Source organism: Lepisosteus oculatus, chromosome 5 (assembly GCF_040954835.1).
Source record: "Lepisosteus oculatus isolate fLepOcu1 chromosome 5, fLepOcu1.hap2, whole genome shotgun sequence".
In the NCBI taxonomy this organism is placed as follows: domain Eukaryota; kingdom Metazoa; phylum Chordata; class Actinopteri; order Semionotiformes; family Lepisosteidae; genus Lepisosteus; species Lepisosteus oculatus.
The window spans coordinates 17,054,303-17,175,878 of record NC_090700.1 but is presented as its reverse complement, the minus strand read 5'-3'; the positions used below and the strand labels follow the sequence as shown (position 1 = coordinate 17,175,878).

Genomic DNA, 121,576 nt, shown 5'->3' with positions numbered 1-121,576 from the left:
TCTGGCAGCAGGTTTTGTCCTCAAAGTGTTCTTGTCAGCAATAGTTCTGTTAACGGGCCTTTTGTGTTTGTTTCCTACAAACAAAGTGGTAATGTCATGGTAAAGTTTAAATCCGAGGAGATTTTGTGTAACTGTATACTGTATATGCTTTGTTTACGAATATTTTACTGTATATTCGCAAGATCAGATTGCTTCTGGAGATTTAGCCAATTTTCTTGCAGTATTCCATATCCATTGGAAATATCAGCCCTCCATCTGTGATTGTCTGCAATGGGTCTTGCATGGCAAATGAGGCTTAAGTACTTAAGTATTGTATTATCTCCTTCTCAAAGCTTCTCAATTTATAATCATGATTCTTAATATACAGTATGGAGGATCCCCATGGCATAGGAATGTGATAATTCACACCCTGGATCTACTTACTAGTATAGAAAAATCACAAGACATTTTGAAATCCTTCTTCCTATGTTTTCATGAACTTAGGAACTTCACTTTGCTTCCAGCTGTGAGGGGAGGTTGAATCAAATTAAAGATCGAAGGCATGGACACAAGGCAAACACAAGGCAAATACGTGTTATTTTGAAGGTAGGGTGTTAACTTCTTGTGTACAGGATACTTATAATGATCAAAATTGGTTCTCTGAATGGAATTTGGGAATCCAGAGATGTTCTCTCTAGCTTTTCTGGGGACTCCTAAGAAAAGCATGGAAAATATATCAGTCCTTGATAAGCATTGCATGAAATTAATACTCTCACTCCACAAAGATGATCCAAGTGGTCAGAGAATTTGGGGGGGGGGGGGGTTGGGCTTCATGAGATAACAGCCAGAAGATGCAGGGCCAACATTTTTACCAGAAAGTCTCAAGTTTGGCTCTTTTTCATTTTCTGGAGGTGACAGGGGTGTCCACTTTCTTTAAGCTGTGATTTCTGGCAGGGACTAGGGCATATTGTTTAAGGATGCAGGAGGAGTGGCAATTGTTTGAGGGGAGGTGCTCTCTCCAACTTCAGTGACACCAATTTGTAGTGTTTTGGTCCCATTCATTATCTAGGTTTATCGAGGTTTACTGCTCTTATTGGCATTAGAAATGTCACTATACCTAACTATTTCATATTTATTCCTAAATACTGTACCTTTTATTTTTAATTGAGTATTGTCAGCAACAGGGGTAAATGCTAGTTATGTCAGAAGGCTGAATGACCTCTGGTTTAAACATTCAATAACAAATGCAAAGCCCACTAAAATTATGTCCATTGCAAAGCTTTTAGCGAATGGTTGAATTTGGTCTTTTTTTTCAGATTAAAATAATGCTTTTTTCAAGAGTTTTATTGCATTTTGAGGGCTGGGGTGGTGAGGTGGCATAATGTCTTGCCTCAGCTCCCTTTTCAAGACTCGACAACCTCACAGAGATAACCATTTAATCATTCTCACAGCTGCCCTGGATAATATTCACTCCTCATTTATTTCACCTGAAACTTCATTTACCTGCTATGTAGCCTGGCTGCCTCTCAACAAAATCAGCTCAACCACCGTTCTCAGTGCAAATGCCAAACCAAATTTCTATTCAAAATAGCCCTGGGACAGGACAATGCAATTATAGACGGCTGCCACAGGCTGGCGGAAATCAAATCAGGGCCTGCTCACATCAATATAACTCTCTTTACAGTTCTTCACTCCTGCTCCTTTTGCACAATGAACAAGGGGGGAAGCTAAGCTGCACAGAGCTGCCTTAGAAGGCAAATAACAACAGCATTGACAAATAAATGCCATATCTAGATGATTGGCGTTTGCTGTATATGTCAAGCTCAGCCTAGGAAAAACATTAGATGCATTTTCAATCTAGAGTACTTTTGGACTATTTATTGCTGAGAAGAAAGGTAAATTTCTTACTCATTTCTGTGCATCTGTCATTTTCATTTGGTGGTTGGGTGATCTGAGCTCATTACACCCCTCAAACTTTTTTGGAAAGTATCGTTTAAGAAGAATCCATTGGAGTGTAACGAACAGTTCTTTCCGGACCCTATGCGGACGACACAATCCGAAGAAGTGGAAAACACTAGGAAAAGGTCATGCAGGGATACGGGGCTGAAAACAGGGGGGCGTGTCCAAAGTGCGCTGGTGCACGGGGAAGGTGTGGCCGAGGCAAACAATCCAGAAGTAATCCATAGAGGGAATCCAAAAACACAAAAATAAGTCCATAGCCAGGTGATCCATCCAAACAAGGATTAAAACCATGAACCGGGTCGGAACCGGCGGACAGGGAACGGGAACAGAGATTAAAACCTTAACGGGACCAGGTGCTTCCAGGTCCCGGACTCGCACGGTGCGGAAACCAGATACAGAGCCAGGATGAACGCCAGCGCCTGGCTTTTAAGGTGGGCTGGGAAAAGGGGTCAGGTGCACAGAATTAAGTCTAAAGTGAAAGGGCTGGAGCACCCTTAAGGAGGGGGGACTATAATCGTGACAGGAGTTACAAGTTACTTGTGTAATGGACTACTTTTTTAATTAATAAGAAATTGGGAGAAATAGTTATGCACAGTTACTATATGTACATAGCTGTATAGATCAATGATGACTTTTAAAATTACTTTTAACAAACCTCTTGTTTGTTTCCAAAAGTAATCCATGACATAAGTAACTCTCTCCAGCAGTTTAAGACAGGTTTCAATGTCTGGCAGACCTTTAAACCCCAGCAAAAGCTTAAGACTATGCAAATATACTGTCAGAGCCTGGGCAGTCTCCATGAGGTAAACATAAACCCTACTGTGCATTCATGTCCTGGACCAAGTTCCTGAGGCCCTCTATGTGGGTTGGGGAGGTGGGTTGTCATTCCTGTTGCAAACATTCTTGATGTTATTTCCTCACATTGGAAAAAAAACTATACATCAGCCCCTTCTCTACTTTGCATTAATTTCCAGCATCTCTACTCCACCCCGTCTCCACTTGTGCAGCTGCCTCTTGGACACCACAGTCTGCATGGGGGTACCAGCCTTCTTGTTCTATGGCCAGGAGGTTAGCTCTCAGCCACATGGGTTGAGCCAAATTTACTATGTCTAAAATACTCAATAAAACATTTTAATACACTGAATTATTGGGTTTTGTTATTCTAATGAAATGAGAGAGTGTGTCGGGGGTATATTGCTTTGGGTTTAGGCTCTAATTAAAAATATTTGACCAAAAGAAGATCCTCTTAATTCAGAATTTCTTTATAGAAGAAGTGCAGAAGTGAACATGGTCCTTGGTCCTCTACTTGGGTATTCCAAACTATGAAGCATTTTGTTTTTCTACTTTAAGTAGGATTCCCTGGTAGTTCTTTGTACAAGAAAAACATAAAATGAGAGTTAAGTTCTACTAAGACACTCATTCATAAACCATTAAAATGATGTACAGTATGATATTGGAGTTTAACAATCACTTATAATTGCATGACTTTTCTAAGTCTAAGATGTTAATCCTATGAAATTTATAATGGCGCTATGTGGTTTACCAGCTCTGAGCAATTGCTTGGCTCGATAAAAATAAGAAGATGGAGTTTAAAAGACTGATAGACAGTCAAGAGGAAAGCAAAAGCAAATTTTTCCATGGTTTTGTGTTTAAACTTGTTCTGCAATTTCCAGGAGTATGTGCATATTTAGTCAACTTTTCTTGTTTCGTGCCATTTTGTGATGATCTTTGGTTTTTGTGCTATTCAGCAGCTGCCTGTTAATCCTGTTTCTTTTGAAAAGGAGGCCAAGGTAAGGTGTGCTTTGAGAAGCCTGTCCTTTTCAGCTGGATTCACTTTGAAGCTGTACACCAGCAGGGATCAAGGGCTGTTCTCAAGAACCGCAGAAGTTGCTGTTTTTCAACTCAGCTTTGTTGTTGATGCAATTAGTTGCTTGAAGGATTAAAATGAACCATTTTACAACCCCTTAAACCCAGATTATAAAAATCCCCAGACTACAGTACCTGTAGCAATCTGCAACTCACAGAAGTGACGGTGTCTGGTCACTTCTTGTAGAGTTTGGCTGGGCATTGCTTAATAGAGTTTCAAGATGATTCATATTTGACTGTCAGACATAATTTCTTACTCATGCCAGCCTCCACTCGCCCCAGTACAAATGCACAAGTGTTGCTTCTTGAAGTCATATGACCACTAGCTGGAAGCCAGTAGAAACTGAAACACTTTTTTGGCTAACATGCTAAAAGATCTTTATATCTTATTTTCATTTCACCTTAAGTAAATTTCAATTTGGCAAGCTTCCAGCTGCACCCCTCATTGATTTACTAAACAGACAGCATTTAAACTGAAAACCGGTAAATTAATAAGGCAAGTTGTTAAATAAATCCAGCATGACGATCAATCAGTAAAACCACTTACTCAGAGCACAGGTTGAGCTCTGCGATCCAGATGCCGCAGGTTCTGTCACTATTGGACTGTTTCCCCACATGGCAGTGCTGGGTTGGGATGTGTCAGAGATTGTTGAAATTTGTTTTACCACGATTTTCTCAGCTTCCACACTCACAGCTATATAGCAAGGTTTTATCATTGCTAGAGGTCTGAATCTTACAGACCTCTAGCAATACAGAAACAGCTGACAATTACACTTTGGATGGCTATATAATACAAAATTTCTAGCTATTCAAAATAAAATAACTGCAGATGGTGGTGTCCTGTGTAGAACCGGGAAAAAAATCAGAAATCAGTTCTTTCCACTGAGTAAATGATGGTGTTGATGAATATAATATTATGTTTTCTGAACCAGCTCCGTAGTTTTGCTTTTTAACCTCGAACTATATACACCCTTAATTTCTTTTAACACTCTACGTGTTGCTTCCCAGGGTTTGAAAAAGTCAGGTTTCTCTAAACTTACTAACTTATCCTAAATATGTAATAAAGTCTTGAAATCAGTTTTTTTTCCTTTGAAACTTTTGAACTATAATAAAAGAACTTTGTTTCCACCGAGCCCAGTGACAACAGCGGTGACCTCAGTGGAGTGTTCCTCGGATAACATATCACTGAGGAGGCAGCAATCAATTTATTGGAAAACGCACTCAACAAAAATTACTTTTTGCAGTTCATGGCGTTGTGTTATCTTAGTAGCTTTGGAGTATAGAAAATGATTCCTTATTGGCTGGTTTCTGAAACTGCTGAATTTTCTCTATACATTTATTAATTCGCAGTGAACTGTAGTACATTTGTTTTGCTTCTTTTTTTATTAAATGTGCTGGTTTCAATTTTGCCTGACATAGTAATGTACAACATAAAACGCTCTTGTCACTTGGGTTTTGTGACTTGAGTACAGACAGCAGAGCATTTTCTCCCAGTCAGCCACTCTTCGCTTTCCCGTCAGTCTGAATATGAAGTTGTTTTGTACCACGGTCTATGAGATCAATGCCAAATTACTTCTTTCCTGCTAGCCAGTAATCTTATTTTTACTTATATTCTATTATTGGTAATATTTCTATGCCTTGCACTCATTAATTAGTTCACTGTCCATTAACTTGAATTCAATTCAGAAAAAATAAAAGCAGAGTACAAAAATCAGAAATAAAGGAGCAAAAGTTAAAATGTTGTTTAAAAGGGGTGAAAAGGTAAGGTTTTGTGCCTTTTTTCTCTCAAAGAAACCAATAAACACAGTTTATTCAAACAATTCCTCAAGGAATTAAAATGATTCATGAAAATACTAATAATTTGCTGGAGATTTCAGAGATTTTATCTGTTTTTTTTTGTTTTGTTTTTTTAATACAGGGCTGTGTCCGTTTCACCAGTCTTGTGAAGTTTTGGCACATTGGCTGTCTTCCCTCAACCCTGTGGATTCAGCCCTGCAGTTCTTTATATTATCCTAAAAATGCTACACACCCCCTGTCTGGAGTAGTCAATGACCCTGTGCTCCACACTGAGTTACAAGAAAGTACAGTACAACTAGTTCACTGGGATATGCAGCTTGACTTTTCAATGCATTCCCTGGCTGGTAACAAAGGGAATCAGAATAGATGGGAGAAAATCAATGGTCTTTGTACTAGATGCCTTTGATCATTACAGTTTGAATGGAAGAAGAAATAAAAGCAGCTTGCTAAAATCTGAGCAGAATTTTAGAAGCCACAAGACTATATATTATCAAAAGACAGTTCTGTGCCTTTTTCCTTAAAGAAAGAAATCATTTGTTATCCCTCCCTGCATGTCTACATGTACAGTGAAATTGTCAATTGTTTTTGACTGTACTGTAAAGTTAATGCCCTTACTTTTAAAACTAGCGGGAGGTTTTCTTAGCAAAAATGGGTTAAATGGAGGAAGTAGCATGAAGCACCTGGGAAACAGTGAAGAAATAATAATGTGCGTTGAGATACTGAACAGTAAATGTGACATAATGCCAAGCACAAAAGAGCAAAAAGCTGATGTAAAATGAAAAAAAGCTGACATTTTAATACTTCTAACACACAGAAAAGCGGTGGTAAATCCGCAGAGCTTTTAGAGGTTGCTCATTTTAATAAAGTAGAGTTGTGCAAATGGGATGTTTGGAGTAAACCATGCTTATATCCCAGTAGCCTAAACACCTGGTTCTAGTTAGAGCATAAACCCTGTTTAAGCCACTTGTGCATGTGGCTAAAACTGCCATCTGTGTATTTTAATATATAGATACCCACAAGAAAGAAGATGGGTGAGCTTATTTGTGGTCTTGCCTTCATGTTAGATTAGATCAACTGCATTTCTTCTTGCTCTTTTGCACCTGAAATGATCCTGAAATATCTTGAAAGAAATATTTTGGCATCAAAGGCGCTTCTGAAAGTTAGTGCCAAGCAGGGATGTTTGCAGAAATGAGGACTGAAAAGTGCATGCAAGAAATGTTGCATAACTTGAAAGCTTGGCTTAGCTTTTCTTAAGGAAATTATATAAGAGCCGCATATTTTGGAAGAGGGAAGATGCCGCACTTGACAAGTGCGGACAAAATGAAAGAGATCAAAGTGTGCCATGCATTATTGATGAGGAAGTTTGGTTAAAGATGAGGATTTAATATAAACATGAAAGAAGAGTTTTGCAACTCCAAGCTCACTTTGTAAAGAACACTGCAACCTTGAAATTAATTCAGCATGTCAGGATAATCTGTAACGTTTAAAGACTTGTCACACTTCCCCAATGGCGATGTAGCCTAAGCAATGGTCTTTTTCTTTTCCTCTTTTGGTAATTTTTTTTATTTCAATACTGGGAAATTTAATTCATGTTTTAGAAATAGAAATTAATCACAGCATGCTTTACAACACGTATTCTTTCTGTATTTGACGAGTCTGTAAGAAGTACTCCTTCTGTCCACTAGAGGACAATGAATCCTTTTTTTTTCTTTTACGTGTCCTCAAGGGAGGAGTGTGGCTTCCTCTTGTTTCATTTTGGATTTCCCTACTTGTGAAAACCTTTACAAACTTGCACTTCACCAAAATTCAGTACAATCTGCAGAGGGCTATATTGTTCTGTAATATAAAGTTGAAAACAAGTTGAAAACAAGTGCCCGGCCATCCATGTGTAAGCGTCAAGAACTTATCACTTATCGAAGTTTCATACTTATCAAGGTTCAAATAATAAAGACAAATATGAATCACAAAGTGGTACCCAGCAGCAGTAAAACATTCTGTTTCAGTGAGAATCAGGATCTCAGGTGATTTTACATGGAGTGTAGTGAGCTTATTGAGCTCAATTGTTTGCAGATTGGATGCAATTATTGCCTCAAACGGGGGTATCCAAGCAAATACTGTCTTTATCTATCTGAAATTCAAAACTGAATGTGGGAAATCTCACAAGTGAAATTAAAAAATTAATGTCCTTTTAAATACGGTCACTTAAAAATCACTGGGTTGTTCTTGTATCATCAAATATATGCTTTGAATGACCAAAAATAAACATTTAATTATCCTTATCATTTGTATTAATCTAATAATTACAGATAAATTTGACTGCAAGACAAATATATGAGTTTTGACATTGCTGTCCCAATACCTTTGGAGGGCAAAGTATGTAACAGCCCTGTAGAACTACCCTTAAATTTAGGCTTTGTACTTTTAAAGATTGAACCATTCTAGAATAAGGTATTAGTGAAGGTGGGTAGCTGCGTCAGCATGCGTAGGCTGCAAAGGAACAAGAAATAGGTTTATTCCATGCTGGAAAGAGAAGAAAGAAAACACAGCGTTTCGTCCGTGGAGCCTTCTTCAGGTGTGACAGAATCAAATCAGAATCTGACTGTCTTCCAGAACTTCCGTTTCCTCAATTTTTTGAAAAAACCTAGATTCATTGAGTGTTTCCAATCCACAAACTCTTGCAACATTGGAATATTTCAGAACTGAACTTCCAGCTTTTAGGTGAAAGGTAGAAATAGTATTCCTTCCAAAACTGTTGTTAGGAGAGATTTCCCAATGCACACTAAAGCATTCTCAAAGATTTTTAAGTTTTGTATATTTAATTCATGTCCAATTTGCTGAATCATTACTAATTAGTACCCAATCAAAGATGCTCGCTCTTATGTGGATCACTGTGCTGGCTAAACATGCATTAATATATACAGTACCAGGAATAAATTAAACATAAATCGAATTACAGGCTCTTAATTGCGGCTTATGACATTCCTGGCTTTTGATTAGAGTGTGTTGCCTGCTGTTTTCAAAGGCTGACATGCATCTGCCCCAATAAATAATTAGACTACATGATGTACATCACACAAGTTGTACCTGATGGGGGCGGAGGGGGTCAGGGTTTAACTAGAAACCCCCCCAGATAGCCACGTAAAACAATCAAAGAACATTATTAAAACGGGCAGTTTAGATGTTTTACTGCATTGTTTTTCATATCCTACTGTGTGTTCACATAGTTAATCATCTGTTGATGCTGTTCATTGCCAATGACATTGACAAGCAGAATGGCTTTTTCATACTGACAATCCAAGCCATATTCACAGAAGACATGACAGAACCCCCAAAAAATTGCAATCAGCAAGTGGTCACAGAAGTATATATGTAAATAAAATAACAAGCATATAGACAACACATGCTTGATAGTTACCTGGTAAGTTGAATCAAGTGAGATACCTTCTGATCCAATAAATTATATTGTCATTTACACGTCATCAGTACCACCAACTACTGTGTGCTGGCTAGTGCTGCCTAACCCCACAGCTCCTGGGTCATGAGTTAGATTCAGAATCTTTCTGTGCCTTCTGTGTGGAGTGTACAAGTTCTCCCAGTATTTACATGATATTTTCAGGGATCATTCAGTCTCCACTCAACTCCAGTTTGGCGCTGCTCAATTGCACATTCCATGAGGAAGGAAAGAATGGTCTTTCCCTCATTAATCCTCCCCATACAACACTGGTGCAGATGTACAGTAGTTAGGATTAGTTCCAGGTGAAGAAACAGTCTAGCCAACTATTATTTATCTATGCAGTACAATTGCAAAAAATTCATTAGACAAGTGTAACGAACAACAATGGAATACATAGCAAAAACTGGTATACTGTATGTACTTGCCTTATCCAGAAAGTCTATCTTTGTTTTCAAACACCATTTCAAGGTCCAGGAGAGTTGCTATATATAAGACAAGGCATATAAAGGACCTCCTATCCTAAATGCAACACATGTTATAACAATTTAACTTTGCAGATAAAGTGCCTGAGTACATTCTCTTACAAAACCCCACTGAAGAGTGAATCTTTCTTCTGTCTCCCATTAGTGGATTGGACAGCAATGTGACTATGGGTGCAGAACAATTGGAATTAAACAACTGAAGTGAGACCAGTGCCACAAGTACACACATCGAATAACACTGATATCCTGTCATTTTAGGGGCGTATAAGTGTCAGGACTGTCTTACTGTGTCCTAGTGAGCTGTTTCACTTCATTGTCACACTTAGTCATCTCCTCCCCAGACTGGCTGCAGTACAGCAGCACAGCTTGTTAAGAATGATTTCATATAATTTTCTTCATTTTCCCAGCAGTAGGTGGAAAAGCAGGCATTTTGTTGAGGTTTTGTCATGCAGCCAGTTCTAGACACATTTCCAGTGATCATTTTTGGGAAACAATTTTTAAACAATAAAAGAAAAGCACGACTTTTTCAAGATTGTTAATTTACATTCTTTCACACATTCAGTATTGGAGAAGATATATATCTAACTTTCAGTTGACAGCATTTTTCCTGTAGAACTTTGAAGATATTCTGAAATGCACGTAACTTAAAAATGACTGCCTGCTTTATGGTGGCACTTCAGGAAAACGAGATTTGTTTTACATGCTCTTAACAGATTTTAAGGCTCTGTAGTTTAACGAGTGCTATTCAGAGCTTTACAGAAGTTTTGCTTTTATCAAGCATTGTTTTTGTTTCATTTGATTGTGCCATGAGGTTCAGATTTCCCCTGAAATCTCTTTCATTCAGCACACAATGGAAAACTAAAAAATGTGACACATCTGTCTGATAACACATTGACAACTGCAAGAATTCCAAATGACTGCAGTCGAGTGATTCAAAACTAACCTAATCTCCTGCTTTTAGGACATCTGTGGTAAATAATGACATACTGAACAAATGAAAGGTTTTTTGTTGACGTACTTGTAGTTCTAAATTATTAGTCATCCAGTCCAGGCTGCCCTAGGTACATACTGTGCACTGACACTGTGCCAGAAGTTTGCTGATGATAAACATATTTTGACTTTCTTTTAACCAGGGTGGTGCACTATTCTGGACTAAGTGCTGTTGCTGAGTGTTAATTATAGTGGCTTGAACTGGGGCCAACTCTAAGTTAAATGGCAGCTCTGAAAAGGGCAGGACATTTTAGCAACAAAGAGACTTCTCAATGCAGTCTGTGTATTGCTCAGAATACAAAAAAACTGTATTAATTCCATAACTTTTTAACACCCCCACTATGTTTCTGAACATTTGTCAATTGTGCTAACCAATTTTAATTTGCATGTCCCTGTAGTAACGTGTTCTGCTCAGTTTTTCTCTGTAGAGTAAATATGTTGCCAAATATGTGAATTCCATTGAAGAATATAGTTGAAATAAATTTTTATTTCAAATCTTAGTCTATTCAGTTTCCTTTGTTGATTTTTAAAATCAAAATAACCAACAGCAATGTGTTCAGCTCCTTATACATTTCATTAAAACTAAACTTTTTTATGCCTTCAAACAAAAGTTGTGTTTCGGTCAATAAAGCACAAATAAAGCACAACAAAGCACACATGTTTTTGAGTCATAGGAGTTCAAACTCTCAGATCTACTTTGCCTCTGAGCTATTTCCTAGAGCCCTGAATGAACTTTGGCCTTTCTGCTGAAGTGTGGCTGTTTTTCCTGACAGGTTGACCTTCTCAATATTGACTCAGGCCTACCTCCGATGTGCTTCAGTTTTAGTATTAGTCTGGGAAGTCAGACTCTCAGCTGATGTATAAACGCCTTTCTGACAGGCTTTCCTGTCAAGCCTAGGGATCATGTTCCTCCAGGTGTGTTTGTTTATGGATTTCTTTTTATTATTATATGTATACACACTGCTTAGGCACATTATTAAGACTTGTCTCTCCAACACAAACCTTCCTGAGATTTTGTTGAAAATTTGTCTTGTGCGTTTTAAATTGTGCTGCAGGAAGATGAAGATGAGAGAATGTTTTGGTAATGGCCTCAGGTTTTGACGGGCACACTCTGAGGCTGATTCTATTGTCTCTTGTCTTCACAAAGTAATGACAGCTGCATATCCGCTGCTACTAACTACAAGAAAAGGAGAAAGACTAAAATCTTTCAGCCTTCTCCAAGGGCAGTTCTAGCAATGTTACCCAGGAGTTACTTCTTCACTTGAATAAATATTACAGTATTGAACAAACTTTCTAGCCATGCTGTCGAAGCCACTACCCTGGCCTCTCTCAAGAAATGGCAAGACGAGATCCACGTATCGATTAGTTACTAATAAACCCTTCATGGGGAATGACAGCAGCCGAAGTTTGTGCGAAGGTAGAAGCGTTTATTGAATATAGTGAAAACCTTGGCTTTACCTGCTTGGCTAAGAGCCAGCCTCCTAGCCCTAGGACTGGGAGGCCCATAGAATGAAGACCCCCCTTGCCTGGTGAAAAGGTGAACAAGGGGTTGCTGCAAAGGTGGATGTGGGGTGGAGGAAGGATGAGAAAACAAGTGAGGAAGAGGAGAGGGTGCTGTGTGGTATAAATGTGAACAGAGGAGATGATGCCAGGATTAGGTACGTTACACCAGGTGATCTTAATTAGGTCATCTGCCTTCATCCCTTCCACATTTTAGTCAGAAATCCATATGGATTAAAGGGGCCACATAGCCTCCTCTTGTTTACAACTTGTATGTCTACCACACAGGACTATTTATACAAGTAAGAGAGTCTGGGCTATCCAAAAAGCTGGTCTTCTAAATCAAAGTTAAATACTACTGATGATAAAGCAACAAATCAATTCACTATCAATAATGTAATGTATATATATCCTTGATTTTGCCACCATTTTGTGTCAATATTTATGTCAGAATTTGAATAATTGTATTAAAAGATGTTTCTGCAACGTATTTACATTTCACTAAATGTACATTCACAAATGGTGTTTATTTTTTCTAAGTGCAATACTGAATTCCAACTTTCTCTCTAGAAGAAAGCCATCTGTTTCTGGGGTGGGTGAAAGTGCGTGAGAGAGAACAGTGCTCAACACATGTACTTGACACAAAGCTTCTTAGTTTCGAGAAACCAGACAATAATTGCGTACATATGGCAGTGGAAAAACACATAAGCACTCCACGAGCAACCTCTGCCCTAGTCTCAAGGCTGTTGCAAAATTGACGAGAAAGTTCCCTAATTTTTTGGAGAATCATAAGGTTTCCATTTCTCTAATGTGGCTCCACACAATAACAAACAAAAAACAGAAACATCTGAGATACCTCTGATGCGGGTTAAGAATAAGTACTAAAATGACATTTGGCAATAGTAGCTAGAAAACATATACTGTAGCAAGGCAACTCCTTAGCTTCTTCTTAATCCATGTTGCAGAAGAACTTTGTGTGAACCAGCAACCAGTCTTTGGAACTTAATCAAGGAAACAAAACTTGCAGGGAGTGACAGGAGTAAATGACTTCAAACAGCTGAATTGATTGATGGAGCTGCATGTCCAGTAGCTCTGATCGGAAGAACCCACAGCTGCATGCTACCCCGTTCTTTGCTCTATAACAAACAGAAGAAACTCTTTAGTAAAATATTCAAAGCTTTTCAAATATTTTTGTCAAATTATCAGTATGAAAGTTGCAGTGCCCAATCAAAATTTTAGAGAATGCTGCGTTCATTAGGAAAGAGTTGCCCTGTCCCAAAGGCAAATCCAAACCTGGCTAATGTGTCAATTCAGACAACTTTAAGGCTTTAGAGGCTGGTGATTCCAAAGGGAAGTGATATTCAAGCTGTATTAAAGTGCTCAACCTCTGTGCTCATCACATGCAGAACTGCATCAACAGCTCTTGGTTGAGTGGTCTCATAGTTAAATGGCCATTTGTGTTTATTTAGTGAAATCGTCGTAAAGAAATGGGTTTGCAGTTGTAATCATCCCCGGAGGCTATCGGTCCTGCTCTTACATATATTCTGATTTTCTGGTACGACAGCACAAAACAAAAGGTGAGATTCATATTTTTTCTATCCTTTCCCACAAACTACATACTTACCCAGGAAATACGCTTGAACTTTGAAAATAATAGCATTCCCATTGCATGGTTCAGGATACAAATTCTAACTTATAAAATGAGAAAATATTATTCTAAATTCTGATTATTTTTTTTACATTCTGAGATATTACGGCAAAGATGCACATGGTTAAGTCAGATCCTTGAGAAAGTCCATCATAAAAAATGGCTGTGCTGCTGGTGTACTGTGAGTACTCCAAGTGCTTTGTGCATTATATAGGCTGCAGAGCTGTCAGAACAACAAATGGAGAGCTGGCCGGAGTGTAGCAATATGCTCCAGGCAGGTCTGGATCTGAAAGGTAAATGAGCATCAAGGGATTCTCTTATTTTGACCTACTTCCGATAATTCTCTTTAGGATTTCTCATTTTATGCCATATAGTTATAATCATGATAGATTTTCTTTTTTGATAATAGATGATTCTTTTTTGTTAGAACAATGCTTTTTTTATTAACACTTTCATGCTTTGTGACTTTCCAAACTACTGTACATAGACAGTAGATCCAACTGTTTTCTTTGCTGTCTTTTTAAGTCATCATCAGTTTATGACCTGCGGTAAAGACCGAATTGGTCCAAATTCAAGTTTTAATTTGGAATCGGTCCAATTTTAAGTTGGAGTTGGAGAACCTTCCAAATCGCAATCTTTTTTTGGAGTATGATAGGGAATGCCTGATGATGAAAATATTTTTTATTGGTCTGTTTGAAGACGTATGTGGGCCCTCATGTTTTGAAATTAGGAATTTCTTTATTTGTTTTTGGGAGACATATTGTGTAAAGGGGACTGTAATGGAAGTGCTGTTGCTCTAAGCAATCTTTGTCATTTTAGGCTGTTGGAGAGCAGCTTTAACATTCAGGTTAGAAGGATATAAAGAGAAATAGATATGGGCATTTTTTCTCAGATTGACTCTAGGCATTTATATGGGGTGGCATCAAACAACAAGAAGGCTGGTTGTCTTGTCCTGGAGGTAGTGTGACTCACCACCTTTGGCACCAAATACTGTAGTTTAGGTAGTATAATCTCCAATCGCCACAAACCCATGGAGCCCCAGGACCGTGAAGACAAATCCAGCCTCAGGTCAACTAAAAAGCTGGGAAACTGTGTAGCTGGGAAGCTGATTGTGTAGCTGGGAAACTGTGAGTTGTCGATAAGGAGTGAAGTATGGAAGGATAGCAGTCACACCTGAAGAGTGGATTTTTTTTCCTAGCAGTTGAACTGACAATTTATTGAACAGACTAAATAGAGGTAAATTGGTATGTAGATTAACATTTGTCATCAACAGTGCTGAACAACAGAGATTTTACTATAAAATTTGCTGGCTAGTAGTATGTGTGGCCATTGAGGCTGCATATTGGAGATGTAGGCTTTGCATTGGGTTGTTCTGTGGGATTTTCTCTCATTCCTCTCACATAGCCCGGACAAGCATATGCCTGTTCACTGAGCTTTGGGTCTTACAGTAGATTCCATATGTCCACCCAGCTCATCACACAGACATATAGTGGGGTACAAGCCTGGTGATTAGGATATTGATGGCATAACTCTCATCCTTATCTTGCAAGAAAGCCATTGTTACACAAAGAGCATGGTACATGTATTATCATGCTGGGATGTTTTCATTTAAGCATGTGTCTATAGGGTAGGATGCAAGTGAGTTCCAAGCTCATTGAAACACCATACAGGTGACTTTTCCACCAATCAGTATACAGTATCTGTAGTGACCAGTCACTCCTTTTTCAGACTATAATAGTTTGACCTCCCCTACAATTAGTCTGTTGTACACAAGCATTAGTGTACTGTTCTGTACATCTGTTCCAAACTCACTAATGTCATTCAGGGTGGTCTACACAAAACTTTGAATCATCACTAAAGAAGTGATGATCAACCAGCAGTATCACAAAACACAATTTTTAGCTTTGATGAACATTGGTGAGAACTAGGCCCCTTTGTAGATATTTGGTTTGAAATTGATGATTGCTGCCTCATCACAGTTGGTTTATTGATGTAGTAGGCTGTTGCTAGCTGGAGTTTTAGATGCAGTGGAACTCATGTTGTGAAAACAATCATAAAAAAATAAACCATAAAAACCTTCAAGACTTAAAAATGTCAATAGAATGAAGATATAATTATCTTATAATGATCTATTATTAATAAGTGGAGCATACTGGTTTGTTTCCATGTTTTTCTTTCTTGATTTCTCCCAGACTTATATTAAACAAGTTAAATCATTACCTGTACCCAATCAACTCTGAGTCTCTACAGCTCCGATTTCATGCTAAAGCAACAGCCAAAGTTACTCAAGTGTTTCACAGTTGGCCATGAATTATTTAATTAAAATGCATAAAAAACATTTATTAATATTTAAAATCCACTTTCCTAATACTTCTAAAACATGCATAGAGTGCTGAGTTACTTTTGATGCACTGTCGACATACAGTATATTGTGTTTGCATGAAAACCTGACATGAAGATTTTACCCCTTTTTGAGAAATAAATCAAAGTAAAATGCAAATTAATCAGTTCGTTTTTCAGTTTGACACCCTGCAATTGAATTGTGCTGTGATTTTATTGTCATGTGTTCTTGATTTGTTTAACTTTTTTGCCCCTTGAATTTTTAATTGGCCTTCTTGTGCCTTCTTGTCTAATCCCGTGTCTCTGTGCTTAGTTGTTCATTAACCAGCCAATAGTAGTACACCAGCCAGCTTAAAGAAGGCAGCTTTCTGTTCTTTCACTGTGTACAGTACATGTTATTTCTAAGAACATTTCTCATTCTTACAAACCTGGACCATAGTGCTTCGATCAATGACATGTCACAGTAATGCAGTGGTTTGTTCTACATTCAACTTTTAGTGAACTGGAGAATGTGAGAGAACTTGAGGTAACAACCAGTCAAATTAGACACAGAGCTGAATGGACAAAAATTCAAATGGAATTTAGATGTTAATATGGGCCCTCTTGTACGTTAGTTGTTTTTTTTAATAGTTTGCAGCTAAGGACTGTGAAAATAACATAATAATAACCATAGATCATTTCTCTTGACAGAGATGAGAACTTTCACTATTTCTTTTTAGATTAATTGATTATTTATGATTTTATGTATTTATGGATCACAAAATGAATTCCTTTAATTTTCAACATAGAATATGCCTGCCATTTATTAAAAAAACTTTCCTTACGGGACTTGTTCATGCTGTGGCAAGCATTTAATGCCTTGCAAGTTATCGTAGAAGTCCCTAAGCAGGCTTTGTGTTGTAATCTTTATTTTACCACAAGGCACTCTGTTATTAAAAAGAAAACACAAAACAATGCATGAAAACTAATAACAAATAGCACTTAGATTCTGGATACTGTATCACCTAGACCTTCACAAAAAAAATGCCAGATGGACTGATACAAGAAAGAAAGTGCAAATTATTTTTGTTATTTTAATGCCAAAACATTTGAGATATTTTTCATTTACAGTGTTATCTTCCTGTAAATATAAATATTTCTTTACTTTCAAGATACCTCCTTCTTAATTTTATATGTCAATCAATTGATAAGGAAGACACCATGGATGTCTAACATAAGTTAAAATGAAAGTTTAAAATATAGATTAGCTTGTCTTAGAAAAAACAACTGTTTTCTCCAATAATTTATAATCCTTTTATACAGCGGAAACTATGGTTCGTGTGTCGGCTGTGTACTTTAATGAAAGGTTTGCTTCCATGCTGACTCCTGCTATCATCTTTGAGGATCCCTTAATTCTGTTTTTAAATTCAGGTGGTCAAAGTAATACATTTGAAAGATTTGTCCTTTATCAGAGTAACTATTGGCAGTCACTCCAAATTAGCATGTTAAACCTTGACAACCTTTCATTTTCTCTAAATATTTTGGTTTATATACAGTATTGTGAAAAAAGGTATTGCTTACTCAGTATGTGTACTTGACATCTTTGTCAAATATGCACTGTTACACCACTTCCTTTTCCCTCTTTTCTGAGCAGAAGAATACTAGTTTGTTTGACCTGAATGTGTCAAACCAACAGCCAAATCATGCTGTTTGACATGGGTAGCATGCATAACATCAAGAGGCAGAGAGATTAGAGAGATAAATAACTGCTGAGATCCACTGACTTATTAAATGGCAAATTTATACAGGAATCTTCTGAAGCAGAGGTGGTGGTGGTGGTGGGGGGATGTGAAATCACAGGGGGAAAGCAAGCACTCATTAACAAGCTGAACTTCTGTAGCTCCGCTTAAAAATTGGCACCTGCTGGAGAAGATAAATTAAGAAGGGGGGCGTGTTACACGAATTTTACACTGAAGAATGTTTACTCCTTCATCTACAAGCATCGCTTTCTTCCTGAAAAGTAAGCCTCTCTTTCTGTGCTCTTCATCATAGCATTTATTACTGGCGAATGTCCTTTCTGCTTCCTCTTAGGGGCTGCTGAGTGTTTGGCATCACATGCCCACTCCTTAAAAAAATCAGTTGCAGTTGTGGGGTCAAGTCAGCTGGAATTATGTGAATGCTGACAGATCGTGCTGGGGGAAAAGACAAAGGAAAAAGACTTTTGCAGGAATCTGCAGTAAAGTCTATGAGCTAAGATGTACTGAGGCAAAACATTATAAATGGCCCTGAGGTAGAGATAACACATATGGAAAAGCACAAAGCAGAAAATGGAGTAGACAAAGCCTTATCTGGCAGCTTGTCTTCGTGTGTAAATACCACAACGTTAAAACAAACTAGGAAACTGTGATCACAGCTATCACTCTGAAAAATATATTTTAAGGAAGCATCACTGAACTTGACTATTACACAGACACATTGTTGAAGCCTCGAATACCATGCCTTTCTATCAAGAAGAAACTAGAGAGATGCTTGAATCAATTAGGTACTGAGTACCAAATACACAAGGCTCTTGTGTGTGTCTGTGTGTCATGGGATAGGATCAAAAGGTGAGTTTAGCTGGCTTGTGCCCATTGCTTTCTGGGAAAGGCTCTGGCTCTCCCATGACCTTGTTTTGGATAAACCAGTTAGAAAATGGACAGATGGACATTCTCATTTAAACATAAATTATTTTGTATATTCAGGACAGAATATATACACATATGCTCCATTGTAAAATGGGCAGCTTTCCACTTTGTAAAAATCAGACCTTGTCAAGACCTGCATCAATGAAAGTGTGTAAAATAAATTAATGTAGCTGGAACATCACTTTATACTGTATATAAAATTATTTAAATGAAAATTAATTAATATTTTGTTTTAATTAATCATTAATAATTTATATATTAGAAATTGATTTTAGTGAACAATGCTTCTCAAAGGGAGCTGGTTATTCTGTGATGTTTACTTGCTTATATTGTATTATACGAAGATAAAAGAAAAGTTATCTTTGTCTTATATTATGTGATATTGTGCAATAAATGTGCTTTTCTGCAAATTGTAACTTCATTGCCCTCAAAATTAACACATTTTCTGTTAGCATTAACAGCTCTGCCTTGTGCAAAACATGTTCCCATGGTAACATGCCACACTCTATATTGAGATTTTTAATTTCCAAATGATCTTGTCGAACAGTTAGCAGATTATATTAGGGATGTGTGATACATCAGAAAACAGTTACTCTGTATGATTTGATTAATCACAAATTCTCAAAATAAACTTGGAAACAACATGGGATTTTGTGATTTTGTTTTTATGTCTTAGTGGTATAGTGTGTAACCATGTCTGTTTTTTGGGATTTAACTAGGTTTTTTACAATTATTTTGAGAAGGCATTTTGAGACGGAGCTATAAAAGAATACAAAGAAAGAAATGTAGTTGCTGTGGTGGATATCGACTACCTTACTTTGTCTCATCCTTAATTTACAGAAAGTTTATTAAGACTTAAATTTATGAAGAATGTTTGTTAGGTTTTTAGGTCTAGATGTTGACTTGGCCAGTTCATGTGACATTTCTGAGTTTCAGCCATTATATTGTAGATTTGCTTGTACAGTATGTTTAGAACCATTGTTTTGCGACATGGCCCACTTTAAGCTCAGCTTTAGCAAAAAAACAACTGACCAGATATTCTCCTGTATCAGAATTTGCTAATGCAGTGCCAAATGCATGGTTCAGTCAATGATGACATGCCCCCCAAGTCCAGAGGCAGCAAAGCAGCCCGAAAACCAGCATACTCCCACCACTATGCTTGACAGATTGGTTGAAGTTCTGTTGAAAGTTAGTGTTTGGTTTTCACCTCAGAATACCTGCTTCATTGTGGATGTAAAGTTCACCTTTTGAGTTGTTTGTCCAGAGAATATTCTTCCAGTAGTCTTGTTGATCTTCCGAGTGCTCTTTGAGTTGACAAGTATTGTTTGGCAACTGAGATGGGTGACAACAAGAGACTTGGTTTCTTCTCTCATTGAGAAGGCTATTCTTCCATGAAAACCATTCCAATTCACTCTTTACCTTATGTTTCAGGCATGAACACTGGCATTAGCTGTAGCCAGAGAGGCCTTTGGATCCTTAAATATACCTCTGGAGTACTTTATGATTTCCTGGAGGATTTATTGGGTTGCTCTTGGGGAGATCTTGGCAGGATGACCACTCCAGAGTGGTCCTGAACATTTTCCAATGTGGACAAGCTGTTAGAAAGTGGATGGAGCACCAGATGTTTAGAAATGGGATTTGCATATTATTTCACAAACACTGATGCTTAATTCTTTATGATTTCTCTATGTTATACACCACTGCTCAAATGCTTTAAACTGGTAAAAATATTCTGATAACAAGATGCTAAAAAAATGTAATTCTCATAATTACAGCATATTGGTGGTTCACAAACTTTTTCTTGGCACTGTACATTCAAGGCCACTAATAACACCAAGACATTATATTTGGTTTTGAAATTCCTTCCTTATTGTCATAGCTTATTAACTTGCTTTTAAGAAGGTGTGGTGTGATGTTATCTGGTCAGTAACTGTTTTTTCACTGGCACTGGCTATGAACCAATAGCGGTCAATTATTATTTCTACACAAACACTTTCTATGAAGGAAAAGGGTTCAGTCCCACAGTGGCTGTGATGCTTACCTTGAGCTTGTTGTACTGGTGAGCTTGCAGTCTACAGAGGCCGAAAGGCAGAAGATGATATAAAAGATCACTTGATCTTTCCTGGACAGCTGGTTGTAAATGCCTTCTGCTTCTTAGCCTGGATGTTCTTCCCACCAGTCCAGGTATTCATAGTACCCCTGACACATGTACAACAATGTTACAGATACACCCTACTGGCACATTTTCTGTGACACAGTGATGCTGCTTCTGGGGTACTGGGTGATCTTCAAATTTTCATTTCAGGCTAGCTGTACAAAACGTAACTTAAACATTTTGTGCATTAAATAATTTAAAGATTTAAACTTTACATAGGTGGTAATTAAAAGAGATCAATGAAACATGCAAGACTATGGCCCATTCTGTCATCAAAACACTAAACACCCTATGGAATATTTGATAAAATGTTAAGAGATTGAGAGAATTTAATCACATGAATTTGATTAATAGGATCAAATTACAGCTACAGCTGACATCTGCAGAAGTCTTCAAAATACATTGTATATCATCACAGGGCCCAGATGCAGATGGGATAGAACTCATAATCTTATCACAGGCACTTGAACTGATGAAGAGTCTGATACTTAGAGCTCTCATAGTGAGGTACTTTGTCATTGTTCTGTATTTAAACATTAATTTAGACAATTTACATACCACACTACCATGTGTAATGAAAAAAATGTTACAGTTGACGTTGATTCAGGTACGGTTAAATTAGAGGACTGTTGTAACTCAGACACAAGTGTTTTATCTATCAATTGGGATTAGTGTTTTTACAGCACTGCAGCAAAATATTAAAGGGTTGATTTTTTGTTTATTCTTGCTCTTTTATGAAATTTCGGCCTTGTTTCATATCTTTAATTTCTTTCTGTTATTGATTTGTATTTCCTTCTTCTCATTTGTCTTTCAAACCACATACTCTAGTAAAAAATACTTGAAAGGGGAGATCTCAAGTATGAAAGAACAACAAAATCAGAAAGTTCACATGGGTCTTAAACTTTAAATTAAAGCACAGATTTCTTTCTTTCACACACTTCCTCACAAAACTGTAAGGACTTCAGACACACACCCAGAAGTCCAGAAAAACTACAGCATACGTCATAAAATACAACAGTTGGGGTCATAGGGTGTGCAAGAGATTCATCTGTACATCAGCTCGGGTTCGATGGGGATCCAGTTATGCAGAGATCACCAGTCCTACATCTCCTCAGAAAGCAGCAACTCCATAAGGGACCCCAAAAGAGATAGATAATGCTGTACTGTATTTAAAGCTCTTCACCTTCTGTTTTTCTGCCTCATCACTCACACATTCTCAGCTGGTGTAATCAACACTGAAATCACTGTGTTGTCCCTAAGTAATGCAGTCACATCTGTTAAAATATAGTGGCAAGAGGGGGTTCAAACTTTGATACAGTTTAAAAAGAAGTTCCACTCTTAACACTTGTTTAAAAAAAAAACTAAAAAAGACACTGGAGGTTCCCCAGAGTTAAACAGATTTAAAATGAAGAAACTGAAGATTATCACATATTTTCTGTACACCTTTGTTATTATAACAAGGATCCCCTATGGTAGAAATAGGTAGCCTTGATAATGGCTTGGAATGCCATTTCAATATTTTAGGACACTACTTAAATGAGACCTGATATTCATTAAATGTATAACACTGTTGACTACACTTCCAAAGACCACTTACCTTAAAACTGCCTACAATGGAAGTCTAAAAGTTACTCCCACTCCCACAAGTTGAGTCACTACATAAAATGGCCAAGGGTTAAACTGGGAAAGACTGGCTGAAAATAAAAAAATGAAAAAGAACCATCCAGCCATAGACCCTGGACAGGACACCAGCCCATTGCAGGGCACACACAGACACACACTCACACCAGGCCCTGTTTTCCCAGAAGCCAATTAGAGGAAACCAATGCAAACACAGGGAAAACATCCAAACTTCCTCCTGATAACACCCCAGGAATTGAACCCAAGGGCCCAGCACTGCAAGACAGCAGAGCTAACTACTCCACCACTGTGCTAGCTGAAAACAAGCATTTGGCTTGGTTTTAACTCAAATCCTTTTTTATGTTTTATCCCCTAGAAGTCAAGAAAGCCCAGACACAGGTGACATACTTTTTAAAACTGGATTTATTTACAAATGTCAAATAAAAACATTCATTTTTTATACAAAAAATGTGAATGCTAATAATATACAATATACATTATCATACAACAAACAGGTACCTAAACATAAAGTACTGTCAGACTTTAAAATGAAAAAAAGAATATCAGGACTCTTCTTAGATCTCAAATGTCAGTTTACTACACAATGGAAAAGGTTTAATTATTAATACTGTAAGTCATTTTATAAATTTGTTACCATTTCCTGTGTCACAGAGGAAAAACTGTGTTTTAGTTTACAATTTTGAAGGATTTCCCCAAGCAATATACAGGTGTCTGTCTCAAGTTACTGAGTACTGTCACTGAGATGTACTGTACAAGATGTACAAGAGTACCCAACATCAATAATAATTTCTCTTAGTATTCCTTCAAAGCAGCAAAGTAGAACACAAAATTTAGCAAAAAACATAATTTGAAAAGTGTTTCCGTATATAGCATAAATGTAATCTCTCTCAGTATAACCACAAACATCTTTGCTGAGAGATGAGGCAAGCATACCTAGTACACGGATCTCCTAGACCATTATTTAAGTTCAACAGTCCTTAAGGTTTTGTAGATTAGTAATAGCACAAAACCTTAAGAAGAGCATTAGATTAGATAAATTAAGTTTTGATTCAACCAATGGAGACTACAATGTAGGTAACAATAAACCTTTTGGTTGTACTTTGGCATTCAAAGAGCTAACGTACGGATATACGTATACCAGAAAATATATTTCGATATGTTTGCAGTTTTATGAAGTTATTATGGCAAGTACAAGCCTAACAGAAGGAAAAAAATATTACACAACAACAATGACACACTGACACAGATATTACTCCTTTACTGTATGCTGTTTTTCAAGGCAAGCTAATACTTGACAACCACAGAGACTGAAGTAACGAATTAAAATGTGAGTACTATACAGCAATATGACAGAGAGATTGGTCCTTTAAGAAGTTTAAGAAGATGCTATAACACTGCGCAAGCGGTATTAATACAACAGCCCCCATGATGCTTGCAGCCTTGTGGCAAGGCTTGAGTCTGGGTTCAAAGTTCATTTAGACCCTTTACTGTGTCAAGCCAGCGTATGTCGGTAAATATGAGCAGAGCTCCGTTTGGGGGTTGTAAGAAAACCCCCTTCCCTTTGCCAGACTGACCAGTGCTGTGGATCCTCTTCATGGGTGGTCTTATTTCAATCTCTAGTAGGGATACTGCTTCTGTTTCTTCCCTGCGAAACATGCCAGCCAAGTACAGATCAACATGGCCGCTGCAGCTCCCCCTCCAGTGCAGTAATAGGCCCAGCCAATCTCACAGGAACCTGAAGGGAAATAAATATAAATGGGGATTATCACACCTACCAGAAAGAGATAGATTATCTATTTGTTATTCTACTTGATTTTGTGACTTTAATTGACACCTTAGCTCTGAACTAAAAAAATAAGCAGTTTTGATGACTTCCAGGCAATTACCTTTGTCATGAAATTATAAAATAAGATGCTCACCACACACCAGCTATCAGTGGAGAGGAGTACAGAGTGATGGAGCCAGTTCATAGATGAGGATTATTAGGAGGCCATGATTGATAAAGTCCAGGGCCAAATTTGGCCAGGATGCCAGTGTAACACCCCTACACTTTTCAAGAAACGCCCTGGGATTTTTAATGACCACAGAGAGTCCAGACCTAGGTGCCCATCTTGATTAAAGCAGCAAACAATATTTTACAATATTTTAGTTGTGTTTAACCCAGTATGATAAATGAATTGTTTGGGTTTTATTGGCTAAACAAGGTTTTAACATTAGCAGTAACATTGAGGCTGCTTTGTTTTTGAAATATCCATTTGAAATTTGGAAAGACAAAAAATCCTCACAATCACTATAAACATCCATTCTTGGAAGAGCTCATTTTAAAATAACTGAAACATATTAGTTTCTAATGGAGATAATCTAGGTTTCCTGTTTGACTGCATCAGTATCAGATCATCATGCAACACTCGGAGAACATGGATTTAATGCCAAAACCCAAGATTAAAATAATACATTTTAGAACAAATATTATCTTGACATATACTCTGTACAGTGTATAACCCAGTTATGTATTTGCTTTTTTGATTACTTTTTCTTTTGCACCTAATACATCATGGACTATAATAATAGTAATTGTCCATCTGTGAAGGACGTGGCATAAACAGAAAAAGGAAGAAAACGGTCTATATTATAATTTGTCTGTTTAAGTAAACTGAACATAGAGTACACATATTAGCTCAGAACCGTTCACATTACCTGAGTAAATATGTAACAAATATTTCAGGTGGCTGATTTCCTACTTGAGTGGACCACTGAAGAGTATTAGCAAATGTCCAGGCGAACGTTTACAGGACTACTGCTCTTCATGTTTTTCCTCAAATTGAATAGCTGGATTAGTCATTGAGTCAAATAGTCCTTATTTGAACATAAATTAAACCTGCAAGTTTTTATCTGCTATTCAATAGTTACTGCATCCCATTTCAGCCTGGTGCAAGGAATCATTGGAAACATTGAATGAAAAGAATAAGAAGTTAGGTTATCATATGTCATACTTTAACTGCTCTGTAGTAACTTTTATTTTTCTTTCTTTCATGTGTCGACCGTGCATCGATTAAAGAAACAGGGATCTTAAATCTTATGGACAGAACAGTAATTCTTACGTGAAAAGGGCTTTTTGATGTTTTGTTTGATAAAGTGGAGAACTACTTGCTTATTTTGGGACTATTTCAATGTTTTTCTTTATTTTTGTCATAAATAGTTATGAGTTATAGTATCACAGAAATTTATGCACTGTACAAACATCAGAATAAACAAATTAAGTTTAAAGCAGGTGTCCTCAAGGACTGTAGATTTTCTTTCGACTCCATCTTAATTACCTTAATAATCTATTTTCTTAATTTAACCAATTTAACATTGCCTGTTGGTCAGGGTATCTGCGTCAGTGGCTAAAAATGAAATTGAACCAATAATGTGACTGATTCGATTTCTTACTATTATTTCCTGTTGCTCGATGTAAAAAAAGTTACAAAAATTACAAAAGTTAGCATGTTAGGTTTAAGATTTGAAAGCAATCGCATGGTCCTATTTAATCAAATTATTAGCACACTAAAATGTTCACTAAGCAATAAGAAGCTCAGCTTCAAACCAAAACCAAATCCTACGGACTATGTAGTTTCCAAGGAGTGGGAAGCCCTGTTGTGGGCTTGAGAGCTACATGGTGTCGGTATTTTCATTTTACATTATTTCCATACAAATCATCATCTTCGTGGTCTAAATGAAATCATTCTGTTGGCTGGCTTGTGTCTCTCCAGGAAATGGCCATCCCTGTATAATTAGCAATGGTGGCTAAGTGCAGTGCTGGAAATCCATAGTACTGTAGGTTGTCTGGTTTATCTCTGACTCCCTAGTTGTCAAAAACAAAATCATGTAGCAAACTGACCAAGTAATTTGTGCAATTCATATACTGCAAGCTCAGATAACATGGAGATCACAGACCCCCTGTGACTTCTGAGAATCAACCAGTCAGGAATCATTCACAGAGCCCTCATGCTAATTGGTAAGGCCTTTGGTGGTCAGCTCCACAGTATATTTGATCAATTAGCCATTTTTCTTTCCATGTCATTATTAATTGAGTTGTAAAAGAAAACTGACTGGATAGCACTCTTGGGGCCCCCTTGTGTGAAAGTTAATACATCTTCAGATTTGGAAAAAAATCTTTGACATTTTAGTAAACTTTTGTAACTTTCAAGGCTGGTATGACAACAAATAAATTCTGAAAAAAAGTTTTAAAAAGTAGTTCTGTTTCAGATACTGTATACAGTCCAATTATCCAATTGGCCATTGTCCAAATATTATGTTGTCCATTTACAGTACATCACTCTGCCACCATCTGATTATTGATGTTTTCACTCCGCATTAACAACTGACTGTGAGTCACAATGTTGTTGGAGAGCACAGGCTCTTATCTAGCAAGAAGAAAGTGCAGCTTTTGTGAGAAGAACACTTTCCAGTTTTGGCATAGGCTTGTTTTTAAGTCAGTGCAGTTTTAACTAATGAAAATGTCAGGGCAGCTCTGCTCTGTTGTTTGCTCCTTTTAGGGATGCTAAATGTCAAGTTATACTGTCTGAAACAAAACCATAGAAAAGGCTTTTCAATGTCTGTAGCTGATGAGATACATACAGTATGTCACAGAAAGTATGGAATGCAGAGGTATTTTTGGTGCAGATCTGTATGTAGATCACTACTGCACTACTTTAAGGTCTTACTTTTTGCATTATTACCCTATACTGAACGTCTCCTTCCTGCCTACAGTATGTGTGATACTGTAAGGTTGACTGACATTTTTGTCTTCGATGTTTCCTTTTTAGGTATATAAATGAAGCAATGGAATTTGCATCCTAAAGAAAATGTCTGTTCCTTAATATAAGACATATGAACATGGAATTTTGACCAGTTTTTTATGGTATCAACTTCTTTTGAGTATTGTGAACAGCAATGTTTCGGATTGTCTGAGTTTAAAATGCACGTAGAGATCAACGTAGTATAGCAGTTTTTCTTGGAACGTTGAGAATTTTTATTTTACTGCTTTGTATGTTTTTTTTTACAGAAGCTTATTACTGCCAAAAAACATTTATTGCATTTATATGAGATAGTATTGCATTGAAGTGCAAACCTTATTGTGTTTGTATGAGTTAGTATTGCATTTAAACGCAATAGTTAATTTGTGAATAATATTTCCTGCTATAGTAATATCTTACATAAGCAATAATACTGTTCAATGCAAAGTTGCATTGACGTTAACAACAGAAGAATATCATCCACTCCTCTTTTTGGAAAAAAAATAATCTAAAGGAGCACGTGTACCAAATATTTAGACAGGTCAAACATAAAAGAACTGAGGCTCATTGTTTTAACTCAGATCCTTGCTTGCTGCACCTCTTGGCATTAATCTGCATCAAAGGGTGTAAAATACAGTGATGTTTGCTTCTGAACCTGGGTGGCAGCTGTCCAGCAGGTCTTATAGGTTACTTATAATCATCAATGAGTAAAGGCCTAGAAACAGTGGCAATGTAGCTCAAGGAAGGACTGTTCAGGATGGAATAATAACCAGAAGACACGATGGCACTCCATAACCAGGAGAAAATAAAATATGAATTAAATATGCTAATGACTTACAAATCAATGCCTGAGAAAACTTCATAATTCATGTTTTCATTGACATCCTGTAGCATCAGTGAAGAAATATGGCAAATGTTTTACCATAAATAAATTCCAGGATTATAGTTTAATTTTATTTCTTCCCTGTCACAGACCTTTTTACTTGGGTAGCTTGGGTAGCTGTGCTTAAAACAACTGTGAAAAACAGTATTATTTTGTGCAGGAAACATTGTATTCACAACAAATTTCCACAGATTTTTGACAGCATTCAAGTCAGAACTTCACAATTTTCTTTTATATTCATTTTAATTTAGTTGTCTTTTTGTGTTTTGTTCACACATAAATTGCCACTTTGAAGTTCTAACTGCGAGCTTAAAAGCAACAAAATGGGAAGCTTGTGAAAGGGTCTGAATACTCTCACAAGGCACTGTAAATTAGTTGTCACGCAGATTGAAATGTCAGGCTCAGAGGGCAAAGAAGCTGCTACTGTCTGGGATTCACCTTCTATGCGCTCATCTCTGTTGGATTTATTCTCATGACAGAATGAGCAATGATGCTGTGCTGAGAAATCCAATTGTTTGACTTTTGAGGAAGTTCTCGACTTTGTTGACATTCCACTTACTTGCCTAACATGGCGTGTCAATGCATTCACATTGCTGAAATTACTTGAGTGACTATGCTCTTTTCACTATTGTTGATTTTCTTCTGGGAACATATCCCTGAAGAATCCACATACTGGTGGAACGGTTGTTGAGTTTGGGTGTTAATGGGAGGCTTATAAAATGGATTAAGGATTTTCAGATCGCCCACAGTGGGTTCACATAAACAACATATTTTCCAATGATTATTTTCTAAATACCGGTGTTCCCCTTTTACTATTTTCCATTTATACAAAATGTTATTTCCATTTATGCAGTTGGTATGACCCTAGTAGGATTGTTTACTGGTAATGATAGAGAAAAGGTGGATAATTAATTACAGGAGATAATTAAACAGGAAAGGTGGTGTCAGTTAAGCTTGCTTCATATTAATGTTGATAAAAGCCAAAAACTGGCTACTTGTGACAGCAATAAGTTAGATTTTCAACTCTGTGATGGTTGTTCAGTGTTTCAAATACCTTCAGTAGGAACAGTAACAGATGAATATTTTAACTTTGAAATATTCAAAGAATACCAATTGCATTTTTTAAAAATTCTTTAAAAAGCGTATATTTTTTATCAGGAAGTTGAAAGGGTTTGAAGTGAGTTAAAATGTTTCAGAGAGGGTTTATAGAATGTTAGTAAAAAGCATCCTTACTTTTGGTATCACGGTGTAGTATGGTAGCCTGAGTATTAAGAGTAAGGGAAAATTGGCTAGAATTGATATTATTGCTAGTAAAAAAACTGGTCAACCACAGAAATAGCTCCCACCCTCTTCAGTTTCCAACTGCTACCTTCAGGGAGGTGTTTTAGAGTGCCTGTGGCCAAGAAAAATGTATAGGAGAAATCTTTTGTTCCATGTGCAATCAGTATATTAAATGCAGCTAAGTGACCATTTCCTGTATTAAAATTACAGGACATCAGTTTAATGTAATGATAGTGTAACACTGTATATGTAAGAGTGAGATATGTGTACATGTATTGTTGCATGGCTAGAATATCATTTGTTTTTAATGTGTATGTATTTTATGTTAAGTGTTATTTGTTTTTTGTAGTTTTGTATGATGATGCCAAAGACACATTTCTTTTTTTGGATATACAATACACTTATACAGTATCTGTCTATCACTGCCATCAGCAATGTTTGATTTGTGTCAGAGAGATTAAGTGGAATTCCAGATTGAAGAGCATTTTGAAGGCATTGTCCCCTTTTATGACTCTGTCCTCTTCGTAAAATTAAACCATGAGCCAGCCTACTTCACAAATATGCTAGTGTGTAATAATCATACGCAACTTTTGTGCATAAAGGAATCATGCAAAGTGTCAATTAGGTTACTATTGTATGTTTTAAATGTTAGGAAGGTTTATGATCGCAGTTCAGGTTGCAAGTCATTAGTCATCTCTCAAATATAAGTGGTTGAATCTACTTTCAAAATGTTGTTGAATGCTTAAAAAATTGTAAGAAACCAAAGCTATCAACCGAAGAAAATGGTAAACAAAAAACACTTTCTTGGGTTCATTAATTTTGGAGTTGAGAGATAGGAAGTGGCTTTTCTCCAAACACCTGCTCCAGAAGACAAATTATAAAGGCTGCTCCCTTTCTTGAACTGAATCAGAAAGTCAGGGCAGCATTGAGTAATTTTAAATTGATCACTGCTATAAAAGCTATAGAATATTGGTCATTAGCTAAACTCAGAATTGAAGCTCTTAAGTAAAATAAAAAATAATAATTTAATGTCTATTGGTTTCTGCACATACTGTATGCTTTTATGATATTTGGCTTTCTTGTAAAGCTCTCAGGAAAATGTATTTTTACATGCTAAGCATATCTACACATATAATTGCCAAACTCCAATTCCTGGCTGGCAGTTTAACTTCAGTTGTGACTGTGGTGCACTGCCTGTGTTGTGTGTAGAAGTTTACTAGGTGATTTTCAAAGTTTTTTGGCTAGATATGTTTTTTCTGTTTCCTGAACAAAAATATAATAATCTTTTTAAAATCAATAAATGATTAAACAAACTACCGAGGTAATAATATAACTTGTCCTTTGGAAAATATAATTTCTGGTTTATAGCTAAGGAATTAGAAAAAAATTAAACAAGTAATGATTATATTATTGCTTTTTAAAACTTTCAGAGCAAGTTAATCTGAAGACTATATTGCATATGAAATAGTATGCATATTGGATGAAGTGGGACATAAAAACAATATTGGTCATTTGAATAATAACAAGGTCAGTAGAAATATTAGTTTGTGTTTAATAAGAAAAGATTTAAAACAAAAACACTCTTTTTTCACCATTGTAACTTTCCAATTACTGTTTGCAATGCACAAGATATACAGTATCTACATACTGTACGCTTGAGGCAGACCAGCTATCTCAGCTTCAGATGAGGAAAATGTGTAAATTTCTTACCGAGCTCAAACTGGTCTGAGCTGTTACTGCAGGTCTGTCGCACCTCTTCACTGTCCCAACCCAGGGGATAGAGAGCACAGCCAGAGCCAATCAGCAGGCCTGCGAAACACAATAGAAAGTCATCAGCATTTCGGATTCCTGGATTACTGGTTACTGTAGCTGGACATGATCAATGTGAGTGGAAGGTACAATTAAAAAAATGCAGTAAATATACAGTATGTATATTTCTTACCATATATATATATTTCTTACAGTATGTATATTTACTGTATATACACTATAATATGTATCGTGTTAAACCTTTTGCAGTACTGATGTCATAAACCAAGATTATCTATTAAATATGAGGACATTTTTTATTAAACCAATTTTTCTTTAGAATAAAACCTTGTTTCATGATCATGCTGTTCATTTAGACCCTGTATACTATTTATAGAGTGGCTTATGGATAAAAGGCTAAAAAGAATAGTGAGATGTCTAATGGCATGGAGATGATCAGAACTGTAGAAAAGGTGCTTTTCAAGAGCTTGTTCATGCTGCACAGCCATGATGCACAGCTTTGTTTTTCTGTTTGAGCAGGTTATGAGCTTTGTGGCTCCATTCCAGAGGAACACTTTCTGGCATGAGATGTTTTATAATCAAACGCCTTAGTCAACAAGATTACAAAAGTGTTTTGGAAGAGCATAATCCACAGAATTTGCGATCCTGAAATTAAAAAAATGAGTTAAATATATATACTTATCAGTTGGATCACAGGCACATTTTCAATTAGTCACTTAAAACCTTTTCAAAGGAATGTATCTACACCTTTGCTCTATTCCCCCAAAACACATACACTACTTACTTAACCCGACCCTAAGTATAAACCTAAAAAACATGTTTGAGACATGTAAGCGATGTATGAGACTCCAGGTGACTAGGATGTTCTGATAGCTTTAGAGAGCTGTTAAATGGAAAGATGGTGAGTCTTTCATCCAAAAAATGACAAATTTGACAATATCTGGGCTATGTCCTTTAATTGTTTTGCTGTGTATGCATTAAATTTAAGGATTATGACGGGTGATGCAGTCTCTCTTTACAAGCTGTGTATTGTTTAGTGGTTAAATTTGTAGACATAATTTCATTAACTGGCTCCTTTAGAGTATGTCTAGACTGTTTCCATAAAGCATATTCTTCATAAGATTGGACATATTATTTCTGTTCAAAATGAGCGTTGTTTAAAAGGGATCTTGGCACGAGACCTGTATGGGATTTAATTGATTCAAGAGTATAACACAGTTTTGCTTGTTAATGCTTCCTGACCAAATTCCAGGCTTTATTGAAGACTTTTTTGATCCTTGGAGTCTGCTTATAATGATATTAATTGGGTTGTTCCATGTGCACCTAAATGAAAACTCCTCTATCCTGACTATATGAAGCTTGGTCTGTTTTTACAATGCAAAAGCTCCCATCACTGAATAGCATAAAACAGATATCTCTGCCAGCATTATGCTGTTTTAAAAAACAAAAGAATCCCATTTTTCAAAGCCAACCACGAGAGACAGCAGGCTGACAATGGTCTCTCCACCTATCATTACCAAAAGGTCCACAGAGAACTGATTCATGTAGCTATGTGACATTACAAATATTAGCCCTGGCATTTGCTTTAGGAAGAAGCCACTCAAGAAAAAAGTCTAAATGAAAACCTAAAATTGGAACATTACAGGGATCCCCCATCCAGTATGTAATAAAGACGTTTATAAACCTACCATTTTGGCCATAATTTTTCTCTTTTGCTCAGTGCTGAACTCCTGATACAGTTATTGTCTTTGAGGTAAAACTCACTTCTGTCAGAATGGGAGAAGTGATTTCAAGATCACTAGAAAAAACTTTGTTTTTTTGTAACAGACAAATTCTTTAGTATTTCAAGGTAAGGATTAGAATAGTGGCTATGTGTCACTGATCATACCAACATGCTTATTTGTCTTTGACAGGATAAACACAACAAAAGAAGCATTAACCCTTACAGATTTCCCTGGATTATTTATTAGAGTTTTTTAAATTATCATCTTATTTTTGTTTGTTTTCACAATCCCACTTAAAATGTCTGAGCCAGATGTGAAAATTATTTTCAATAATGTACTCATGACACACACACAAAAAAATCTTAAGGATGCCTTTTTAAAGCTTAAAGATCTTCCCTGCTTGTGACCACTTACTGTATACCAGACAGTTCCCCCATCTGCCTTGCATTCCTGTAGGCTCACTGTTTGTTAACACTAATGAAATGCTTACATCTGTGTGACTGCAAATTTAAATAAGCACCACTCAAATAATATGCCAGTACATCACTGAATATTAAAGAAGCCTGATTTAAATTTGAGATTAGTTCGTTAGTAGCACCTAACAGCTGCCAATAATCTCTGCCTGTATCCATTAGCTTATCATAAAGTCCTGATAGGGTTTACCTCAAAGCTGTCTGTGGGTCTGTGCACAGTTAAACCATTATTGAGCTTAATCTGTGTTATGAGGGTTCAATGATAGCGATACTGTTGTGCTACTGCCAGCTGTGGCACTACAGACTAATAACTCAAGCTCTCATTTCTGGAAAGTGCCCAAAAGGTCTGTTGGTAAGTGGCTTTACGGACACATTAGCCTAATCCTTTTCAATTTACCTCTCCCTTAGCTATCGTCCATGAGCAAGGAAGGAAGTTCAGATAACAGGGCTGTAGGAATAGATAATTCATGTCACATGCTCTCCTTTTAAAGGAAACTCAGATAAGGCAAGGAATTAATTCAGGGGCAAATACGAGAACTGGTACAGAGAATCCAGAGTTGAGCATCTGTGCAGTTTGCAAAATGGACTCCATGATAAGTCAGCAATTAGGGTTCCAACTTGGGGTCCAACTAATGGCATTATATATTTTCAAAAAATATAGAAAAATAAACATATTCTGCTGCCAAAGAGGTGTTCTGAGGGCTAAATTCAGAAAATGTGCATCAACAGAGGCTTGGGTAGTGTGTTACATACAAGTCAATGTGAAAGACTAGTTCATACCACCAAACATCACAGAACTTTGCAAGAATGTGTTAATAATTAGCTTCTTTACTGCTTTACTACTGAAGCATACAACCTGTTAACAGTAATAAAGGCTGGTGACACTAAAATACAAATGCCAAGAGACATAGACAGTGAGCACAGAAATGAATTCTCAACACAGATTATAGCCCCATCAAACTAACAGCTTTTTAAAACTTAATGAAAATGAAATAGAATTGAAGTGAAAAATAGGTGAAAAGACAAACCAAATCAAAACACAAGAGTTTTTAAAAACTTTCTTGAGCTTCAAATACATTTTCCAAGGGACAGTGCAATCACATTGGCTCTAACTAAGGAACAAAGTGTGTCACACTATCTATAAATGAAGTAAGATATTTTTTCAATGTACAGCCTTTGTAATGAACAAGAAACCAGACGAACAACTTGAACAACGTGAACAACTATCCAGATAATTCTTCTAATTCTTGAAACACGCCTTTCTGGAAAGTGCCCAAAATGGTTTATGATGTTTTTTTTTAATCTACTGTCACTGTACTTTGCAAAAATATACATTTCAATATTATGTACATTTCTGAGTATGTTTATCTCCACAAATGTTGATAAGGATGAGAAGGATAAGAGCTATGATTTTACAGCCTATACTATACATACATAGAGTCAGTTCTATGCATTCTTCTAAGTTTTAACTCTTTATTACTGTTAACTGTATCCATGGAATTTCTACATATTTCTTGTTATCGTAGTAATGTGCATACCCCCTAATATTTTTGTACAATTATAGTATTCAAAGGTGTACACAAAGCTGTGCTTCAAAATCTATATACAGTGCCTTGCGAAAGTATTCGGCCCCCTTGAACTTTTCAACCTTTTGCCACATTTCAGGCTTCAAACATAAAGATATAAATTTTTTATTTTATGTGAAGAATCACCAACAAGTGGGACACAATTGTGAAGTGGAACGAAATCTATTGGATTTTTGAAACTTTTTTAACTAATAAAAAAATGAAAAGTGGGGCGTGCAAAATTATTCGGCCCCTTTACTTTCAGTGCAGCAAACTCACTCCAGAAGTTCAGCGAGGATCTCTGAATGATCCAATGTTGTCCTAAATGACTGATGGTGATAAATAGAATCCACCTGTGTGTAATCAAGTCTCTGTATAAATGCACCTGCTCTGTGATAGTCTCAAGGTTCTGTTGAAAGCGCAGAGAGCATCATGAAGACCAAGGAACACACCAGGCAGGTCCGTAATACTGTTGTGGAGAAGTTTAAAGCCGGATTTGGATACAAAAAGATTTCCCAAGCTTCAAACATCCCAAGGAGCACTGTGCAAGCGATCATCTTGAAATGGAAGGAGTATCAGACCACTGCAAATCTACCAAGACCTGGCCGTCCCTCTAAACTTTCAGCTCAGACAAGGAGAAGACTGATCAGAGATGCAGCCAAGAGGCCCATGATCACTCTGGATGAACTGCAGAGAACTACAGCTGAGGTGGGAGAGTCTGTCCATAGGACAACAATCAGTCTTACACTGCACAAATCTGGCCTTTATGGAAGAGTGGCAAGAAGAAAGCCATTTCTCAAAGATATCCATAAAAAGTCTCGTCTAAAGTTTGCCACAAGCCACCTGGGAGACACCCCAAACATGTGGAAGAAGGTGCTCTGGTCAGATGAAACCAAAATCGAACTTTTTGGCCACAATGCAAAACGATATGTTTGGCGTAAAAGCAACACAGCTCATCACCCTCAACACACCATCCCCACTGTCAAACATGGTGGTGGCAGCATCATGGTTTGGGCCTGCTTTTCTTCAGCAGGGACAGGGAAGATGGTTAAAATTGAGGGGAAGATGGATGCAGCCAAATACAGGACCATTCTGGATGAAAACCTGTTGGAGTCTGCAAAAGACCTGAAACTGGGACGGAGATTTATCTTCCAACAAGACAATGATCCCAAACATACAGCAAAATCTACAAAGGAATGGTTCACAAATAAACGTATCCAGGTGTTTGAATGGCCAAGTCAAAGTCCAGACCTGAATCCAATCGAGAATCTGTGGAAAGAGCTGAAAACTGCTGTTCACAAACGCTCTCCATCCAACCTCACTGAGCTCGAGCTGTTTTGCAAGGAAGAATGGGCAAGAATTTCAGTCTCTCGATGTGCAAAACTGATAGAGACATACCCCAAGAGACTTGCAGCTGTAATCGCAGCAAAAGGTGGCTTTACAAAGTATTAACGCAAGGGGGCCGAATAATTTTGCACGCCCCACTTTTCATTTTTTTATTAGTTAAAAAAGTTTCAAAAATCCAATAGATTTCGTTCCACTTCACAATTGTGTCCCACTTGTTGGTGATTCTTCACATAAAATAAAAAATTTATATCTTTATGTTTGAAGCCTGAAATGTGGCAAAAGGTTGAAAAGTTCAAGGGGGCCGAATACTTTCGCCAGGCACTGTATATAGTCTATTTCTATTAATTTAATTTGACCATAAATACTTTTACCATTTTGCAACAGTGTGGAGGCAGTCTGCACAGCAGTATTTCATTTTCCTGCATTATACAGAAATGTGTTCAACAATCTAACAGGCATATCAATCATGCGATAAATAGCACAGGATAAAATTAAACTAGAAATGCATCCCAAATGCTGTAGTGATGCTGCAGTGGTATCTTGTTTTGATAGGAGGACATTCTCCTATTCTGCAGAGCAATATAAAAGATCTCATAAAAGATCAAATAGTCATTACTGGGGAAAAAAAAAGATTTTTAGTGGTGCAAGCACACAAATGTAAAATTGCGTGTTGCTGTGCAACTTATGACTCCAGCAGAAGAGATAAAACAGGCTGACTTATATAAGATAGCACGCATACCCTAACAAATTTGTAGCTGTTAAGACTGGGAGTATTGCAGCTAGAATAATATATTCACGATGAATATTAAACGAAATAAGAAATTCTCTTTCAAGTCCCGAGTTCGGGTGGGAGATAAAGAAGCATGTAATTGGCTTTAATTTCCTCCAGTACAGAAAGTAAAACAAAGGTTGGGATGCATCTCTTTGATATCCTGCTACAGCCCCGCGGGTCAGACTTGAAAAGAAGAGAGCCAAGAATAGCTTTAAGAGTCACTGGTTTTGCTTTAGAAACTGCACATACATGGTTCTGCAAAAGAAATGAAAAATAGACATGTAGTTATTCCGTTGGTGCTAGTATTAGTACAAAATCAGGCTTTGACTGCCTCTACAGAACATGATATAGCTCTCTGTGCATTATTAAATGATTAGCTTTTCTCTTACTCGTTAGTTATATTTGCTGGCCAGCTGGTGAGCACTAGACAATAGCTAAATTAGACATTAGATTGCTTGCAGACAAACATATATACAAAAGATGATGCGACTAGGCATTAAGTAAAACAGCTGTGTCCAGATTTAATTTGTAAATCAAGGAAAATGCTTAATGATAAATGCTAAAAACATGCAATATAGTACAAAAAATCACTCTTCTAACTAAACCAAGAAAATATTTTGATAGTCCCTGAACAGCACAGGTCATGCTGCATTTTGTAAAATGATTTTATTAGAGATTAGGGCCCTTCATCAAATGTGCCCATTGCATTTCAAAACAGGACCGCCACAGTTTGCTTCTGATCAGTGCGTGTTTTCGTATTTTCCTTCTTATTTTTGTGAAATTAAATTGGTCACATGCCCGTTAGCAAATTGTCTTGATGTGGAAAACGGGGGAAGAGATTTCTGAAACACAATAAGCCACCATATTAGACATATGTGAGGCGATAGCAAGAGGAGGGGGTTGCTTCCTGACAAGGAAGAGAATGTGGATTTTCCATGCTGAGTTACTTCACCCTTCCAGTGCTATTTATACACCAGTGATAAGAGGCTGGCGTCACCATGGTCCCATCAAAAGACTGACTACCTTCATGGGCTGCTTTAGTTCTTTTTTACAGGCTGCTATCTACATTCCATCTGGCTGATAGACCTCTGCTTTACAGACAACAACAGAGTCGAATACTCCTATGTTATTGGTCCCCGATCCAAATTCTTGTATGCTTTTGCAGGTGGCAAAACTTGCCCGATTTACTGAATCACTTTTCTTTATGAGCCACGGTTGTTTATGTTTAATTTAATAATCACTTTCAACTGGAACTAATCTATTAAGATAACATCTTGCCTCCTGAGCAGCCTCATTTCAGACACTACAGTTCAGCAGTGTTTCACAAATGATACATCAGGAAGATACGGGCAGTTACTGTAGCTCTGTGTGAGCACATCTCAGACTGGGAGTTGTATTTCCCATGCCTCCTCTGCCTCCAGTTGCATTTTGCTAACATTTTGCTAAAGCAAGATAACACAATTGAATAAATCTCAAAATGGAAATGCTTCCCACTTTCCCTAAGTATAGGGTTGGTATTATTGCAGGTTTAAACAGTTGAGTTGATAGTAGATGGTGTATTAATGCAGTTTGAATTGTTAACACACAATCTTTCCTTTCTTTTGGCAACTTTCCCAGCCTGTTTTTCTTTGTATCGAAAAACTATTCAGAAGTTATCAGATGGGCATGTTAAAATTCACAATATGGCTTTTTGCAGATGATTACAGAGATTACAGAGGCCTTTTTGCAGATGATTACAGAGATTACAGAGGCCTTTTTGCAGATGATTACAGAGATTACAGAGATCACAGATTACAGAAGGATAACTGAGCCTTTTCCTTCCATTTTGTCACTTGGTTACACAAGAAGACCAATCATTTAATGTTTTATTTAAGACCAAATACTATGGACTGGTGTGTTTATTTCTTCGGTGTCCCAAGGCCTGTTAATATCTTCATTTGGCTCAATTAAGCAAATAAGTGGTTCTATTAATTAAACTAGGACTCAAGGAGAAACCCTGTTGCTGTCAGGATAAGCTATCATACATATGTTTTCAATCACAATCACAAAAAAAGAAAAATGTCTTGTTAACATAATGACTACTTTAGATACATATCTAAAAACATGACTTTCAGTACTCCAACAGGACGGAAAAATTTACTGGAGTACCATAAAGTAAAAATTGGTAGAGACTTGATGGAAAGGACTAGCAGTTACTAAAGGCTCCACCAATTGTCAACTCAGAAATATGAATGCTTATTCAATCAATGTATTATAATTTTTTATTTTCTGCAGTTTTTGCTGATGTTTAACTTATTATGCATAAAAGTGTTCAATCTGAGTATTTACGTTTTGATTAAAAACGTTGACTTTAAAAATCCTGTATACATAGTAATGCAAGAAAATGGGACCACATTGGAAGGGAATGAATAATTGAATATTTTTTTCATATATTAAGTACATTACTATGCTTTTGAAGATTTTTTTCCTATTGAAGTTTTATTAGTTTTTGTTGCAATACCAATATATTTTCATCTCTCTTCTCCAAAGAACACTGTTACCATCCATCACCTCCCTTCTTGATCAATCACTCCATAACATCCCTGACATCCATTCAGATGTAGTTACTGTAGCTCTGTTGCCAGCTACAGAATAGTATTACATACATGAACCAACAACATAATGCTTGTTGTAAATTATGCGGATGCAAAACTGCCAATCAGCCACGTAAAATAGAGAGTACAGCAAACAGCTGCTCGACACTACCATGTTTCAACAGGCAAACCTGTGATATTTTAACAAAGGAGCAGAAGCTTTGGCAGTCAGATACTGCCTTCTAAATGGTGACCCCAGTGTTGCAAACAAGCTAAAACTAAATACCTTGTTTGTTTTCCAGGCTGCTTAACATATATCCTTCCCTAAACTAAGAGGGCATTTAGAACTGAAACAAACTGTTTTTGGAACAGATTGTTTTAGGTCCTTCAAAAAAAAACTAGATGAAGATCAATTAGCTACTAGTAGCCAAATGAGTATGATGAGGTAATTAATCTTTTTTTATTTGTAACCTTTCTTGATTTATATAGTATATCCATTGCTAGCTTAATTCGAGGAGACTACATAGATAACTTTACTAGGGAAATGTTGAATTTCAAGTCTAACCTCTGTTTCTGCAGTGTGGTATTATACAACATTCACTCAAAACTCAAAAGTTACAGTTATACAGACTAACTCCTACAATAAAATAGGGGTGGAAAGATCTCATTCTCAAGGGCCTAATACTTTTCTATCCAACTCCTATCTTAATTGTTTAGTTGAGCTAATTATTTCAGATTAAAATGTTGTTTTGGCAACCTGTTGTTAATTGAAAATTGAATGCAAAACATATGGACTGGATGTGTCTATCCCTATCCTAAGTGTTCTCTGAGTCTGCATTAACTGTCCCAAATAACTGTTTGTGGTCTAGATGTTGCATTCAACAAGAGAGCTATCCATCCATCTATCCATTTTCAAACTGCTTCATGCAATTCAGGGTTATGGGGAAGCCAAAGTCTATCTTGACACAAAGTATGGTACAGCCTGGAAGGGACACCAGTCTGTCACAGGGCACACACAGACAGAAACACACACACAACTCACACCATGGTCAATTTTCCCAGTATATCGTGGTAGGAATCGAGGGAGTACTGTGGGAGAAATCTCACACGAACAAAGGGAACGCATACAGTACAAACTCCTTGCAGATAGGACCCCTGTGCAGGAATTGAACCCAGGCAGCAATGCTAACCACTGTGCCACTGGGCTGCCCCAGAGCGCTAATCATTTTGTTTAATCAGTTTTTTAAGTTAGATTCAACTACTCAAATCATCTGGAACCCACGGGAATTATTCATTATGTACCATAGTAAGGGAGCTGGAAAAGCAGAAATCTGGACTATTTGTGGGTCCCTGGAATTTGGATTTTGCTCTTGAGTTGCAGAAGTAATTCTCTACCACTTGCCCTCATTAGCTGTCTCTGTCACACATGAAAAGCTCTGAAGACAAAGAGTGCTCTTTTTTAATGTGATGTATTTGCTGCAGATTTATTAAGCTGGGGGGCGGTGCCTAATTCATTCAACATCTAAGCTTCCCAAATCGAATGCACATTCTTCTATGTCTGAGGGACTGCCTCCTGGGGTAACAGAGCACTGAGGGAAAAAGAAATTAAATTCCCATGGAATTGTCATGGAAAAGAGCTGTAGGTGTAATTGTCATATCATGGTAACAAATAAAACAGCTCCTTTACTTATGTGTTATAAACAGCCCAGCTTTTCCTCAAAAAACACCTGTGTGAATGTACACAATGTGTATCAATCACTTATCTTTTAAACTTTCCCCCAGAATAGTAACACTACAATTTTCCACATTCTTTCTGCATCTTTATTATACAAACTAGGGTTCTTTCCTTTAAGGCTCTGTTTGATGCAGAAAGACGAAGCTCCTGTGTCTGAGTGTGTTTGTGCCTGCTCTGTTTCATGCATAGTATTTTGTTGCATTTAGTATAATTTTCTGTTTTCGATGGCATGGTTTTAAACTGGCAAGGCTACGCGTATAAAACTCTCTCAATCGCACTGCATTCTCCACAATACAGACACACACATCCCTGACAACTCTTCCCTGAAACTGACAAACATGCTTCTAACGAAGACATCTAGTCACACCCTTTTCTCTATCCCACCCACCCTGATTTAACAATGCATACCTTTGGAAGCCTTTCAAGCAGACTTTAAGACACTCATATCTCTGGCTATATCAGTATGGGATCCATGGTATGAAACTTTATCAGCACTTAGGCATTTGGCAACTTTGTGTTACAAAGTGTACTGTACTGCAGCTAACAAAGAGCTGTATCAAACCATCCTGCCTGATCCAGAAAATGTATCTTATTATTTTCACTTTATTTAAAGTTAGAAAAGTTAGTAACACAAAATGTTTTTTTTTTATTTTTTCTTCTCATCTTGCAGAAACCAGAACTTTCAATATATCAAGGTTAGAAAAGCACAGCTCAGTACACCTTTCTTAGGAAGAAGGTCTCATTTTGGATGCTAATGTTGATACCCCAGTGAAAAAAGTGAGTGGTAGTGTAGGAGTCTTTTGTTCCCAAAATAAGCATTTGAACATTTTTTTTTAATTAAATCAATTTGATGTTTTTCCATTTATTTTGCTTTCATCTACCTTCCTACATTGCTCTTCCTAAATAATTACAGTACCATCCAAAAGTATTGGTTCAACAAACACAAAACTGTTATTTTTAGTCTTTGCTAAAAGATTATCTTGGCGCCCTCTAAAATGCATTTCAAAACTCATCTACTGTAGGTACTTCTGAGCAAATTCAAATCTTTTTTATTCTGCTCTTGGTGTTCATGAGAACTTTACAACTTTAAGTGAAGCTTTTGTAATTCAAAAGGTGAATTTTGTTTCACCCTTACCCTCTGGAGGCTGATATCACTGACAGTTGTTTTAGGGTTTTTCTTTAACAGCTCGGATAATTTTTCAGTAATCAACTGCTGATGTTTTCTTGACTGGTTTTGAATAATTGGTAATTGTACCTCAGTACATTCCATATTGTTGATTTTGGTTTTCATTTTGACTTTTGCCTGCAGACATCAAACACTGAGGCAAGGCAAGGTTCCTGTTCTCCGTTTATGAGTTCTAATTACCTACAAACAAATAACTGACCAAGAGACACCTATCATTCAATTTTGTAAAAGCTTTTTTTCCGCCAAAATATAGAGGTTTAACAAAATGCATTGGTTTAAAAATATAACTTTGGATATATACTTATCGTTTATATTTATATCCTTTACAAATAATTATAGTTTTTAGTAAAAACCCTAGTTCAGATTTCACTATCCCAATGTTTTTGGAGGTACTGTAGATTCATTCAAGTTTTAAAATATGTTGTGTCTTGTATGATAGACCACAGCAAGCTTTGTAAACAGAATAGTGCACACATCTCAGCCATAACACTGGCATTGCTTATCACAGTTTGTGTCAACAACGTGGCAGCACTTTCATCAATGGATTGCTAGTTTTCAGAATGACTGAGAATAACAGCAATCATCAGCTTTTGAGAAAACTGGTCTTGATGTCAGTGTGCATGTCTGTATTTATGTATGTCTGCCCTGCAATGGACTAGTGTTCCATGTAGTGTATGTACTGCCTTGCGCCCATTGCTTGCTGAGATAGGCTCTGGCTTCCCTGTGACCCTGAATTGGAAGAAACACAAAATAGATGGGTAAAATGGCAATTAAAGCATACATTAAAAATGTATTTTTTGATGATATTCAGTTAGCTATGTCTTAACCTCAGTAATAAGAGATTTTATTTTAGAAAATGTATCCTATTTTATATATGGATCCTGATGATGAAAACAGTACAGGAATTCTACAATTCTAATTGCTAGTTTTCAATGTTGTCTCATGACTCAAAATATTAAGATTAAAATAAACTATGTGCTCAACTGGGCTCTATCACATGAAAGAAAACTCTAGAGTACTAGTGGCATTAAAGATTTTTGCTTTTTTCAAAAAGCTATTCCAGCACTTGTGAAACTGGGAGGCCCTTACCCAGAAGGAGCTGGTTGCCACAGCAACCACCAAAGAGATTGTTTACAAAAGTCACTTGGGCTGCATGTGGGCAGTTGATAGCATAGCAGTTAACCAAGTGTGAGGAAAAACTTCAAAATATGTAATTTACGAAGAAGGGTAATAATAAAATGGGATTTAGGTCCAATATAAAACCCAAAGTGTGGAAATGTAAAAAAAGACAAAGTAAAGAAGCCTTCTGGGAACATTAATTAATTTTAATTGACTTCTTTTAAAGGATTCTTCATATTTCTAGTGCTACCCATGAAATTAAATAAAAGTTCTTTTTTTTCTGTCAGGGATATATTTCATACTGCATAAAGACATCTTCTTCTAGCTACTGCAACATAAATTAGAAGTTTGTTCTGTAATCACTGTATTAATTCCACAGCATTCAAGTGTATTTATGTTCCTTTTCATCACCAGTACCAAACTCCAGTGCTCCCACCGACTTGACAAGCCATCAAACTCCATCCCAATTCAGATGTTGAATTTTCCAGGAACTCAACTTTTGAGTAGAAAGTGTCTTTATTACCTTGAAAGGATAATTTGTTTTAGAGCATATAAAGAAAAACAGACCATATAAAGAAAAACATACAAATAAGAGAAATCAAAGAGAATCATCTGTTGAGAAGGGTTATGGTCACAGATATAAATGAGAACTTAAACCTGTTTGGTTTAAGATTGGGAAACCTGTATCTGCATCCTGAGGTGAGTTACTGTAATTTGTATTATTATTATTATTCTTATTATTATTATTAATTATTATTATTATTATTATTATTATTATTAATGTGCAGCATCCACCTGGATGCATCCAAAATGAGACCAACCATAGTGCGCCAGAACACTCACCACACATCAGCTATCAGTGGGGAGGAGAGCAGAGTAATGAAGCCAATTCATAGAGGGGGATTATTAGGAGGCCATGATTGGTAAGGGCCAATGGGAAATTTGGCCATTAAACAAAGCGTGTGAAGGGTCCTCTGGGATGGAATATGCTTATTGCAAGACTTGAAACTGATAAAACATGGGATAGGGCTAAAAGATCAGCACCAATGACTTTAGAACATTTTTAAAACGTTTTTAATGAGTAAAGACACAATTTGTCCTTACTCCTCAGATTCAGATTCCCGAACCAGCATATCACTGCAAAGGTTAAGCCAGATTGTTGTTAAAAGACTGATAAAATATGATCAACAACGAATTATCTACCTTAAAATATTTAAGTTTAAACACCTTTTCCCCTTGAGGAAATAGAATAGACATTTGCCTCAAAATTTGACTTGCAGTCTCAAAGTTACAGTATATCCACTATCACTCCTACTTGGCTTCATGCTCTTATCATCCAGTTCTCCGTCTCCAAAAATGTCTCCTTATGTCTGGTACACACAGTCTTGCAAGTCTCCCAGTGACCTCAATCAGTCTGCTTACAACTCTCCCAGCAGCCAAATCTGTCTCCAGTCCCACCTTGGTTCTCCGAAAGCATTTTTTTTTCTAAGTTAGCCATTTCAGTCCAACCTTACCACACTCCATCGAAACTGACCTGCCTGCCTGAGACGCCATGACCTTCTTCCTTCTCCCTCAGCCTGTCCTGAACAGCTCCAGTGCAACCACATCCATAGAGCCATCTCCCATCCTGTCCTCTATGCCTGTCCTCTCTCGCCGTTGCCATGGCAACTGAGCTGGGTGCTCCTGATTCACTGCCTTCACTGCCCCGGCACACATACTGTTGTCCACTCTCACCTGACCTGGTCACAGCTCAGGCAGTAGCAGTGATGGATCCCACTCCCTTTTCCCTTTCTCTGCAGACATCCTGTTGCGGTGCCACCCCCAACTTTCCCCAGCACGTTTTTACCTGTGGCGCCGGCCCACCTGTCTATCCGGACAACTGCCGACAGAAAAAAGGATCTGCAGATCCTTGGGTTCATGAAATATCTCCAATTCCTCTTTCAAATTCCATATCAGTGTTTTGCAATCTGTATTGCTGCTTTTTAGGGGGACTATATGTGGCAGCATTAACATTGACTTCTCTCTGTTCAAAAGTTATGTTTCAACAACCCCTTTATCACCCTCACAAAAAACAATATTCTTCTAATCATTGCACTACAGACTCTCCAGTCGCATTGGTTGGCTTCAAAGTTATCAGTGGAACTTTCCTATCCCTCTTTGTTAATAATATCTACAAACTGTGCCTGTCAGTATTCTATTTTAAACTTTGTAACTTAAGCATTCTGCCAGTGCATTGTAGTATCCAACTCACTTTCCGGGGTCCTCACAGACAGACTGACATTCTCCCAGCCAGGTGAATTAAGCCAATATATCATATTAAATCGCATCATGTGTCTTGGCCCTTTTTTGGGGTTTAACCAAACTTCTGAATGCTTATTTAAGCATATACATAAACGTATATTGAAAAATTTGCTGATTGATGAGACAATGCCTTTATTGGTGGCACGCAGGTATCCTTGTAACTTACAGCTCTCCAGTGGCTGCAACGTAAATAAAGCCGAAATTTTTGGAGCCCATATAAGCTTCATCTCTCCTAAAAAGCAAAAAGGTATTTGTCCACCCCAGTGAAAAAGCTGTTAAGGGGAATCCAAAAGTGAAAAAGAGTTCTTTCAACTTTTTTGTTGCCTCCCTGGCCTGCACTGTGGCCCACCTTAGTGCCGCTCTGCCACTGTGGTATTGTGCTTGAAAATGGACACACTGTTGATTTATTTGCATTTTATCCCACTCTCAGCCCAAAATGGCACTCCAAAAGAGCTACATTATAATAGCTGTGGGCTTCACTTTTCCCTCACTGCAAAATCTGTTGTTGGATGGTGAAGTCTGTTGTGTTTTATACAGGTTAACTTGCTTCAATCACTTTGAATTCATATTGTTTTATGGAATCCTTCACATGTGAGTCCAGTGAGAGACTCCTTTTGATATTTTTTGTCATTCTGTAGGTATTTGTCAGTGGGGGCCCAGTAATTCAACTCAATGAAAATTCTGCCCTTTAAGGACATTCAATTTATTACTGAAAAGAGGGAGGCAAATGGAAAGCAGAGAAGAGAAGCAGAACCTTTGTGCCCAGAGGACCTGAATGAGCTTTGTTAATGCCAGTAAGATCGTCAATGGAGCAAGTGCAGAGGAAAGAAATTCCACAGCCCTCAAAGTGGCATACAAGACACAGCCCACAAGAGCAAAAGCAACGTAGAGGCACTGTCAGGCTAAACCCGAGCACAAAGGCAAGACAAAACGTCCAGCCCTGAGACAATGAGTCATAGCATTAGAATGAGCCAAGGGTCGCAGTCATGACAGCACTAGTCAAAACGTGACAGCCATAACTTACAATTTCTTGGGGTAGCCACTGCCAAGAAAGACCTTGGCTTTGCCAGAACAGTTCTGTAGAAGGCAAAGAATGCCTGAAATTCTTTAAATAGTAAGTGTATTTTAATATGGAAAACTAGCTAGTTTTCAACGTGGGAGAACGATATCAGCAGGCTTCCCTGAACAATATAACATAACAGTCTATGACACTGTTTGGGACACAGTGTTGTAGCCTATTTTAAATAGGCAGATCTCACAAACACACAGTTGTAAGGTAAAAAAAACAATGCTCTTTATTTACAGTACACTGTAATTTATTTTATTACAGTATAGTTAAATGTCCTGTCAGGCCAATTACAGAGAATGGCAGGTACTTCCCACTAGGGAACCTAGTACCTCAGATAATATTTACCATCTTGTTTGAACCTACAGCCCTCTTACAGGATTTATATTCATAATGACTGGAATAATAGAAATTTCCTTCTGAAAATCTTTTGCACTTCCATTGACCTCTGCTGTGGATAACATACATAGTCCCTGAAGCTCTTTGCTATCTACAATTTGGATAGCATTTGATCCATAGATTTGGATCTTACTGTGGACAGTAGGAACCATTACTCAGTTTTGAGATATAAGGTTGTAAAAAGGAATGGCACTCTCTTTTGGAAGCATTTTCTGAACCGAACAACAATAGGATTGGGTGCCATTATATTAGCTGATATCAGTGCAATCTGTATATGCCTTCCAGCAAACACTCAGACTATAAAAACGTATTTAGTATATCAGTGTGAAAACAGTACTGTGGTAACGACTTATAAAATGTATTTATAGAGAAATAGTTTTCTCATCAAATAGCATATTAATCTATTTCAGGAATCACTTACTGCAGGCTCTTATACAGACAGAACTGATAAAGCAGCTATGTTTCATATTAATTTAATTTAAATATGTGCACATTTTCTCAAAACAAGCAAATGTACAGAAAGCACAGAATACCATCACAAGGTATTTTGGCTTGCTCACAACAGTCTGCCACTTGAAAAAATTGAAATGGATGAAATACTTGCAATGAGAATCACATCTTTTGTCCCAAATAGCATGTGTGTGATTCTTTTAGGTTACTGCCTGTACACAGCTCAATGAATTTATTGTAGTTGCAGTAAGCGCTACATTTCTTTGATACTTAGTATATAATTATGACACTCAATAAAGTGTATGCAAATCACATGTGGCAACCCATAATCCAAAGAGCTTCCATTTCATGTCAAGGCTAGTCATCTGATGATCTTGGACTTTACACATTGCAGTGCTTGGGTCCCTTTATGAAGTGGATCACTAATATGACTCATGGGGGGCCCTTCAACACATTCACATTTGAATGGTAAATTTCACATAGCTCATGTCCATAGCAGGTAGTTGGTTGAGTAAAGTTGTTGGCAACATTCAAGTGATCTTGCCTGTTTCCCGTGAAAGCAAGACAAATGCTGTAGCCTCGGTAGGTGAACGTCGGTCAATAAAAGCAATGGCAATGAGTTAGAAATGAACCATTCATCCATCCATCCGTTTTCACTCCACTTGTCCTGGTGCGGGTCGCGGTTGCAGCAAGCTGAGCAGATCAGCCCAGACTTCACTGTCCCCAGCAACAGAACTCCAGGTGCTCCCAAGCCAGCCGAGAGATATAATCCCTCCAGCGTGTCCTGGGTCTGCCACGGGGGGCATCCTAATGAGATGCCTAAACCACCTCCACTGGCTCCTCTCGATCTGGAGGAGCAGCTCTACTCTGAGGCTCTCCCAGATTGCCGAGCTCCTTGCCCTGTCACGGAGAGTCAGCCCAGTGGCCCTGCAGAGAAACCGAATTTCTGCCGCCTGTATCCGCGATCTTGTTCTTTTCGGTCATTACTCCCAGCTCATGACCATAGATGAGGACAGGGACATAGATCGACTGGTAAACTGAGAGCTTTGTCTTCAAACTCAGCTCCCGCTTCACCCCCACATACCGGTACAGTGCCCCCAAAACAGCTGATGCTGCCCTGATTGCCTTGTCGCTCTCATGCTCCCCTCTTCCATCACTTGCGAACAAGATCCCGAGATACCTAAACTCCTACACTACGGGCAGCTGTTCCCCCTTCATCTGGAGAGAGCAATCCACTCTTTTCCGGGAGAGAACCATGACCTCAGTCTTGGAGGTGCTTTCTCATCCCAGCCGCTTCGCACTCAGCAGCTACATGACAGTACAAATTAAGACCGAATGTACCCTGCCCAGGACAGGGTAACCGGGACCTGCCCCTGGAGCCAGGGTGGGGGTGGCGTTCACCGGCAGCCCACATAACCCGGCTGGGCTCAGTCCGACAAGGCAATGTGGGGCCATCCTGTGGGCCTACCACCCGCAAAATGAAGGATGAGGGTCGGATGCGATGTCAGCCTAGTAGCAGGCATAAGTGGAAAGGACTTAGAAATGAAACAGCCTCTTGAAAAAGTGAATAATTGAATCCCACACCATTAGGCTGGTCACTCTTGGGTTCATCAAGCAGACTGTATCAGTACAACCTTGAAAATGTTGTTTTGTTTCTGTTGTCAGAGTGATCTGCTGTGCATGCACATGTGGAGCATAGCCTTCAGGATTTTATTTTACATCTCAGATCCACACAGATGGAGGCCCCCCAGCACCTGGCTTTAGTGCCAGCACTGCAGATTTTACTCAACCCAGTGCTTGCTGTCTGCACTACTGATAATACATTATACTAAACAGCCTTCATTTTTTATCCCCTTCAGTTTAATGCTGTTGACACAGAAATCCTCCGTGGGTTTTATTCCATAGGGAGCTGTTTCACTGTGAACAGTTAAGCTAATCCTGTAGGATGGTGCAGGGGATTTTCTGCGCCCTGTGAGGGGATATGGGACTGGGAGGGGTGGAAGAGGGGCTTTCTGAGCAGATTTGATGTTGAAATAACCACTCTCTGAAACTCAATTTTTAACATCTCATATCAGCTTTAAACTCAATCTAATTTATAATAATAAAAGTAAAATTACTTAAATAATATCCAGAGAAAGAGATTATATATTATATATATTTAAATATCTGAGTGAATTACAAACTTGTAATTATTACTGCTGTTGCCACTAAGAGAAGGAAAAGACATTTCAGTTTTACATTACAGTAAACAGGTGAAGAATTATTATTTAAAATGCATGATTATAAACCAGAAAAAAGATTCAATGCATGTTTCTGAAGGACATTCTGAAAATTGAACACAAAATAATTTCCTCTCATACCATTTCCTTGAATTCTTATTATCTTTACAAAGTCACAATTTAAGAGATAAGAATGTACACCCATCAAAACTGTGTCAGTTCCCTCCTCCCACAAAGAATTGCACAGGTAAATAAAATCCTTCTAACTGCCCTTTCACTAAGAAAAGCTGATAGGTAAATGGACTCTCTGACTTGCATGATAAAGAACAACTGCAAAGCTTTTTCACCAGCACTGCTTTACTGCTGTACTCTTAGGAGATCAGTTACAGTCATGGGAAATACAATGTGCCTGATCAATAATCCATTCTGGAACTGAGTGATTAAAGCATTTCTCATTTTTATGAATGCACTGAAGCTTTGCACAAGATGGGACAGCCTTTAGGACTTATCTTCTTTATAGGGCATAAAAAAGTATTTAACAAACACCTTATTAACACTTTTTATACTTGCTTCACCTTTGTTGTACATGAATACTATATGTCAATGCACCTTAATTTGTTTTTGTTTCTGTAGCAAGATGTCATAAGATTTGATTCGATTTTTCATGGTTTCTACAGTTGTAACAGCAAAAATATACAGTAAGACACCCACCCAGTTAATTGTGGCTACTGACAGTAGACATTCCATTCATAGCACAAAGTACAGGAAAATACTCTTAAATGTCAATGTTGAACAGGTGAACACAAAAGTTGTCAAACCTGGTTATAATGGGTACTTTCAAATGAAATATTTGGGCAGGTCGATAGTCACAATTGTGTAACCATAATTTCTACATTTTAACTTGAGAATAAAACCAGAACTTTAAATGACCACCCAAAAATAGTTTGAAAAAACTGTGCCTCAACAAGCAATCAACTGCACTTTACGTATTTCCCTAATCATGATCAAAGGCACTGAAACTGACTATAACAAAGGGACATGAATTCCATGTGCACCACAGCTAAAAACACAAGAATGAATTCAGCCTTTTTAAGCGCTACAGATGCATGCAATAATCATTCAGATGGTGCGTTCATGGAGAAAAGATAATGAATTCTTCACATGACCACGTTCAACAGCTTTATTTATTCTTAAATAAGGAAAGTAAAACCAATGTATACAGTCTCCTGATCAATTATTTAACTGTCTTCTGGTAAACTGAATTCAAATAAAACCATTATTCCTTTGCATGAAAGAAACAATATACATTGTGTGAAAAGGGCAGAAGTGCATGTAAGTAACACAATAAGGGTTGACCATGTCTATTTCAGGTCAAATACATCACGTATATCAACTAGGTAACAAGATATATCCCAGCATTAGATCAGGGAAGAGAAATAATTGAGTAACGAGAGAAACACCAGAGGGACATTTTTAGCCTTTTGACTGTGCTCTGGGTGAACTGATACTGCTGAGAGATCTTCTCAACTAGATATAGCCTTTGGTCCCTTCAGTGTGACCTCTTTGGTCTAGATACTGCACTAGTCGGGCAATATCTGTATAACAAAAGACAGGTGGCACACTGTGAAGATCTACATTCCCCCTGCCCAGACAAGCAGTTCAGTTAGGCTCGGTCTCTCCAGACAGGGCCTTCAGGCTGAGAGGAACAGCTGGAAGGCACTGTGTCTCATAACACCACCCACCACCTGCCTCCCCTCAGAGAGATAGGCAAATAAATGCAAAGATGCAGGGGAGTCCATATAATACCTGCCTGAATGGATGTGCTTATGTCATTTTCTGTGTCTAATAATGAGGGCACCACTGAAGCCACTTTGTTTCCACCTCTTTGGAATTTGTAAATCTAGGTTTCCTGTTTTCTACAGATCTACGGTTTGAACTAATCAAGCACTCCCATCAATTCTGTCAATTATTTGATGAAACTGATTACTGTATTTCTCTAAACAGCCTATTTTTAGCAAATACTTCAGGCACTGAAAATGCTGCACTGTGGCGCTTTGAAGCAAAAAACACAGCATTAGAAATAATTACAGAAATACAAAAAGTGAGCATATAATACAAATTACATAGTATATAATTAAACTTTGCATAACGTTTTAGTAAAAAGAAATATTATCAAATACAGTATTATGCTGACAAGGTGATTGTCAGGCAATGCATCAGAAAGTACAACAAAAGCTCAAGACCTACATTAGTTAAAGCAGTGATACTGCTGTAGAGTTTGAAATATGAGGTGAAAGCTTGTGGTAATACAATATGTATCAGCACCATGTTAAAAATCAATTTTTCAACATGACAGGGACCCCATGTGCATAGCCAATATATTGAACTATTTGGAAAGTAAGGACTGGCAGTACAGTAATGCAGTGGTTAACATGGCTTGCCTTGCAGCTCTTTGGTCCTGGGTTCAATTCTGGATCGGAGGTGCTATCTGCATGGAGTTTGTATGTTCTCTTTGCAATAGCATGCTTTTTCCCAGATGCTCTAGTTTCCTCCCACAGACCAAACACATGATGGCAGGTTAATAGGTTTATAGAAAAATTGGCCCTGGTATGAATGGTGTGAATCCCACGGCCAGCAGAGGAATCCTACTCTGTTGGGCCCCTGAGCAAGGCCCTTAACCCCAACTGCTCCAGGGGCACCATATAAATGGCTGACCCTGCTCTCTGACCCCACGCTTCTCTCTCCCCATCTGTGTGCCTGTGTGTCTCATGGAAAGCAAGCCAGGATATGCGAAAAGACAAATTAATGCAAGAAACTGTATATGGCCAATAAAGTGATCTTATCTTATCTTAATGTGTGCATGTCTGGGTGTGCCCTATGATGGACTGCCCTGCCCTGTGCCCATTACTTGCTGGGATGGGCCTCGGCACCCCCACGGGTCCTGAACTGGATCAAGTGGTTAGAAGATGGACGGAAAGTAAAGATGTCATGACAGAGTCTGAATATCACCAAAACCATATCCTAATTGACCCTGGTCCTTGATAGACAGTGTGCCTGTCTTTCCAAATCGTTTTATAAACCAACAACAGTTGAAGAGCTTAGAAAAGTTGGTAAATTGGTGTAATTAAACAAACCATAACAAGTTGATACAAATTGCTGAAAGCCCAGATAGACTGACCTGCTGTAGGTATACTGCTCCACTGGGACAGGACTGAGGACACCTGCCATATTATGAATGTTGCAAGGGGTCCTTCATTGATGTATCTTATGACAGCATGACAATAAGATGTTTTAAAACCAAAAGTAAAATTGTCGAAAAGGCTCCCACATCCCATCACACGAACAATACCTTAATTTGTCTATGTTAAATTTTGGAATAATGCATTGTGTGTAAATCATAAATGATTTGTACTTAAACTTGTTTTCTTAAAATTATTTTTAATTATGTAAATGTATTTTCCTGTTCCCATAATTGTTTCCAATACTGCCCACTGGGACAAAAAGAATGTTGGATTGCAAGTTCAGTATGTGTTTGAGTCTTCATATTGTGACTCCATATGCTGCTTATTAACAGTTTGGATCAGTGGTTTGGAATATACATGTATAACTGGCTAACACTTCATTTGTCTGAAATCCTATGTAGCCAGCATCCCATCTTTACAGAAGCTACGTATATAACTACAACAGCATTTATAATCTTTTGTAAATCAGGCTTCCAAAAGGCACATCAAGTGCAAACTATACAAGAACCATAACCCTAAAATGAGATACAGTATGACTTCTTCTATGGCAAATAATTTGTATTAAACTCATTATGTCTATAGAAGCAACAGCCATAATCAAGTGCGAAAGATGTTATAGTTTTAAATGTGAACTCTACTTTTTCCACTTACTATGTAAAACCAAATTCAAATTAAGCATGATCTGCAACTCTCACAATAAAATAATTCTATCAAACACCTCACAGCTCATTTCGTTGCCCTTACAATATGCAATATAAAATGGCAGTTCACAATGTTGTGAAGTGCGAGGATCTAATTTACAGAAGCTGTCAGATTAACAGTTTGTCAGAGTTTCAGAACGTTCTGGAGACAAGTCTTTAAAGTGTGAAAGTGCTCATTATCACACAAGGCCAGTGTACAGTTTCTTTGCACAGTTTAGATATTCACAGGAGATGATTTTCCAAGTCATTTGAAAAATACAAAGCACACAAAAAAACTGTTTTTAAAAAGATGGTGCACGTTCAATCACCAGCCACCAAAGATTAAAATATGAATAAGGAAGCTGGAGTTTTTTCATAGGTGATTTCTCACAGACAGCTGGCCCCCCCATCACTGTAAAACTGCTGACTGCTTAACAAATTTGTGATCCTTATTTATATTTTCTTCTGCAGGGGATTTGCCGTCCAGGCTGTGCTTTACCTCATTTCACCTGTTAGAGAGTTATAATCTCTAAAAGGAAAGACGTAACAGTACTTACAGCATGAAAACTTTCGATTTTTTATGAATCATACATGTTATCACGTAATCCTTAATGCTTTCAAATGACAGTGTTTGGCAATGTATGCAGATGTCCAAGCTGATTGTTTTTTTTACTGCTGCCATTCATATAGTACGTATTATTTTTATTTAAAGCAAGAATGCATTATACACATGTAGCAACAATACTTGGAAGCTGGGTCTCATGAGACAAGATAATGATAGATTCTGCACCTGTCTTGTTGCGTGTTTTTACTCCCCCTGGACCAGATTCTCTGTGAAACTTGGAGAGTGCTGCCATGGTGACATCTGATTGATTCAGAGCTTATACTGATCACAAGGAAGCTGCTTTTTTATTATTATTTTGCTTTCTCTTTTAGTTTTGCTTTGTTTCTGTTTTTCCTGACATCACTGCTGCCAAAGCTGCAGAAACAAAGTTTGACAGGCCTCAAAAACTGCACTGAAGTTCCGAATCTAGCTTCAGAAGTTTATCAAGGTTTTTTTTATCATCTTCCCAAGGCACGGAGCACAAAGAAAAAATAAAAGACATTCCTGGATCTGAGAGCCAAGATTCTTCATGGGAGAAGAGAGTCTGTGACATTATGTAGGGCACAGAGGAAAAAAGGTTTCTCAGTCTAGCCTAGCCCCACAACTCGAATCTCAAAATGTAAACACCCAGCGAGCATTCCCAGAAATTGGTTACGGTTCACTTTTTAAGACTGCAAATTAATCTGGCCTCTCCCTCCTTTCTGAGGGCTGGATAGCAGAGAAGTCAACCAGACAGGATAGTGAAAAGCAGAGGAATGCAGTGGGGCTTGTCATTTATTTGAATTAAAAAGAGCCTGGAGTCTGTCTTTCCATTTACACATCAACGCCCTTAAAAAGAGTGATTGCAGCAGAAAGTGAATTTTTGGACACCACAATTTCTCACTGGGAGAAAACACAGCTTTGTTGCAGTCTGTTTGCATTCAAAACAATAACACCCCTGTACTGGATGTCAGCTGGAGTGAAAAAAAAGATTTATTACTTGTTCATTTATCTGTGAGAACTGCCAATAGAATTACTAAGGTAAACAAACAAACAAACGAGTCAAGAGTTTGAAAGGGTGTTCTGAATATCTCAATTTATAGCTGAATTTCTCCCCATTTGTGCCTAAAGTTTCCAGAAAGCATACTTTTGTAATTGTGTATTTTGTTAATGTAATAATGAATTCAATTTCCTTCCATTTTTGGATCATATTCACTATTTTCACTGAAGAGGAGCAGATGGGGCTCTGTATTGGGTCCTTTGAACCTCTCCCCACAATATTGTTTATACATTATGTCAAAGGGAAAAGAAGAGCCAGTCTGTCTGGTGTATTTATTCTCCTAGAAGGGGCTCAATACAGGCTTTGTATTGAAAGCACTGTGAGTCTTGAAAATTGATTTTTTACTAAAAAGGTTAACATATTAAGAAAAATCACTTGTGTGCTACTTATTACACTAATTTCTTTCGGTTTGTCTAAAAACTAAGCAGTTCTGTTAAAGCAAATCAAACAGAGATCAAAAGTACTTTTTTCTTGGAAAAACAACTGTTTGGACTTTTATCTGTTGTATATATCATTCATTTCCATGCAAACCATTTTGATTCTGGAAACACACAAATTCATTTTGTGAACTTCAATATGTAACACTTGCATGTAACACAGAGGGGGGAGCTGTTATCTTTGCATGATTTTATGATTCATTAAATCATGCAAAGGTAAGGCTATATTTAAAGGTTTGGAAGAGCTTTTGTTCAAATATTTAAAAATAGTGAAATATTATTTTGGATATCTGCCTTCCTTCAGCAGCTTCTCTGCTCTGCATGGCCTACCTGCATTAATGCATCCACCCCTTGGTTCCTGTTATGCACCTCTTCCATTGGCTTGGGTTGCCATAGCCTGCATTATGGGAATCATCGTCCACCTTTTGGAAAACCTCTTCACACATCCTGTGTTTATCTCAGGCTGCTGCCCACTAGCTTCAATGTAATTATGACACGGGCCTGCTTGCCCTGCCTCCCTTTGTCCACTCCATCCTTTGCTCACTTCATAATCAGCCCTCTAACAACACCTTAGTAAGTAACGACACCTGCAGGTATTCCTACTGAACATGCCTTATCATCAATCTTTTTGCCCCTCAGAACTGCTCCCAGCAGGAATCCAGTGTTCTGCTCCCTATTTCTACCTTTTCTCTGCATTCAGCCATTGACCACACTATATCTGATCAAAGCTGTAGGCTGAAACATTTGGTCTGTGATAACTGTCACCGCTAGTGCCATTAAATTTATGCCTGTCAACCCCAACAAAACTAAGTGGCTGCCGCTCCAGAATTTCCAGAGCCCTCCGCTGGATCTTCCTTCGTTTCAAGGTTCCTATCTTTCTTTCATTTCTTGGGTGATATTGACGCTTCGACACCTCCCCCGCTAAAGTCTCGACTCAGCATTTTTGAAAATTCCCTTCAGCATGGAACCAAAACAATTTTGTCTCTTGGGTATCTAGGGATCATCCTCAATTCTAACCTTTTTTACACAAAGAAGTGGTACACATTGTAAAAACACTTCAAAGCTCTGCTCTCCTGAGTTGCTAATTTTTAAAATGCACTACTTACAGGCCCCACCTTTCTACCTAAATCAGGACATCTGATGGCAGTTCTGCACCATTTCCATCATATTCCAGCATCCATTGTACGCTAAATTGACTCCTCGGATCCTTTCCAGTGCGTTGTACCACAAAGTTTCCACTCATTACTTCCAATTAGTCTCCGCAAACAGTACTTTCAAACCTTCTTAATTCTACTACCAATTACAGCTGACTTGGACAGCCATCCTTTCTGTCCCAATGCTCTTCAGCAAATTGACAGTGAATGATTTACAGCCGTTTCCTACACCACTTCCTCGAAGAGCAACCCAAGAAAGCTTCAGCACAGAATGTATCAAGGCCATCCCTTTAAATTGATGTCACAGTCTTCACGGATCATCGAGGAATTGCAACTGTTTAATCCCTGAAGCGCTACTCCTCTGAATTTACAGCTTTTACATCAAATACAAACTCCATCCATTTTAAACACACTCATCATATTCCAGAGGGAATCTGTTTCACTCTTATGGAGCTTCTCATTTCTTCCCCTTCTTCACCCTCACCAAAATACAATTTTATGGAACAGCAAGTCCCAAAGTTTCTGTGTCTCAGGTGGAGTTGGTAAAACTACTTAAGCTTGCTTCAAAACTTTTCCTTCTGATATATTTGATCTATGAACCATACACTCGTTTATATTCTGTCTTTAGTTTTTAGAATGATTGGATCTCTCTTGTTTTGAGGTGAATTTCCAACAGCATCGTCCCAACATTTGGGATCTTATTCTTCTCAGCTGTGAAACTCTCTTAATACAGTAAATCATGCCTCTGCTCTGCCTTATGTAGTGTCACGTCCACTAGAAACCATAAACGACCTTTCCCTAAACCGACCACAGCTATGGGTAATTCCAGCATGCACCAGCGCACTGATCAATTACCCAATCATGATACCACACTAATTACCAAACCCTCCACTTCCCGGGATATTTAAACCCTCATTTCCCTCAGGTCTGCGCTCGGTATTAGCCTCTATCTCAGGAGCTCCTACTTTGTCGTTCTTATAGAGACATTCTCTTTTGGATTGTTACTCAGGTCTTTGAATAATCTTCTTTCATCCCTTGACTCCAACTACAGCCCCGCGATCTGGATACCTAGCCTTCAACCCCCTCTGACAGAAACCCTGGTCTTCGACATCCTACCTTCGTCTCTTGACTCCGACTTCAGCCCAGCGATTTGGAAAAGTAGCCAACGATCTCCTGAAACCCTCAGAACAACGCACAGGGCCCTTCCTCTCCCTCATAGACACAGCAGCCATTACACGTAGGGTTTGAACAAAGTACTGAATTACATGAGGCATGACATGCATTGTGAGTTAAAAAGTAGTTACAGTATCTCTGATGAAGAGATTTTTTTGGTCCTGAAAGACAGGCAGTCTTTTGTTTTGCTGTTATTTAACAAAACAAACTCAGGAAACATTCTGGATGGTAGTGTTGTAACTACAGTACTATCGTGTGGTAAAACAGTCTCTCAAACACACTCATCAACATGTATTGTCAAATTCCAAATTCTACCATAATTTTTTTAAAGAAAAAACAAAGCTGTTCTTTTTTAGATTTATATTTCTTCTTCAGAATACCTCCCACATGTCTTGCGAAAATGGAATGTGCTTATATTTCTTGGTTGCTGCCAACAGCATTAAGTAGAGAAAAGACATTTGCTAGAAAAAAAGAATGAGAGGCTGCTTCCTGTCCTTTATGTGACCAATTTTTGGACTTCTCTTCAAAATAACATTTGTACGCAACTCCATTTCAGGCCTGTTTCAGAAAAGATCGGTCTAAAGTTTCCACAGAAATAAATACTTAACTGCAAATGTGTACTATACATATGTTTAAATGTGGACCAGCTTGGATGAGCTTCTTTATAATATACAATTGTGCAAAGCAGGTGCTGTGTATGATTGCTGTTTCATTCAAAATATTTAAACTTGCACAAACTATGGGAAAAATCTTCAAAGGTAATTTCAGGATGTCTCTGTGGTGAATCCTCTTAAATAGGCTTGAGCATTTACTCTGTGACCTAAATCCTCAGTGGAATTAGAAAGAAATCACCCTATTCACAGAGAAAAGGAATGGTATCCTGAGAACACAAAACTCTCAAAAAAGAGTTTGCACATTACCTTTCTAGAAGATGGATCTTGAATTTACACTTCAAACTGTCAGGGCACCTGTAGCCACATTCTTTATATGTGCATGATGAGTTGGTGGGCATTACTGTAAATCTAGACTGACATGTTGATCTGCTGTTGATGAGGCATTTTATACATTAAGATTTTCAAGCAGTGCCAAGAGCAACGAGATAAGTCTGTGAAACAGATGCCCTACTTCTCAATGTAATGGGATGTTTCTACCATTTGTGTTTTTTACTTCTTTTAAGCTGTGGATGTTTTTATGTTTTAATGTGAGTTATGGAAACAGTGCAGTCAGAATGTTAATATTGATTTTAAACAGAGTACCTCAATATCTTCTGTAAATAAATGTTCGCAATTGGATGGTGAATAATGCTATAAACATTAATATCACCATAGTCATTACACAAAACATTGCAAATAATGTACATATTAATGGTAAATCTTACAAGGACTGGTACAGAAAACAGCTGAAAGAAATTTCCACTCTTGTGGACATGTTTTTTGCAGCTATCCACACACATCAATTAGTCAAATCCTATATGAAATGCCAGCACTTTGTCAATCAATATTAATTCAAATTGTGTTAGTATGATGTATTAATCAATGAAAATGAAAAAAAAACACCATTCAGAATTTAGTTTCAATTTAAATGCTACTGTATATGACACTGGTATAATTGTTAAATGTTTCATCATAACATGTTCTCCACTTGTGTGACATATGGTGTGGAGTGTGACATATATTTCTGATCTGTATCTAAAACACTAACCATTGTAATGTCATTTGAAAGACAGACATGCCCTAATAAGAATTTTAGTTCTAACTTAGGTCTTAGGAGGCCCCATTCAGCAAACAATACTTGTTTTTAAAATAGAAATCCTTTTTGTCTGTATAGTAAGGGAGAAGTGAGATAATATGCACATTATAGGAATAGCTGATTTCTTTCAGTTATTTAGACTGTCCAGATGGTTTTATTCTACCATGAGGGCAGTTATTCATTCTGTTTCTCTTAAGGTGTGACATCAACATGCATTAGAAACAGGAAATGTAGCCCAGGTTATTACAGAAGACTAAAGCCATCAATCACGCAACACATATTTAGGGCATTGGCTAAAGGCCCTCCAACTTCCTTGGCACAAGCCAATGGCCCTGTATTTTCACGTTTTTGATGTTGCAACTTCAAGCCGGCCAAAACACCGTATGGATTACATCCCAGGGAAGAGCAAGGTGCTGCTGGGAAACTGATGTGTCTGAAAGGCTGGACAAAGCTGTGCATGTGTGGATCACCAGCATCTTAAGAAAAAATCTCATCCAAAATAGATGAACCAAAACCTACTATGGTTCAGTCAGTTGTGCTCTTGTTCCCCGCAAAATCATTCTGTTGTTTGAGAGTCTCAACATCAGTAGCGTTAGTTTTAAATTTTTTCTTGCAAAACCAGCACATCTTAGCCTTCCGGTGACAGACATGTGCTCTCCTTTTTTTGGAATTATGAGCTCTTGTTAAATGTTTATGAAATATCACCAACAGTTGTGAGTTTCTGCTAAAAAAATTGAAATGTAGCTTCTCTGCAACTACACAGAAAATCTGTGAAAATAATCAGAACCTTTATTTTAAAAAGCGCCTTTCCAAACCCGAGGATGCTGTACACAGCGGAAAAGATAAAGACAAAAATGTGATAAAAAGTAAAAGAACCGTTTAAACGAGAACATACAGGGCAGAATGTAGGATAGGATAGGCCCTAGTAAAAAGTTGTGTTTTGAGTTCAAATTTGAGGAGAGTCAAATAATTTGCCCCTCAACGAATGGAAGGAAGGACGTTCCATAATAAATGAATAGGACAGAAAACACAAAATGGCTCTAGTATACTTAATAAACAGGAACAAGTAATAGGTTTATTCCATGGTGAAAAGAGAAGAAAGGAAACACATCGTTTCAGCTGTGGAGCCTTCGTTGTGTTTTCTTTCTTCTCTTTCCAGCATGGAATAAACCTATTACCTGTTCCTTTGCAGCCTGACGCAGCTACCCACCTGAACTACTTAATAAACAGTCTGCCAAAAGAAGCATGCCTTAAATTTAGTCAGGATAACACATAGAATTAAATGTTGTATGCTTAGTACATTACAGTATATACAGCATCATTACAATGCCACATGCAGGTCTGGGTACATTTTGAAAGGGATTCCTGGCTATCAGTCACTTTATACACAGTCTCAGCTCGCAGAAATCAATTCACTCAGGAATTCACTTTGTGTCATTTGCCCTTGACTTCAATGTTTGCCTGCCCTGAAACCAGTTCTGGGTTGCCCCATTTGACACAACTAGTGGCGATTCCTATGCAAGGAAGTAGCATAGCAAGACAGATTGTTTGAGATACTTTAGCTTTAAACCACCACCCTGTAATCATTAGATGTGCATTTTATTTTTAGATGTGAATTGTTTGAGATACTGTAGCTTTAAACCACCACCCTGTAATCATTAGATGTGCATTTTATTGATTTTCTACAGCTGAGAATATGGCAATACAAGGAAAAAAAACAAAGATGAAAGCTTTATGAATATGTGGCAAGTCAGCCTGTGTTGTGCAGGTTCTCTTCCATCTGTTTACCATCACTTTAAAGGAATTTCTGCCATATTTATTTCCACAAATAAACTTTAGTAAGATATCTTTGCTCCCACATAGGACAAGAAAGGACGAGTGGCTGGAAGACTTTGCTTTGAGACAGAATGCCTTATTAAAAAAAAACATGTACGAGTACTACTCAAAATGGGCATGGGACATCTGCTGGAAGGTGTAACATGCAAACCAGGGCACCCATAGGAAACCCTCATGCATACAGATAGTACAATAGTCTGGAAGTGAACCCAGGACTCCAGCACTGCAAGGTAGCCTTGCAAACCAGCACATTAAAATGCCGCTCTCTGCCTGCATATTCCTCTTGCAATTGCTTTGAATGTAACCAGATAAATCAATTATTAGTCGCAAACCAAAGTAACACGATGCATCTGCACCACAGCAGATTGCAAATGCCCAATCAGACTTTGAACAAAACACAACAAAACAAAGTAAAAGTCACATGGTCACAATATTGTTTTACTAGGCAGATGCAAATGCATATCTTTACAAAATATCTTTACTTTTTTATACCAAAAAAAAAACATAGCCTTCTCTGGTTTCTGTGTGATGTTTCGTATAGTATTTACTTAAACAATCACTGGATCTTAGAAATGTACACCAAGACTTCCAGTTGCAGTTGCAGCACTTTCCTTCATAAAGTATAGACTTTTGTGCTGGGACAAATTATTGCAGCCACACCTAGTGTACAACCATAGGAAAACCTTAAAAGAGGCTTTAGTTTAACGTGTTATTTGATGCCTTCCATTTGTACAGTATTTTTTATATTATACTCTGTAATCCTATAGATATAAATAGCTTTAGAAACCTCTACGGTATCACCCATACAATAACTGCAAACATTAAGCAAAATACTTTTCTACTAATTGATACAATACATTTCATGGTGCTTTGATTCAATAAGTAAGCTTAAACCTTTCTCTCAAAAACAGCACAGCTGTTCTTTTATGTAAAATAAAAAAATACATTTTTATTTTACTGCTTTATATTCAGAAGCAGAACTTATTTTGCTTTTCTGCAGAACTTCTTTTGCTTGCGAAAGTCGCTGTTTGTAGATGTAACAAAAGAATGTCTGAAGTTTTAGCTTCCTACATTTTCTAGAAACATGAGGATGAGGATGAACTACAACATACATTTAAATGGTATCTGCCACATCAAATACAAATGATTTTATCTGAAAATTGAAAACAGTATGTTATGCAGTTTTCAGTTCTAGTTTCTGTATATTAAGAATACCTTATTGTAAACCAACTTTGTAAAATACCTTTGATGTGGTCTCCAAAATCAAAATAGGATTTTTAGATTATCCATGGTAAATTATTCTAGACTGACTCATAATGAAGACTGTGAAAAAAGAAAGTCAAGCCAAACAAAGATCTCTTGACCGGGGAACAAAAACAATACAGATCACACAAACGTTTTTTTTTAAAAAAATTTAAACAAACGTCAAAGGATAATTCAAAACAAGAGTAACAAATGTTCTTCCAGCTATCTCCAAAGGGTTAATGAAGCAGAATTTTCACCTTGTTTTTCCTGCAACTTTCAGGGAAAAGAGAGTTCTTAGTAAACCCAATGGATTTGAAGTACAGTGCCTTGCGAAAGTATTCGGCCCCCTTGAACTTTTCAACCTTTTGCCACATTTCAGGCTTCAAACATAAAGATATAAATTTTTTATTTTATGTGAAGAATCACCAACAAGTGGGACACAATTGTGAAGTGGAACGAAATCTATTGGATTTTTGAAACTTTTTTAACTAATAAAAAAATGAAAAGTGGGGCGTGCAAAATTATTCGGCCCCCTTGCGTTAATACTTTGTAGAGCCACCTTTTGCTGTGATTACAGCTGCAAGTCACTTGGGGTATGTCTCTATCAGTTTTGCACATCGAGAGACTGAAATTCTTGCCCATTCTTCCTTGCAAAACAGCTCGAGCTCAGTGAGGTTGGATGGAGAGCGTTTGTGAACAGCAGTTTTCAGCTCTTTCCACAGATTCTCGATTGGATTCAGGTCTGGACTTTGACTTGGCCATTCAAACACCTGGATACGTTTATTTGTGAACCATTCCTTTGTAGATTTTGCTGTATGTTTGGGATCATTGTCTTGTTGGAAGATAAATCTCCGTCCCAGTTTCAGGTCTTTTGCAGACTCCAACAGGTTTTCATCCAGAATGGTCCTGTATTTGGCTGCATCCATCTTCCCCTCAATTTTAACCATCTTCCCTGTCCCTGCTGAAGAAAAGCAGGCCCAAACCATGATGCTGCCACCACCATGTTTGACAGTGGGGATGGTGTGTTGAGGGTGATGAGCTGTGTTGCTTTTACGCCAAACATATCGTTTTGCATTGTGGCCAAAAAGTTCGATTTTGGTTTCATCTGACCAGAGCACCTTCTTCCACATGTTTGGGGTGTCTCCCAGGTGGCTTGTGGCAAACTTTAGACGAGACTTTTTATGGATATCTTTGAGAAATGGCTTTCTTCTTGCCACTCTTCCATAAAGGCCAGATTTGTGCAGTGTAAGACTGATTGTTGTCCTATGGACAGACTCTCCCACCTCAGCTGTAGTTCTCTGCAGTTCATCCAGAGTGATCATGGGCCTCTTGGCTGCATCTCTGATCAGTCTTCTCCTTGTCTGAGCTGAAAGTTTAGAGGGACGGCCAGGTCTTGGTAGATTTGCAGTGGTCTGATACTCCTTCCATTTCAAGATGATCGCTTGCACAGTGCTCCTTGGGATGTTTGAAGCTTGGGAAATCTTTTTGTATCCAAATCCGGCTTTAAACTTCTCCACAACAGTATTACGGACCTGCCTGGTGTGTTCCTTGGTCTTCATGATGCTCTCTGCGCTTTCAACAGAACCTTGAGACTATCACAGAGCAGGTGCATTTATACAGAGACTTGATTACACACACGTGGATTCTATTTATCACCATCAGTCATTTAGGACAACATTGGATCATTCAGAGATCCTCGCTGAACTTCTGGAGTGAGTTTGCTGCACTGAAAGTAAAGGGGCCGAATAATTTTGCACGCCCCACTTTTCATTTTTTTATTAGTTAAAAAAGTTTCAAAAATCCAATAGATTTCGTTCCACTTCACAATTGTGTCCCACTTGTTGGTGATTCTTCACATAAAATAAAAAATTTATATCTTTATGTTTGAAGCCTGAAATGTGGCAAAAGGTTGAAAAGTTCAAGGGGGCCGAATACTTTCGCAAGGCACTGTATCTAAGGAGGTTTAGAGAGCCTAAGGGGGTTTCCTCAGTTGTGAGTCAGATTCAAACAGCTGCAATAACAATCAGGAAAAACTCTTCGATGACTTTATGGTTCTGTGGAGACCAAAGGTGACAGAGCACAAGAGACCAAGAGCAAGGGCCTTGACCTCACACATAACTCCTTACTTGCAAATGTTGTTCCTGTGAGTCATTTCTTTCTCAGTGGCCTCACTCCCTTCTCAAACTCTTGAGGGTCTATTCCCACTGCTCGTGTTAACCAATCAGGACAACACATATTAATCATAATTTTCCAAACTCTGCTGCACCAAGCTGTGAGAATGTCAGTTCTCAATCGCCTGCCTACCATAAGTTCTGGTCTTACTCACTTTTTTTGATAACTTCAGATTTTTTAAAGAAAGAAAATACCCAGATTGTGATCATAAATCAAGAATGAGGTTCTCTAAAAAACATTAAACACAACTGACACTAACAATGTTTCTTGTACAGTACTTTCCCCAGTATGGAATCACCCATTGTCACTTGATGCAATTCACTCCTACTGTGGAGTCATCATCATGATGCCTTCCTTCAAAACACACATTTCCCAGAGCCAATCACCACATACAGTATACCAGGGGCTCCAATGCGGTTGTAGAGGAGGTTTAGACTAGACTGGAGGAGTGGTAAGTCTCTCACTAACTAAGATCACTAGTGCCCAGGGTCATTGCTGTGTGGTAAAAGCACTGGCCTACTCAACCCTAGTGGCAACTGCTATAAATGTGTCATGTTAAATCTAGTACAAGGCAGAGGCAGATAAAAACAATTGTTCTAAATTAGAAACCCGATTTTTAATCCAGGGAGCTATTCCACCTACGTCACTTAAGTCAATACATGATGAAAAATACAATAAAATAAGCATGATTTTTATTTTCTGCATTTTACTTCAAAAGCTTCAAAAGTGTGCAGACCTCTGGAACAAACAGTAGCATTTTGAAAAACAGTATTATACAGTACATCACCACCTCTTCATACAGCTGCTGGAATGATGTCCCTGTATTCTTCTTCATCATATTGCAAAAAAAATTAAGGACTCAGAAGACTTATTTTGAAGAAATATAATTCAATGCGTCTATTCACGTTCTCTGACACAGTTTAGTTTTTACTCTGTCACTACACAAAACTGTTATGTCACACCATTTGGCCCCAGAAATCTTTTTTTTCAATCATGACACAATAAAAAACAGAAATGGAAAGCATACATCAGACTTTGGCTGCCACAACATGCTTCAGTAGGCTGCGTATTATGTTGTGTTAAAACAGTTTGGCACAAAAACTACTAAGGCGTTGCTGCTTCAGGTAACGAGGATAATCCCATTAGTGGAAATCTAGCTGCAATAACATTCTAGCAGGGTTCACAGCATATCTCTTTGCTACAGTGACATCACTCTTGTGTGCTCTTAAGAGTATATAGGACCATGTCAGAAAGTCATAGTGTTCTGACTAGCAGGCTTGTGGATTATTAGTCTTTTTTAGCTGAGGTACTGGGACAAGTGCTTTGGACTGGTGTGCAACATAGACCAGTTAAGTATACATTGTCATTTCAGATTCATTTTGTTTTAATTGCCAAGTTCCGAAGAGACCAACTTGCACACCTCTCTACCTCATTTATTTTGCAGTAGGCTATACTGCACATTCTGGATGGGTTTTTGCTGCCTTCAAGGATCTGTACGAGAGTCAGAGGACTAATTAATCCCTCTGCAGCTAGCTTCTTAGACATTTTCCCATCTCACTGTGTAACCAAATGTGAGTGGGTTGACAGGTGGCCTGTGAGGAGAATTTTACCAAAGAAAAGATCTACTTAGTGGCTCGGACAGATCACAAGACTCTTCTACAGACCCTTTTTAGAGGAACACAGTACCAGGCTCCCACAATATCCTAAGAAAAACCTTTTCCCTAAGTATAAGGAGGGGAGTAAAACTCAATGTTTCTTTTCATTTTGCAATTGCGTGTATGACAAGCAATAGTATATCGATTTTAAGGAACACCTTAAGTGGTTTTTAGGAGTGAAATTGGAATTAATTATGGGTATGAATATGAATTATTAGTCTGAAGTCAATCACAACTCTACAGGAGACGGGAGACTTGCAACTTTATAATTCTGGCTTTCTGCACATATAAAGTCAAATTTGCAGAAAGAAAATGTTTTAAGGCAGTTTCATCACACAAAACATTATGATTGGATGAAGAGCTTATTAATATTCATAGTTATAATTCACTGTATGTAGTTTTATATAGATTGTTTATGTGTGTTGTGTATATAAGTCCAAGAATTTTAGGCTCTATGAATAATTTTCTAAAGAATGCAAATCAAGAATCTTAATTTAACTTTAAAATAATCTGATGCTCATCTGAATTAATCAGAATTACAGTTTATTTTACTGATGTACAGAGATTATACTGGAATGACTGAGTTCTGCTTGTTCTTAAAGGTTGTGAATTACTTTTTTGCAGAGAAATAGTAAAAATTGCCTTATAACATATAATGCAATAATATTGTAATGCATTGGCCTAATACAGTGCCTGCATTGTCTACAGTCTTCAATAATTTAGCGTATAGCATGCAATAAACAGGTCAAATTATTCATATAACTTTTGGTAGTTTTGTGTGAGAATGTTTAGAAGACTTTTTTTTTGCCGTGTTAAAACAGCATAGGTCTATGTGATGAACTGTTTGTTAGCGAGTAATTGTAGATCAATTTATATAAAACCAACTTTCATAGATACCTTAGCCTTGATTTGCTTTGCAGTAACTCCCCAGCTGGGCCTCGGTTCCTTTTCCAGTTATTTCAGTCTTAATTGTACCAAATGTTCTTTTCTGTTCCTTATTGAATTTGCAAGGAGGGTATTTGCTTATTTACATATAACAATACTTACATATAGCAATATTCTGGAATGGAAATTACCTTACATTGTTCTGCATCTGATTTTATTTCCATGCTGCTTTTAATTAAAGCCAAGAGGGAATGGGATTAAAATTGCATTGGAGTTATTTCAGGCTGATTGGTTTCAAGATTTTGCACATAATCCTTTAAGGAATCTTTTGGAATTGTGTTTAAGCACATTTGTGTTTGTGTATACAATTGGGCTGAACCTTCTTTGTGTTCTTAAGCAAAATTACAAAGTAAAGCAGAAGTCAAAAGCAGAGAACTATGTGTTTCACAAAATGCTTTTCATTCCAGTCATTTGAGAACTCTATTTTAGGTTATGTAAAAGGACTAGCTGAAAATCAGCATATTATTACGGCACAAATTCTGGGACAACTTCTCAATAGCAAATGCATTCACAATGCTGCCTGTCTGCTTTTCAAACAAAAGCATCACTACTTATTCACATATTTAAAACTCAATGATGTATTTAAAAAATCATTTTTTTAACCTAAAGAAAGAAAGAAAAGCATAAGAATAGATTTTCCAGTTTGACTATACTGAATGCCTTGAATGGCTATAATGCAGAATGGTAAGGTCATTTGAAGGGTGTTCTGTGTTTGATTAAAGCAAGGGATCATAGAACAAAGGGTTTTATCTTTAGCTATATCATTAGGCAGATGAGCCTGTGATTTCTCCATGATGTCCCCATGACAGACAGGGTAACAGTCTTCTTATGATGTTCAGGCAATTTAGGGATTTTGTCTCTTCGTGTACAACCATCACACTGGTCTGCCTGTTTATGATTGTGTCCATTTGAAACATTGATCATGCATCTCTAAGAAAATCATCCCGCTGTGATCATCAAAATTATAATCCATAAACTCATTAGGGACACGTAAGTAATTAAATGCAGCGAGGTATGTCTGGTTGATTTGCTGAATTTATTCAATTTAAGTAAAATCAGCCAAATCCACCAGATGCGCCATTCTTCCTTAACTTGGAATTAAACTGCATGCCTTTCTATTTTTCTAAAGGAAACTGTGAAATTGTTTAAAATAAGAATCACTGCTGTTTCCACAACAACAAAATTAGAAGCCTGTACTGTCAAGCCCTAAGGACTTGCTGGTGTGTCCCATAAGAGCACGAAAACTTGCAAAACAGGAAGTTGTATTGGCTTGTGTTTCATTTTATTGAGCATGGACAATGACTGCTTTCAGAACTGTGTTTCGTAATGCACATTAGCAACATCTGGATACTCTTGGAAAAGAAGCAGAAAAATCTAACATATTTCACCTGGGAAAGTAGTGAGGCAGTTTTTCCAAGATCTGTAACCCTGGGTTTCATAACAGCTGCATTGTTGATTGTTGTTAAAGAAAGCAGTTTAACAAACATGCCTTAACAGAGTTCAACGTTTAAAGCTTTGAAAAAAATTGTGAATAAACAGACAAATAATTTATTAATAATATCTATTGTAAATAAATTGCAGCAATAAAAATCCGTATCTGATATCAAATCCTCCAAAATAGTTTTCTAATTTGAGATTTCAGATTAAAATTTCAAAATGAGCTTAGTCAGTGACAGCACTAAAGAATTTTCATTGCCTTTGGCACCACAAGAAATAGGAACTCACCCTGTTTATCCCCAGGAAAAGAAAATCCTAACATTTTATAGTTTTATAAATGGAAAAACAATACAATAATTTAAAAGGCATGAATTACAAAATTGTGCATATGTAAGCGATTAGAACTTGATGAGGGAATGATACTGTTAATCTTTGAACAACTTGTAACCCTTAACTTTCTGTAAACAGGCGCCGTCCTTCGGACGAGACAGAAAACCAAGGTCCTGACTCTCTGTAGTCATTAAAAATCCCAGGGCGTTTCTCGAAAAGAGTAGGGGTGTAACCCTGGCGTCCTGGCCAAATTTCCCAATGGCCCTTACCAATCATGGCCTCCTAATAATCCCCATCTATGAATTGGCTTCATTACTCTGCTTCATTACATCCAGGTGGATGCTGCACATTGGTGGTGGTGGAGGGGAGTCCCCATTACCTGTAAAGCGCTTTGAGTGAAGTGTCCAGAAAAGCGCTATATAAGTGAAAGCTATTATTATTATTATTATTATTATTATTATTATTATTATTATTATTATTATTATTATTATTATAAACACATTGTGTCTGCCTTTGTGGTTTTACCATAGCCTACAGTAGATTTCAACCTGCAACCACTACAAGTTTTTTTATCAGATTCTTGCTTCAAGGGACACAGTGTGGGTTAACGTCAATTGTCTAGTGCGGGAAGACTAGAGCATTTTCCATCACTGAATTATTTAAAAAATTTTTAACATTTTTCATAAATTGCATTGTGAAGCAAAACAAACAAAATGTTCACCAAGTTTTGACACTTGAGCCCAAAACAGAAATGGATCTTCCAAGAAAAATGTCATTTGTGTTCTTAACACAATAAATCTTCAGTTCTCAGAATTCATGTTAGTATATTTGAAGTATCAATCATGCCTAACTAGTATTCAAAACAGACATGAGTCTGGGACTGATAAGCCTGCCCCTGAAATTACAAATGTCAGATAATAGGGCTCACTATCGCACACACACACAGTCAAAATGATGGCCATTTTTCTCCTCTTTCTCTTTTTTTGCCTTCCACTTCCTCTCTTTGATAACATGGAAGATTCAATGTGTGATGAAAATGCTGAGATGGTAAAAAAAAACCAAAACGACAAAACTCTCCATGCTGGCAGCCACACACGCAAACGACATGAAAGGGGCTGTGAGATGAAACTGGAAGAGTAACGAACAACATGAGAGTAGAGAGAGAATACATAATGGGTTCTTGTCGGAATATATGGGTTTCATCCCATGGGGAGGTAAAGGGGGGCTGATGACAGGGTAGAGGCAAGACAAGCTGTGGGATTTGAGAAGTTCCTGCTGAGGAATGTTATTAAAACAGAAGGGGTGTATCAATTTTTAATAGCACTGCACAGGAAAAGCACTGTGTGATGTGGAAAAATTCTCTTGCCAAATTAAAACCTAGTTTAGGCTTTGAAACGTTCTGCAGACTGGACACAGGAAACCCCTAAGGGTAGAGGGCAGCTCTTTGAGTGCATATGAATATAATATTAGGGATAGGACTCTCGGGGGCCCCAAATTTATCTAGCTATTATTTATTTACACTTTCTGTATATGGTAAAAATATTATGACTGGAAAACTTATCTGATATCAGTACACAAGCCCGAGAGCCAGGCATTCCAGTGTGTTAATTCCTCCAGTTTTTTTCCCTCTGACAGCTTTTCTGTGGATCTTTTTAGAAGTCATGGATGAAACTAAACTACAGGCCTTTATCCCAGCCCTCAGAAGAGTCTACATCACCAACAAGCACAGCAGGGGAATCTTTGTGGAGGGAAGAGGTCAGGTCCAGTTTTTTTTATTCTAATTTCCATGTTCAAAACCAGGTCCTGACATGAGCATAATTGGATATGGGAATTGGTTTAAAAGGGGAATTGGAATTGAACAATTGGAACTGACCCCAATTCAACTTTTAGGGGTAGAACTCCATCAAAATGAGAGCTGTATCTCAAATTTAACTCTGCATTCCCTCCTTACTCGTCCTGTTTTCCCTTCTGTTTCCCTCTGCCTGAAGTGGAGACATTTCTGGAGCAGGTCCTGCCTTTGAGACTTGACTTCAGCTTTAGAGCCTTCCATTCAAATGAATGGCATCAGATTTCATCACTGTGGAGAAAAGTTACACCTCATGCCTCAGTTAATTTGCTCGCTTGCCTGTGTGTGGCTTCAGGGGACAAGGCGATGCCTGAGATAAATCAAATCTTGGCCAGGGATGAGCCAGACATGTGACACTATGCTGATTTTCACACCATATAAACAATCACTGTTAACATGATTTAGGCTGAGTTCTGATCTTTCCCTTCGTTTTCAGTCTGTGCCTCTGCACAGATTGAGTTCCAATCAAGGATAAGGACAGAGCATTTGTTTTGAGAAATTGACCTTAATCATTTGAGGATAACATAGCTACCTTTGAGCTTTTGGGTTTATAATGAATGAGTTTCACAAAGGCTAACTCTGAGGCACAGATCATGAAAAACGTAATTTAATAATTTAATGACCTCATTATGAGCACACTGCTTGAACCCTATCAGCCACCACTGTTGATTCCTACTCCTCTCATCGCCAAAGATGTTTCTATGAAGAGCATAAGGAATTAATGTGAGATTCTCATGCTAATGGAATGATACTGAAAAAGTGAAAAACTGCTAGAAAAGATATTGTGTTGCTTTCCATTACAAGCAATAGGAGCAAATGTAAATGTTTTTAAAGGTTATGATTCGCAAAGCACAAACATCAGCATGCACCAAATACCTACCATCCTAAATCACTTAGGTATCTATTGTTCTGGAACCTTTTCTAAGCACACAAATGCACAATTTAAAAAAAAAATAATTGTGAGGTGTTGCTTTTTATGGTAGGCTCTCTGGTTAGCCTGGCAGTTCTTTTAGGAACAAACTGAAAACCGACTGAAATTTTCCCTCTGAGATCTTGCTTGGTATTCGCTGCATATATTAACGAATAATTGCTGGCATCTGTGAGAACGGAGTATGACAGTCTGAATGGGAAGTGATAATAAGAATGGCAAAGTTCATCCGCGTGAAGAAATTATCGCTGCAGCTGTGCGAACAAAGAGAATACTGATGTGAAAACGATCCTACATTTTGCCATATTGGAAGTTGAAAATGAGACAATGATTTTGTCTGAATTTTGAGGGAGGATGTGTTAATAAAATCTGACTTTCTTATTTTTTGCTTTTACTTTCACTTAGGACAATGCATACCCTTGAAACTGAAGAAAGTTTTATGACATTTTTTTAGTTGAAATCAACTTTACTGTAAAGACATGCCGTTAGAAACCTATTCAGGGAATAAAACAGAACAGAATGTGGTTAAAATTATTAACTATCATATTTGTTTACTATTTTTATTGCAATTATTATTACTATTAATACTGTTATTACTGTTTCAAACAGCTTCTTCATTTGCTTTATATGAATTTGAAACAAAGTGCATTCATACGTTTTACTCCAGCTGTGGTTTCCCCATTAAAAATCATAGCAGAGCTGAAACCTCAGATAACATCTTGTTCAAATCATGGCAAATTACTTTGATGAATCTTAACTACTTTTGTCATTTGTTAACAATGCTATTAGGCAGCATGTACAGCAATTCAAAACAATTGTATCTAGTAATTGTTTTCGGTTCCATAATGTAAAGCCAAATCATTGAGAACATATTGTATTCTCATGATCACAGCCTGTATAGTACTCATTTGTACAGCATGACATTTTACGGGAGCAATCTGAGTGAAGTACTTTGCTCAAGGGTACAATAGCAGTGACCCTCATTCAATTTGAGCCTACTGTACAACCTTTCAGGTACATTACCAGTCTACAGCCCTGGCACTACTCCAGAATGCTATTTAAAAACCCACTGAAGCTCAGCAGGTGTGAGCCTGGTCAGTACCTGGATGGGAGACCTCCTGGGAAAAACTAGGGTTGCTGTTGGAAGAGGTATTAGTGGGGCCAGCAGGGGGCGCTCACCCTGTGGTCCATGTGGGTCCTAATGCCCCAGTATAATGACGGAGACACTATACTGTAAACAGGTGCTGTCCTTCGAATGAGACGTAAAACCAAGGTCCTGACTCTCTGTGGTCATTAAAAATCCCAGGGCGTTTCTCAAAAAGATTAAGGGTGTAACCCCAGCGTGCTGGCCAAATTTCCCAATGGCCCTTACCAATCATGGCCTTCTAATAATCCCCATTTATGAATTGGCTTCATTACTCTGCTCTCCTCCCCACTGATAGCTGATGTGTGGTGAGTGTTCTGGCACACTATGGCTGCCGTTGCATCATCCAGGTGGATGTTGCACATTGGTGGTGGTGGAAGGGAGTCCCCATTACCTTCCCCCATTACCTGTAAAGCGCTTTGAGTGGAGTGTCCAGAAAAGCGCTATATAAGTATAAGCAATTATTATTATTATGATTATTATTATTATTATTATTAAATCAACATACTGTAAAACCTGAGGAGTTCAACTGTTCTTATTAGGGCTTTATGAGGTCAGTTTAACCCTTCTCTAACTGTCATAAACGACTGATGATTTAAAGAGAACCTGCCAGCCCCACTGGACTGCGAAATCTGAGAACCAGGATTGGTCTGCCCTAAACTTAGTACTATTGTCAGGAGCTTTCAAATTAAAAAATGCAATTAACACCAAAGTGAGGAACAGAAATGTGTTCAAAACAGAATCTGCAAAAGTGCTGAAAAATATGTTAAAAAATAAATTGAATTATGAATGCATGGTAGTAACTGCAATGCCAAAATGAAGAGTCTGATACAATGCACATCTTTAATCTTGAAATAGTGAAAGAAGTACTTGATCTGAGGGAAAATGGTAAACTTCAACTGGCAGAAAAGCCAGCCTGGATCTTAAAGTTTGTTCATGTTTGCTGATACTAGTATCACTATCTAGCCAAATTCTTTATTCCTCTTGATTATGTGAATACATAAAGAATACAGAAAACATGAAATTTCAGTACTGGAAGAAACAACACTCATCTTACAATTAAGAAATTACTTTGCACTAACAGATTACCCTCCCATTTACAAAATTGAAAAAGCATGTTGTAGAGATCGTTTGAGATTATGGGCTTTGTAAATCACTCCAGGGGAATCCCAGCATCATGGAGTCAATTCAGTGTTCTCATACTTGTTTAGAACTTTTGAGCAATTGTGTTTTCAAAGCGAGATTTTTTATCACACAGCAAATTTTAAAATTGACCTCTTAAACCAGTGGTTCTTCACACAAGATTCATTTTCTGACTGTAAAAAGACAGAATGTTAATTGCAGTGCCCCAGAGTGAAAGTAATCAAATAAAAAGCAACCATTCAGACTGAGACAACTACTAGAATAAATAACTACACATTTCATGAGAAAAAAAAAACATTTTTAAGCTTTCTTCAGATGGTTTAAGTGCCATATTCCCCATTTTAAATTCACCAGTCTCTTGGAAAACTTCTCTTTGCTCTTTTAAGTTTAGAACACAGGGTCCTGATTATCTGTCTTTTATTAAGTTAACCTTATCTGTCAGCCAGGAGAAATTGGCTCTTATTGCTGAGAAAATTAACATTTTTTGTGAAGGACAGTTCCATATTTAATTCTTTTTGCATTACTGTCAGATGCGAAGTATGCTTCAGAGAAATTTCCTAGTTTATTTGTTCTTTACATCTTCTTTCATATTCAAACTCACTTTGATCATGTGCAAGAAAAAAATAAATAATTTACTCTTAAGGGCAGGGTATTTTTGCAAGTAGGTATGAAAATGTTCCATCTCTCCTGCAGTTGTTAAACTGTAAAATTTAGAAGTGGGTAGAGCCCTTAAGATATGCTCATTATTGTTTTAATGCAGACACAGTAGATTTAATTTGTATAATTCAATTCAAAATAGATATCTTTCTAGATGTATAATATTTCAGGGCTTAATGGTAACCGTAACTAAGCTGAATGACTTTTTAATAATAATTTCTCTTCAGCTCCATTTTCATCATTTTTTTTTGTTACATAGTACTACATTTTTTACAGATTTATAATGGTTTCCTAATTTCTAAGTGAAATTTTGATATTAATATTTTTTTTTTACCTCTCAGCAAATGTCTTTGTTTACAATGCCGTGGTAACTGATTTTAATCAGTTCTCTGTTGTTATCAGGTTGTGACCAGGATTTTTAGCATGCAAATGCTAAAATACCACTGGGGTTGGGACTGGGTGGTCTCAAGGGCAACCAAGCTTTCCTTTCTGGGCACTTGTGAGTTTCCAGGGTTATCAGTAAAAGCCTTAACAATTCATCACCTGATGCTGAATTATGCTGTTGGTATTACAGTGTGGAGTTCAATTGTAAAGAGATTGCATTTCAAAAGATGGAGATCAGAAAATTATTAACTTAAACAGTTAACAATAAGCATATAACTTTTTTTTTTGCCAAGTACAACCAAAAGGAGGGACTTAAAAACCACAGGATGAAATGCGGTGACCAAGTGTCATTGGTATAAATCTGCAACACAGCTGTTCTGACCTATCTAGAGTATGAAGACATACTGAACCACCACTTGCCAACTTACTGCCAACCTTCATTATGTTTCCAAGAACAGAGTTAAAGCTAGACCATATTACTGCTGGCACCCTATTGTAATAAAATCTGCCCCACCAGGTAACCATTGCCAAAGCAAATACTGATTTCCCTGTACTGAAATATTCACATGCCTGCTCCTGCAGCAGTTGAAATCACTAACAAATGTGAGCTGTACAGTATATCATTTTTAAAAAAGTACAGAGCATACATCTGGAACAGCAAAGAACGCCTTATGAATCCCACATCTTAAGTTGATTTACAAGTCCTTTGCGTTGATTTTGTGTATTTTTCTTGTTTCATTGAGGCACTGAACTGAAATTAAGATACCCCATCCCAGGAAGTGAAGGCTAGTTCTTTTTTGTACCCACAAAATGCAGAGCACCAAGCAAATAGAAATGCAACCAAACAATTAAGTCTGTTTGATTCTTGAGTGCCCAGGACAGCAGTTAAAGGCTGCCAGTTAGTCACAGGCTAAGGAGAGAGACTAAATATTAATGAAGTTTGCAGGCAAACAATTAGCAATCCCCAGAGGAGGTGTTCTAATTATCGAGGCTCAGAGGCCCAACACAGATCTGTAGATGTTTCCTTGAGCTGTTAAACAAGGAAGGGGAGGCTATCAAGTGGTGGACAAAGGTATTCTTTCTCTTCATTAAAAAGATGCTTTTTCCTAGTAAATTCTGCTTTGTCAGAGTCTAACATGACAGTTATGGAGCACAAGGCAGTACCACACCATGGATGGGAAGTCACATAAGAACATACAAAAGGTTACAAATGAAAGAAGGCCATTTGGGCCTTGGTTAGTAGCTTATTGATTCAAGGATCTTCATCCATCTGTTTCTTGAAGGAAGACAAAGTATCAACTTCAAATTAATGGCTGGGTAGCTTGTTCCATACATTTTATCCAAAGGGTTGATTGAAAGGAGAGGAACAGATTTTGCAGACTCAGCCTATGAGATTTTAACATTTTAATGCCACATATCACCTGGAAGCAAGTTTGTCCATATTGTTACAAAAATGTGCCTTTCATATTGTGAACACAAAAACAGAATACTCTTTGTAGTGTAATCGTTTTGTTTGAGAATGATAACCAAATGATAACCTCAATTTGGAACATTCTAGTGTCTTTCGAATCAGTCAGTCAGTGTCAGGGCAACTTTGCCTGTTTGTAGGTGTGAAGCAGCAGTCCTGCCCAGCTGGCTAGGATGCAGAGCCGTTCATCATGCCAGAGCTGCCAGTCTCTGTGTACCTGCTGGGCGTATCCTCTCTCAAGGAGAAGTGGCACTGTGAAGACTGACTATAACACGTGAACATGGTCCATATGGCACCAGGGCTGTTTCAGCTTAAGAAAGGTTACAGCACAACAGCAGAGGAGACCATTCTTCTTGGTTTGTAGTTGCTTTATTGATCCATGAAAATTCATCAGGATGTTTCTCAAAGGATCAAAGGCAATTGGGTCCCTAACATGTCTTAGCAAGTAATTCCATAAACTCAGTCCTTTGGCCTGTATTCACAAAGAAACAACTTAGAATTTTCTGCTATTCTTTTTTTTGGAAGGGGAAAAAACTTCTTGTGTTACAATATCAAAAGGAAACATTCGCCTACAGGGATTTTTAAATTAATATTCCTGAAAGATTTATGTGACATCTTACAACTTCACTTTTTTCTTATTAGGGCAAAAATAGTTCAAATTTAATGGGGTAATAAAGATTCTATAAATATAGTGATCAGTGCATAAAGAGAAATTCTTTATATGACATGAATTTTCCTGTCCTTTATTTCCATTTGTTCCCTTTGATCTTGGTTTCTGAGTTAAATATGATTTCTGAATTTTGCATGATATGGCTGTCACACAGGACACAGTTGGTGTGAAGTACAAGAGTGAAGTACATAAAGTAATCCAGTTTCAAATACAATAACCAAAAATAAACATTTGCAGAAGGGGCTAATTAGCAATAAAAGGAACTGCATCATGGAAGGAATTAGAAACAAGACTTAATTACCCCAAACTTTGTAGAAACATCTCTGTAGATTTCAAGAATGAAAATGGCTTAGAAAAAGAAAACTAATGTATGTTAATACAGACTTGATGCAGAGCTTGCAGTGCTGGGGCCCTGGGTTCAATTCCTAGAGTGCTGTCAGCATGGAGTTTGTATGTTCTCCCAGTGTTTGGGTGGGTTTCTTCCAAGTCCTCCTTGTTTCTCCCATAGTTCAAAGAAACATTGGCAGGATAAATCTCCCATGTACCACCAAACCCATTGCACAGCACATCAGGTATCAGGTGGACAACTGAGGAATTGCTTCAAAACCTGAATTAAGAGGGACACTAGAGGACACCAGGGTTTACCCCCCCTTCTTTTACAAACAGTACCACAGGATCTTTAATGACCAAGTAGTTGGGACCTCTGTTTAATGTCTCATTAGAAGGAAGACATCTGTTACAGCACTATGGCCCCAAACACCATACTGCTGTAATGCCCACTGCTTAAGGTGTACGTACTGTAAAGCAGCGGTCTGTGGGTTGTAAGATGAACCAAGGAGCTGGCACAGGTAAGTCTTTGAGCAGCAGGCAGGCATACCGAACAGACAAAACAGAGTCCAGAATCATATTTACTTCAAAGTCAGAGAGACACAATGAAAGGAACAGAGGATTATCCAAAAGTTGAGGGAGGCAAACTAGATATATAGCCAAGTGGAACATGAGGAAGATCCAAAGCTGGGGTCGGAAAAAAGCAGGGTCGAGAAACGTAAATAAAGCAAGGAACAAAGCAGTGGCTCAGAGCAAAACTCTATAACGGAGCCCAGAGCACTGCCTGGTTAGCCCTAAAATAGCCTGCTTCACCAGGAAACAGGGGAGGATGTGGATGCCCACAGGTGAAACAAGCTTCCAGTCTAATCTGTGACAACCGGCCTGACAGACAGGTGGAAAAAGGTGTGGCCAGCTGCTGTGTAGAAATAACCTTTTCCGCAGCTCTCCAGTGAGAGCTGGCATGACAACTGCGACATTGGTTTGGAAATTCTCAGCCAGAGGCTGACTGGGTGACAAACACCACTGGCAGAAGCAACCAATTTTCCTTGGAGGTCTGCCAGTATTGACCACACCCAGCCTTGTTTAGGCTCTGAGACCTCATCTTATTGCTGCAACACCAAATAACAGTGCAGGAGGCTGAGGACAGTGTTTTCTAATTTTTTGATACAGAATGGTTTTCTTTTTATGCTGTGGGCCTAAGCAGAAATGAATTGTAGAAGACTGAAAATCAGCCAAAGTCATTTTCCACTTTCCACTTTCCACTTTCCACACTGGGAGGTGTGATGTGAAAAGACAAGGTCAGCCCTGCAATATTGTAGCCTCCCTAACTTTTAGGAACAGTGATGACAATTATAGTATTGTTATGTGTTACAGGCTGGGATCCTTAGATCATCTTGAGTGGTGATGTAGCGTTTTAAAAGACCACCTAACCCCATACACAGAGTCAGTTTGATTTAACAGGTAACATTGTTTGAACTTGGCAAAGCACGTAAAGAGTGTACAACTAATTAGGTAAAGCTCATAAGCTAGTCAAAGAAGAACATCAATCCTGAACATGTACAATTTCTGACTTTTCTGTTATTGTTCATGACCTCATTGAACTGACTCATGAATAAAAAATACAGATCTATAATTAAAAGTATTATGGATCTTAATTTTACAATGAAAAAACTGGCAAGAACAGGAAAACCTGTGATTTCTTTCTGGTTTGGCTTCCTAGTCCTCATAGAGATTGGAGCTGAACTGATTTACAGAGCCTTTAAAGGAATGAAGGGGTTAGGGAGTTGGAGGAAGTGAGATTAGGGACCCATCAAAACTAACTAAGTGTGAAAGGCTGAGGTGGCCATAAAAGCACTGATGCTAGATCACTTCCCTCTGGGAACAGAAAGCAGCTGCCATCTAACATGGTCTTTCTGTGTTAAGAGAGAAAACTAGGATGAAAGATGGCAAATACTTTTTTTTTAAAAAAGCCTGAATGAGTAATAGACTAAAATGTTAGTGGCTGACAACCTCTTTTCAATTAGGAGCCTATGTCTAATATAGGTGTTTTTTTTTCTGAAAGAACAGCTTCAACCTTCATACTGTAGGTCCCTGTATCAAGCAATGACTGGATCAGGAGAAAGAGAGCTGCAGATGATCAATGTGAGATATTTTCAACAAGTATACCAGTATCTCTGGTTAGTATTGTAACCAAAAGCCTAGCATGTTTGCTTTGTAAGCTTTTAGAAAATAAGGTAGGGGACCAAACAAGGTAAATCAAATAAGCCAAATGGTCTCCTCTTATGTGTAACCATTCTTATGTTCTTATTGTAGTGTCCCATATGTGGGACATTTATTATTAAAGGCTTATTTCAAAAGGAAACTTAAATATGCTCATAAATTAGACAGCTTTGGTTAGTTAAAATTCATAACAATAAACAAAAGAGAAATTAATTGACTAAAATCTGCATTTTAAAGCAGGGTTGTCCAGTCTTGATCCTGGAAGGCCAGTATGTTTGCAGGGTTTTTTTCTGTTCAGTTCTTATGAGCTAAGCCAATTGGTTATTGACCTAATTGAGCCAATTTAACAATTTCTCCCAGCATCAGATGCTGCTGCTTTAAAGGAGCCTTGAAAACCCCCAGACACACCACAAAGAAGATACGACACCCATTTTTAAACTTTAAACTTTAAATTTGTTTACTATGAGGATCACTTTTTTTTAACTGAGTTGTGCAACGGCCTAAACTTTGCCTCCAGCTACACTTACCAAGCATTTACCACAATATTGTTGCATCTTACAACATTCTACTAATTTTCCAGTTGCTTGAAAAAGATATTTCTTTTACCTTAATCATGTGATTTGTCTTTTCTTATGGTGCCAGAGAAGCTTTAATGATCTGCTGCTGGCTAATATATCCCTCTTCAATGTGGCAGCATATGCCCGCAGGCCATTTTTGCTCCATTGTGGCCATATGGCAGGTAGTTGCATGCTGATTGTTTATAGACTGGAGCCTTTTCATATTCCACCCACCTTCTACATAAAGCCAAAGAATTCCATACGAATCTCACTCCAGTTCTGTACTAACACTGAGAATTTGTCCAACAGCCTACAGTACTTTCATATCCTTTCAGCTATGTCTATCTACTAAATGAACCTGAGAAATCTTCAGTTCCTTACTGAGGACAAAAACCTCTTATGAACAAAGGTGGTGTTAGATTTTGAAGGTATACACTCACCTGTACATTTTTTTTACTGTTTTTCAGGTATACAGTCAAATGCCAAGAACTCTTAGAAGAAAAAAGGACAGGTTTTTGAATTAAAGAAAAAGTGTGATTTACACTTAGTTCACATGCTCATGTGTGTCTCTTATTTGTTTCTATTATGATTGTCGTTCCAAGCAGAAACCGTGTCTGAGAAATATCAGGAATAATTGCACAACCCTATCAAGCCCACTGGTGAATTATACTTTGCATCCAGGAAAACAAATAATTTCAGAGCAAAAGTGCAAAGACTCTCATGTAACACCTCAATGGGCTGAAGTACAAGATTTAACAAACAGCAAATCACAAGAGGTCTCTGGACTGGGAGCGATGGGAAACCCAGATTTGTCAGAAATTAACATTCAGATCTTGTTCATTGCTGAAGACTGTGGAAGCAAGACACATTTGACAGACCTTACAAGGACATTACATATAATTTAAAAATGGATTACGTCTGCCTAGACATTCCTTTGCAAAGCACTTGTTTGCCAATAACTTCAGCTCTGGATGCAGCAGCTTGTTGGGACATAAGATCAGACCATTTCTCAAATGATGAGACATTAATGCTGAGGGGCCACATGGCAAATACTGGTTTTAATTCAGTGGAGCTTAATGTGTATGTGAGGCATGTCTAGTACTGACTGATGACACATAAGGGAAATCCCTGAAAAAAAATTGTTGCATCACTTTACATCTTATTTTCATGCTCCTTCTTTGCACTTGATTTGCCTAAACAAGCAAGTACAACTGTTCAAAAAAGCATCAAACACATACAGAATTACTAAAGTAGATAGAGGCTGAAGTATATAAGAAGCTCATTTGGCTTCAGTCAGATTATGTTTCATAAGAGCTGCAGTGTCTGTGCATTTTTCTTCCAAATGCAGCTCCCAGTAAACATAGGTTTAATACTTCAGTCAAACATTTGCTATTTTCTTTTGAAGCTGACATTGTAAAAAAGTAAGGTGGAGTACGATGTTTTCTGGTCACTCTATACAAATCAGGTGAGCGCTTTGAAGTAGTTTAGTGATGCTTGACTGGAACGAAAAACACTGAGATAAAAACGGGTTTGTGCTGCTGAGAGCAGCAGGATGCATCCTCCAAACGCATGCTCAAAAAGTGAATATATAACTCATTCTGATTGAAAAAGTCGCACATTTATGAAGCATTTTCACCAAGGTATTAGTTTGAGGCGCTTTTTGTGAAAGGCAAAGTAACTGCTTTGAAACCGGCAAAAGAAAGATTACAACACATGCTGGGTGTCTTAAATTAGCATTCTGAAATACTTATGTGATGCCATTCAGCTTTAAAGGTTTGTTTTACTTCTTAGGAAAAAATAGGCATAAAAGTCACATGGTGGCAATGCTTATAGGAATAAAACTCAGTGTCTCCTTTATTTTTGTTACTGAGCTAGCATGTTTTACAGTAGTTACCACAGGTAACAATGCCTGAAAGAGATGACTGATTAAAGAGAACTCTTAACCTGACTCTTGAGAAGCTTTTTCTTGTGTTTAAGCTATTATATTACACTTATTCTTCCATCCAGCCATTTTGGAACTGGTTTTCTCAAATTCAGGTTCATAGGGGAGCCGGAGCCTATCCTGGCAAGCAATAGGTGCAGGGTAGGGTACACCCTGGATGAGATGCCAGTCCATTGCAGGGCAGACACAGACACAAACAGACATCGATTTTCTCAGAAGCCAGTTAACCTACTGTACTAGTATGTTTTTGGACTGTGGAAGGAAAATGGCACACTGGGGGAAATCCACATGAACATCGGGGAAACATACAAACTCCATGAAGATAGTACTGCTGGTCTTGACTTGAGCCAAGGGCCCCAACACTGTGAAGCAGCAATGCTAAACCTATCCGCTGTATTCTTGTACAATGAAAACCAATATCCATGGAGATAGAACGAAACATAACTAAATTAAAATCTTTTTTTTTCTAGATCTGTATTTTTAACTTTGACTCCTAATTGTACCATGGCAGTTGGTCTTCCATTTCCAGTCCTGAGGCATTAAGAGAGTGGAGCTGCAGGTGTGACGTTGAAATGATGGCCTGTTTGTCACTGTGTGATCAATACCAGCCCACATTGAGCATCTGCTCAGCCCACTGCGCCAGGGAACATTTTACAGGTTCTCTACGGTGCTGGGGGCTAGAGCCAAGACAGGCGTGAAACCCTCCCACTGTTGTCGGGCATTGAACTGAAAACAGCCCCTGCCCCCACCAAGCAAATACACACCAGTTCCCTAGCTTTCTCTCTGCAATAAGGTTTGGGTGAATGTGTATACTGTAGGTGTCTGGAGTGCAGGGACAGCCAGGATGAAACTTCCAATTCTCTTTTGAAAATAAAAATGTAAGTAAAGTTTTTCTCTAGTACATTCACATGATACTCCTGTGCTCAACTACACCTTACACTGCTTTTACCATGGCATAACACAATACAATGATTCAAGGAGTTTCAGAGTATCAAACATTGGGCATTGAGAAGCGCTCATTGAAAACAGAGGCTCTTATTTGTAGTAGGTACCTTTTGTATTCCAAGCTCTCACAGCCCACAGCAAAAAGACAGCATGAGATTTTATTTCTCCTTTCATTCAGCCATTCATCCATATCTTCAAAAACACCAGTATAACTTCCGTGAGATGTTAAAAGAAATGACAAAAAATGATTGTTTCAAAGCAGTGAACTAAGAGAGGGTGTGTGCTTCATAGCAATACTGAAACATTAAATTAAGGCTGATCATTTTAAAGGTTTTTTCCCCTATTCAAGGCCTCTTGTCAGTCTTTCAATAACTTTGACTGGTACTGTGAAGTTTGCATGACATCTTACCGGTGACCTACTTATACTTTTATTTAAAAAATTACATATAGATTTTGGGAAAGTGTCTTCTTTAACAAATTAAGAGGACATTTACATTTCCTGTGATATTAACTGTAAGATTAAAGTCTTACATGTACCATACCCATTTATAAATATATACATTTTCAAAACTCAAAGAGAGGCAGAAATTGCTGCACAACATTTAATGGTGGCCACAAGGAAGAGAGATTCATTTAGGCTTTTACAAGATGTTTCTCTCTTCTTGTACTAAAATAAAGAAGGTCTGAAAACCCAATCTGCCTTACCCCAGAATCTTGAGAATAAGGGCTCACAGTGTTCTCAACTCCATTGACCAAACCACCTCTTGGATCACTGCTTTAAGTAGTATACATCTGACCCCTAGGTGAATTTCATTCTACATGGGGCCCTCTGGAAAATTGTTAGACTTCACAGAGCTTACCTACCAGAAAACAATTTTCAGTATTTGCCATCTATGTGAGTGTCGACTAAGTTCTAAGGCTTTTATAACATATTTCCACTTATTTACTAAAGAAACTGGTGGTTGTTGTGCTCATCAACCAGCTTCCCCGACTCCCTCTCTGGCACAGACAGTGAATCCTGCCTCATTCTTCTGATAATAATCTGACTGGGTTATTGTTGCTTTCCCTTCTCTCCTGCTTGTCAGCAAGAATAGTCTGTCTTCTCAGTCCTGCTTGAAAGATCACTGTGTTTCTTCAATTTACAATCTTCCAATTACACAGGACTAAACAGACGACTTCTGACGCTGACATGCGAGAAGGCCAGAATGAGGACATATTCTTACTTGTCACCAACACTAGACTTTCAGAGCGTATTTGCTATGGAACACTTCCAGCCACATGTTTTACCGTTTTCTCTTTTTCCCAGAGTACACCACTCTGCCAAACTCCAGTAATAAATAAGCAAATAGATACTTTTTTGGATACAATCCCACTGAAGTGCTTGAAGAATTTACATTCTGAATAAAAACCTTTCACTCTTACGGTGTTCTTTCAGTTGTGTGTGCTTGTTAAATCGGGAATCCCAGCTTTGGCGAGCTTTCTACATCATTGTTATGGCCCTGTTTCCAAGGAAACTGGCCAAGAGTTTAAGTTAAAAATATCATTCTTCTTCCTGGCATTCCCCATTTTTGGTTCGTCTATTCTCTCCTATTTTTTACCATGGTATTGGTACTTAAGAAACTGTTAGAGTATAAATCATCCCAAACAGTACAAAGACTAAATGGATATGAACCTGAGGCTCTGTCAACTACTAAAAACATTTAAGTTCTATTGAAATACTCTACTCCAATGTGTAGCTCTGTCATCTTTTTAACTTATATTTAAATTAAGGGTGGCATGGTGGTGCAGTGGTTATCACTTCAGCCTTGAGGCACTGGATTTGATTCTGGACCTGGGGTGCTATCTGCATGGAGTTTGTATGTTCTCCCTGTGTTTGTGTGGGATTTCTCTGGTTGTTCCAGTTTCCCCCCACAGTCCGAAAACATACTGATAGGTTAATTGGCTTCTGGGTTAATTGGCCCTGGTGTGTATGTTTGTGTCTGTATAGGCCTGTTGTGGACTGGTTTCCCATCCATTGTGCACCCCACTTTATGTTCATAGCTCTCATGGGACTCTGAATTGAAGTAGTTAGAAAATGGATGGTTGGATCATAAAATTTGTCATAATTAATTCACAAGTGAAAATAAGATTTTAAACAAGCAGGAGTAATTGGAAATATACAAATTAAAGTAAAGCTTCATTATTTTGTTCAAATGTGTGGGGACAGTATAGGCAACATATTTCCAGTGTACAGTATATTTCGGGAAATGTCATATTTGCTAAATAATAATAATTTATATGCTTTTGGTGTGCATGTTAAGTTTCAAAATATCCAAATAACTGTACTTTACATATAAAGAGCTTTTTGTAAGCTTTCATTTTATACACAGCAATAAACACAATAACATACAGAATTAAAACAAGTTAATAAAAGTGAAAATAAGACTGAGGACTATTATTTTTTGTTAAATAAGATTTATACAACTACAGTATCCAAAGTGTAATTGCATGCCCTATTGAAAGTATTTCCAGTTTACAGTAAGGATCTCTTCTTACACTGCCTGGGAGGTATGCCTGTGTTCTCATTTCGAAACCCCTCTGTACCCTGGAAAGTAAAGAACTGAAGTACACAGAAACCAAAAATCAACAAACCCTTCAGTTTGTAAGCTTTGTGTGGCTAAGCCTTCTTTGAAGGCTACACAGGAAGTGAGGTGCCAAAGAGACTAACAACCGAAGACCTACTGTGGAGACCTTAGTGAGGCAGGGGGCTGGGAGAGTAAGTGAGAACTTTCCCTCCCCCCCATTCCTCTTCATTCCTCAGATAATACCGTCATTTATCATTGGGGCATTTTTTTTTTTATTATTTGCTATGCTGAGGAACCTCCAGTCTGGGACGTGTGGGGCTTCTCAAAAGTGTGTCTGTATCTCCCACTGGGAAAGCTGAGAAACGCCCTTGCCTGTCGGCCTGCCTGCTTCCATGATGGATGAGGGAGAGGCCTGACCCAGGTTCATGTTCATCTCGAAAAGCAGGCCGAGGATAGTGGATTAGAGTCTCATTGGTGTTGACAGTGCGCCTGTGGTGAAGCTTCGGACTGTGAAATCCCTCTTCATCACTTAGCTTATTGTTAAACTATGTGAACTACATGTTCAATTTTCAAATTGAAAGTTCATGTACCTTTTCAGGGAGGAAGAATCTTTACAGATTCTTTTCAGGGAACAGTCTTCATAGGGAGCCCCCCAGGTCCTCTGTTATACTTTCTGCATGGAATTAAGCTTTACCTTTTCCTTATGTGTTTATATATCTATTACATCTTTTCAGGTTAATACAAAAATATAACATGACGGTGTGACCGTCACGGTTCCGCACGTCCACCCTGCCGGTTCATCCCACAACACCTGGGCACGAACCCGGGTCTCTGGCGTAAAGCAACAGGGAACCAGCAGCATGAGCTAAAGGAGACATCCCCAAGCCTAGGCAGCTGAGGTCCCTACTATGCGCAGGGAGGACGGTGAAATCACTGTGTCCAAACTAGCTCCGCTACAAGGATCAGTAGGTAGAGCTATTCACAAAGAACCAGTTTATACTGACTGGGAACACTGTGATGAAGGAGGTCCTGACAGCTTGGTCATTATAGACCCTATGGTAATGTTTGAAAGACATTAACTTGGATATTAACCCTGGTGTCCTGGTTGAATTCTGAACTGGGCTTACATAGAGGCTCCCTTACTTTGATTGGTTATGTATTTTCTCATTTCTCCATTTCATCTGCTGTATAGCAGAGCTGGCAGTGCATAACAGCTGCTGCTTGTCACCCAGAGAGGTGCTGTACCTCAGTGATGGATGAAGTGGCTTCTCTCTTAAACATAAAGTGCCTTGAGATTCTTTGGGAAGAATCCTGATTTAAACGCAATGAATAACTAATTATTTTTGTTTACTTAAAACATATGGGAGTTACATATGGTAGGGCTGCAATTTCCCTATCCCTCACAGGCATAACGGCTCCACAACTAGATCACAAAAACATATGATCTTGCTAATGAAAATTATAAACACAATCACAAACAGATGCACACAATCTGATGTGCCTCAAAACTGGTGCTGGAAACCACAACAAAGGAATAGTTCTATGTCTGTTATTTCTCCCATTTTAGCATTAAAATGACTGAATGAGATACAGGGTTGGTGCATTATGGAGTTAATTACATTCTTAGAAAGGATGTTGGGAATTTAGTCAATGAGAGATTCCTTCACTTTTACCTTCTTTAATTGATGCCAGTTGAGATAATTGAGCACTGATGAAAAACTATTGAGGGTGGCCAGCAGGAATTCAACATAATAGTTTATTGACCTTGACCTTATGCTTTTATAATCGGGGCTGCATATTTGAAATACAGTAGGTGATCAGAGTTTAACCAATTATTGTTTTAATCTGCAGGTAAATGTGCTAAAAAAGACAGTGTTTCCAATCTCCAACACCCTGGGAGTTAGTAGAACGCAATTACAGTCTCAACTAATGGCATGTTTCCTTCAATAAGTTAATAAATACTGTAAATGTCAAACAAGTTAAGATTAAAATATTAAATAAATGCTGTAAATATAGAGAACATGTATTTGCAATGTTATTATTTAGCAACCTCATCAAAAGCTGTAGTGTGTGTCTAGCTAACTTTCAACATCTTCATTCTTAACAGTGCTCTCCTTTTTAATCAAAAATCTTTTTTTTTGCCATGTTCTCTGGTGTTAAAATTGCACCTTCAAATCTGGTCACTAATTATGTAGGCACCAGGCCATGAGCTAGCAGGATAACCATATATCTTACATGAGTGAATCACAGTATGTCTTCACCATGCATGATAACTTGACGTTCTCAACCCTTAGAGAAGAAAGAGTTCAGAACACTTGATAAAAGACTGCATTACCACAAAGACAGATAATGACATACTTGGATATCTTCATTTCTGGACTGTCATAATAATTGAATAACTGATTTTAAAAAGCAGTCCATATTTTACAAGACAATAAAGAAAAAACATGAAATCTTGCAGCTTAACTTAATTTTTTCGGGAGAAGCCAAAAGGATACTCCCGTTCAGAAGTGAACAATAAGCAGCCTTTCAGAAGTGAATCTGGTGAGGTAAGATGGATTACTCTACACCCCTTCTTTCCATTGCAAGTTATGGTGCACTGCGTTTGAGATAACAATGATTAAAGACAACAGACACCTTTGAATAATGGGGTGTCCATCCCCAGGGTGTGTATAGATTTCTAACATTTTCAAAACAATTTTGCTTGTAAAATCTGTGATGCTTATTTGCAGCGTTACCCTTTCTTCTGAAAGGCTGTTCTTGGTCCCCTAGTGACTTAACCCGTTTTGCCCTCCAGGCTTTCCTTTGCTACAGAAGTGTCTTTACAAAAGCTCTGTTTGAAGTGAACTAAATACAGAATCAGTAACGCCTCATGGCATCTGGGAAATTACTGATTTGCTCATAATTACAGCCATCTGATTACAAGTGTCTTATATGTCTTGTCTCAAACTTGTTGAGAGCTCCAGCTGAGAGGTGACAAGTCTGCCACGGGGTGTCGACAACATAGTTAGTACAGTGTCTTTGTGTGTCTATCATGTATGGTGTATTTCTAACTGTTATAAAAACTAAAATAGTTTAACTTCTGTTAAATCTGAGGTCTGTGAATCTACAGAAACAACAGCTATGAAGGAAAAAAGAAAGAATATAGGAGCTTCATTTTCTGGGACTGATTTAGTTTTGAATATGCAGCATAAATATTAACTCTGGGACAGAAAGCCAGTGCTCTTACCTATATGTTTTCTTTAAATGTTTCCAGTTGTGTTGAATTCTCAACATGTGCTGTGGATTTAGCACAGACTGATTTGCTCAGGCTAGGCTGTGCAAATTCACTATACTGGAGAGCTGAAGCAGGATTTGTAGTCCATTCTGAAGAACTGGGACACAGGACACAATCTCACAATCTCACATTGACCTAAGCTGTAATGTTACATGGGTTAAGTTGAGATGATAAAGTAAGAGTTTTGTAAGACAGAGGAGATGTCTATTTTGTTCACATAAGAACCTAAGAAACAGGAATAATCAGAAAAGCCAAGTGATTTTCAAAACTATAAAAACATAAATAGCTAGGAAGGTCATCTCTTGAAGAAAACCAATCAGAACCAGAACATGGCTTATTCATTTGTTTCAAATAAACTCCCCTCCCTGTTTAAAGGCCTTGTGTCATCGATCTTTTGTCATATTGCCAATGGGCTTTTTAAATGGGTGTTTGTTTCATATTTGATCCATTTTATTGTATTTTACCCATTTTAAAGTTGCAGATCTTAATCTTTTATGGCCTTAAGGTTTTATCCTAAACAGTAAAAGGTTTGAGAAAAGACCTTTTTGAGACTGTAAAAATGAACATTCCTCATGAACAGGCCAATTTAACACAATGGATTGACTACTTAGTACACGAGATGTATTTGAAATGGGCTTAAAACTAAGTTTTCTCGTTTTTGAAAAGTTTTTCATGGGAGTACATTGCTATTCACAGGCAGCTAAGGAAAACAAAAAACCTTTCAGAAGATGTTAATTTAGACCAATGCATTAAACAAATCCCTAAGATAAATATTAAAAAGGGTTTTTTTAAAGAAGTTTAAAATGTCATTAAATCAGAAAGCAGTGGAATGTACCTCAACTGGCATAAAATGCACATACATGAAATATACATTTTTGGACACTCTCATTAAGTCAATTATTAGCTGTACTCAGGGTCCAGTTACTTACATTTCAGACAGGTGATCTTGTAAATAGAACACTTAACACGAGAGGTTTTGAAGTCCAGTAACTGGTAGAGTCTAAACCTGTCCACCTCTTAAGTGCTGAGAACAGAAAGAATACAGTGCCTTGCGAAAGTATTCGGCCCCCTTGAACTTTTCAACCTTTTGCCACATTTCAGGCTTCAAACATAAAGATATAAATTTTTTATTTTATGTGAAGAATCACCAACAAGTGGGACACAATTGTGAAGTGGAACGAAATCTATTGGATTTTTGAAACTTTTTTAACTAATAAAAAAATGAAAAGTGGAGCGTGCAAAATTATTCGGCCCCCTTGCGTCTGTAGCTATAGCACAGCCCGATTCAATGAAGGGGTTCAATAAACCAGAAAAAGAACTGTAAGATCTCATTTGAAACAAGAACAAGATACAGACATACTCCATGACCAGGGTGGAAAATCCCCTGAACTAAAGTATTGTCCAGGTTTAATACTCCTGTACCTCTCTGTGCACTTTATTCATTTCTATTTCCTAACCCTCTTGTTCTTATTTCTCTTCGCCATGTAATGTCAGGGATGGCTGACAGGTCCACAAAACAACTTCTGGCAAGGGCCCGGCTAGGGAATGCTGCCAAGAATAAGGATATGCTGTTAATTAAAACTGTTTTGTACAGCCAATACTTAAATGTGTTCTCCTATGAGACACATATGATTATTTTTTCATAGGAACTAGCATATCAGTCCCTTATCAGTAGGGAGTTTGCAGTCTCAAAACATGTGCAGTTTTCAGTCTCTCTCTCAGACTCTCGGACAGTCATGGGTTGGATACAGTACAATAACAATGATTGTATTTAGTGACAAGGCAGAAGAGGGGTGCCTGGGATAAGCTCCCCTTTGGCCAGATATCCACTGCAGATTGAAGTATCAGAGATGACAGCACAGCTAAGACACATGAAGACTGAAATAAGTTTGCATGAGAGTAGCCGTTAGCTTTCGAATCTGAATGCTTGACTTTGAACTCAAAGTCAAGCACAGTTTGCACTCTGTCTGCTCGCAAAATAAAATGTCTTTTTAAAGCTTCAAATCACTTAAAGTGACCTGATTCTGTATAGTAAAAAAAAATAGTTCTGCACTTTTAGGATTATAGATTTGCAGGGGCATCTTTTGAATTTTCACGTCTTCTGATCAGGAAAGCATTTCAGCTTGAAAAAATGATCTCATCCTTTCTTAATGGAATTTTTAAAGTATTTTATTTGCTCTCAAATGCCGTTTGAAGATCCTCTTCAATAAGCTTTGTGCTGTACTGTCAACATGTTTTTTGTTTTTAATTGCAATGAAGACAAACCTACTGTTGAACCAAAAAGTAAAGGAATCTAGACAAAACCCTGGAAAAATAAAAAAGATGGAAGAAGGAAGATCAAATGAACAGAGTTGTTGATGTTTTTTTTTGCTCTTTAAAAGAGCACCACTGATACAGAAGGAAGGAGCAGGGTGTAAAAAAAAGGCTGGAATTGGGTGTCCCAGCCCATGTACTCTCACATTGTGAATAATGTATTATCATTTTTTCAGAGGTGGTTAAAAGCCGCACAGCTCACTCATAAAGGAGACAGCCAGCCCAGAGCTGCTTGCCTGGTAGCAGCAATTACAGCCATTTAGCATTCCAAACCCCCTGTGGGAAATAATTAAACACTGCTAGACACACACACCTTCCTTTATCCTTTTATTGACGTTTGCATCACTGTTAAAAGCTTTCATCTATCATCACAGAGCACTACAATAAGATGAAATAACCATATGATGTAGTGTCAAGCTCAGGGATGTCCTTAATAATGCCCCTTGTGTTGTCCCTTCATTGCAGGCTCTGGTATTAAAAAGGATTTTATTCCATGAAAGCCCCGCCTCAGATACACATTTCAACACTGATTTCCAGTGAAACACCAGATGAGCAAAGCAAGATTTCTGTTCCACAACAATTCACAGCAGCCAAAAAATGTTTGGCCTTCCAGAGTATGAGCTCTTGTGCAAAAGTTGGTATCTGATTGCTGGAAGCAAGTCCTTACGCTTCTTAGAAAATCTGAATAATGAAAGAGGTGAAATTAAAAATTCGATTTACTTTTCTACTTCAGGAATAAGTATGGTACAAGAGTTTACAAATGATTAACCTTAATTGCATAAGACTCATAAAGTAAGTTGAGAAAACCATCCACACAATAAACTTTTTCTTATTTTTTTAAATAAATAAACAGAAACTAAGTACCTAATCACAACAACAACAACAACAACAACAATAAGAAGAAAAACATTTTATTTGTTGAAGACTAAAGCAACAAATACTGTTTCAGAGCAAGAAGCACAAACAATAACTGTTTTGCTATATATTGCAGCATCATAATGCATAGTTTTATGATATGTACTATTACTGTATATTAGAAAATGGAATAGAAAATATGTACCTAAGTTATCTAGCAGGCTAAGAAATTTCATCCCACAACATGCCATTCTGGAGACCCCCATGTAGATGAAAACAGTCAGACCTATCTCATCTTGAGAGTCTTGGCTTCATGCTTAATGAGATTTATAGAGGACCAGGCCAGGTGATAATGGCAGAAGACACTCTTAGATATTTGGGCCTCCAGTCTTGTTAAAGTCTAATCTTATCTGTTAAAGTCTAATATAAATTAGGTGATTTCAATTAGGGTGAGGCCACCTGTCTTGTTAAAGTCTAATCTTATCTGTTAAGGTCTAATATAAATTAGGTGATTTCAATTAGGGTGAGGCCACCTGTCTTGTTAAAGTCTAATCTTATCAGTTAAGGTCTAATATAAATTAGGTCATTTGAATTCGGGTGAGACTTTGTTGGAACACCACCAAGACAAAAGCACCTATTAACAATGAAATGATGAAAAATTTGGTCTACAATTTGTCACAAGTAATGATCTACGGGACACACTCATGACCAATAGAAGGCAAATGTGATATCTGGGAATGTTCAGTTCAAGGAAATAGGGCAGGTACAACTGCACATTTTCTTATGGCCCCTGTTCCGATTTTTTAATTTTTAAAAGTTTTAAATATTTTTTTTCTCTGCCCACCACCTTGGAATCGCCAATTATGTCTACCCATTATTCACAGCAATGACCCACCTACCCAAAAAGAGAAAGAGGAATTGCAGGCGTGCTATAATCTTTCAATGGGAGGTTCAGTACTAATTGGAGGACAGGTGCATGCTTCACTGCTGTCACCTCAAGTCTGCAGGTGCCTGGGAAAGCTCAGGGTTCATTGTCTGCAAGTCTGCAAGTGCTGTGACAATTGTCCGCTGCCACATATGGAGTCATGATCACAGTCACCTACTAACAGGACCCATGCATTTTTCCCTGCCCCTGTACCCCAGAGACCCAGGATATAATCCTCTGAAAAAAAGACTAGATCTCTGATACTGGTCCTGCCCAGACAACTATCTTACTGTGAGGTGTGTAGGTTTATTACCAGTGACCTTAGCCTTCACCAACTCTGCCATTAGTATTTACCTGTTATAAACAACTGTTATGAACTCCTAATAAACAGGGACTGACAATCACATGATCACACTACACCACACCACCCAGTTACATGTGTTGGGCTATGACTATAAGAGCTGTTTGTCTAATCCCATAAATAACAAAGAGCTGAGAATAAGGGCAGTCTGAGCTTTACTTTGATGGTAATTACAAAATTATCTGTTTATTAAACAATGCAAAATGCTGCAGGCATCAAAGTGTAGCTCACAATGCCTCCTTCCTCCTATCCGAGGTGATTAGTTCCATTGATTTTACCACGCTTGCAGCTGATGAATGGCATTTATTAATACATTTTGCTTTTTGTCTTCACACGTTTACATGACTTTTTTTCAAACTTTTTGAATGAATGAAACAAAAGAGTGGTTTACTGAACATAAATCCTGCTTTATTTCAAATCATCTTTGAAATATTCCAGTGAAATGGGTTTTATGCCAACACGATTTTGCTCATCAAGCCAACAGTTGGCAAGTAGGAGAATTTAAATATTATCTAGAGCTGTTCCAGTGTTAGAAGATTTTAAAAACCACAAAAGATACAAGTAGGTCAGGCAGTTTCTGGTTCAGTAATGGATTTTTGACAGTGGTCTTTTCATTTTTAAGGATATTTACTTGATTAAAAAATAGCATCATCATAATTTAAAATGGCATGCAATTACACATGCAATTTCAAAAGATTGTTGGTTCAGAGTACACAGTGTACAACACAATTAGCAAGAGACAACAATTGGTTATTGACTGGACATCACCTGCAGCAAAATGCTTTGAAATGTATGTTGTTAATCATCTAGTTGCATAAAACAGAACTATGGAGACTAATCAAGTCAAATAATGCAGACAATACCTTGCATCTATTACTGTCTCTAAGTCTGAAAGAAATTAGGAATCTGTTTTTACTGAAAATTGACCTGAAATGCTATATCTTGCATTTTCCCGAGTCCAAAAAATAAAAACATTATTGCACTGTTCCTAAATTAACAGTGCTTTAAGCATTCAAAAAATGTAAAATCCCTGAACAGACACTTCTCTTCCACATGTAAAAGCTAGGCATGGATAAAATTATAAATAGGTTTATCCATATCGTAATTGCCTCCATTCTGTCCGGTCTTCTCTATGAATAACAATTTAGAGATGCACTTGCAATACGAAACCAGCATTTATAAGAACAGCATTTTTGAATGCCAATCAAATATTTCACCTTTTACATTATGTTGTTAGATGGAGAAACAATCACCTTTCTGATCTTTCATCACATATTATTACATAAATAGTACAAAGTTTTGTTCACTGCCTCTTCGGAACTGAAAAGGGAAACATGGGCCTGCTGACAAGCATGCTTAATGGTGATGAGATTCCTAACAATCTCTTTACAAAGACTGCACTAATTATCTGGCCTTTACTTGTGTGAGTGGAGATAGCAGTAGATAACAGAGATAGAGCTGGCAGCAAAACACATACTTTAGACATCAATCAACAGTGGTAATGATACGGTAATTACAACACAAAGATCTTGTTACCTCTTTGAGGCATGCTGGTTTCCTCTGTTAAATAATTTGATGCAGTTGCTTAACGTTTCTGAATTTGCCTATGTTTTGAGTTGCAGTATAACATGCCCTCTGGTACTTTAACTGAATGCAGTGACTGGAATTAAAAACTTTTGACGAGCTTCATTTTTGTTCAAAGAGGAAAAGAAGGTGCCAGTAATAACACTAAATTCATTGAACTGGAGTGTTTTACAGTGACAAGCTTTTGAAAGAAAGTGATGCCAATTGATTCTAGTGGAAATGTAAATATTTGTAAGGGTCAACAGTGCAAGTTTAGCTTGAAGGCCATTTTAGCCTCAGAAGAAGCTCCCAGAAATTAGCTGTTCATATATATTCTATTATCTATGTAAACACATATGAGCAAGCAATGTGGAAATCCTTGTGGCTATATACACAATAATAATGTTCTAAAACAGAAAACACTGCAAGCTATGTGTGACAGTGTTAAATGTGCAGGCATCCAATATTTCAAGACATAAGCAGAAACCTCACACAAGTATGAGAGGTTTAATGGATGCATGGAAGGAAGAAAATGGGTGTGAGAAAAAAACATAAACATTTTGTCCAGGATCTGCTTACAGTATTAATCAATATGGATAACACTTTACACCAAAGTCACATGGGGTCCATTTGGATATTTTCCTGAAGCAATCTGAGCACATTTAGCAGCCATATCACCCTGCAACTCACAACTGGCAACTCACTGAAGCTAAGCAGGTGTGAGCCTGGTCAGTACCTGAATGGGAGACCTCCTGGGAAAAACTAGGGCGCTCACCCTGCAGTCCATGTGGGTCCTAATGCCCCAGTATAGTGACGGGGACACTATACTGTAAACAGGCACCGTCCTTCGGATGAGACGTAAAACCGAGGTCCTGACTCTCTGTGGTCATTAAAAATCCCAGGGTGTTTCTCGAAAAAGTAGGGCTGTAACCCCGGCGTCCTGGCCAAATTTCCCATTGGCCCTTACCAATCATGGCCTCCTAATAATCCACATATATCAATTGGCTTCATTACTCTGCTCTCCTCCCCACTGATAGCTGGTGTGTGGTGAGCGTTCTGGCGCACTATGGCTGCCGTCGCATCATCCAGGTGGATGCTGCACATTGGTGTTGGTGGAGGGGATCCCCATTACCTGTAAGGCGCTTTGAGTGGAGTGTCCAGAAAAGCGCTATATAAGTGTAAGCAATTATTATTATTATTATTATTATTATCTTTTTAGGGGAACAACAGCAATACTCCATCCGAGATAAGAACTCACAAATTGAAATGAAAAATCCAGAGCCCTACCCCTTAATCTACACTGCTCCCTAGGTCCAGTTATAGCTAATCAACAGCTACTTCAAAGTCCTTAAGTCACCTGTTTTGTTTACTTAGGACAAGAATAAAAAAATAAGGTTTACTGCAGAGATGCAATAAAGGAAAATGATAAACTCATTTACTCTGTAAGCAAAATGTATTGCATTGAAACAGAAGGCAGCAGGTACAAAGGAACAAGTAGAGGTTTATTCCATGCTGAAAAGAGAAGATAAGAAACACAACGTTTCGGCTGTGGAGTCTTCCTTCGTCAGGTGTTCATATCTACTTGAACTAGGCAGCAGGTATAGCAGGTAACACTGACAGAGTGCATCCTAGGTTATAGCAGGGTGTATAGCATTACGGAAAATGGCTTATTCAAGTCTGTCCCACTGAAGGCCAATTGGATTCTGTCAAAGCTGATGACACAGAGGAGAATACCAAACAGAAACCTTGCAGCTGTGGTGCCTCATTCCCCTGTCAGGTCTCTCAGGAATTCTATTAGATCTTTGTCATTTCTTCCCTCTGCTGCACTCTTAAGAAATCTTCTGATCCTGAAGCTACATAATGCCGCAGGCATCACAAGACACTGAATTAATGTAACTTTTTATCTCTTTGGGATAAAATCAGTACAAAATCAGCAAGATCAAATAATAAAGTCATCAGGCCTCTATGATGAAAAGCCATCAAGGCTGAAAGGTGATGGGGTTTTCTTAAAAATAAAGAATTAAGGTATCTACAGTGGTCTACAATGCAAAGGTAGTTCTATAGAAACTAGATCAACCAGATGTTTTTTATCTACAAACCTTACACAGCCACTGGCAAAAACAATAAAGCAATACACATACTAATCACATTAAAGTGTACACAGTAAATAACTACACAATGATTGAGAGATTTGGGCTCCCCAGTGCTAACATCCTATACCTTTCTTTTTTCTTTTGAGACTTTAGAACTTAATACCCCTTTAGCCTAAATACCAAATATTGCAAGTCAAATATTTACAGATCACAGCAAGGTCACATGTGGAAATGCAGCCCAACCATTTGTCTTTCATCAGCTGTATGTTAAGTGGTGACTACTTCTTATTTACATTAGTCATTCTTAACCAAGGCAATGAAGCACTTGCATGGCCAAGGGAAGGGCTGTCAAAAAGGCAAATGCGATTCCTCAACTGCACGAACATTTCTTTGGAAACGAATACTTTTTTTTTGCATGTGTGGATGAATTAAAATGACAGAAATACAGTTCTTGTAAAAGCTACAGTACAAACTGCAAGCTACAGGCTCCTGTGTAGGTTGAACCAAAAAACCATAAAAGCAATTATAATGTCACATCTGGTTTTTTTGTTCAGTTTAAAATTGCCAATTATTTTTTGTCATACTCACCCAATTTTGGAGCCTCCAATTGTTTATTTTTCTCATCCTGTGTCGTGGCTATGAATCCATGACCTCACACAGGAGAGAATGAGGAAGTGGAAGTCAAATCTGCAATTGATCAAACTGCTATGGACCGGGAGTACATTTTTTTTCCATTTTCAAAGTGTCTTCTGGAAGTTTTTATGGGCATAGTAGTACAGCACTTTTAACAGATGTCCACTTCCAGATCTCTCCCAAAGTCATGGTTATTATTTTAACTCTGCATTCTTCATTTTAACTGCATTCTAGGCAGGTTTTCTCTATTCTTTAAAATATCCTTATCTTTTAACAAGAACTCAAAGGGTGATGAATGAGTTGATGTTGTGGGTTTTTCTACACTAAAATCAAAGTGGAGTTAGTATTAATCCTGTAGCAAAAAAAACAAAACAAAACAAACCTACAGGTCTTTAAAGGAGTAACTACTATAATGTACAGTATAACTGTTGTTATAGTTACTTGCACTAGCTAACAAAAGCTTCCAAAATAACAAGAAACTTTAAATGTGTGGAAGCAAACGGTTCTCCCAATAAAGACATTGTGCTTTAAAAAAGTGTGAGAAACCATGATCAACACAAAGTGATTTTTGAAGAATTTCAGGGAATTGGATGCAGCCCTTAGTTTAAAAGGCAAAACCCATTTTATTCACATACAGTAAGAGAGAAACACAACAAAAGAACAAATGAAACAGAAATCTCCTCATTTCAGATATTTGTCGCTACAAGCCTAGGTTTCAGGCCCTGGCCTTGTTTATATCAGATGTACATCTGGGCGTCAATACAACAATTTTGGACTTGAAACATACTGTAACTGTAGACCTAAATGTAAATTTGTCTTCTGTCCGCTATGACAATGAAGTCAATTGCTCTGGAAAGCACAAGCATTACTAGTATATAAGGATTCCTTGTTCAAATATTTGTTACCTGTAGGAAGAATAAGGTGACTCATGCCTAGCCTGCATTGATCCGTTGAAAACCCGATGCTACTCTATAGCTGGCCTTTGCACAGCTACACAAAGTGCCTTTGTTCCATTCGTTTGCCCACATCAGTACTGACAATGACTTTAGACTTTCATCTGAGCATTTGAAGGTCAGGACAAGCATGTGTCAAGATGAGGACCAAACCTTGATCGATGGTCAAAAGGATGAGAAAAAATAAATTTTCCTAATGCAAAGACAGATTAATTGGCAATGCATTAAGATGGGATTTTTTGGAAAATTCTTCATTGAAGAATTAGCCTGCAAAGTTCAAGCACACATGTCTTACCTGGAAATGAAGGGGTGGTATTCTGAGCTTCTCAATCTTTTCATTTTCATTGATATTTCAAGAATGTACAATGGGCATTTAACAAAGCATGTTTCAAAGGTGAAGGTGCACATTCTGCTCTGCTGTGTTTTTTTTTATAGAAATAGAACGGAGGTCATTGGAAAGAACTGTTACAATGTTTGAAAACTGCTGAGCAATAAATCAAATTAGGAATTTCTACTGGATTATATGAGAGCTTTAAAATTAATGTTTTTTTAGAACCAAAACAGAAACAGGCTTTCTTCTGCTTCACACATCATTTTTGTACATCTACACACAAACAATAAATATATTATGCATGAAGTACAATCTTGAGGTTTAGTTCTTATAGGATGTACTGAAGTATTTGCTTGGTATGTTCTTTTCTATTAATGATTTTTATAAATAGGGCAGTGTGAGACTGGGTGGCTGATACAGGCAGGGTCAAGTGCCATGGGGCATGAACCATCGAGAAAAATATATCAGAAAAGCAAATGGGATTCTTTGCTCAAAACAGAGCCCTCCCCCCTAACACACACATACTGCCAAAGCAGACTCTTACCACAAATGGAATCCTGTGTACAGGATGTGCTTCAGTCACCCCTGACAGGGCAGATTTGAATCTAGGATTTTTGAACTAACACAAATATGTGACCTGCTCTCTGGGCCTCTGCTGCTTGGAAAAATTCCTAAAAACTTGATAACCAAACAGGAAGAAGTTCTGGTTTTATTTTTTTGGAAAAGAAACAAAGAATCCTATTGCATTTCACAGGAATTTATCAATGTTTATGTTTGCATTTTTCCTCCTTGTGTTCTACAAATTCCTTTTATATTTTTTTTAATGCATGAAAGCAAAACAGTCGTGTGCCAATTTTTTACAGTCCTTCAATCAAGGACAAGCCGTGTGTCCAAACGAAACTTTAATTAGTACAATTATTAAGTACAAAAGGTCAGTGGCATGATACCTTTATGCTATAGATGTTTAAAACTGTATCTGCAGTTTTTCTTTCAAGAGCTAAGAACATGATAACATTTCTTGGTATTGTAAGGTTGACATCTCACTCTCACTTTTCAAGATGTCTTGCTCTTTAGACTGGTTTTGTGTGCATGAAGCATGGGAGATCATTTTTCAGCAAAAAACTAAAAATAAAGTGCTCTAATTAATATATCCTAACTGTCAAATCAGCAATCAGAGCCAAGAAAAGTCAGAGCAATTTGTTTATTAAATCAGTTTTGATTTAAATCAGGTTCAGAGAGCTCTACACAGGAGAACACCATATCACCTAGTTAAGCTGTAGAAAAGCAAGCATCCTAAAAAGAACAAAAGCCTTTGTATTATTCAAACCATTATCAAGGTTGTTAATTAGGGGGAGAAATGTTACTGATACTGAATGTTATTTAAAGTTCTGTATATATAGTGAAGTATAATCCTATGAATTTTTTAACATTTTATAAAGTCAGATGTATACTGTAAAATGAAAATATGTGATTTTAATTACAAAATATTGCTGATTATCCATCAAACGTTTAGGACATGGACCGAGTAAAATGTATCAAATACAAACATTTCAAGTGTAAAATCATACACTACTACTTTATCTTTATCCCACCTGAAAGTAAAACTATGTGAATAATGGACTATAAACTTTTATGTATATTGAAAGTATTTATGGCACTTACTAAATTCAAATTCAACTGTTGTGTTTTAATTTTATACATCTGTTCTTTACTTAGTATCATTAAACGAGTTAGCATTTCTGTATAGCAACAGTAATTGCTCATAAATTTCTTATCTGTCTATGGAAAGACTCCGTTTTAAACTTAAGACTTCTCTTACACATACTGTATATTATCTTAAAGAATTCAATGTACTGCAAAAATTAAGCAGTTTATACTTAGTTTAGAGAGTATTATGCAAGAGCAACTTAATTACCCCAAAAGCAACCCTTAGGCTTCAAATGCAGATCAGTGCCTCAGAGAGATTTGTTAGACGCTGAAGGAGTAAAACTAGAAATGTTAAATGAGCATACAAAAATCCCAGCGAACCTTGTACAAGAAATATTCTTTACTGACAGTTCTGGCTTATTTTTAAATGTAAGTGAACCAATTACACTAAACAACACAGCGAACCAATTTTTGTCTTGTCAGTGTGCAATGCTGGACAATTCGTATAGATACAAGTAACTGGAAACAATGCAAAGTGAATTCAGTGCAGTTGAAAATACATCCATCATCAAGGAGCCTTATGCATTTGTCCTGGTTAACTACATCCTGTACATTATACATTTGCTTTGGTTTCCAGCAAGGGTGTTAAAAGTGTGGAGACTGAAGTGTTTAAGCATTAAGCATTACTTCATGCGTATATAGACAGCAAAGGGAAGAACTGTCTGAAACACAACAGTTTTTTTATTCTGAACAAGGTGCAGTAAGGGGTCCTGATGAATTGCCCAGAGCTCTGGAACACATTCCCTACGAGCTTGACATTCCACAGCAAAGCAGGAGAGGCTCTGGCTGCAGTGCAAACACAGAGTGCGGAACTCTAGGTTCCCTGCAATACATGTTATCAAATTGTTTCCGCTTCACCCTGGAGTCATGGAGTCTCCTCTGGAGCAGCTGCCTCCATCAGCCATGTTTATTTAAAAATGGGGGCCATTTGCCCCCTTGGCAGCAGGTCAACTCCAAACGGGCCCCTTTCCAATAGCCATTGCCCCTTGGGGTGAGGCTCATGAGTGAAATAGCAACCCACTTTTTCTGGGATGTTTTGTCAACTCGATAGATGCTGGAACAACTGAATATTAGCAGCACAAAGAATAAAATATAGAACCATGTTATGTTTGAATGGCCATTGAGATAAAGATAAAACGGCTGAAACAAAATGTCAATGATAATGAAATGGAGGTGTCTGGGAGCCAGAAACTAAAAGGTCTGATGCAAGTCAATCTGCCCAGATTCATTGGTATATCTACATTTCTCCCCATATGTGTGTATTTGTACTGCAATGGACTGGCATCTCATCCAGGAAATACAGTCGCACCTTGCTCCCTATATCCACTGGGTTAGGCTACAGCTTGCAGCAGAAGCAGTTCCTGAAAATGATTGGCTGGATTCCTCTAGGAGTGTGGACTCATTAATTTTGGGATTCAATTTATCTGTTGAATCTAGTTGGAGACAGTGACTTCAGAAATGTGTGATGGCAATGACAATCCTTTGGTATAACAGAAGTCCGAAATTACTGTGGGAATGTATAACAATTCCACTATCTTGTGGGACAGGGAGCTGATTGAAGCTGTACTGTCTTTGATACCAAACTGAAATGTATGAGAAATGAATTCGCATACACTTAAAAACAATACGACTGAGTGCTGCTGGTTTTTTAAACAGAAAAACAAGCTAATTTATGGTAAGTGAATATATAGTATTTTAATCACAAAACACATATCTTCAGCTGTATTATATTTGTTTTTATACTGTATATTATAGCTACTGTATATGCTAGTATATATAATCCATACTAATAAATTACATGTTCAAAATCTTAAAATATATATATAAAAGACACTCTCAAGACATATTCTAAAAATTTGTTATGTGAACCTTCTACATTAAAGAAATATGAAATATCGAATAATACTTTGGAGTAACAGCAGAGGCCAAAATAATGTTATTTATTATATTTCCAAAACTGCAAATAGAAAAAGCTCCTCCTTCTTTCTTTAAAGTCTGCCATCCTAAGTAATAAGGTCTGTGACAGACTCAAATGGAACTGAACAGTCCTCAAGAACTCAAGAACAGGTCTGTGGTCACTACAGATTAGAGAGAGTCAATAAGGAAAGTCATAAGCATCAAAACTCTAAACGACTAAGCTCCAAGCCACTCATGAAATTGTTAACATAGAAGCTGTTGGGTGCCATACTGAAGTCAGTTATTTTAAAATAAACCACAGAGGCAAGGCACGATGTTACAGATGTTATAAAAAAAGAGAAAGATGGCTCAGGGGTCCATAAATCTCATCAGCTGCTACTGTAAAAGCAATGCTTTTTCCGGTACAGTTACAGTGCCCATCACTTTTTAGCAGAACCTTTATTCCTATTGGATTGCCCAGTGCTATGGTTATAACATATCACTTGAATTAGAGATTCCTTCCAGAGCACAACTTTCCACACTATTTCAACACTAGCTTTGATAGCAGTTTTTGCCCCAATCGTTGCAACCAATTTTTGATTTCTGAAAAAAAAAAAATCATTCTTCATGATTCCAGCCAAACATTAAGACTATAAGAATGATGGGCTTTCAATCTGAAGCACAAGACTTCACAAAGACCACACTTCTGTCGTCAATATATATTTTGATGTCAATAATAGTTCATGTAGTCCAACAGTAGTTCAACTGACACCTGAAGAAGGCTCCACAGCCAAAACATTGTGTTTCCTTTCTTCTCTTTTCAGCATGGAATAAACCTTTAACTTGTTCCTTTTGATGTCATGTAAAAACACTGATGTCACTGTAAATCAATTCATTACGACGTCAACATTAAATTTCTGCGGACACATTCATTGTACAATATTATAATTAATGCTGCTTAAAGCCTCAACCTACTGTTTCAGATTGGGAGCAAAATGGTAGTGAGTACATCTCATTGTCTGTTTGGATGGGATTCAAGCACAGTAAAGGACTCTGTTACCTATAAGATTATATAGTGACACGTAACTGCACTGCAAAGATGCTACCACAATCTGTACTGTTCTGTTGTCTTCAACTGTTATCATGAAACAAAATATTTATCCTGCATCCTTTGAGTATTCCAGAAAGCTACATGAATGATCTACTGTAGAATAGAAGTGGCTGACCTTGGTTCTGGAGTGCCAGGGGGCTTCTAATTGTAGGTTTATTCAAGCATCTAAAAATGAATTGACCCACTTGTCTTTAAATAAAATTTGTGTAAGTGTTATTATCTGAAAAGTCTGCTTATGATGAAGATCACATGGAACCTGGTAAATACTTGTCTAAGCATTCTGGGATGGAACCAGGTTGCTCTTGAGTGTGATGTTGATGGAACAGTAGGTGGGTCTCTTCCCTCTTGACCAAAGTTTCTAAGCCAAGCATGGTGACTGATCTTTTGATCAAATGTTAAAATCTGATCATGTTGACTACTTTGGCATTAAAGATCCCATGACACTTTTCAAAATAGAAGGGATGTTATCCCTGGTGTTCTGGTGAAATTCCTCTGTGGACTTGTAAAATCTGGTCTCGCTACACTTTCTCTTTAATTCAAATTTCCTTCTTTTCCAACAAGTTGCTACCCTTCAATGGAGGATGAATTGATAGTGGATTTAAAGGTCTATATAACATGAATGAATTATTAAGTACCTAAATAACCTAATGTACTGCATATTTTGGTAAAAAGACAAATACCACTGGGCCATCATTAGAGAATATCACGAAACTTGCTTAGTAAATGCTTAATCACACCTAATTCTTTTCATTCCTCTCAGAGATAACTGTATATTAGCAATCATCTAATTGCATCTAGATGGTATCTCATGATATCCAGTGCTGCACAGAACAAGAAAAGAAACACCATTGTTGCACTCCTGCAATTGTAACATCCATTTATCATTGTACATAATTACATCTCCTTCTCAGATGAGCACATTCTCTTTTTTCCTATTCAGCTTTCTGGAATTGGTTAAGCGAATACAATCAAAGATGGAACCACATTAAAGTCATTAGGTGTAATTGCTTTAAGACATCATAATACTAATAACACCTTTTTACATAATGTACTTTGCTGTCTTTCAGACTCCATTTTGAAATGCTTGCAGATCCTGGTAATACCTGGAAGAGCAACAAAATAGCAAAATCAACTTTCACTTACTGTATACAGCACTTTTCCTCACAGCTAAAGAACACAAAGCACTCTCTAACAATTTCAAACTCTAACAACATTCACTGCTTTTTTTAACAGACAGACAATGGGCACACTTCACAAAGTGTGGGGTTGTCCTCATATTCGTTGGATGGAATTGCTAACAAAATAGAAACTTAAAATAACTATCGGTCCTCCTCCAGACTTCCTGTTTGGGTAGTAAAAAATCCCTCCTGATCCCTGGTCTTTCTGTTTCACGCTGCTGGTATAAACTTTTAGTTTAGACTTGGCATTCTTTCTGGGTCACTAAACAGAGCAACTCCCTCTCTCCCACTAACTGAGAGCTTCCAGCAGAGGCTGGCCAGGTCTGAGAGGGAGAGACATGCAGGAAAATAGTTAACTGGAGAAAACAGATTCCACTGGGGTTCCCATGCCCTCATGACGAGGGCAGACTTACACACATCACTCCACTTTCCAGTTCACAGTTGTAGCAAATCGAATTAGAGTGAAAATGGCTTTCTGTCTTCACAAAACCACCAAGGAAAACCAAGCCCTAGGGAAGAAACTGTGCAATTGGAGCAGATGACTTGCATTCATTTAAATTTAATTCATCTTATTTATACTTTGCAGTTTCTCATATGTTTAACAGTTTCAATGACAGATTGACATTTCAAATGACTAAAGCAACATGGTGGTGGACAGAGTAAAACAATCAATATATTTGCTTGAGAAATACCCAGAGGAAACACATTTCCATTGGAATAACACTTCCATTTGATCACTTGAAATGTTTTGTCACCCAAGATAACATTTCCAAGGAAACTTTCATGTTCGTTATAAGATAAAAAGCAGAGTGATGGAAGGTATGAGTCACATACAAGAACTAACATGACATAACAAAAGAAAGATATTTGGAAAATCAGCAAAAAGGGAGAAAGGCATAAAAGAGAGAGTAAGCCATTCAAGCCTTCCACATAATTTCTTGAAAGAAGCCAGGTTATCAGCCTTAACGTGGCTAAAACTAGTTTGCGCCTGACAACAACCTTTTGTACAAAGAATCACCTCCAGTCCTCCGTTTTATATGTACTGTACTTCCCAACAGCTTTCACTTGTACTTCTTAGTTCATGTTTCATTGATAATTCTAAAACATGTCAATTGAGTCTGGCTTTGCCAATGCCTTTAAAGATTTTGAATACTTGAATCGGATCCCCTTATAATCTTCATAAAAAGAAGCAGTTATTTTAGCCTGTCAGTCTAAAACATACCATTAAGCCTGGGAATGTATCTGGTTGGTTTTCTCATGAGTTAATTCCAGGGCAGCTCTTTTTCGTATCATAATTTATACAAAAATTTTACACAGTATTTTAAATAAGGCATTACTGGTGCACTATCCAATTATACAATTTTAATGTAACATGGAACACAATTTAAATTCTGCACTTTTTACTATGTATCCTAACATGGTTCTTTTTTAGCTTTTTTAGCTAGTGTCTATAAGATACCTGCGTAAAGACCTAAGTCTCTAAGAAGTATTCTCTTCAAGTTTGAGAGTTCAGATATTACAGAATATTCATCGTTTATGTTACCTAGATCCTGTACTTACAGTATCTATATTGAAGGTCATCTACTAGATGATTACCAAGTCTTGAATTTTGTCTAAATGTTTCTGAATTTCTTCTGCATCTTGTACAGTACTTTCTAATCGTACTTATTTGGTATCATCTATAAAATGTATTCAATTCCTAACTATACCGGAATCTAGATCATTCACAATAAATCAGGAAAAGCAGTGGTTCTAATAGAGATCTTTCCAGTACCCCAATAATTATATTAGCCCAATAGCATTCACCCCTTATTTGTATACTGTTTCTTGTCATTCACTAAATTTTAATCCAAACACATGCAGTTCATTTAATGTCTTCTGCTAATAATTATAGAATTAATCATTTATGAGAAGCATTATCAAAGCCTTTTGAAACTCTCAATATATCATATCATATACTCTGTTTGTATCCATTACTGCTGTTTAAAAGATTATACTTCCCTAAAAGTGCTTGAAATGTATTTTTGGATTTGTTGGAGCAGACTAGAATAAAGTGCTCTCACAGGATAACAGAGCAACTGTTAAACCTGCATTTCATCCTCACCCAAAACATTCAATATGCACACAATAAGATAAGTCCTGGCTAAGGACAGATGCATATATATTACATCAAAGTTAACAGTAAAGAAAAGTAAAGAACATGTGAGTACTTATGTGAGTAACCCAGGATGAACTATTTTACCTTCATCTTGCTTCAAGTGTGATAACACATCATATATTGATCAAATTTTACCTCTTGGTATCTTCACTTTTTCCCTCACACGTTATTAGCTCTGCTTCAACTTGGTTGTCTTTGAACACTATCTAGTCATTTACTGAAACGTTGTCTACGTCTTTGGAGTAATAGGATGAAAACTATTTTTAAAACTATGAAATAGAGTTCCTCAAGCCTTGTTCTGCTTTAATGGAGGAACAAATATGGCTTTAGTGTAGCATAAAGTATAAGAAAGGTAGAAGAATGCCAATTACAAACCCTATGAATTACTATAACTTCATCGTCTGCTTTTTGAAATCACATAAAAGGCTCAGGGAGAAAGATTTCTAACTGTGCTTTGGTTTTGCTTGGAAGCAGTTTAACAGGTGCAGAAAGTAATGACTCAGGTTGCGGCCTTGTAAACCAAATGAACCATCAGACATTATACTGTAGCTTGAACTCCAGTTAAGAATAACACCACAGTCCTTCATGCCTACCCAGAGCTAATTGTGCTTATTGTTCAAAACGCAACCTCGCGTTGTGCTCCATCATTGCTTGTCCTTTTGGAACAGGTGCTCCATGTGTATCAAACGTCAAAAGGTCACTGACAGCTGGTAAGCTGCACTCCCTGGCTTAGGGCAATCGCAGTGAGCCAACACTGTTTTCAAATCAGGAGAATAATCCAACAGGGAATATTTACTGGTGTGGCGAGGAGAGAAACAGCTCTCACTCATGAGCTGTTAAAAGTGACTGAGTGCAAAGACCATCTAGGGAGTGAGTGAGAGTGGGGTTTATGTTAAGACTCTGTAGTTCCCAGGCTTCACCTCCTTGCAGTATCTGTGCTATATTTCAGAGTAGCAATAGGGAATAACAGTAACAAAAACTAGGGTAACTACTGTCAAGCAGAGGAAGCTCACCAACTTTTAACCTGTCACTAGGTGGTACAGTATATGGTACTGGGCGAGTTTATTTATATTCCAGCCATATTTACCTTTACCTACCTAATTAAATTTCTACATAATTTTGTCCCGATTCCACCATCTTTATACATTTCTTACAAAGTGCTAGGTTTTGGTTCCACCTGATACGCAAGGCCAACACCTGCTTCTTTTCCTCCATATGAGCTGCACAAAGGAACCTGACATGTTTCACCATAATTGAAATCCAGACTATGGTTTTTGTCCACCTAAAATATTGCCTATAGGGTTCACAATATCTGTTCCATGAACCACATCGTAGTTTTTTTGGACTTCTGTCCACAAATTAAAGCACTCAGACAATGACTCATAAGGCATTTTATTGTTTGACTAAGCTGAATGGTTTTCAGATTGATATGATGGTTGGGTGGCAATGACTTCTTCCAGTCTCTCCACGCTTTTGCTGTTTCTGAGTCAGGCGATGTGTATGCATTTTTTTGGCTTAGGTTCATCTCCTTCTCATGACTACTCATCCAGAACCCAGTGGAGTCACTGCTGTATCCTGTTGCATCTACTAACTGTAAGTCATGTGCACAGACCCACAGCTGATACAGTACATTACAAGATTAGGCAGCTCCCAGGAAACTGCTGTTGTTCTTATTTTCACATATTGCCTGTGGCATGGGTTGTAAACCTACATGAACTGCTCTATATCTGTAACAGTGATGATGAAGATGAGTATGATGTAATTACATCTTCAGCAAGAAGGCCCTTCTGCTTAGACTCCTGTCTAGTACATTCAGCAAAGGTTGTGCTGTGTCTACTTCATTAACCTCCATTACTTTTTAGCCAGGAACATTCAAATGAGTTGCATTGTGAATTAGAAGGCCGTGTTGATGGATCAAAAGCTTTGTAAAGCGAATTCAATTCTTAAAATGAGGCAGAAGATGTCAACTGTTTGCCAGGCAATCATCTTTCCCCATGGAGTATTTGGCTGCTCCCCAGGTGCAAGCCATCCAAGGATGTTCAGGCTTGTTTAAGGTTAATTTGTTAACCCCGTCTCATTGACAAACTCGTTTATAGTTGTATTTTGTACAGCACAATAACTGGAAATGCAACAATAGTTAATGCTGCTGTTGAGCGTGATCAGATTGCTCAGATGGGCTCCCATCACGTATCTGCTGGTAAACCACGTTCATTAGAGTGAACAATGAAAAGGGCAGCAGGACAATGGCAGGGGACATGATCATTCAGACAATTAAGATGACATCCGACGCTAAGCGTGGTGGTTTCCTGACGGCAGAAAGCTTTGCCTGCTCTCATGCTCCACTGAAACAGAGACAATCGGCAGCTCCACAGGATAGAAGCCCGCTGGCCTGTCACGGCCAATTACTGTACCTCTCGCAGCCTCATCGCCCATATCGTGAATGTCCGCTTTCATGGGAAAACTTAGTTCTGCCTGCCGCGGCGATCGAGCTGTTGCAAGGATTGGTACTGTTTTTAGTTTTTACTTTACAGCGCTTTCATTTTGTCAGCCGTTCAGCGATGTCTGCTGTGCCGCGTTGCTTCGGCTAATGTTGCAAGACGTGTGCAGGGATAATGAGGAAAACTTAGGGGAGCTTATGATTAATTTACCTTACAAGTTAGGCTTTTCGATGGTCTCTATTTTCTGGTACGCAAAAAAAATGTTTTTATTTACCTTCGAAATAAAATGCATGAAAGAAAAACATAATTTGTATGCAAACGGGAAAAGTTATTTTTAAGGTCGCGTTAGCAAAACGGAATCACGTTATTAACTATATCAAAAAGTCTGCAAATCTGCTGTTACTTTTCAACATATATTTGAGCGTTTCTATAACCTAAATAATGAAATATGTTATCCTCTTTGTCTTTTGTAAGTTCGTTAACAGATAAAACAGCTTCGAGAATTTAAGACCTTTTACAGCAGTTTTACTTCGCCTACATCATATAAAAAGTTTAGAATTACCCTTGCCCTTTAACCCAGTTTTGAGATAATGTATCATTTCATTCCACCTGTAAAATACAAAGTTGCGAGCAAAGATTACTTACACTAGCGCCCTCTTCAGGCACGGGTTGATAACACAATGTTACTGCAACTCACTACTAAAAGCATCAACAGAAATAAACTATTGCAGCTTGAATCCCACTTAACAATACGTTTGAAAAAGTACTTGCAAAGTGCATTTTTTAACAGCAATTTGTTTACTGCACTCAGTTATCAAATGTTCATGTTTCTGCGTGGCTGAACATTATGCGCGTCTGGGCTAGCTGATGAAAAGGCAGAGTAACAACTTCAAGTTAGATGTTTTTGCCTTAAGCAAACAATCATTTCTAGCATTGATGCTGTTAAGTCAACGCGTTCACTTAGCTACGCTCGACCTAAGAAGCAAAATGACTCATATCAAAATGTGGTTTATGTTTAAAATATTTTCTATATTACAGCCTATTCTAAAAAAAAGCGCAATTCATGTCAGTAGCAAAACGGTTATGAGGAAAATACTCTTAAAAACTAGTCGTTTAAATTATATGGTGGACCTTCAGAAAGATTAAATATATTTGTCGTTTAAATATTTATGAATGCAGACTGCCACGACTTTTACTGGGAATAAGCGGCTTTTTGTAACGGCTGACCGAACAGATGAATGCAGACAATTGCCATTTCTTAAATTAATGAACATATTAAAGTATTTGTAGATTTTCCCCCATAACAGTCCACAAAGGGATATAGTCATCATTACTATATTTGGGGTGGAATTCATTGGTTATCTCTGACACCGTCGCTTGCGTTACCTTGGAATGTGCACTGCTCAGTGTATACAACATGTGTCCCTTTAAAAAAAAAATCTTGGTGCACCGGGGGAAAAAAGCAGAACTTTCTGACTCACCGCCAACAAACTGCATTCCGCCCGCCACCCTGCCAATTGTCCTGGAAATAAGCTCCGTCACGCAGCATCCCATAAGCGCTGTGAGTGCCACCAACAGGAGTAGCCCGCAGCCCACTCCAGTCACCACGGTGCAAATCTTCCACTCCAGGCTGGGAATACCCTGGAAGGAGGCATACCTTCCACATTGCTCCACCATTACTGTCATCTGCCGGGTCTCGTCCCGGACAGGATAGGAACATCTGCGGAAAGTGCCGAACGACACAGGCTTGTCCATCTGGGAACCCAATAGCCAGTAAGGCATGAAAAAGCCAACGCAAGATGCGGCCGCGCATAAAAAGGATAGTATTGCCCATATAATCCCGGTGCAGGTCAGACTGGATGCCATATTCGTTGATTAGTTCAAAGTACAGTTAGGCTTTTGACAGGTGCTATTATATTCCCCTTTCCCTCTGTTTCCAGCAAGTCGGGACTTTTACATTTGTATCCAGAAAGCTACAATGACAGCCGTTCTCTTTTGTTGGATGTCCGATATGCCCTGAAAAAGAAGGCACCGTTGTTATTTGCAAGGCTTTGCTGTCATTGAGCGCAGGTAACTTTTTGTACAGACAGTATAGTAATCTGAAAGGCAACTGAGAAACCTGAGAATCTGTAATAGGAAGATATGATTACAAATAAACTGATTAGGATAAAACAGCGAATTTATTACATTGTTTCAGATACGTATGCAATACACAGTTTTCATTTTTGGGAAATGACAAAAGTGACAAGTAGCTTCATTACGAAGTTTGGATACCCATTGACAGTTTGGTCACCTCTGATTATGTATCTTAAACGTTCTCTATTCCTTTTGCTAAATACAAATCGCGCAAAAGTACGCGTACTAAGGTAAATGGTCACTAAAATCCTAAACATGTTTTAAATGAAAATCTTATCAGATGGAGGCACTGATATCAAATATAAGTTTTATTTACTATTGAGTAATGTTAATTTTACAGAACATACATCGACATGATTTTTTCTCCACAACACAGCCGAAGTTAATAGTTTAGCTCCAAAAAGCCAATAGTTTACAATAATTAACCTGATTACTGATTTTCTCATTGCTAAAGAAAATGTAGAAAATGCGCAATCGACTCATAAGGAGCTTAAAGCTACTGTACATGGTATTTTGATGCAACCTTGCATGTGTAGAAGAACTTGGGCTAAGTCTTCTTAAGTATTGAAGACTTGAAAGTACGAACAATTACTGAACCGTACTTACATGTTCAGTTGATAACAGCAGTGAAGTAGTCCTTTAGTTAAGTTTCTTTCACAGTAAAACCTGCATAGTGGAAAAAAGGCAAAAAAAATCACAAAACTAGTGTGGTTTCAAAGAAATGCCAGCCGCACAAGAGCGCTTGTGGAATTAAGCTTTTTTAGTACTTTCCCCTCTCCTTCCAGTACGCGATGAGTACAGCTCAGACTCGCAGTCTGCGACTAAATTGCAAATATAATTAGTCCAGGGCAGACAGCGAACGTGGAGAGAAACCCCTCCTTTCAGCGACAGCCCACCGGAGAAAACGCCGTAAAACATTCCTCGAGATGGGGACTGAGGGAGTGGGAAGGCTGGTGGAGTATGTCTGTGCCACACTCACTAGGGGACCATCAATCAGGAAGTTTCTCCGCCCAGGGGCTGGCTTCACCAGCTCTACAGAACTAGTCAGCCCATAAAGCGCCCACAGCGGCTCTCCAAAATACGAGTGTACTGTAGTAGGTTCAGAGGCACGATTGACCGAGGTAACATCTTGGTCAAAAATCAAGATTTGCATTTTTTTGCCTTGTAAAAAAAATATTAACTGTAATGAATTGAGTTTATTAAAGCAAATGCAAAATAATACAGAAACTGTTTTCTATCTTGGAAGAAAGTTGATTTCTTTAAAAAATGTCGAGACCGACGCGTAGAAAGTGATAGTGTATATAACGACGATTGTACTAACTAGAACAACAATTAAAATAAAAGCAGCCAAATAAATTCTTAAACTAAAAAGTAAGGCTATAAGAGTTCTTTTTTTGGCAAATCGATATTAAAATCTTTCTCTCTCACAGTTCCTGCTCTAACAAAATGAACCCGCGATGGAAATTATCGTGTGATATACGACCCTGGCGTGCCCGTAAAAACACAGTAATCAACCAAAAAGATAAGTAGGTCACTAGGTTAGAGAATTTAATACATTGGTGATGACAAAATCTGTGAGAGGTGAGCTTATCATCAGCTTCTATGATGCAGCTTTAACATTTTGGTTAATAAGGTTTATGTAAATTTTCTATGGCTTATGTATATTCTCAGCAGGCGGGTTTTTACATTACGAACTTAAAAATATGAATCAATGTATTCTGTTTTTAGAAAAAATAAATTAGATGAAATTGTGATATTGCTTACTTGTTTTGGCGTCATTTTGATTAGTTGATTATTCATGACAGACTATAATACACTCCAGTGATTAGTTGCATAATCATGAAATCGCCCCATTAGTGAATAGATGGAATAGATATAGCTGATGAGGGGAATTAAACTGACTTGGTCATTTTTGCCAATAATAACTTGGAGAATTTGTCGTGGTTGTATTTGATACGTGTTTTGACAGTATAAACTTGTATACACACTTGCAGGTCCATTTAGAGTGAATTTATAAATAACGTTCAGCTATAGACTTACAATCTTTACTTCTAAAGACAATCCAAATTGACTTTGAAGAAAAGGTAGGAAAACACAGGAATTGTAAAAAGTTCCTGAAGTGTGTGCAACCTCATCACCATTTATTTGTTGTAGTTTTTGATTTCCTTACAGAGACCCTCACAAAAATGGCAGATGATTCAAATAACATTTATAAATCCTGCAGGATGTGGAAAATAGAATATGAATTTCTGAAAGAATACAGAGCGTCCTCTAAAATTAATCTGTTTTGTTTGTCACAATCCCTTCAGTGCTTCTGATTCTGAATTTGTGTGTGTTAGAGAGTTGATGTTCAAGCTTCCAAACAATCTAAGAAATAAATGCATTGAAATCACCAAAATGAGAAGAGATTTTAATTAGAATTAATAGCTTTAAAAATGGACAACTAACAACCTTTATTTACTATCCCAGCTTCCTAATGAGTAATGACTCCAGTGTTGTTCAATTGAATTATTATCCAAGTCTTAATTGTAAATCATACATGTCAAGCTGTTTGCCAAATTGTTTCAAAGTGGGCTATTCTCAATTAGCACAAAAACTCTCCAAGATAAAGGCTCTGAGAAATGAGCACCAGGCTTATCAACCTGCAAGATAATGGCATGGATATGCATCTGAACTGGAAAGCAAGTGTGGCAATTTAATTAACCACCAGAAGCTGTGAGTGACTTTGTCTCTACCAAAGTAAAAATAAAAAATCTTCTCCTTCTGGAGAGGTGGCTGAAGCGTTAATTGCTGTTTTACCAACAAAACCAAGTGTCTTATATATCCACTCACATATGAGCAAAATTTGTGCTATTTTATAAATATATAGTTAAACTATTTGGTTCTTCTCCCCCTTAATGTTATTCTCCATAAATTCAGATTCCTAATTAACCCAGCCTCTCTGTCCTTCATATAAATGTAGTGGATCGGCTGCTGAGGATGTTAAACACACCTGAGAAGCTATTGACTGAAAAACACATTTAGTCAAGCAGTTGTGGAGTAGGAATGTACGAGAAACTTCACATGTATTTATTTACTGTAAAACCTCTCTCACACAGAAATTATAGTTTTGATATAGATGCCTGAGATAAGGGCAGTTAATATGTAATGGGAATATATGATGCCATCTGTTATGGTCAAAGACTAGGAAACATCAAAATCGCAAATCAGCAAGGCTAATTTAAATGAAGAACAGATATCTAAGCCTGCTTGCTGTTGTCCTTTCATTACTTTCTCAAAAGTGTCCTAGGCACTGAGACATCTCACTTACGCCCTGGGAGAAGCGAATGCTGTTCATTTCAGTGAACTTATTCCTCTGCAAACATCCATCCATTAGCAGGAATCTGCTTATCTTGCCGAGGGTTGCAACAAGTCTGAACTTATACTAAAGGCATAGGGTGCAAGGCAGCACTGAGCACAGAACCGATCTTCAGCCAGACAGCACATCAGTCCATCCATTGGGTAAAAGAGAAAGGAACACATTAGAATAGCTAACACATTTCAAACCGACTTCGGAGGTTGAGGGTTAGGGTTAGCCAAAACCGAATCATCTGGCCAAAACTTGCAAGAAATCAATGATAACATGCAAGCTTCATACAGACGGACATCCAAGGCCAAAATAAAACCTAATTGTGGCTCAACATTGTTAATATCCTTGTTAAAGAGTCTAATTGTTGTTGCTACTTGTTAATTAAATATTGTGTTTGTGTTCAATATCATTATGTCCTACAATGTTCCTTTCTATACACAGCGCAGCAGTGACAGGAGATCCTACTGACAATGTATTTTTCTTGAGCACTGGACCACCTACAGTACTCCCCTTTCTTAACATGTGACAAATGAGGACAGGCAAAAGACAAAGCACACAAAAGCGTACTTTAAAGTGAACACGGGCAATTTTCATTCCCCGAGGGCACAGAATAGTAGTTTCTCTTTGCTTTTTGTAACAGTGTAGTCAGATCTTTTTCTACATGAGATTAGCTCTGGCAGCAAACCTGATACTTATGTTTGGCATCTAAGAATGTGGACTGCATAGCTTGTCTCATCTTAAATGTATTAGTTCCAGTTTATGTTTTTTTTCTTCTTAATTCAATGAATGATTTATTGGCAGTCCTGAGGTCAGAAGCTTAGATTCTCGAGCTGGTGCATCCAGGACCCAGAATGACTATATCTCACTCATTATGGCTCATCTTTCTTCCAAGTGTTGGTTTCATAGGAAAAGCTTTCTGGGGCCTCAAAGCATAGACTTTTAATAATTCCTTAATGTATACGGTGGCATGACAGCACAGCTGTTTGCATGCTGCCTTGCGGTGCTGGGCCTCTGGGTTAAATCCTGGACCTGAGGGTGCTATTTGTGTGGAGTTCGTATGTTCCCCTTGTGTTCATGTGGGTTTCCTCTGGTGCTCTGGTTTGCTCCCACAGCATAAAATCTATTGATAGGTTAATCGGTTTCTTGGAAGATTTGCCCTGGTGTGATAGTGTGTGTGTTGTCTGCCCTGTGATGGACTCGATTCCTGTCCAGGGTGTATTCTGCTTTGCTCCATTTCTGAGATGGGCTCCAGCCCCCCTGCAATCCTGAATTGGACGAAGCAGTTAGAAATGAATGGATACAGATGCATATGTTTTGAAAATTCAGGATGCTCTGAAACTGATCGTTTATTGTTCTAAAAACATTGATGTTTTTAAATCACCATTTTTAGAGAGCATATTTTTAGTGAAAGTGTATGGGCTAAGGAAGTATAAGAGTGTTGCTTTGGTGCCGCATTTCAGGGTATTTTCCTTTCCCATCATAACATTTGAAATTTAAAGGGACAATTGGAGGATTTTTTTTATGCTTGAATAGTTAATTGTCACATATAATGGTGCTGCTATTCAGAAAGGTTACCAAGCTACTGCACTACTAAAGACATACGTTTCTCACACTTCTGCCTGGGAAAGCAACTTGCAACTTGACTTAGAGGACATGTATCACACAAAGCAGAAAACCCTAAGCACATCCAGTGACAAAACAAATGACTAAGAACACACAATAAAGATACTATAAGCAAAAAGAAAGGAAAGCAGGGGCATAGTGATAGTATTAAGCACAATCAATATTCTGCAGTGGAACAGTATTATTTTCTGAATGAAAAATGGAAAAGAATTAAAGTTTTAAGAAAGAGGGACAGAGAAAAACAACTTCCTTACAGTTGATTTTCAGATATGTCTCTTTGGAACCTGTAATCAGGGTCACATACCAGCACAGTTGTCTCACTTCCTGTTCAAGGAGATAGTCATCCTTTTGGTATTCTCAACTGTGCTTTACATAAATAAAAAATTCATGACATGCGAAGAGAAAAATGACCAGTCTTTGGGGGGATGTACTGGTCTCCTTTGACAGATGAACTGCTGACATATTCATAGAATACAGCAAGAGCCTTGAGCATTTTTGTATTAAAATATAGCAAATTCCTGTTTTTGCTACATTTACAATGTCATTTTTCAACACTAGCTCTAAAGTACTACCTGTTCCCATTTTGTTTCTGAAATCAGATAGAAATGCTTACTATGGATTTAGCAAGAGCCTACACAGTTGTTACAACAATATATTGTAGCTTTATACTGTATATGCACAAACAACAGTGGGAGTAAAAATTAACTCTCTGGTCTGAAGCAAAATTATTTACCAATTTATTAAGCAGAATTAAATAGCGTTTATCAAAATGTCATTTTTTTTTCAAGTGATACCAATTATAACTTTTTAGAAGTTGTTTTTAGAAGTGTGTTGGCAGATATCTACTTTATAGATTTGCAGACATAAGTGTCGGCAAATTATATATCCATCCATTATCAGAAAGCCACATAATCCTGTTAAAGGCTGCAGCAGATGGGAGCCTATCACAGAAACACAGGGCACACTCTGTCAGGATTGCATCCTGGATGGGACGCTTATATGCATTAGAGCGACTATTTAGAAATACCAGTTAACTTGGCCTGCAAGTCTTTGCAAGGTGGGAGGAAACTGGACCTTCTGTCTGAATCCTGCACAGACAAGGGAGGAACTACATATAGAAGACATCCCAGCTCAGAACTGAACCAAAGACAAAAGAACTATAATACAATATGATACAATATGTGCCGTGTACTATATAGGAAAATATTACAGCACCCGAAAACCACAAAGGAGAAATGTGGGGACAGATTGGGGACTTGGGCTTCTCTGCTTTGTGGACTATTAGCCAAGACGGCTTTAGGTTTCTTGTCTCGGGTCCTGGTTTTGCTGGAGCTGGGAGGCCTTTCCAGTAAGTACAAGAGGCCCCATGCCATTCTTGGCACCACAGCCCTAGGAAGTTGTAAAAAAGTCCTTTTCCTGTGTTCAGGGTGTAACGAACAGTTCTTTCCGGACCCTATGCGGACGACACAGTCCGACGGAGTGGGGAAACATTGGGGAAATGTCATGCAGGAAAACGGGGCAGAAGACAGGGGGCGTGTCCAAGGTGCGCTGGTGCACGGGGGAGGTGTGGCCGAGGCGAACAATCCAAGAGTAATCCATAGAGTATCCAAAACGCAAGGGTAAGTCCAAAACCAGGAGATCCATCCGACGAAGGAATTAAAAACCACGAAGGCCGGGTCGGAACCGGCGGACGGGAAACAAGGAACAGGAACAGGGAGGGGAGGAGGGGAGGAGGGGAGGAGGGGAGGAGGGGAGGAGGGGGGGGGGGGGGGGGGGTTAAAACCTTAACGGGACCAGGCGCTTCCTGGTCCCGGACTCGCACGATATGGAAATCAGATGCAGAGCCCGGAAGAGCGTCAGCGCCTGGCTTTTAAGGTGGGCAGGGAATAGGGCGCAGGTGCATGGAATAAAGTCTAGAGTGATAGGGCTGGAGCACCCTTAAGGAGGGGGAACTAATATCGTGACACAGGGAGTAAGGGACATTCTGTTGGTATACCTGTTGTGCTGTATTTCCCCTGTGCTGTACTTTTGCAACATTACAGAGTGTGTATACAGTATATATTATATTAAAATTTGATTTATCGATGCCATGTCCCTGAAATAAGCTCTTTAGACTTAATGCTTGTGAGATTACTGTGTTTTTTTGTTAGTTTTTTTTACCCATTTTATATCCATGTAAAGTGACAATGTGTTTTCTTTTCACCTACACAATCATGTTACTGAGTTTAAAACATTTGAATGTATCGATGCATATGGACTTGTAATTGAATTTGGACAGGTCTTTGTTTTGAAAGAGGAATTCTACTTTTTTGCTCGGGAAAATCATTTGTGAAATGAAATGAAGTACTGATTAAATAAAAGATAGGATTTAGCAACACCTCCTGTTTATTTTAGGACACGTTTCTCTAGTTTTATTGTTGTCCTCAAATTTATTCTTTCTGGCATTATTGTATCACTTTGAGAAGCCACCTTTAAAGGCACTATATATAAAATAAAGTTTATTATTATTATCTAGTCTTTACATGAATGTCTTTACATTTTATGAATGGAAATGAAACTTTGACATTTATAATGTTGTTTCAGAACTCATCTACAAAGAAAATGTAACAAATAATGTTAAAAAATTAATACCAGTTCCATCACCCACTTGTAAAAAGTTTTTTTTTAAAATGCTGATCAGCGGTTCTATATATGGAATACAAAATCACTCTCTAAGGTGATGTATACTGTATATATACAAAAATGGTTCCTGGGAGGACATTGACATAGAGGTTTAAGGTATACTGGGATCCAGCATACTTTATAAGTCATATAAATGCATTCATAATTTTCTGGGAAAATTCCAAAGGCATTTACAGCTGACATGTCATTTAATAATCATGTCAATTAATTAAGAGTTTAGGGAAGTGAAAAACTATTCAGTCATTGAGCATTAGAATACCAAGCATTTGCTTTACTACCTTCTTGACTGATAGACACACATATACAGTAGAGTATGTATCACAGACAGCCTCGGGGCTTATAAACAAATGTGACTAAAAAAGTAGTAAACTTTATTCCAAGATGAAAAAATTCAGATACAAATTGGTACCAGGAAAGAATGAAGGTGCAGGTCTTATTCATCAGCACAGGCAATATCCTGCTACTTTATATGCTTCTGATAGTCTCAGGTGCGACACCTTAAGCAAAGGGACAAAGCAATCATTCCAGTCTGGTAGAAAACAACAATTGAAAGTCAACATTAAAGCTAATGCTGGTTAATTGAAGGCCTAACTGTACACTTCAGAACAGAAGAGTCAGAATAAAAACTGAGCTGAATACTTAGTGAAATAAAAACAATAAGCTAACAAATTTCCCCCGAATTGTGTATTTCTCAAGAGTGGAACATTTAATCTAGTTCAGCTCTGAAAGGGAGTTCAGAAGCTTTTAAAATATAGCTTGTTGTGAGATCCCTTCAGTGAAGTTTCTTGCCAAAACGTTTGTCCTATTTCAGAGCTTTTCCATTGCCTGGCAGATTTTTGATTATTTATTTACTTCACATCAGGATGACAAGTCAACAGTGCTCAGCTAAAATAAAAATATTCCAGATAAGTAACTGTTGTCCCTGTTTCTACCAAATTACTCAATGAATCTACCACTTAGAAGTCATTGCTATCTGATTCTGACAGAAATTACACTTGAGCTGGGAACATTTTTTATAGCAGTGTTACTTAATTTATGTTACTTAATGTTACTGTTATTTAATTTAGGTAAGTGACATATTTTTCATATTTGAAGTTGGGTGATGGCTTTTCATCGTTGAATTGTACCGTATAAGGATAAAGTTCACAAGTGAGTTTTCTGTTAGGGCCAGTTCCTTACAAAGTAGTTCAGGTGGGTAGTTGCATCAGCATGAGTAGGCTGCAAAGGAAAAAGTAATAGGTTTATTCCATGCTGAAAAGAGAAGAAAGAAAACACAATGTTTTGGCTGTGGAGTCTTCGTCGAGTGTAAGTTCATTACAAAGTATGTTTTAATACTTAGATAGAGTAATTATATTTTAAAAGTTAATTAAAAACCAAAATCTA

The 121,576-nt window shown here is 37.7% G+C and overlaps 1 protein-coding gene across 1 annotated transcript; it reads right to left on the bottom strand.

The window, feature by feature from the left end:
- Positions 1-22,861: 22,861 nt before the first annotated feature.
- On the bottom strand, positions 22,862-113,498 carry lhfpl6 (LHFPL tetraspan subfamily member 6). The gene is made up of 4 exons (XM_006628196.3): positions 113,146-113,498; positions 111,885-112,419; positions 31,130-31,228; positions 22,862-24,212 (listed from the first exon to the last, which is right to left on the bottom strand). Exons 2-4 carry the CDS (start codon positions 112,267-112,269, stop codon positions 24,094-24,096), a joined length of 603 nt encoding a protein of 200 aa, XP_006628259.1. The 5' UTR covers positions 112,270-112,419; positions 113,146-113,498; the 3' UTR covers positions 22,862-24,093.
- Between the last annotated feature and the right edge of the window lie 8,078 nt (positions 113,499-121,576).

Coding starts and splice junctions, on each gene's coding strand:
- lhfpl6 (XM_006628196.3), bottom strand. CDS start 112,269: ATGGCATCCAGTCTGACCTGCACCGGGATTATATGGGCAATACTATCC. Junction 31,229..111,884: donor CGGAATGCAGTTTGTTGGCG/GTGAGTCAGAAA, acceptor TGTGTTTCGCAG/GCCTGCTGATTGGCTCTGGC. Junction 24,213..31,129: donor CTCAGACCAGTTTGAGCTCG/GTAAGAAATTTA, acceptor ATTTCCCTTCAG/GTTCCTGTGAGATTGGCTGG.